This window comes from Apium graveolens, chromosome 6, assembly GCF_009905375.1.
Source record: "Apium graveolens cultivar Ventura chromosome 6, ASM990537v1, whole genome shotgun sequence".
Lineage (NCBI taxonomy): Eukaryota > Viridiplantae > Streptophyta > Magnoliopsida > Apiales > Apiaceae > Apium > Apium graveolens.
In genome coordinates, this window is record NC_133652.1 from 3,469,417 (window position 1) to 3,613,595 (window position 144,179).

Sequence of the window (144,179 nt, forward strand, 5' to 3'; positions counted from 1 at the left end):
ATACGAATACGGATTTTCGGGTTCGGATCCGGATACAGGCAGATTCGTATCCAAATTATCCGTTTGACAGCCCTAATCACATGTAGTCCAAACATAGAAACAAAAATGATAAGATAGAGCTCTCGTTTATGTTCATCTTCTTAGTTCTTCCCTATCCGGTCTACTGAAAAAGTCAAACATATCACCGGACACAACTTTGACTTGCGAATATTGAATTTAGAAATGCCATTACCAACAAAGGATGACAGATGAAAATGAAAAATTGTAAAACTTAAATTATGTCATTAGTTCGTTGTAGCAACATTTAGGGGTCATTTGTTAACGGGTGAATGACAGGATATTGACTGAATTGTTCTGTTTTATTCATTCAGATTGTTTATTTGCAATTTTGTAATAAATAATTTTTCAGGACGACATCAAATTATCTCTGAACCATTGCCTCTCCAAAATCTATCTGAATGGTTTGTAATTGGTCCATTATCAATTTTCACACGGGTACTTTATAGATAACAAACATTCTTAATATCAATTTCTTTTTATAAATTTATTTTTTATTTACCATTAACGTGTAATTAGATTAAATAAATATATTATATGAAAATTTGTTGATAAACTCTTATTTTTATCATTAAAACTAATATTTTTCTTAGATGTTTTAATGATAAATTTATACATAATTTCTCGATAACAAATTTCATTGATTTTGTCTTTTTTATTACGGGTAGTTGTGTTATTTATAATTTAATTGAAATTTGTAATTTGTGAAATTTATTTATTAATACTAAAATATATAATTTATTTTTTCACAAAACTTCTAAATTTATTTTTATATTTTTCAAGATATTAGGTTGTCGCGTTAAAAAATATATTGGTGATATTATAAATAGTTAAGTTTTCGATAACTAATTTAACACCTAATTTTCTAATAAATAATTTCAATCATATCTTTTATAAATTAGTTTAGTTAGATTAAATTAGTTTAATTAAATTAAATTAATTTAATTAGATTAATAAAGCGTGGTTCAGAAACATGAAATTTATTTATCAAACGACATTTTCATCCATCGTTGAGATTTGTCATTCATTCAGAAAACCGTTCATTCATAAAATATCATTCATATTTAACAAATAACCCCTTAGAGTACAAACCTACGAGTCAAGTCTTCTGTAGGTTGTTCGAGAGTGAAAGATAAGAAGAGGTTTGGGCCGCTTTGTTCAATTTGGATCCGCTGGGCCTTTTCTGTTTACCTGATATTAGTATCCGTAAATATTGTAAACGACCTGAAACGAGTTTTGTCCTTAACAAATCGAGCTTATTTTTTATCGAACAAAAAATATGTTTAACTCGAGCTCGTTGAAATCCATATATACCGAGTTATTATCAGTTTCGACACAATCGAAACATATTTTTTTTCGTAGATAACCCGCAGCCGCTACCCTTCGGGTGCGCACTTGTAAACCCTACGGGTTCACGTAATAGCCTGCAAACCACGTGAACCAAGGTAAACCGCATTTTTATCCTCGGGGATTCCAAGAATTCATGGATTAAATATGTGGGAGTTTAGTTTAAACTTAAAATGTTGGTAATATTATGAAAATTCAGTAAATATGTAAGTTTTTTCCGAGTTTTAATAAGTCGGGTTTGAGTCGTACAAGTTCGAGTCAATATTGAACCGAGCTTGAGCCACACAAGTTAAGCCTCATAACGAGTTCGTTAGTTTAATGCACATATTTTTGAATTCGAGCTCAAATTATTAACAAACTGAGTCCCTATCAAGTCGAGTTTGAGTTTGCTCACGAACAATTTAGTTCGTTTACAATTTTATCTTTCCCATCATTAAAGTGAGAAAACTTTGTAATTATATTAAGATTTCAATAATAATCTTTATCATTAAAACCTTACATATTAATTTTTCATTATATTTTAGTTAATTTTTCAATATATTTTAATTATATTTTAGTTAATGTGTGTGCGAGCCAAGTGCTCGTCCCCATTATAAAGTGTGTGCTGAATTGCGTCCCTCGATATAAAAAATTGAGGGGGTTGGAAGGAGCATTATTTAACCGAAATATTATTACGGTGTCTGACCGCTGACGAACTAACTGATATGAACTGTGAAGTAAGAAGAGAACAAGTCTGTGTAATTAAAGCCATTTGGACTCTAATCACGTGACCCAATCACATGCAGGCCGTAGTGTAGAATGCGTTGACAATTGACACATGTCATGTTATATTAGACCAGTGTACGTATTCTGGTCAAATTGTCAAAGTCCTTAAAATATTACTTCCTCCGTACCTAAAATGTTTCATCTTTATGTTGAACACGTTTGTCAATGCACATTTTTGATCGTTAATATCTTTAAATTCGTATTACTATTAAATATAAAAATTTCACTGTATTAAAATACTCATAAATATGAATCCAACGAGATCACTCATGACTATGTTTGATATTATAGATTAGACGTAAATTAGTAGTCAATCACTTACCGTGAACTGTATCGAAAGTCAATATAGCAACATCATTTTGGGACCGAGGGAGTATCGAACCTTCTTCAAAGAATGCATGTATAATTATAGGCGGGTATTTATGACAAATAATACTGCCCTCTATTTTTGCAATTTGCAAAATACAGTTAGGGTACACATATTTTTTTAAAAAAATAACTACTCACCCTGTCCTCTTTTATGATTTGTTTGATTTTTTTGTGTCTATTTGACTCAATTTTGACTAATATTATATGTGAAAAATAATAAAAAATATATTATTAAAAAATACATATAAATAATTTAATCAGAGATCATTTTACTTTAGCACACGAGTCGCTGCAAACTATACTCTCTGATATAATTCTGGTTAAATCATTCACTAAAGAATCTGTTTTTCCAAAATCAATGTATTGTTTGGCAAATCTTTATTTTAGTGGTATTTTCGAGAATCTTGTGATAAATTTAATTTTTTAGAGAGACAAATAAACTGCAATTTTCCAATTCCTGGGAGCCATACATACTAGGAATTTCTCACTAATGGCGCACATATAGGGATTAGGACAGCGTATAACGTCGATGAAATATCGTACGATATTGCCTTTATTTTCAAATAAAGTTCAGTGTCTCCTGTGCACGTGTCAGATGGATGTATTTGGAGAGCATGTCGTGCATTGTCCAAAATAACAAGTGTTTAAATATCGATATGACTTGGTAAAAGATATGTTATATGATTTATTATGAAGAGCTGAGATTTCAGCTAAAAAGGAAACACATGTTAACTTTCTTACTTCTCCCGATAAAGTTAGATTAATTTTTATGCCGGCTGACGTGTTAGTTTACACGCGAAATTGAAGAAAACATACTTGTGTTGATCTAAATGAAATTTCTCCTTTGAGTGGATTTGGAAATGGACTAATTGAAATTTCTCCTTTGAGTGGATTTGGAAATGAACTAATTGGTTAGACAGCTAAAAAACAGTCGAGACAAATGTGCGTAAACATGATCAGACATGTAAAGATAATCAACCTGTGTTCATGCCTTGTGCCTTTGATACATTTAGATTCTTGACATCTGATGTTGTTGAGTTTTTGAGGAGAGTGCAAAAAATCATGAATAAAAATGATATAACTACAAACTCGATTGAATATATTTTTCTTAGGATAAGATTTGTTATTAAACGAGGTATTGTGACACCGGCACAATTTGTTGCTCACATAACTCGTACACTTGTTAGACTTTCTTTATTGATCTTATATTCAAATACATATATTTTTTCAAAAAATACAATAATAATAATAATTCAGAAATAATTTTTAATTTCCGATCAATATTTGAACAAAAAAAGGGATGGACCATAACTTAATATAAAATTGTTTGATCGTTAAAGGTATATTTATCGTTTTCGAAATAATATAGTTACAGAATTGAAATCAAAATTTGTTTTTTACGAGTTCAAATATAAAGAGGAATTTAATGGGCTTTGAGCCTTTGATGATCATCCACAAATTGATACTCCCTACTAATATAATAATTAATAGAATAAAATATGTTTCAATAATTCTTGGTCTCGAATCCAGACCTTATAAACCGTATATCAATATTAGGGGGACCCGGCTACATAAAATTAGGTAGAATGAATAAATCAAAGGAATTGAAATACTCATGGGAGTTGTTATTTCCTCCGTCCCTCTGCATTTTTTACATACTTTTTACTCATGTTTGATAAATATTTTAAAATTATTACAAAAAATTGTTCTATAATTTATTTTTAAAATTTTTCTTTTTATATAAAAGTTTAAATATTATATTTTTATTTAAAATAAAAATATTTAATATTATTTAAAAAATTATATTTTACAATAACCTTAAAATATATATCGATCTTCTGTCCTTCAATGTAAAAAATGACGGTTCAGGTAGTATTTAGTCAAGGTGTATGCATTGGTCAACATAAGTTTATATGCACTGAGCAGTGAGCACACTGTTAGTCTCGTATGGAATTAGGTGGGTGTCTCTATGTTCTATATATATACTCGTTCCATTCTATACGTTTACTATTTACATGTATTTTGAGCGTTCTATAAAGTATAGTTTGATAATGTTTTTTTCAATTTTTTTTTGAACAAAAGTTTAAACATGAAACTTTTGTTCAGGAAAAAAAAATTAAAAAAATATTGTGAAGTTATGTTTTAAATGAGAATTGAAAAACGTGCCAAAAAGTAACGTATACAATTTAATAGGACAGATGAGTATATGTTTGACCATGGTCTACATGATTGAATGTACTTTTACCATTTCAATGTTCCTCATGGAAGGCAAGACTGTTTTTCTTGTGAAACATTTCTATGTTTATTGTAATTGACGAAAAAATCTATATATATCTACTAATTTTCAATAAAAAAAGAGAAGAGTGAGAATCTGTTTTGATTGATTCAATGTTAAATAGAGGTACTAGCCAGTAGTATTTTTACATTTGTAGGTGGAAATTGTAAGTGATGAATGAGTAGTGAGCTTCATAATATATAAACACACTGCCATGGATTTCTAAATAATACTTTTTTCATAAAAAAATTGAACAATGTTAACAATAAATAATCAATAGGCGGAAAAAATATTAGTTTAATTATATTTTAGAAATTGCATATACACACATAGAAAATACTCTTTCCGTCCCAATTTATTTTTCCAGTTTGATTTTTACACATAATTTAAAGTTCATCGACCATATATTTCCGTTAATTAATTTTTAAATTTGTTTTGTGACTAAGAGTTTAGGATTTAAAATTTTATTAACAAAAAGAAAATTTTAAAAATAAATAAAGAAGATATGTGTTCAAAAATTTGAAATTACCCATAAGTTAAAGTGAACAATTAATTTGGGACGGAGAGACTAGGATAGAGCTATTTATTTTTGTCTTGCTTGAGTTTTGTCAAAAGTTTACTTGATATGATTATCTTTTAAAAGTTTACTTGGCTATTAAAGTACTTTGTTCACATCTATTTATATAAAATATTTGGATAAAAAATTCATTAAATTATGACCCCTAAAAAATTCATTACATATATTGACAAGTAAAAAACTAAACTATATTTGCAATTTGTGATTATTATCCATTTTTTATGTGCTAAGACTAAGTTATTGAAACAAGCAATTTAATTAGCAAACAATTATGGATCAATCACTTGCCAAAATTTGCATAAATAAAACTGTGAACATATTACATACATAATACATCACTCTAACTAATCACTTTACTTGTCTGAAACAAAGTTTCGAAAAACATCGAAAGAACTAAAATAATAAGAAAAATAAAACTATGTCGGCGAACCCCTTTGATGAAAAAAATAAAAGAAACATGACTCATGCAACTTCAAAAACTAACCAAAGGTAGTAGCAAATAGCAATTATTTATCTTAATTTACATTACATACAACACCAAGCCAGTTTTTACGCCATAAAATGTTGAAATTCTACCGAAGAAAATTGATGCGACAACGGTGAAAGAAGAGGATAATCAAATAAACTCATTTTGTCATCCCAATTATCCATAGCTTCAGGCCAAGTTATCGACTGAGGTTGACACACCTCGTGATCAGAAATGTGCGTTTTTCTGGTAGTACCACTACTACAATCACATATTTTTGGTTGCTTTTCAGGTCTCTCCTTGCTCTTCAACCCTAATTTCTTCATCTCACGCTTCATTTTTCCCTCATTTCTCTTCCTCTTTTGAAATTTCTGGCTACGGACCTTGTAAGTTGCATCGACGAGCTGATTGTGGCTTTCGGATTTCGTTAACTCGAGAGGAAAGTTGAGAATAGCTTTGCTTCCACGTAACTTATACGCAGCTCGATCATAAGCTTTAGCAGCTTCAATTGGTGTCACATACGTCCCCAGCCATATTCTCGAGCCTCTACGTTTCGGATCACGCATTTCTGCTGCAAATTTCCCCCACGGCCTTCTTCGTACCCCTCTGTAGTGTACGTTTTCATCTTCATTGATTTTGTCAGAGTTGATCACTTGATTTTTCTCCGACCACTCAGATTTTTGTAACGAATAGAGATCAGACGGTTGGTGGTACGAGAAAGTTAAATTATCTGGTTCTCTCGTATCTGTACTGCATGAGTGTATTACTTTTGGCGATGACAACGAAGACGAGGAAGATGAGTCGTTTGAATTGTGCGAACAAGTTGGTGAAGGCGATGTTAAAAACTGAGCATATTCTTCTAGTAGAGAGGTATCAACAGGAGAAAATGTGTCGAGGAACAGATGTTGTCTGATGAAATCTAGGGTTGAAAGTTCGTCTGCAGTCGCCATATAGGGTAGGTACAGTTTGAGAAAACAAGTGAGAATATTTGAAGCTATGATCGAATATATAAAGCTGAAAATTGAGGAGTGTGGGCGTTTATATGGAAGTAGATGTGATGAGATGGGAGGTGGAAATGTTTGTGAAATGAAGGCATTTGTTCTCGTACGTATCATTCATTTGTTTGCTTATAAATAAATTTTGAAACAAAGACTTCTTCTTGCCTGTGGATAGAGATAAGAAAATTGAGTGCTAAAATGAGTGTCAAAATAACACACTGGTAATGACGTGACATGATATGCGTTATTCCCCGTTTCAATTTATCTGTCATATTTGATTTTTTGGGTCATATTGACTCAATTTTGGCCGTAAATTAAATATAAATTTTTCATTTTTTTGAAAAACCAAACAATACGTTTTAAAGTAGATTACGTGTACTTTCTAATGATATAATTTTTTTCGATTATATGTTATACAAAATTTTCAGTCAAAATTTGATCAATTTGACCGCAAAAAGTTAAACATAACAGATAAATTGGGACGTGGGGAATATAATTTAGTTCGTGGCTAATGACGTGACATGATATATGTGTTGCAATTTAATTCGTAAGCGTATACGAATATAGGTATGTTCCCATATTATTTTAAGGAAAAATTTCATTTATAAAGTATTTAAGAAAATTTCTTATAATAATATTTTGAATTTATAGCATTTTTGTGTATAAATGACACCTTTGGTGGCTTTCCATTGAAATTGTACTGGTGCTCATATAATAATCATCTATTTTTAAATATATTTTGATAATGTTGAAGTAAATATTGATAAGAGATGTGTCAAAAATACAAGCAACTCTAAGATGCTCCAACAAGGCTGCTTGGTGGGCTTTTAGTGTTTTTTATTTATTTTAAGTTAAAAGATTTTATTTACGTAATATACCTGGCTTAAAATCAAAAAGTAGTTGGGAGTTGGAAGTTGGTAGAAGCACTATTTTAAGTAAATGCTATTTTTATATAATTTTATTTGGTAAAAGTAAACAATATTATTCTTACATCGTAACTTTTAAAAGTTACTATTAAATTTATAACATTACTGAAAGAGATAATAACTTAAAATTTTAACATTTAACATTTTTATTTTAAACAATTTTGAGTTATAAACAATTTTTTCGGTACTTCTTTACTAATTTGTCAAGTTAATTGCTTAAATATGGTTTAATATATGATGAATATTGTTGGACACAAACTTCAAAAATTTGTAATTTTTTAAATTTTATTTTCCTTAATAATTACCAGAAATGGCACTCAAGCAAATATTTTTAGATAAATTTAAATTTTAGTTCCCTAATTATGCTCCCTTTGTCCCTCAGTTAGGTTTTTAATATTGAAATAGAGAAGGTTCTTATAAATAATTTTTTAAAAATTTTATAAAAAAATTTCTCTAAACAAAAACTAAATATTTATTTAAATTAAATGTAAAAGTAAAAGTAAGTTACGAATTAATCAAATCCGATAGGTACTTGTTTGACTTCGTCTTGTGGGATCCACACTTCGGACCAAATTGTATCCACAAATCTCTTCACTCTATAGTCGCTGTCGAGAAAGTCAATATGTAATAATGTGTTCTTTGTATGTTATAAAAATTATTCAATTTTCAAAATTTGTCAATAATTTTTAACAAATTTATTTTTGAACGATTTGATAAACTTTTATAAATTCTCGATATTTTATTTAATTCTTTAAAAATTATCTGATAAATCATAAATTGGTGTCTCAATCGGTGAGTCCGGATTTTCGAAATCTATAAACACCGTAGTTTTCGTCTGGTGTTTAAGTAATTGCTGGATTGAAAGAGTTATGCAACATGTTAAGTAACTTAACTGCGGGTGTAATACATTGAGGAGGAAGGTGCAAACATTAACGCGTTCAAATATTTGTTTAGTGTAAGAGGTTAATCAGTTAAGTATATTTTAGCGTCAAAGGTAGTTCTTTCGATCTTTCGTGGTTGGTTTGTTTAATTAGTTTTGTCTTCGATCGATCCCTGCATTTGGAACTCGTCCTGCTTTGTATCATAAACAAAAAACTCAAGTAATGTATAATACTTGTCCTCGATAATTTTTATGGGTTAAATATCAAAGTGGTCACTCAGCTGAAGATCATATACTAGTTTCATCAATAAATTTAACAGGATATCATTTGAATCACTAAAGTCATAATAAATATCAAACGGATACCTCAAAATAGGTGCTCGAGAATTAAAAATTCTTTTTATGGAGTTCTATACATTTTTATTGAATCATATTACAACCAAATGAAAATTTATGAATTTCTAGTATTTTAGATGATATAATGAGATTTTTAAAAAATTATTCTCCAATAATTACATTATCATGAGTATAAATTGGATAACTCGAGTATTTAAGATTTTATCCTTCATTGTCTAATTTACTTTGACTATTTTTTAGAACAAATACTCGTATAGAGCATCTCCCACAAACTCTTCATATGAGTTCTTAAATTCAAAAATAAAGAGTAACGCTAAAAGCTTAAAAACCTCTTATCTTGCTCAATTCTAAGAACATCTATCTAGCACTTAAAATACATATTATACTAAAATAATCTTTCCACTTTTTTCTCTCCCATTCTTCCTTTGTTCTTTTGTCACTTCAATGTACTTTTAATTATAAAATTATATATAAAGAAGGAGTTTTATGCCATAAAATCGTCACAGATATTTTATCGGATCTTCGAAAAAATGGGTCGGATCATCGTTAAGAAAGAAGAAGGATGAGCTCTGGAGAATGCGTCTCTGGATCCCTGGGCGCGTCCTATATGGGGTAGCCCTGTATGGAGGTCGTTTGGGACGACTATTAACGATGAAAAATTATAACGACGATTGATGAAGTTCTACATGAAGATGGTCATTACATAGGAAGCTTGCAATAATCATAGTAAAAGGGACGTGCGACGACCGCTACGACGAGGATGTTACGATGGTTGCTACGGCGAGGAGACTACGATGGTCGCTATAGTAATAGATGACGACGAAAAACAAGTATTGATGAAGAAGTCCACAAAAGGTGTTTTGAAGCTAAGGGGGAAACAATGAAAGTATATAAAAAAACGATCCGGGCTCCGGGAAAATGTCCCCGGACCCTTTAGGCCACGCCTCGCGCTATATGGACGCACGAAATGGCCGTTTTGCAATGCAAGATGAATAATTATAAAGGATTCGTAAGAAAATTGATCCCACAACTAAAATGGGAAGTAAATGAAACATAATAACACGCAAGTGAAGATGAGAAACCTCAGAGGAGCTCTCCCATGCATTAGCGCGCCCTGAGCATCTAGAGGAGTCTCTAGGGACTCCAATCCCTTTCAGAGCGCTCCCTGTGAAGGAGAGAGGGCCTCCGGGAGCCCGTCGTCCCGAAAAACATATTGAAGGTTGTTAGGGCGAAAACACGCGCTAATATTCACGCAAGTATACGCGTTCACAAGTAGTATAAGATATAAATCAGATTCGTTCCCACAGGGACTGGTTTAGGTTAAGTTCAATTTATGCACCTATGCAATAATGTATGGTTATCGCTCAATGCTAAGACAAATATCAAATTGGATTTTGATTAAACTAAGAGATTATACTAAATAACATTTACTAAGATAATTGAAGTTGAATTACTATATATGACAAACATGGGATCCTAACTTCATTACTACTTCATTCAAAGTCATTGTTCTTAACCTTAGCATGTGATGGTGATGACACTAATCAGATAACACGAAACTTATAAACGCCAACTTTCGTTGCACGAGTACCATTCTACCAGACATCCACAAAAGAGTTAGAAGCTGAATAGGCACCAATTATATTGAGACCCTATATGTCTATAGAATTTGACAACATAACGGTTTAAGCACAAGTTATCTATCTTGATTATATAGGGCAGGTAAGATGGTTACAATTACCTACGAATCATGCATAACAAATACATGAACCTATGCTAGCATGACAAGTTCTAAAACTCTATATTCACTGTCGCTTCAATAGAGGTTAACACTCTATCTTATATGTTAGCTATGCACATAAGACCATTAAGCACAACCAATACTAGGATATCAATCAATCACCACACACTAAGGTATCGAAACAAATTAACTATAGAAATCCATAAGTAAATCCGTTAGAACCCCACGATAACGATTAGTTCATAACCGAACTCATCGTCACCATGGGTTCCAATGAAAGCATGATAATAGACAATATATGAGTACTAGGGTTCAAGACAAATTGAAAACGAGCATCCAAGTATCAACTATATTAAAGAAAACAAAAGTCTTCTTCTCCGTAACCTTCTCGTGCTCTCTAGGTCTTCTTATTGCTCTCCTAGGTCTTTTTTTTTTGGAAAACGTCTTCCCATAAGGTTTATATAATAGCCCAAGAGAACCAGCGCCAACAGAAGCCCAATTGTACTTGAATTAATAAAATCCAGAATCTGAATTTTCGCCCACAGGCGGCCGCCAGCATCCTCCACGCGGGCGCCTGCTAGCAGGCGGTCGCCTGCTACTAGCAAGCGGGCGCCTGCAACCCTTCTGGAAAATATATTATTTTGCTTCTGTTTTTGCTGATTTCTTCGCTCATCACCCCTAGACTGATTCCAAGCACTTTCTTAAGCTTTATTCGATGAAAACCACCTATCTAAGCAAGTTATACCCTGAAATGCAAAAACACTAAAAAACGCATCAAATACACAAAATACTTGAGTCCAAGACACCAATTCAAGATGTTATGAGACGCTCTAAGTGGTATAAAATGCCACTTATCACACCCCCAAACTTGAATCGATTCTTGTCTTCAAGCATCACAGACTCAAATTCAGAATAAAACATGCATGAATGCAATTATATGAATGCAGCGATCCCCTCGGGATGACCAAACCAACCAACACACGACATATCAACGAATGCAATTAGACGACTAAAGATCAATCAAATCAATCAAGATAACATACAACTAGAAACGTGGTGTGTGCGAATGCTTAACAGATATGCTTCAAAACTAGATCAATCACCATAACTTAACTATCCTCAAGGAAATCACAAACTTATACGACTAATATATTCTAAACACAAAATGACTTATAAAACTGTAAGATTATTGGAGTTTATTACAGAATCATGCTTTTATTCAACACATAAAATAAATGCTTATTTGATCGTGCAATGAGTAAGGTCCACAAAAGACTTATGCAATGGTACCCATTTAGCTAGCGTTAGGTTAGCGGATCCCAGACTATAAAAGTCTTAGGTCACTAGGCATAAAATCCCCTAAGTACTTAATAACTCGAATACCAAAGAGCTCACTCGTGATCAATTGTGCATTAACCATATTATTTTCTTTTTTTTCAATTTTTTTCTGAGCAAGTGCGTTTCGCTCCATCTTGCTCAACCCTAGACTAATCGTATACAATACGAGCCGGCTACTATCCATTTGACGCCTAGCCACAACTAGCAATGAATTCCAATTTTTATCTCCAATTTCTATCTTTTCATGTCTTTTATCATTAATAGCCTATCATGCATTCTAAGTATAAGCAATAGATTAACCTCAAAAAACATCAAACCATGACAACGATCTAGTCCTTAAGCATACTCAAGACTTAGTGAAATTACAAATATTATAGCATGCATGTCAACCTAACAAGATTCAACATCACTTTAATGCTATCACTACACCCGCATCAATATCACATATTAATCGGTAAAGCAACACAAAGGGATCATGGTATATGCATGAGCTATATGACATGATAAATAAAGCTATAAATAATAAAAAAAAATTATATGGCAAAAATATGCAACTATATGAACTAAACTAACATGAAAATGCAACTACATGACACACACACAAATATGTTCCTTAACTACCACCCCCAAACTTAAAATCTTCACTGTCTCCAGTGAAGGTAATATGAAGGAACACATGGTATACCTACTCAGACGAATCATCATCATCACCCGCAGAGGGTGGAGGATTCGGTGGCCAATCAACCTTGCCACCAGTGTCTCGAACAACAGTACCGAAAGCGTGTGTCAAATCTTCAGCAAATATCGGTGGATGACATGCATGACCTCCATACGCCTAGTCAATCTTCTATACTGTGCATCAGCAACACCAGTCCTATCAACTACCTGTTGCACATGAGAAGAACCATCTGTAGGCACAAGAATATCCTTCCAGCCACTCTTTACATCATCAAAAATATATCTCAACCCCTTATTGGGGTGCATCTAAGAATGAAGAACTCAAGTGATCTGACATTCGGTTGAGCTCAAGTGTGGGAGCTTCTTGAATAAATGGTTCAAAACGCTCCTGAGAAATTTTCAGCTCTGCTAACCCAAGAGAATCGAATGGCATATCCAACTTCCTCTTCCACGGAGGTGCATTCAAAACCTGCATTTGCTCTACTTTAAAGCACTCCTCTTTAGCTGTGGGTAACTTTATTTCCTTGAACAAATTAAAAGTGACCTTTTGATCGTGAACCTTCATCGAAAGCTCTCCTTTTTGCACATCGATCATAGTTTGGCCTGTAGCCAAGAATGGTCTTCCCAAGATAATGGGAATCTTCTTATCTTCCTCGAAATCAAGAATTACAAAGTCAGCAAGGAAGATGAGTTTATCCACCTTGACCAAGACATCCTCCACTATACCTCGTGGATAAGCGATGCAACGGTCAGCTAGTTGCAATGACATGTATGTTGGTTTCGGATCAGGCAGACCAAACTTCTTGAAGATAGATAAGGGCATCAGATTGATGCTAGCTCCTAAATCACATAAACACTTGTCGAACGACAAGTTTCCGATGGTGCAAGGAATAGTCAAGCTTCCAGGATCTTTAAGCTTCAGAGGCAACTTCTGTTGCAGCACAGCATTGCATTCCTCCGTTAGAGCAACGTTCTCTAAGTCATCGAGCTTCACTTTCCGAGAGAGAATACCTTTCATAAACCTTGCATAGCTAGGCATCTGTTCAAGAGGTTCATCGAAAGGTATGTTGATATGAAGTTTCTTGAACACCACCAGAAACTTCTCAAACTGCTTATCCAGCTTTTTCTTCTACAACCTCTTAGGAAAAGGAGGTGGAGGATATATCTGTTTCTCCCCTGTATTACCCTCATGAGGAGTGTGTTCCACAGTAGTCTTCATTGGTTCCACCTCTGCTTCCTCCAACACTTCTTCTTCAGCCACATCTGCATTTTCTGAAACTTGAGATTTTTCAGGCTCTTCGTCTTGCTGAAATTGGGGGCTTGCGACCTTTCCAGACCTTAAGGTGATGGCGTTCACCTATTCTTCAACTTTCCTCTTGCCTGATTTGTTTCTGTATCACTAGGAAGCTTTCTTGGTGGTCGATTCAATAAGGCATTAGCAATTTGCCCTATTTGGTTCTCCAGAGTCTTAATAGAAACAACCTGGCTTTGGCATATAAGCCACAACTCCACCAATTCAGATTTTTTATTCGAAGATAGACATGCACCATGAGTTTGTTGTTGAATTTGGAGAACCCCCAAACTTGATCTCAAAGGTATTAGCTGTGATAGCTGGCCGGACAATGCTAGATTGAATGTCATTGGTCTTGGGTTGAGAAAAATCCATCAAGGCTCTCGTTCGTGCTGCTGGATCTCCAATTGTAATGAGTACCTGAAACACAAACAAATAAACCGTGAGAGTAAAAGAGTCCGAGTCACTGAACTTTAACGACCACTGATAACAAGCACATAAACTAAAAATTAACACCGAGTCCCCGGCAGCGGCGCCAAAAACTTGTTAAGGCGAAAACACGCGCTAATATTCCCGCAAGTATACGCGTTCACAAGTAGTATAAGATATAAATCAGATTCGTTCCCACAGGGACTGGTTTAGGTTAAGTTCAATTTATGCACCAATGCAACAATGTATGGTTATCGCTCAATGCTAAGACAAATATCAAATTGGGTTTTGATTAAACTAAGAGATTATACTAAATAACATTAACTAAGATGGGATCCTAACTTCATTACTACTTCATTTAAAGTCATTGTTCTTAACCTTAACATGTGATGGTGATGATACTAATCAGATAACACGAAACTGATAAACGCCAACTTTCGTTGCACGAGTACCATTCTACCAGACATCCACAAAAGAGTTAGAAGCTGAATAGGCACCAATTATATTGAGACCCTATATGTCTATAGAATTTGCAACATAACGGTTTAAGCACAAGTTATCTATCTTGATTACATAGGGCAAGTAAGATGGTTAAAATTACCTACGAATCATGCATAACAAATACATGAACCTATGCTAGCATGACAAGTCCTAAGCCTCTATATTCACTGTCACTTCAAAAGAGATTAACACTCTATCTTATATGTTAGTTACAAACATAAGACGATTAAGCACAACCAATACTATGATATCAATCAATCACCACACACTAAGGTATCGAAACAAATTAACTATAGAAATCCATAAGTAAATCCGTTAAAACCCCACGATAACGATTAGTTCATAACTGAACTCATCGTCACCATGGGTTCCAATGAAAGCATGATAATAAACAATATAAGAGTACTAGGGTTCAAGACAAATTGAAAACGAGCATCCAAGTATCAACTATATTAAAGAAAACAAAAGTCTTCTTCTCCGTAGCCTTCTCGTGCTCTATAGGTCTTCTTATTGCTCTTCCAGGTCTCCTTTTTTGGAAAACATCTTCCCATAAGGTTTATATAATAGCCCAAGAGAACCAGCGCCAACAGAAGCCCAATTGTACTTGAATTAATAAAATCCAGAATCTGAATTTTCGCCAACAGGCGGCCGCCTGCATCCTCCACACGGGCGCCTGCTAGGCGGGCGCCTGCTAGCAGGCGGTCGCCTGCTACTAGCAAGCGGGCGCCTGCAACCCTTCTGGAAAATATATTATTTTGCTTCTGTTTTTGCTGATTTCTTCGCTCATCACCCCTAAACTGATTCCAAACACTTCCTTAAGCATTATTCGATAAAAACCACCTATCGAAGCAAGTTATACCTTGAAATGTAAAAACACTAAAAAACACATCAAATACACAAAATACTTGAGTCCAAGACACCAATTCAAGCTGTTATGAGACGTTCTAAGTGGTATAAAATGCCACTTAATAAAGGCGTCGTTCTGTAGTCTTGCGCGTTATCCTCGTGGGGGAACGATCATTAACATTTAATGTGTGCTTTGGGATCCCTGTCTCTGCATTCGCCGGGAGACTTTGGGGTTATCTCGCACTTTGCACTTATACGTTTGGGATCAATTATCATGTAATCTGGTGGGTTATCCTTATTGGTGGATAATGATGCGCTTGAGCATCTGCGATAAGTCATGCGGTAGCGGATGCGGATATCCACTGGTCGGGAAGTTTCCTTATTCATGATGTTCTGAAATCGTAATCGAGGCTTGTGCCTTTGTGCCTTTGTGACTGGACCGCATCGTTGGGCACTCTTAAAGCAAATCAATGTTCAAGTTATAATAGGAAGTTGGTTCGACAACTTCTATTGGGCCACGAAATGAGAAATCAAGCCCATCTAGGTTTTTTGTTCTCCAAGAAATACGTAAAACTAGATCCTCTATAAAAAGGAGGTACGTAGACACATTGTGAGAGTTTGGAAGCGAGAGCTCTATAAGCCATCACCAACCACACTTGCGATGTCAGACTCCATTTATCAGAATTATCATACTCCGACGACTTTCACGATGAAAGATCACCGCTACAGATCTTGATTTCGGTTACGAACCTCAAATATTTGTTAACCAATTTCCCATGTTAACGGTGAGTTTAATGATTTTTGTTGGAGATGAATGTACCTTATCTTGAGCTAATTTTTTATATTATATATATATTTTTTATATATTATTTTTAAAGAGTAAACTAAGAATGTGTTGAAGATGCTTTCAGAATATTATAAGCTATACATGTCAAAAAAAGTTACATTATCATAGACATTTTATATATAAGTACTAATTATTGAAAAACGCCACACAAACCGAGAGTACCTTACTCTGTAATCTAGTAACCAGCCAAACTGAGTAATCCAAGCATTTGACAACTGATAAGCCCAATCATATAACGTCTGGGCTGCCATATAAGTTCCCTTGTCAACAACGAACAATAGCAAAAGAAAAGCCCAATAGCTCTTATCTTAGGCCCACGATTGGCTGAAAGATATATATCATTATCACTACACTGCAAATAAGGACTTGTTTGGAATTCACTAATTTTTTTTATAAATTAAAAAGCATGTGTATTTTTCAACTAATAAATAATTTAAAATATCAGAAAAGCCCTAAAATATTTGAAGACATACTTTTAAGTAATGTCATATTATATATCATAGAAAAATACCCAAAATAATACATGACCTATTCCATTTTAATTTATGTACGAATACAAAAAGTTTTAGAGAAATTATCAAAAATACTAGTTTTTCTATTTTTTTTGCGATTTTACTATTTTTTGATTGTTTTGCAAAAATACGGAATCAACCAAAATCAACCAGATATACAACTAGTTGAATGCAGTTTTTTTTGATTGCATTTGAGGTTGTATGTAGTTGCAGAAACTTATCAAATATTGCATCCAGTTAATTCTAGTTGCAAAAAAACCATATTTTTGAAAACAATATATTAAAAATAGAATTTTTGCAATTAAAAAATATTTTTATAAGTTTTTTTAAAAATAACACTATTTTTACAAAAATATTTTTGAACTTAAATAATTTTTAAAAAAACTCAAAATTTTATATAAAAATAATATTCCCTCCGTCTTATTAATATTGACCGTCAATTATAAACGAGACGAATAAAGTAGAGTTTTTCGCAAGTAAAACAAATTTCGAGATCTTTAGCATTTTTAATACTTCCTCCGCAAAGCGCCCTCGAAAAAATTAACTAGCCAAAAATCGGGGATTACAAGAAATTTTCTCATTCTAAATTACAATTATCGCTAATCCTGTGGGCCCCCCAAAATAACCAAGAATCTACCAAAATTTGACACAGTCCATAGAATCTTCTCGATCTCATTTCTTTATACACAAGTCCTTCAATATTCCAATTAAATTCATCAAATTATCAAAATCTTAATACCAAAGTAATATCCAACGGCTCATATTGCTCCACCTGTCATCCTCTCACCACCATTCATTACACTAAATTATCACCTACCCTACGTGTACGCTTAATCTGGCCCCACGTAGAGTCATCTCATTAAATCAACGGCTGAGATTGAATCTCTCTCCCTCACGCGCTATACCATTTTTAAAAAACTTAAACCCCAACTTATAGACACGAAATATATAGTCACGCGAATCGAGAGAGAGAGAGATAGTAGAGGAGACGTTTTGAGTTACGAGCGAGAGAGATTGAGAGAGATTCAGTTTTTATTGTTTTTGATCGGGGAGATTGAGAGAGATTGGAGAGAGATGTCGGATCATGAGGAATCGAAAGCTGAGACGTTGATGGAGAAGATAAGCGAGAAGATTAAAGGAGATGACTCGTCGTCGTCGTCGTCGTCTTCGTCGGATTCGGATTCGGAGAGTGAGACGACGTCGTTGAAGGAGAAGGTGTTTCGGATCTTCGGACGTGAGAAGCCTGTGCACAAAGTTCTAGGCGGTGGTAAACGTATGTATTTGTGATTATATATACGTATATTTGTTTAATTTGTTTCAATTTTAAGTTGATTTGCTTGATTTGATTGTTTATATGAGTAGATCTGTGTGATTTTAGTGTGATTTTTGTTAGTTTGAGTGTTTATGAGGTTGAAGTATTGATTGATTGTGTACTTGCTTGATTAATTAGTTATTAAATGAGTTAATAATGTGATTTAAGTGATTTTGTGGATTTGGATGTTTTGGAGTTGATATGTTGCTGATTTTGGTGAATTTGTGATTTCGATTGGTATTCGTGGAGTGATCTGATGTTGAAGAGGTTTTTTGGTAGTGTGTAGTTAACTTAACTTATTTTAGCTTAGTTTTACTTGGCTTAGTAATAATCTCGAAAGGATGAGTTGCTTGAAACTTGATTTGTGTATGATATTGTTGCTATATGTAAATTAGTGTCGGTATATAATTAAAACCTGAGTAATATACCATTTTAATTTGCGGAGTTTTATTGTCTTTTAGTGGATGGCTAATAATGTATCTGGTTGTAGACAATTTGTATTTATGTAAATAATTACTTTTGATTTGTATTATACTTTTGGTATAATAGGTTGTTAGATGTTTTAAGTGTTGATTTTTGGGTAATAATGACTTGTAATTGAGTTAGGTAGGCTAACTTTAGAATAGAGAGTTCCCAAAAGCTCGATGATTGAGACGGATTAAGATATTGGTGTGAATATGTTGCTTTTGTTTATTTAAGAGGTTTCTTTTACTTTGGGGATGTTTAGTATTAGCAATATTGCATAGAGATGTTTTGTAGTTAGATATGTATCACACATTCATTATTTGATTAAAGTTTGACGTTGTGGATTTAGCTGCTGATGTGTTCCTATGGAAGGACAAGAAGGTATCAGGAGCAGTGCTGGGTGGTGCGACAGCTATTTGGTTCCTTTTCGAAGTGATGGAGTATTACTTCCTCACTCTTATTTCTCACGCCTTGATATTATCATTGGCTATAATGTTCTTGTGGTCCAATGTTACTACCTTCATTAACAAGTAAGACGGTCATATTGGCGTTAAGATTTTTATTAATGTTAATATAAATGATTAATGCCTTATGATTACATGGTTATTGACCTTTTCTTGCTAGGTCTCCTCCTAAGATTCCTGAAGTTTCCATTCCAGAGAAGCCGGTTAAAGAAATTGTTGCCTCTCTAAGGGTTGAGATCAATAGGGGCTTAGCAATTTTAAGGCAGATTGCACTCGGGAAAGATCTAAAGCAGTTCTTATCCGTATGTCAAATTTTTGGGTTGTTTTTGGTTGTTAACCTGCTGTTTTGCATTCGTTTGGCCAGCATAGCTACATGCCTTATATTAAGAGCCCAATATTTAATCATGAAAGTGGAAACATGTCTTTAAACCCTTGGATCTAAAACTTGCTGTTATATTAACCAGGTGGTTGCTGGATTGTGGATCTTGTCCATTTTGGGAAGTTGCTTTAACTTCTTGACTTTGTGCTACATTGGTAAATACTATGATTATCAAATTTGTGTGTGTATTAAGTCCAATTTTTTTTTATTAAGTACTGATATTGCATGTTGACTGTTGGGATCAGGGGTTGTGTTGCTCTTTTCGGTGCCTTTTCTGTATGACAAATACGAGGACAAGGTGGATCCCTTTGCGGAGAAGGCAGTGATTGAGATCAAGAAGCAATATGCAGTGTTTGATGCGAAGGTTCTGAGTAAGATCCCCAAAGGACCTCTTGGCAAGAAGAAAGCACATTAGATGAAGATTTTCGATGGAATTTGAAGTGTTAGTGTGATATCTGTTGGAATTTATGACATTATTTTGGTTTGCAACTTGGTTCTATATTTTGTTATATTACTATTGGTTCGCAAAACATAGCCTCATTGCGCTTAAATTAAATTGTTTATGTACCGACACTATTGTGAATTATCGTATACATATAGTTATTCGTCACTTATTTATGTACAGTTTCTATTCATATTTTCCACAGTTCAATAAGTTGTTAGTGTGACATGTAGACACACAGGGAACGGAACATTCAGCTTGACCTGGCCTCAGCATTATCTGCAGAACAATTGTGTTCAACAGTTTCCTCAAAAGTAGTTGAAGTTTGTAAAAGCAGACAAGGTAATAAAGATGTATCACAGGGCCAAAAATTGTTGTGTTCGATATGTGGAGATGATTTCTGGAAGCAAGAAATTTTATCAGGTAATCAAGTCGAAACTTAGCACATTACAGGCGCTTTCACAGAAATTATGAATCGAATACTTCTAGACTCGTTTAGAAAAAAATAACAACAATCGCATGTCAGGAACCCGCATGTTACTGAGATTCTGCCGCACGCAAATGACAGAATTATGAGAAGGAACGATGGACATCATATTGTTTTTCAAAAATACCATGGACAGAATTATGAATAATTAGGCATATAGCGAGAATTAAACGACTGAGAAAAGATTTGCTTCACCTTCATGTTCGCTACTAGCCAAGACCATGCCAAAAAGATACTTGTAAGTTATAACCAAACCTGTTAAAATTATAAAATTACAAGGTTCTAATGATAAAACACAGCATACAGGAAGAGTTTTACACAGGCGAGAGTATCATCTGCTGCTTTGCCGGTCGCTCGACAATTTATTTCAAAGCTATCTTATCCGAGATAAAAAGATACAGTGTACAATAAGAAGGTAAAAGTTAAGCATACGTGTTATCTCACTCTTTTGGCTACTGCAGAATGCTTAAAGGAAGTATGAGAGCTGCTCCTTTTTTCTCGAACCTCCTTCTCCGTACAAGTCATTCCATTGCTTCAGTTCATTCATTATAGATCCTTCGGCTGCAAAGCTTGCTGCAACCTGTGACAAGATTAGGAAGAGACATCAACATCATATACTCTGTGTTGCTCCAACGCGAGCGCTTCTTAGTGTTTTCTTAGTGTTAACATGAATTCTGTTGATGTTTTTGCACTCACCTGATTTTTCGCTTCCCTGAAGTCTGTCATTTTCAGTGGTCTTATTTTGATGACTTTGTCCTCTTTCTTTTCCTCTGTCATTGAAGTATCTTGAAGCTTCTTCCCTTCTGCCATTTTTTGTTTCTTTTCCTTAAAAATCAAAAGATCGCTTTGGATAAGTGATCAAGGTTTTCAGGAAATAAGACGAGACTATATAAAGGCAGTGTGGATATCGTTAAATACTGCAGATAACATGATAAAATGAGACTGATGGAGTGTATATAAAGTAGCAGGAATATTTGCTAGAATTTACTCGAGTCATAACACATTAATTGTACTAACCAGATCCTTCAGCCGTTCTTGCTGTATCAACTCCCTTACAGGCCGATAAGCAGCAGTGGTGCACAGGTTCTGTTTTTAACAGTTTCGAATTGTAAGTTTGTCAATTGGCATCCCTACACTATTGCTAAGATTAGATTATAACCTTTAGATCACTTCCAGTGTAGCCTTCTGTCAACATAGCAAGTTCTTTCTTATCTAGATCCTTGTCAACAGTTTCCTTTGCTAAAAGAGTTCTCAGTATCATTTCTCTGTTTTCCGCAGATGGCAGACCAACCAGTATCCTGTGAAAGAGTAAACACAAAATCCATAACAATTTGTTCACAACTAAATTCATCATACTATAACATAGGGTGTGATTAAATTTTTGGAACATCTTTCATCTACGGATATAATTATTACTGTACTCGATACAAATATAGGTTTTTTATGAGTGAATGATTTGCCAACACAAATTGTTCATTTGCATATATGATTAATCAGTAAATTAATTCCTTTAGCCGGCGTTGTACCTTCTCTCGAAACGTCTGATTATTGCTTCGTCCAGGTCAAATGGCCTGTTGGTTGCTGCAAGAACGAGGATCTTCTCACTTTGTTTTGTTAGGAGTCCATCCCAATGAGTCATGAATTCATTCTTTATCTTTCGCATGGCTTCATGCTCCCCTGCTCTTGACCGTTGTCCAAGCATGCTGTCAACTTCATCTACAAAAATGATAGTTGGCGAGACCTTGGATGCTAGAGTGAACAAAGCACGGACATTCTTCTCATCTTCGCCGAACCATTTAGAAGTGATGGTGGACATAGAGACATTAATGAAACTTGCCCCAGCCTCGTTTGCAATAGCTTTGGCCAGCATAGTTTTTCCAGTACCAGGAGGCCCAAAAAGCAATATCCCTCTGCATGGCTTTAAAAGGCCTCCTGTGAACAGATCTGGCCTCCTGAGAGGTAGCATGACAAGTTCTTGAAGGGATTCCTTAATGTCGTCCATGGCCCCAATATCAGAAAATGTCACGCCAATCTCATTTGCTGGTATAACTTCAGGCCTGATCCGCTTCTCAAATTCATTGTCAGGAGGAGGAAGCTCCTACAAGCATCATAAGATAATCTTTATTTTTTTTAAGTGTAATATTATCGGGGAAAAAACTTATGAGGATAAGACACACAATTAACAGTATCCAAGTATATTCTCAATATCAGATGGTATAACAAGAGCAATTCTTATGATAGGATACAATTATCAGTTTCGAATAGTAAAAGTTCAGTATATTATAATATCATGACTTAGTGTCTGCAATAACCAGATATCATATTATACACTAGTAAGTACCCTGTGGAGTTGTGGTGCATAAGAGGAGATATGTAGGAGTTGAGATTGTACAAAAGGAGTGTTCTAAACTTACTGATGCCTTTGTTGCAGGGTTTGAACTACCACCATCCTTCATAGTTGGAGCTGAAGTTTCTGGAACGCTTCTGTTTCCAGATACCGCACTTTCAGATTTCATATCCGGCCTCTTACCTACAGAAGCTCCCTCTTGTCCTTCCTGTTTATCAGTGTCAAGTGTAGATATATAAATTCCGAAAAAGAAGAACAGAAGAGAGGGTTTGTGGTTGGGGTAGTACGTATATGAAAACAAACTTTCATGATCAAGGCACCTGAGTAATTAGGATGAACAACAAACCTTGGGAGCTTCAGAATGATTTTCCAGCTTTAAGGTATCTTTCTTTACAGATTTACCTTCTTGGAATAGACTCAGTCCATGGGACAAACTGTTTCATGTTCCCAAAATTTAGTCAGAAACTATACTGATGAATAAATCGTCCTATAACATACTAATCTAACCTTGATGATGAGATAACTAGCTTCCCGTTCCTGTATTCTGGATCCTTTGTATTCATCAAATGATATGAGATTGCAGAAACCACAATTTCTTCTATATATCTACTAAGGATCGCTGCATCTTCTAAGCAGATTGAAGCCAAATCATCACAATCAAGGTCATTAGCTGCAAGTACTTCCATCACGTGGTTTCTGGTATCCTGATGCTGGATCATCCTCATATCTTCCTCTAGTTGGGACTTCCAGCTGACAAGACGGGTCTCATCTTCAGGTGGTTTGATTTCTATGGTGTATGGGAATACAGAAGTAAGCCTCTCATCTGATTCTCTGTTGTCATCATCTGGATCCACAATTCTTGAACCCAGGATCAGCACTGATCCAGTCAGTTTCTTCAACATTTTTTGGAACAAGATATACATCCTTTGTGATCTCCATAGGAGCCTGTCAACATCCCTAAGATAAAGAACCATGGGGCTGGTTTTTGACATTGAAACAAGAACCTGAAAGAAGTCGAAATTGTTATACTCCGTTATAGCCTAACTAAGATTCAGTAACCAGGACGATTGCATGCAGTATATAGCTGCAAACATGTAGGATAACTTTTGTAGCAAAATATAAGGGATCAGCCAATTAAGAAAGAGAAATACCTTGTACAGCGTCTGTATGAAAAGCTTTTCATCAAAGGCTAGGCTACTAGTATACTTGAGAGGAGCTGAACAAAATTATTAGTTACTAATAAAGGACAGGCTTTCAATCACCAAGGCATTTAAGTACTTATTTGACTGCATGTGAAAATATACTATCGTTGTAGTAATGCAAATGCAGCATGTTCCGACTCAATATTATAAATTTATAATATAGGGTGTTTTATACAATAATGTATTTTCCTGACAGTATTTACTGCAGATATGGGTAGAGAATCTTTATTGATGAATGGTATACTCAGTAAGGCAGTAATGCTCACTACATTCAATCTCAACATTATTGTGTAATTATCATGTTAAAATTCAGCATAATAAATAAGACGTGCTTAATCATTTTGTGCTAAACAATATATCCCTTTAGCTCTCGTTTACTTTTACGTCCTTGAAATATTATTTCCCTGCTGCTGGGGTAAATGTAACTAATTAAGACCTCTGAACTGTAAATGCAATAAATTAAGACCTGTGAATTGTTAAAAATCAGCTGTCAACAAAAACCTGAATTTGAAGAAGTACTATTTGCTCCAAGACTATTTAAATTAGCTGCGGCAGATGAATTTCTACGAAGGCTTGAAGGCATTCCTTCTGCTCCACTGCAAGTGAAGGAACTGAAACAGTAGATAGTTAGAAAAGAAGGAATATTACCAAATTCCAATTGCTTCTGTTAGTCCAAAAAAATAAACTTTTACCTTGAACCAATATCACCACTGCCCTGTCTACGCAATGAGCCTGAAATGGGAATAGATGTAAGCATATACGGAGAAATATAAATAATTGAATTCCCCGAGATATTTTGGCAAGCAAAATGTTCAAAAAATTAGCAATTTTCTAACCTTGGGGTTCTTCTCGTGATTGAAAAGGGGAAAAAGATTCAAAGAGACCAGACATTCGGGCTAAAGTTGTTTCTGAAATGGATCTCTTGAAAGACTATAAAATAATGTGTTAGAGAAGGAATTAACCATCTCCGAAATTAGCATGTTGGCTATCATAAACCTCCAGTGAATTTTATTTAGAGCTAAATGAAATTTACCGAAAACATGTATTTTGTGCAACAGAGAACAAAACTGATGGAGAAGAATAATTGCGAAAGATAAAAATCATTCGAGAAATCATGTGCCTGACACAATGTGTAAAACTTACTTCTTTATCAGCAGACCCATATTTCCCCTGAATCTGTGAATACAAAATTTAGTGTAACTTTTGGAGAAGACATGATTAAGGAATTTGCAATACCACAAACTTACCTTCAACGAGAAGTCAGTAATATCTAATAACAGCAGCCTAGCTCCAAAATAATGAGCCAACGCCTTTGCAAGCATTTGTTGGTAAAGTTCTTCAAAATTAGACATAAACAAACAGATGTGAACATTCAAGTGTATGATAAAACATATAAATTGAAGAAAAAACCAACCTGCAGGTCCTGAGAGCAAAATAGTTCGACTAGCAGGAGCAAGGTTCCTTGTGTGCTTTGAAAAGTCGAAATTCTTTAGATAAACAAATGCAGCACTTGTTAGCAAGACCCTTGTCTGCTCACTGTTGTGATAACAAGAAAGGTCTTAGTGTGATGAAGCACAATTTAAGAGAAATATTGGCCATTAGCATGAAATATCGATATTAATTTCTGAATAAATCAGTACAGGAAGATAATGTCAAGCTACCAACAGAACTAAAAGCCTGACCATGTAAAGATGCTTAACCTCAATAAAATAGGAAAGATTACTCGGAGAAATTGCCGGAATACCTGAGATAATACGGAAATTCATCGAAAGTGACTTTGCTAGTCCTGCCATCAACTATGAGATTAAGCATCTCCTGCTCCATAGAGTGGGGCGTAATCGCGTTTGAAGAGGAATTAGCAGCACCAGTCCATTTGCTTACAGTATGTCCTGAAGCCAATCCAATCCCTACCCCAATTCCCACTCCCAAAGCTGACATCAAAATGTGTTTCTGCTCCATCTCTTATTACTCTGACAACTTCCCCTTCTCAAAATCGAACTTTTTACCAAGCAACAAACAAATCTTTGACAAACAAGTACAAATCACACCCTGTAAGAAAACCCCTGAGAATCATCACTAACTTGGATCATATTAATTGAGTTAACGGTAATAAATTCTGCCAACAACATTCAACGTAAGAATTAAAATCACAGGAGAAGTAAGAAGATCCTTACAAAGTTTATTTGCATAATAAAAATCCATTAATATTACAAACTCTTTTATTTTAAAATTTAAAATTCATGAAAATAGTATTCAATAAATAATCCATAACAATTTAATACTAACACTAACAAAATCATTTAAATAACCTTTAATTAACCGGTCATTCTAAAATCTCAAAATCTCGACCTCAAGGTATAGGAGGAAGACTTAGTACCTTGAAGATGTTAGCTCTAGTAAGACTCAAAATTCACTTAACATGAAAATAAAATTCATTAAATAATCCTAATCCAAGAAATAATCCATAACAATTCAATACTAACACCAAATCATCATTTAAATACCGTTACTAGAAAACCGTTAAATTACCAGTCACCCTAAAACCTCAAAACGTTAGTCCTCAAGGTGTTACGAGCATGGATCAGTACGATCTTATATTATATTTTATCAGAAAAATATAAAATCACTGAGAGCTTGTACTTTATACTCTCCATCTATGATGGTTTATTTATATGCTACAAAAATAATAAAATTTACATAAAAAACTTGAACATGTACATACTTGAGATGAATGAGAGGTAGATCAGTGTAGCAGGGCTGCTCCGAGGAGTGCTGTTTTTACGTTCAAATACGGCGGCGAGGGTTACGAAAGAGTGTGTGTGTGTGTGTTTTAAGTTACATAAGGTGGTGGTTATAGTATGACCTTATAGTCATGTGACTATGTGAGTGAGTGTAATAATAATTAAATGGCCAACGCAACAGAGAGAGAGCGAGAGAGAGAGGAGAGAGAGCGAGAGAGAGATAGCAGAGAGAGGAGGGAGAGCGAGAGAGAGCGAGAGAGAGATAGCAGAGAGAGGAGGGAGAGCGAGAGAGAGATAGCAGAGAGAGAGTGTAACACTGTGTGTGTTAATCAGGTTCGTCCCGCTTTTATTTTATTTGCCTCGATTTTTGAGCTTGGCGGGCCCAATTGATGGGAGCTTGCCACGCAAAGCATCAACATTGTCTGCTTCACCCCAAATATATCCGTTTTTTGTTCACCCGTACTACTTCCTCCCTCCCATATTGTTTTTCTCATTTTTACTTTTTCGTCATAAATGATTGATTACTAATTTACATCTAATCTATAAAATCAAATGTAGTCATGAGTGATTTCGTTAGATTCGTATTTATGAATACTTTAATATAATGAAATTTTTATATATAATACTAATACAGTATTAAAAATATTAACAATCAAATGTGTGCATTGACAAACGTGTCCAACACAAAGAGAAAACTTTTTTAGGGACGAAGGGAGTATTTAACCGGGGATTTTTCTATTGGGGCACGTGAACCCCAATTAAGAGTTAGTGCTTAAATTAGGTGTTCGCTGTATGCATAAAAATCTCCATCAATAAATTTTTTACAACTCATCAATCCCATTTTTTATCATGACCCACAGATACATATTAGACAAACCGTTTAATTATTTAATTAATGGTTTTCAAGTCACAAACGTGACTATAATCAAAATTTAATTGGTGCAAATTTTTGTGTAAACAAAAAATTCATCATTATCAATAAATTTTTCAATAATAAAATTATGACGATTCATCAATAACGAATATTTAGCGTAATACCCAGTATGAAGTATCAAATAATAATGTATGATATTTTTATATTAAATATATTTTACAAAATTAAAAGAGATAGTTTGGAATGTAATAACAATTATTTGTTTAAAAGATTTTTTAAAAAAGTTAAATATACTTTTGTTTTTAATATTTTAAAAGATGTCAATGAAGAATACTATTTACAAATTATTATTATTAATCCCCCTAATCTAATTCGCATCTTAATTTATTAGACAATAAAAGGTGCCAACTTTTTAATTCTTTCCGAGTCTTTACGAAATATCGGGGATTCGAATCGATAATAATGAACGGAGTGTGTTAAATATAGAAAAATAAAGACGAAGAAAATTAATGATGGGATGAGGTGGTCTATTAACTAATTCCTGTTGGATAACATTTTGGCAGGAAAAAATAAAAATAAAGAAAACATTTCATATTCATCGAATACAGTTTACAATGTAGGAACCTGTGCCTCTTTTCTTATCCAAATTTGGCCGTTTCACAATTTTAAACACGACATAACTAGATGAATATTCAGCTATAGGGATCGTATACTTATACACGTGACAGTTCCCCGATAATAGTTGAATGGAATACGTAGTGATGTAATTCGGTTCGAGCAAGTCGAGTTTCGAGTCGGGTATAATTTAAATTAAGATTAATTGAGTCGATATGAACCGGCTCGTTTAATTAATCGAGCCTAAAGTTCTGACCGAGCTTGACTTGTTTAATTTCACCAGTCGAGTCAGGCCGACTCGTTTAGCTAAACGAGCCGATTTTAACGAGTGTGGAGGCCGACTCGTTTAGCTAAACGAGCCGATTTTAACGAGTCGGCTCCCGACTCGTTTAATTTACACTTAATCGAACCTAAAACTCTATCCGAACTCGACTAATAAATTTTACGAGTCGAGCCGAGTCGGCTCAAGTAATTAAACGAGTTGGAATTTCTACCCGAACTCGTCTCGTTTAACTAAACAAGCCGAGTCGAGCCCACTTAAACGAGTTCGAGCCCCTAAAACTCTATCCGAACTCGACTAATAAATTTTACGAGTCGAGCCGAGTCGGCTCAGGTAATTAAACGAGTTGGAATTTCTGCCCGAACACGTCTCGTTTAACTAAACAAGCCGAGTCGAGCCCACTTAAACGAGTTCGAGCCGGACAAGCTCGCAAGCCGCCCAACTCGAGTTCCAGCCCTAGGAATACGGCTGTGTAATTACGGTAATACTCACCTATCATAATAAAACTGCATACCTACGCAATACACATCTATGAAATATTGCGGCTTGTATATTACAACCACTACAGTTTCAGATTTTCCGTTTGCAGCTTATTGACAAATTGATTACACATGTATATATTTTAGGACATGGATGGGAACGGCCAGCGTTATCCAATTAGTAGGGAGGGAGGACCAATTTGATGGCTGAGGATATATTTCTGAATCTGGTTCACTTTTCGAACCTTGTTGCAGACATACTTGGTATGTGATTATTCTTAACTAAGGGAAAAGAAGATAAATTTCTCTACATGGCCAAGAGCCCTCAGAGTCACGGTCCAGCCGGTGCTGACCAGCACCTCCCACTCGAGACCTGCTATGCCAAAACACAGAATTTGTCGCTAAAACTGATGGTTTTAGGTTGGTAAAAGTCAGCCCTCTTATTTAGCAGGAATTTTGTTCTACGAGTTCGGGATTCTGGATTCTATGATTAATGCAGTTATGAACTATCAAAGATCGCTTTTCTGTATAGGTTTGGTCCTCACCTGGACCGTCCCATGATAACACAAATCAAAATTGGTCTTTTCACTATCAACACGGAAAACACTATCTTTAGCCATGGTAATGAACAAAACACTTGCATTTGATATGGGATTGACGAAGGAAAATGTGTATACCCTACAAGGCTACGACATGGAGTAAATATCATTTCATTAAATCCAGGAAAACAAAGAAATTCCAAAGGCTGTGGAGGAGAATTGATGGTAATAGGTTCTTACACCGTGTATAAATGACACCCGTTACAAGTCCAATAAATAATAGTGGCAACACCCTGTATACATTCCAATGTACTATGGCAAATGCAACTGAACTTACTAGTATTGAGCCCCATATTGGCAAGTACCTGGTCAATGATGGAAGAAGAAAACCCCGAAATACCAACTCCTCCCATACAGGAGAACACACCATAAGCAGAACTGCGTACACTGCCATAGCTACAGGATCTTTTGCAATGATAGATTGCTCTATGCTTGTGACAGAAGTTGATGGAAGAATAGGAAATAGATCGAGGTTGAATTGTGATAGCCGGTTAATCAATGGGAACGTAAGGCATCCAACAACAACATCAAAGAGCCAATTACCTTTCAAGCTGAGTCTGAACCATTCAGATGGAAGGGGCCGAAACCTTGACAGACAGCGATATAAGATTACAGCTCCGGCAAAACCTTCCATTACATCTGTTAAAAGACTCAGGAAAGCTTGACCTCTATATGTTAAAGTTGCCGTGTTGAAGCCCAACATCCATGCTCCTATTGGAACTAACCAAGAACCTATGAACCAAAATGCAGTCATCCAAAGAAGTGTAACCTGCAGCAGAATATCATTCACGTTGCTTTAGATTTTTTTTTAAAAACACACATGGTCTGAACATCAACCAAAAGCTTAGGTTGAGTCGAGTGGTCGAAATTCATGAATATATGACACAAATTTTCTAACATTCTACTTTGAGAATGAAGCATGTTAAACTCGTGCATAGAAATTTGCAAACAAAAGAAACCAGCCTCTGTAAGTATAACCAGACGTATAGATACTCTAACTATATCCGTGAAACAAAAGCAATTTTATAAACAAATCAGCTGTAACTCGAAGGGGAATTTCAACAACGCAAGCCCAACCACAGATATGAAAGTGGATCGCTCAAGTACATCAACCAACACAAAAGTTAAGATGGTATCGTAAGGCTAAAGGCATAAAACATCCTTGTTAAAGGTCCGCGTAAGCATAAGATGTTAAGATTAATCAACATACAGAAGGTATTAGAATATTAGTTTACTTGTTGAGTTATTAAAAAAAAAGCAAACCAAAAGAAATAGTAGTCACTTGTCAACAGGTGGAAGCGCAAAAACCATTAATATCATAATCAACGATTTAAAATCTAACTGCCGGAATCAAGTACATGAAATTCTACTCAAGTTTTGCATATATTGACTCCTAATAATTGCATATACTGTTGCCAGGTAAAAAAACGACTACCTGCAAGATGGTCCCTACTGTCCATGGTACAGTCCACAGTTTGTCAATAGTTCCACGTACATCTGCAGCCTGAAAACAATGCAATATTACAATGCAGTTCTTAAAGCTTAAATCCCAAATATAAGACTCTTTTTCAATCACTTGGCAGAAGAGTTCTTACCTACTAATTTCTTAAATAGACTATTGCAATGTTATATATAGTAACAATATTTTTTTACTTAAAAAAAAGAATTGATACGGGTAGCTTATTATCACTGAAAGCAACATTTAGTGAACAGTCTTATATATTCAACACTACCAACTTAATAGCTGGTCTACATGGCACAAGTTTGACCACACAGCCTGCACATGGGTTTTTGCATATATTTCCGGAGCAGAGAATTTAAAACAAATAAGAGTTGTTTCTTCAACTTGAAAAGATTCAAAAATTCGAAAAAATCAGGTCCAAGGATGTAGTCCCTGAAATACATATTGTAATTACTCTAGTAAATATCGTTACTGTTGCAATGTATATATGGCGACTAGACATTGTTCTGTAACTAGTGTTTTCAGCAGAGACAGAAAGTTGGGAATTAAGCTAGTGAATGCAAAACATTCTGAGAAACAAAAAGTTTATAACATGAGGACAGAAGAAACTGCCAGGCCAGGTCCGGACCTTAAATTATCATGAATTTCTTAAAGCGTGAATCGCCAAAATGTAACATTGTACCTCCATGACTAGAGTAGTGGTAAATTTGTGCACCCGAAAGATTTGAACTGGAAATAAATACAGGAGGAAAGGGTCTTACGTTTTTAAGATTTGTGAGCAGATCTCCTTTTGAACTGTTTGGTTTTGTAAACTCAGACTGCAGAAAATCTTCATGGATTATATCAGCAACAGGTTCAAGCTTTGAGATCTCTAAAGGAGACTCTTCACGCCTAAAGCACGAAACTTTCCACCTCTACAAAGTCAACCTAACCCATTAAAGATGAATAAATAAAAAAGAGACATATACACATTCAAGAAACAAACTCACACAAAATTATAACATTTCCCCGTAATTTTCCACATTATACTCAATTATCAGAAACATCTTTAACCGAATTTAAGAATATCGTCCAAAAACTCATATAAATTTACAATCTTTTTTCCTATAGCATTGTACATCATACTCTATCAATATCTCACCCAGCTTGTGAACACGTGTTAATTACAAAATTCACTCAAACCCCACAATTAAATTTTGTAACAAGGACCCTTATCAAAAAACACAAAGGTAAGAATTCCCTAAGCAGAAACATCCAAGAACAGAAAAAACCCATCTTTACACACAAATTGCTAAACATATATTCATGAATATGCATAAAGTTTGGTAAGAATTTCCTAAGCAGAAACATCCAAGAACAGAAAAAACACATCTTTACAAACATTCTATACACACAATTCTTAACAGACATCCATGTATATGCATAGAGTTTGAGTTTTTATGGGTAAAAAACATCCTACACACAAAATGGCTATAAAAACATTCATATATAAGCATAAAGTTTGAGTCTTTATAAGTAAAACACATCCTACAAACAAAATGGCGATACACAAATTCATGTAAATTCGTAAAGTTTGAGTCTTTATGGGTAAAATACCTTAACTAAAGAGTATCTAAAATGATGGTTATACAAATTGCTTACACATTTATTCATGAATATGCATAAAGTTTGAGTCATTATGGGTAAAAGACATCCTACACACAAAATAATTACAAAAATTCATATAAATTCATAAAGTTTGAGTCTTCATTGCTAAAACACATCCTAACCACAAAATGGTAATCCAAAAATTCATGTAAATTCATAAAGTTAGAGTCTCTATGGCTAAAACACATCCTACACACAAAATAGCTATCCACGCATTCATATATAAGCATAAAGTTTGAGCCTTTATTGCTAAAACACATCCTACACACAAAACAATTATACAAGAATTCATGTAAATTCCTAAAGTTTGAGTCTTTATGTGTATATTACCTTAATTGAAGAGTACCCAAATTATGGTCATACAAATTGCTTACACATTTATTCATGAATATGCATAAAGTTTAAGTCTTTATGGCTAAAACACATCCTACACACAAAATGGTCATACAAAAATTCATGTAAATTCATAGAGTTTGAGTCTTTATAGGTAAAACACTACCTACACACAACATAATTATACAAGAATTCATGTAAATTCATAAAATTTAAGTCTTATTCATGTAAATTCATAAAATTTGAGTCTTTATTGCTAAAACACATCCTATAGTTATACAAGAATTCATGTAAATTCATAAAGTTTAAGTCTTTATGTGAAAACTACCTTAACTGAAGAACACCTAAGATGATGACAATCTGAAAATTGAGAAAATTGGGTCACTGGAAAATGGGCTTGAGAAGGTGGAGAAGCCCTGATTGGAGAGAAACAAGGTAGAAGAAGAGGGCGTTGAGAGAGAAAGCAATTGGGTTTTAGCCTAAGCATAGGTTCGATTTGAACCTGATTGATACTAATTTTAATTTTAATGACCTTGTTGTATTTAATTCTGTTTATATCCACTGTGTGTTTCTGGGCCTGTGTAGTTTGAATGTATCTAGGCTTTGTTTCATGTAACGTAATACCCCGATAATAATTCGTGGATAATTAATTTTATAAAAATTAACTTTTATATATTAAATAATCCTATCAAGTTTAGGTTTGGAATATAATATTTTAAAATTTGATCTCATGGTTAGCTAAAAATTGACAAGCTCATGTACAAAAACTACTTGTCATGATTTTTATTTCACAAATCACAATTATAAACAAGATTTTTTTGTCCTTAAGAAAAGCAAGATTGTATTTTTTTAATTGTTTGTAATTATTTTATTTGTTCGTAAAAATTTATCAAAGGGAAAAATATTCAAAATACGTACTATTTAGAAGATTTATCTGATTACGTAATATTTTTTATAAAATAATTATAAATGAATGTATGATAAAAAATTATCTTAAAAAATGTATGATCAAAATTTGTAATTACAGAAAATTCCGCTATGCTCTTAAAATTTTGTAATTACGAAAAGATCCATCTTGCATTAAATTTTAAAAAAAGTATTTGAGCGCACGAATTAGTGAAAATAATAAGAATTTATTTAATAGAACGAAAGTACTTGGAATAAATAAAAAATTAAATTTTTAAAAATATAATATATATATATATATTAAATATCAAATGTGAATTTTACCTTTGACTCCGTGAGTGAACACTTCATCATTTAATTATCTATTACATTTTTTAACAATTAATTTTTTTTCGTATATAATCCGTGCACTTTTTTTTTTGCAAAAATGGGTAAATACGAATATATTAGTTCCGATTTAGTATCACCAAATTGGTACATAAATACAAATCAGGGTCGGGTTCGGATTTAAGGTTTGGTATACAAAAACACGAAAGTTACACGACAGGGAACAACATGAACGTTGTCTAGTCCCATGCTAGATTCTTGCCTAATTTGAATCTTTATATCGAGTACAATAAAAAATGTATTAATCCATATTTTTTTATCCATAGATAGTGTTACTCTTGTTTATTTCTTAAAAATGGTTCTTTTTCACAATCTATTCATGATTCATGAATGAAAGATCACATAATGACTTGATGATGCCTCAATTTTTGTCAGGTAGGACTCTGCAAGCATCAAAATATATACTCTGCACATATTCTCACATCAACATGGTTACATTCAGAGTCTTTAAGAACCAATACATGTAACATTTCTTCAATTTCACAAAGAATATGTTTGTCAGATTCGAATTCTTGACTCAATGGAGAAGCTAGCAAGTAGAAACTGGCAAGGAACATCCTTCTGAGCATTGGTTATAAACTGAGAGATTTACCGAGACGAAAATGATGGTGACAGCTAAAGATCCTAGTCTTGATAAGCAAACTGATACATTTCGAAACATGGCTGTTATGTTTTCAGATTGTTGAAAGAAAACCAGTAGTAGTGCTCTTGGTATACCTGTAAAGTACTGCAATTGACAATCTTGTGTTCAGTACTGTCAGAGAGCATATATTCAGAGGTTCTTGAAATGACATCCTCAAATCCAATGAACGGTTGATCTCGAGATGGAAGTACTTCCAAATCTAAAACTGCAAGAGACTGACCTACGTCCAGATAGGAGCATCGAGAGGGGACAGAAATACGAGAGGTCCTAAAGAGAGACGCTGAACCAGCTTCATAACATTTTGGATGAGCAGACAAGATTTAGTACACCTTGTTTGACGAGATGCTAAAGTGTATTCTAGCTTTCCATTAGATCACCTGTTTTTTTGACAAGGGTCTGAAAAACCAACCCAGAAACACAGATAGTATATCAAATCACATCTCGTTAAAGAGGAAAGATCACAGGGAGGGCAGCTAATCCAATCGGAAAGAAGAGCTGAATACAAATTTTCCTTAGCAATCCAAGGTGCATTACAAATAAAGGTAATGTTGTGTATGTCGGGACCTTATATGGAGCTGTTATCAGAGCTTTGTGCATTTTGTACGACCATGGAGCTGTTATCAGAGCTTTGTGCATTTTGTACGACCATCACGTGATGCTATAAGAATATGTAGATATCGCCAGACATATTCCTGAGAGAGACATTAGCCAGATGATTTGATTAGAAAATAAGGAGGCAAAAAAACAGAAAATAAAATGAGACATATTCTTTAGTATGAACATTTTAGCAACTTGTTAATCTATCACAGATCGACCTGCAATTGAGGCTCAAATCTCACGCAGTATAGTATTCTTTTGTGAAATATGAAAAGGTTCTTTCGACAGAATCATGTTTGAACCATTCAGCATCCTTAATTACCTTTTCATTTCTAATCAGTTTGCACAGTGAAACAACAGTATGTGATCTACATAAAAGTGCAAGTTTTTCATAGTAACAAACACACACATTACCTAGTAGCATAACAAATTGGAAAATCCTATTTTTCAGATTAGATTTCTATCAAATTGACACCACATTGTTCAAAACTAGAGTAAATGTGGCCATCACTACAGCAATATTGATAGGAACCAGAAAATCCAAGAGGCCGGCATTTTTAATAAATGTATCAAAATATAGAAAAGTAATTTAGTACATGATAGTTCGTCCGATACCCCACACCTTTTGGTGCAGTGCATCTCCCTCGCTCCCTTTACAAAATGTTGAGGGTTCGAAAACAAGGTAAATGTGTGAGTGTGTTTAACTAGCAAAAAAATAATAGTTCGTTGACTATTTTCTTAAACTAAATTATATCAGAGGGCACAAGAGGAGAATGGGTGCCTTCTAAGATTCAAAACAATGTAAAACAATTCTTGTGCGGACCATCTTAGTTAAACGGGCAGGCTTACGGATCAAAGTACTAACCTGTTGAAGAAGGGGCCGGGAGCTCCTCGCTAACCTGTAAAACAAGGGTCCGTTTAAACGGGCATTCAGTACTAACCTGTAAAACAAGGGGCCGGGTGCTCTTAGCTAGGCCCTGAAGCCAGTCTATTTGCGTTAGGAGATTCTAATTCCTCACGCATGCAGCATTATTGAGGTCTAGCATCTTCTAATCCAATATTTTCTCCTCTTTCCTTCTATTATTGTGGTATGCTTCTGTTTCTAATTACGACACAAACTTTCTCATCTTAGTTGCATCAACTGGTTCACTCCCACTTCTTTAAATTCTCACCCTCATTTCCTCATTCATTCAATCTCAGTACTCATAGTATCTGCACTTCAACATACCTTAAACTCTAACCTAACTCACCAGAAACTCACTTTCTCCTGCACTACATCATTCTTAGGGTTACTATTCCTAAACCGGATTTCTGAGGAGCACTTCAAGAGTTGGTTAGACAATGAATAGGAAAAATGGCAGTAGCATTGAGATCAATATAGCTTCCATTACCAAAACAAAAATACCAGAAACTCTAAAGAGACCAGGTGATGCGAAAGTCTCATGTAAAGGATGGGCGTCTGTTCTGTGGGACTTTTGCAAAGAAGACTGGAATAGAGTGATATTCTCCTTGAAAGTAGGGCTTGCTGTTCTACTTGTCTCTCTACTCATACTAGTCCGAGCACCTTATCAAGAATTTGGTAAAAGCATCATCTGGTCCATCATCACTGTTGCCATAATGTTTGAATACACAGTTGGTATGTGCAAACAATAAATTCTACACGTCTCTTGTAGGTCGTAACTAAGACATTGATGATGCATGCATACCAATCACAAAGCTTCATGCATTTGTCTACACTCTACACTCTATATACAATATACATGCACTGTGTACAATATTTGGTGTGCATGCTACAGAAACTGTTTACTACATTATTATTGCATGGTCAAACAGGATAATGCAGATTATGAAGATGCTATTTAGGCATATATAACTAAACCATCTTGTAAGCCAATTAACATTCAAGTGCATATTCTAAGTGAAATTTCTATTATTGAAGGCGCCACATTAAATCGAGGGCTTAATAGAGCACTTGGAAGCTTGCTCGCTGGAGTCTTAGCTGTTGTTATGACCCAAATAGCCTTGAGCTCCGGCACAATTGCTGAACCCTATATAATTGGTATCAGCATCTTTCTAATAGGTACGTCGCTTAAATTGTAAATGCCTATATATTTGGATAACTTAAAAAAAATCTGACGTGTTACAGGGACTGTTACATCATTCATGAAACTATGGCCATCATTTGCACCATATGAGTATGGTTTCAGAGTTGTCCTCTTCACATACTGCCTAATCATAGTTTCTGGATACCGCATGGGAAATCCAATCATAACTTCCATAGACCGACTATACTCAATTGCTATCGGAGCTATTATTGCAGTTCTGGTGAATGTCCTAATTTTTCCCATATGGGCTGGTGAGCAGCTGCACAAGGAACTAGTTAACAGTTTTAATTCAGTTGCTGACTCTCTTGAAGGTAAACTAATGAGTTTTAGTGACTTCAAAATTCAAAGCATTATCTATAGGAATTCTAATATCATCATTGGGTGTATCAGAATGTGTTGGGAAATACCTAGGAGATGATGGATCCAATTATCCAGACTTCTTCAAGACAGTTATAGATGAGTTTCCTGACGAGCCAGCATATAAGAAATGCAAATCTACACTGAACTCCTCTGCTATACTCGAGTCCTTGGTAAATTTTAGATTTATGTACTATTCTTCACATAAAGTACTTCTATATTTTCCACAAAATTGGCTAGCAACTTAGATGTTGTATAATTTTGCTTCCAATTTTAAGGCAGTTTCAGCTAAATGGGAGCCCCCACATGGCCGGTTCCAACACTTCTTCTACCCTTGGTCAGAATATGTAAAGGTTGGCGCAGTATTAAGATATTGTGCATACGAGGTTATGGCACTTCATGGTGTTCTTCACTCTGAAATTCAGGTTCATTTTCATCAAGATTTATGTTATCTGATGGCACAAGTGAAAAAAGTGCATATGCACAAGTAAAAAAAATCAGATAAATCATAAAACAGAGCACTCAATGGTTAAAAAATGGAATTGATACTGTATCTGATCCTTCGCTAACAGATCTTCTGGCAACACAACAATTAAGCCAATAGTGATCTTGCAAGGTCATAAATAAAATATGGCAATTAAAAGAATCTCAATGCTGATGTAAAGAAAATGTCTCAACACAAGGAAGTAACAGAATCATACAAAATTAGAAACCATATTGTCTTGTTTAATTTAAGGTCGCTATCAGCTGGACATGCTAGCTAAACATCAGTTTATCAAGAGAAAGCTAAACATCAGTTTATCAAGGGAATAGAATAGGAAGGAAAATATATTCTAAGAACTTATTCTATAAACCAAAATTATTTATTTAGCAACCTTTGACAACCACTCTGAGGATTTTTATGACCTAATTAATATGCCATATGCCTGCACATATACTGCTGCGATTATTTAGTTATGCCATGGGCCTTAATTTTCATCAGCTTGAATAAAAATCCTAAATTGCTGGTGCGGTGAATGTAATTTGCAATTATAAAATAAAAATTCCATACCTACATCCCAATAGTATTTCCAGCACTTTGCCTTAGGATGAACTGCTTTTGTTTCATCAGGACAATTCAGAGTAGTGAGGCAATCTATGGAGTGGGAATCTGCATATATCTGAAGTATGTAGTGAGGCAATTCGGGAGTATTATGCATCTGTTCCTCTTTTTGGCTACAACTATGAACAGGCTTTATCTGCAATAGAAACAAACTAATTAACAAATATCGCGAGTTTAGAGTGGTCTCAAAAAACTGGGAATTTAATATTTTTACATAAACATGTCTAATTGAAGTATAGATAAAACCTAACTCATCAAAATTAGGGGGCTCTTGGATTGTAACAATCCAAATGATTGTTGATGAGTGGAAATGAGCTTCTTTTGATCATACCGAAAAGCATACTAATTCCCATTTACCAGATTGAAAAAAAAGAAAGAAACGGCCTCTACCTGCTAATAGCATATGAAGGGAACAGTAATTATATCTTTGTATGTGTAGTTATAACAAGAGTTGGTTGACATATACTCACTATTTTTTTCTGACATACATTACCTTTTATTCTATACAGGCACCCTACAATCTAAGATTAGCATTTCAGACAGAGATCCAAGAGGCAACAAATCAGGCTGCAGAGCTAGTTCGATGTTTAGGGAAAAACATAAATGACATGACAAGAAACCTCAACACAGACCTAATAAAAGGCGTTCATAGCTCAACAGAACGACTTCAACACGCCATTGACCTGCATTCCTATCTCCTTGCTTCTACTAATGATGCACCAGATAACTCAGCTAAGCTACTCCCCAAACTCTCACGCTCTTTTACGCCCCCACTCTCTGAACTATCGGAGCAACTGGCTGAACTTGACAATGAGGTCCCAGAGCATAAACTTTCTCCAGCTAACCAAGACACGCCTGTAATGATCCCCGTGACACCACATGTTGAATCTTACCATGAGATGATGCGGAAGCAATCAAGAAGACTCCATTCTTGGCCGTCTAGAGAAGTGGATGCATTTGAGGAGGAAGGGCGGCTTGAAGCAAACTCTGTTACACGAATGAAGGCGTTAGAGAGCACCACAACACTTTCGCTGGGCACCTTTACCTCCTTGATTATTGAATTTGTCGCCCGGCTAGATCACTTGGTTGAAGCAGTTGACGAGCTCTCCAAAATTGCCAAATTCAAGAATGACTGAATGAGATTATGTGAACAGAAGAATATCATGGGTTCAAATTTGGACAATTTTAAAACAAATATTAGAATAAAGTAACAATTGCCTAGCATTGTACCCTAGTGTCACGTCGCTTCTTTAACAAGAGGTCGAGTTTCCAAGCCTGAGTAGAGGTGTGTATGAGTATCAGGCCCCCGACAAAACCCTATTCTCCTTTCCCAGAAAAAAGAGTACCTTTGAAGTATTTCCAATTACACTCATGCATGAGCACCAACCTATAAAATGAGCGCCACATAATGTATGCAAAAGAAAATATAAAAAGAAATTCACTCAAATCTTAGACATAAGTTGGCAAGGAAGTTCCAATACATCTCTCAGACTTACAATTGGCATAACTATCAAACTGGAGCTAACTGGTGCAGAAATTTTTGTATTGATAGTTCAGCCACACAAACCAAAAATAGCCACTATGCACCCTTGCTATAGGTTTGGCAATCAAATATAGAATTCGGGAAGTATAATTATGTCCTTGCTATATGTTTGGCAATCAAATATAGAATTCGGGAAGTGTAAGATGTATGCTTCTATAGCAATCAAATATAGAATTCGGGAAGTGTAAGATGTATGCTTCTCATACTCCTGGAAGTAGAGAAATAGATCAACCATATGACTACTTCTATATATATAGTTTCTTTCTCTGTTAAATTAAGTATAGTTTGAAATTAATGAATGATTTGAAGTAATGAATGTTATTTCTTTCTCGGCAAAAAAAAAGTATAGTTTGGTAACGTATTTTCAAGAAAAAATTTCAGTTACAATGAATTGTACCAACTAAAGAGTATTTTACCAACATATTTCCCTTCAATCAATAAACCGCTGCTACAAATACCAAGACCATCACAGAAACATAACAGAAAACTATCAGTATCAACATCATACTTTGCTAAGACAAAGTTGTCATTTAGAACTCAAAAGACTTATTTATCACAACATCACCTGTCTGATTGAAGACAGAGAACCAAACTGACAACCAAGAATATATACAAAGAAATATCAATAACCAACACCCATAAAACTAACACAATCCTATCTAGCTTCCCTTATTAATATTATTTCAAATCTTGAACTGCTAGTAATCGAAAGACAACAAATCTTGAACCATCAAACTATAACATTACAGAATAACTCGGCCAATATAGACATGAGCAAAGACAGTGTGTGAGAATTACACCCATTTTTTTGGCATCATAGTGTGTGAGAATTACACCCATTTTTTTGGCATCATAAACAATTTTCCAGACTCGGGCTCAGAAGGATGACCCACAACAAAGTTGTTGTCATTTAACATCTGCTTAGAATTACTTGATAGCATTGCAAGAAGACCACCTCCATGTACTCTCCCTTCAGGAACCACAACCATAGATGATGTTGCACCTAGACCGACCGAAAGACTACCTTCCTTCCACACAGAGTCAACACATCCGGGGGTCGACACAATAGTGTTGTCCATCATCATATAATCAACACTGTTGTCCTCATTATTCATAAACTCGTTCGTCATTTCAAAAAATTTAGAATCCTGGACCATAACACCCACAGTAGCACCTCCATGAACTCGCTTGTCCTGAACTAAGCCACTGTGGGATGTACACATACCATTCTTTCCTCTAGCGAACGCGTTACAAGGAATGTCATCTTTGCCAAAATCTGAACCCTGATGACCCCAAGAGCATCTTTTCCCACCCCCATGTGCCTTGCAGAAGTCAGTGCTGCCTTGGGCACTTTTGCTGCACCCTTCAACTTTGCATCTCTTTCCCCCACCGTGCCGAACACAATAATCTGTTCGCCCCCTGGCGCTCTTGGTGCATTCAGGCACAACACACCTCTTACCACCTCCATGTGCTACACAAAAAAGGGTACCTCCATGCACACTCTTTGGGCAAATCCCACCACCTTCAAAGGCGCACCTTTTCCCTCCACCATGGCCCTTACAATAAGGTGTGCTCCCTTCTGCACCCTTGGTGCATCCTTCAAATGTGCATCGCTTGCCTCCACCATGCGCCTTGCAGAACATTGTGCTTCCTTGAGCACCTTTAGTGCATGCTGGATACTGACACCTTCGGCCACCTCCATGTGAGATGCAGAGACCGGACAGACCTTCGGCGCTTTTTGTACAATTTTCCCTGGTGCATCTTTTTCCACCTCCGTGACGAATACACAGTCCAGATTTGCCTCGGGCAGCACGACTACAACCCTCCTGACTACATCTCCGACCACCACCATGTGCAATACAGTAATCTGTACGTCCTTCTGCACTCTTTGTACATCCTAAAAACTCACACCTTCTACCACCACCATGGGCCTTGCAGTATGCAGTTCGGCCCTCGGCTCCCTTATGGCACCCAGGCCTCTGACATCGTCGCCCACCACCATGGGCAATGCAGAGACCAGAAGCACCCCTTGCCCCCTTTTCACATCCCTGAAACTGACATGTTTTTGTGTTACTGCTACGCTGCTGTGTAATCCCGGAAGTGCAAGTTACTGAGCTTTTTGGTGTTGTTACTAAGCTTGAAGAGAGGTCTGGAGTTGTTAAAGCTGGTTTAAATTCTTTTAGACTCTGTTCGAGGAACAAACTCGGAGGAACATAATTTCTTCTCTTCCAATGTGAGGAAGCTGACCCTTCATCCTTATGATTTGTTCCGTCAATGGTCAGCATATTATCTACGATATGTTGAGATGGACTGATGCACGGATTAGTAGAGAAATCAGATTCAGAAGGCTTAAAGGACAGACTCAAGTCCAAATTAACCTGAGGCCTCATAACAGGTGCAGTCAGATTAGAGCTGACACAGTTCTTTGGGTTGGATGTCTTCTCATTACCAAGATGGAGAGAGAAGTCCAATTCAAGATCCATTGATGACCCTTCATCAGTTTCTTTGGCAGAAGAAACAGTTGTACATGCAGTAGCTGAACTTCCCTTGCTATCTGAGGAACTTGAACAACGGCCCAACCCAAGACATAATGGCAATTCAATTTGTTGCTCCATGGATCCACCAGACAAGTTCCATTTTCTTTTGATTCCTCTTGAAGCTGATAGACCTGCAGAGACTGAAGAACCAGGGAAATCAAGGCGTAATGTAGTATCTGCACAACCAAATGTAGGTCCAGCTCCCCCAACATGCACGCTGTTGCACAGATTTTTTAATGTATCCAATGCAGGTTTGGCAACAAATCCTTGATTACGCAACCTGGCATCCATCAACAAACTCCTAATATGGAACACTCTTATCTCAAGCAAATCTTCAGCAAAAAAATAGCTCGCCTGACTTCCGGGATTAAATTAATATCTACAAAAGAAACTAGGCCCTACTGTTAGAATTAGAGGTCTTTACAGAACATCCAACCCCCCGCTAACAAATCCTGATGTGTCCTTACGATCCATTGTAATAATTTAACCCAAGCTTCGGTAAATTAGGGAAGTTTCACAAACATCAATTCTTTATCTTAAGCACACGATCATTCAGCATCCTGCAAACCTGCTCCACAATAAGCACATGGTTAATCCAGAAACTCAGTAAATGGAACACTGAACCAAAAAATTTACTGTTTGTAGGACAGAAACCAAAATAAGGCTTATCTACTACCATAACTTAGGTATTTCAAGGATTTATATAAAATATCAAACAAATGAAATGGAAGACGTCAAATCAGATAAGTACAAATTACAAAAGTAATTACAAACTATATCAACCACTTCCCAGGTCTAAATTCACTCATTGATAGAAGTTTCAAAATTCTACAAGGAAAAAAATCACACACAGATTCACAACAAGTTGAACTCTTCTAGGTCTATTTTAAACAAGTAGCTCACAACACAGAACTTAACCGTTACTTTATCCTTAGCTAGAAATTGCAAAGCACTCATACTGGAAGCAAACAAGGTTGTAAAGCAAATCAAATTACCAACATCCATTTCGCTTCAAAAAAGAATATTAAAACAATTGAACTAAGGTTTTTAAGATCCAATTTGAGGGGAAATTGCAAAGTTACAAACTATTCGCAAATGATAAACAACATGCAATTACAATAATTATTAACAATAAACAAAATTCAGCAAAGACACTATCAATCTCAATATAACTATAAAACTCTTTCTACAAACATGAAAATTGTAGCAAAAACCCAACTAAATCTAACATACAAAAAACATGAAATTTGACCAAACCCCATTTAACAAAAAGCATAAAATCAAACAAAGTCAATATCTTTATGGAAATAAATTCATCAAAGTATACCTTTTAAGATGGTAATTTATAATTGAGCTTAAAAATCTGATCTTTCCCAAAAACACAAAGACCCCTACAATTCTTCTCAATAACCTGCAAAACCCAACAAAAAAAACAATTCAAAATCACTAAAAAAATTAAAAGATTCAAACTTTATCACCAAAATTCAAGCAAACAAAATCAAATCAACTAAAAACACCAAAAGATTCAAACTTTATCACCAAAATTCAATAAAATCAAGAAAACAAAAAAATTCAATACCACTAAAAAACATCAAAGATTCAAACTTTCACTAAAATTCAAAAAAACAAAACCAAATCAACTAAAAAGCACCAAAAGATTCAAACTTTATCACCAAAATTCAAGAAAATCGAGAAAATCAAGAAAATCAAGAAACCAATACAAAATCAATACAACTACAACCCAACAAAAGATTCAAACTTTATCACCAAAATTCAAGAAAATCAAAAACCCAAATCAAAAATGAATCAATGAACTTAAAAAAAAGATATAGAAGTTAAAAACATAAATATGTGAGTATAAATATTACCTTGAGCTTAAGGGGTTTGTGGAGGCGCCGTCAAGATTATAAAAATGAAAATGATGAGGGAGAGAGAGAGGGATATAGAGATAGAAAGATGTTTGTTTGGGGGCGTGTGGGTGATTAATGGAGGCGGAAATTAAAAGAGGTGAAATGTGCGCATGTTAGGATATTGGCGTATGTTAAGGCAGATGTTTCATTTTTTCTAACCTTTTTTTTTACATTTTTTTGGTTATTACAAGCCCGGTTATAGAAATCGACGAATTTTTCAAAAATTACCGATAAATCATTAAAAACTTTGTCAAAAATATTTGTCCGATTTTCGATAAATCGTTGATAAATCATACAATAAATGACAAATCGATACCTCAACTGATTAGATCCGATTTCCGAAATCTTTAAACATGATTATAAGTGATTTTATATTAAGAAAATGATATCTACTAGCCCTTTTTTAGAAAAAATATCTATATTACAGGTTTTTCACAAATAACTCTTAGACTATTACAAAAATGTTCTATTTATTTTTTAGAAAAAATATCTATATTAAAGGTTTTTCACTAATAACTCTTAGACTATTATAAAAATGTTCTATTTATCACTGAAATAACTTTTTAGTGATTTATATATTTTTATGGATAAATATTATTTCTAATAAATCATAAGATGAGCAATAATCGAATGTATCGAAAAAAATTAAATGTATGTAACAATATATGGCAAAAATTAAATAGGCTTAATATATAGTATCATCAGGTTCATCTCAACTTTTTGAGAGACCCCATGTAAGATAAAAATTTATGGAGTTCGTAAAAGTGAAAAAATATTAAAAAAACACATGTATGAAGCATTTTATATAAAAAAAGTTATAAAAAATGAATTAATGAACAACTCAAACACAAATTAGATACTATCATATTGAAAATTCATTAAAGAGTATATTAAAAATACCAAAAATTATGATACGCTAAAATTATTTATATGTATTTAATAATTTTGGAACTCCTTTAAATTGGGATCATGTGCGGTAATCGGCAGAGTTTAATGCACACTCTAATCTACTATCCTGTGAGATGAAATATCATAATTTTAATAGTATAAAAGTTTAAAAAATATATATATACATAATGTATTGTATATATTCATATGTGTTATGTAGTGTGGCAATCCATGGAGAACTCGTTTAGATAGAGATCCGTAGAGAACCATTATTTAAAAAATATAAATACATCATTTATTTTATTTTTCATCATATATAATTACAAATTTTAATTACCAAATTAAAAACGAAGTTTCACAATTTTTTTTATTTAAAAAATCATTGAAATTTGATGAAATAGTTTAAAGTGGTTTCATAGTAGAATCACAGTAAAATCACACTTATCCAAAATTATTACCCAGTAGAATCAAATTTAAAATCAATTTTTTTTTCAAATTTCAATTATTCAACGTTTTATTATATTTAAATATAATTATTATTCTATCTCAGCAACGAATTTGATAAAATTATATAATATAATAAGTCCGTGTTAGAAGAGGGTCAAAGTACGAGAGAAAAGAAAAAAAGAAGTTGTAAGAATCATAGTAGAATTTGGTTCCTTCAACTAAATTCAGTACTTTTTTATCTCTGAACCATCCAATGTGTGTTTGACACCCTAGTTGGGGCCTACTTTGATTTTCTTTTACATTATTTTCTTAAATTTTAGTAATCTTTTTCTTTATATTTGCGTTTCTATGGACTTAAATTTTGATATTTTTAATATTCGAAAGATTGAGAATTTGAATTAGTCCATTCAGTTGGATTATTGATTACAGATTTCTAACATTTAATTTTTTTTTGCTATTTCATTAGAAGGATACATTTATCACTTTAATATCATTTTTTTAAAAATAAATCATTTTAAAATCTCTTGAATCATTATTATTTAACATTTATTTTAATATTGTTTGCATAGTAATAAATAATAAATATCCATAATTTATAGTATAAAAAATTAAGGAAATTTATCAAAAATATTCATATTTTTTAACTTACTTACGAAAAATACGGTCTATGTCTGTACTTGAGGTTCAGAGAAGTTTTTCTTTTTTTAATAGTAAATAACCCGCAGCCGCTACTCTTCCGGTGCACACGGGTAAACCCTACGGGTTCAGGTAATAGCATACAAATTACGTGAGCCAAGGTAAACTGCTGGGTAGTGCTCTGTGTAAATCCTACGGGATCACGCAATAGCGTGCAAATTACGTGAGTCAGGGTAAACCGCTGGGTAGCGCTTTGGGTAAACCCTGCGTGCTCACGCAAGTTAAACCTCCGGGCTCACGCAATAGCCTGCAAATTACGTGAGTCAAGGTAAACCGCATTTAAGCGACAAATTCTGACTCACGAGGCATGATAATAAATTCCTCTCCCGTGAGATTCAAACATGTGACCAAGAGAATAATTTTCCCCTATTTGACTAACTAAACCAACCATTGCGGGCGAGGATCAGAGAAGTTACTCCAAGTTAAATACTTGATTACAAATATTGTAGAAAATATTACTCGAAATTGCATATCTGTTTACAAATTAAGTATATCGTATTTTTTTTGAAAATATTTTCTGTAATATGAATATTTAAAAAAGAACCCAAAAATTAATATTTCCTGTAATATGAATATTTAAAAAGAATCCATGTATTAATACGTAAATATGCACTATGTATAGTGCTGGCCACTTGGGCGGTCCGGACGGGCCGGGCCGGGTTGTATGCGGGTTGAACTTGTGAAACATGAACACTGAACCGATACATATGATTCACGAACCGGGCCGGGCCGGACTCGAATAAAGAAAATAAGACTCGTAATCGGCACTGAGATTCGCGAGCTCACGTGCTCGTGCGAGTCGTGCGGGCCGAATTTGACGGTTCATACGGGTTGAATATTGTTTGAGTAGTATAGAAGCAGAATTTGATTATTTAAATGGTACAGAATGATTAAGTAATTCAAGACTAAGAGCTTATAAATCTTATTATCTTAATTCCTAAAACTGCATATTCGATTAATTCTCAAATTCCATATTCGATTAATTATCATCTCGTTGTCCCCGAAATTTTTACATTTTTTATTTTATAATGTTATTTTTGATGTTTTTCTTTAATTTTCCATTTTGTCACGTAATAAATTTTTAACAGATAATTAAGAAAGTTAAAATTTGCAATTGAATAAAGTACTAGAAAGAAATTTATAAGATTAATTTCAAGATAACTAAATATTTTAATATCCATGAAAACAAGGTTACGTGGTTTCCCCTGTAAATAACCAAATCTATACTCTAGTGATTTACTTACCGGGCTGTGCGGGCTGCGGGCTGTGCGGGTTGTACAGCTTGTGCAGCTCGCGCGGGTTGTAGTCGTGCCGGGTCAGTGCTGTGCGGTCCGGGCCCGGTTTGTCAATATTGGATTCGTAATCGGTTCGGTTAATTTAACGAATTGTGCGGGTTTGAACCGGCCCGTTTCGGGTCAAATAATTACGGGTTTCCGTACGAACCGGTCCCGAATGTGCGGTTCAAACCCGCACATTTGGCAACCTCTAACTATGTATGTTCTAAGTGTGTATGCATGGAGGCATCAAACAGATCAGCAATGTACGAATTGCAGAGTGGATGGCACCAATTGGCTTTCGGATTCGTTAGCAAAGGTTTTTTAATTATACACACAATTGTGTGATGATAGTGGTTACTGATTACTCTCTGTTTCCCCGTTGAATTCTATACGTTACTTTTTGACACGTTTTTCAATGCTAGTTTAAAGCATAACTCCATAATATTTTTTTAAATTTTTTTTCCTGAATAAAAATTTTATATTTAAACTTTTATTCAATTTTTTTAAAAAACAATATTATAAAACTATACATTATCGAAGTTTCAAAATACGTATAAATAGTGAAAGTATAGAACCTGTTGGGCGGATGGAGTATTACACAACAACATTACATTAGTGTCTAAAGTTTATCATGTGGACTTTGATCCACCAAAAGGTAGCGGATGGTTAAAAAGGTGATTAGTTGGTCTCAACCTTGATTATCACTCATTTAATGACTTGAGACATCATATAGTGCATACATACCTTTTTGAAAATTAAATAATTAGTTGTTAATGGTAAATACTCCCTCTGTCCCAATTTATCTGTCATGTTTGATTTTTTGTGGTCAAATTTACTCAACTTTGACCGTAAATTAAATATCAACCTTTCATTATTTTCAAAAACTGAAATATACATATTAAAGTATATTACATATATTTTCTAATGATATAATTTTTATATTTTTTTTCAATTATATACCATATGGAATATTTGGTCAAAATTGGGTCAATTTGACCATAAAAAATCAAACGGTATGTATAAATTGGGACGGAGGGAGTATTAATTAGATGAAAAACTGGAATTGACGCTAAAAAATTGAGGCATTTTCATGAAATTCAAAAAAGATAAGCAAACGAATCATTTAACTAGGTTGAAACTCGAATCTGGTAAGAGAACTCAAACCCGAGATATACTTCTTGAACTAATATTTATATTATTTAATAAAAATATATTATTTCTGTCCTCCCCGGTTCTTTATAACGGGAAACGGGATTCAACATGTATTTTAAAACTGCTATAAAAAGTATAGTTTCCTATTTTTTTTTTTAATTTTCTTTCTTCTCAATAAAAATCTTATACTTATATTTTTATACAAAAAAAATAATTTTTTTTGAAATTATACTTATAGTAGCCTTAAAAATGCGTTGTAAGCATAACAAACAAAACTGTAAAAAAATGGACCGGACGAATGAAATATTTGATTTTTTTATCGTAGGTAATCCGCAGCCGCTACCCTTCGGGTGTGTACTGGGTAAATCCTACGGACTCACGCAATAGCCTGTAAACCACGTGAACGAAGGTAAATCGCATTTAAGCGACATGCTCTGACTTAGGAGGCATAATCATAAATTCTCCTCCCGTGGGATTCGAACATGTGACCAAGAGGATAGTTATCCCCTCTTTAAACAGTTGAGCCAACCCTTGCGGGCTAAATATTTGATTATTAGTTCGATTAATTTTTAAATACCCGATAAATTTGAGATGAATTTCTTAATGTCTAAATTTTTATTAATAATTATATAATAAATATTAAGACTTGCAATTAATTAACTAAATCTAGGGCTATCAAAAAAATTCGAAAAATCCGATATTCATCCGAAAAATCTGCATCTGTATCCGAGAAAAAGCGGAAATTATCCGTATCCGAGAAAAAGCGGATATTATCCGCATCCGAATTCGGGATATTCGAATCTGAAACTAAATACATATATGATATTTAAATTATATAAATATATAATTGTATAATTTAATTTTTTTTTTAATTTATAGTGTGTGTAAATGTATTAAATAATACGTTTATACAAATTTTATATAATTGTATACATACTTTAAACATATATAAATATATTATTTGTATTTAATCGTAAAAAAATGTTCTATAACCATCGTCAAAACGGTATGGGCAACAAAAAAATTCAAAAAATCCGATATTCGTTCGAAATATCCGAATTTGTATCCGATAAAACGGATATTATCCGTATCCGAAATAAAGCGGATATTATTCGTATTCGAATCCGATGATTGCGGATGCGGATACGGATATAGGCATATCTGTATCTGAATTATCCGTTTGACAACCCCAACTAAACCTACTCCCTCCGTGCCAAAATGATCTTCCCGTTTTGACTTTTCGTATTGTTCATGGTAAACGATTGACTACTAATTTACATCTAATCTATAAGATCAAACATAGTCATTAGTGATTTTGTTGGATTCGTATTTATGAGTACTTTAATACATCGAAGTTTTTATATTTAATATTAATACAAAATTAAAGATATTAACAATTAAAAGTGTGTATTGACAAACGTATCCAACATAAATGGAAAACGTTTTTAGGGTCGGAGGGAGTATAATAGAACAAGCTAGTGGACACTAAAGTATGGAGCAAATATATAAAAAGGAGAAAATGATGGTGGGACCAAAATTGACTTTTGAAGATTTGGGGACACACAAACACAAGTGAGTGATTTATATTTTGGAATCCATTCACTCATCAAACCTTAACCTTAACCATAGGCTTTGATTTGATTTTTATTTGATTCCACTTTTTCCTCTTTTTTATTAACAAAAAAGTTGGTAAACATGTTTGGATGGACAACTGTCTGCCACGTCTGCATATTTCGTGCCACCTCCTCTACCTCTCCCTTAACCACTTCTCCACACGCATTTAATATTCCAAATCAGACCATTGTTTTCTTCAACACTAGTGTTCTTATTCTGTTTTGTGCAAACAAAATCATGAAAGCATTTTCTGGGAGTCAAAAAGTTTTCAAATGCACTCAAAACCAGTGCTCCTGGGGCAGTATTACATCTGTTTCGCAGGAAGTTGAAGGTTCGAATCTTGACAAAAATACGTAAGAATAGTAACACTAACATGCAACATGCATCCTTTTGAAAAGGAAATTAGGTTTTAACATTAAACTGCAGGTCTTTCTTGAAAATGTTAGATCATAAGATGCTCAAACTTATGCCTAGACTATAACTGAACATCGACATCTTGGTCGATCTCTCGTTAGCAAGAGAAGAAAGCATTAGCTAGTAGCTACAAAAGTACTAGTTTAGGTTGATCACTGATGCAAGATAATACCAGTGAGGTTTCACTATCTGCAGAACTTTGAATTAATAGTATACAATAGCTACATTTTCGAAAGAAGGTTACAGTTTAAAAGAATTATACAAACATGAATCTTTGATATTGTACGATTAGTAAAGATATTATGAATGTACAATCTCTATTACTGTTAATGCAGCAAACACTAGAAACAGAGAACCTCCCACATATGCAATGACCTGTTGGTATAGAAACAAAAAGATATCTTGTTATTTAAAAGGAATATACTTCTTCAAAATAAGTTTGTTTTTCTTGAGGATCACATTTTAGTCATGAAAGTTCCAATATGGATTTCGTCGTCTTTGACCTAAGGTATAGTTCATGTGATCCATGTGTTGACGGAGGAATCTGGTAACAACAAAGATTGAGGTTTTTCGCCGGAACTAAGATCTGTGACGGTGGTTCTTTACTGGAAACTTAAGCGGTGTGTGGTGGTTTATAGTTGTTTTAGGCTGAGATTGATCAGAGTAAGTGGTGGCTCTCTTATCAGCTCTCAACTTCTTACCCTCTCAATGTGCCTACTTACCCTTTATATAGGGATCAAGCCTGACGTAGTTCTCGTAGAAGAAGAAGTCTAATGCATTGAGACTTCTTACTCCTAAGCCCAATAGAAGCCCATCCAATATCCATCTTCTGCTAGCTTTAGGAATGTCCAACTATGAGGCCCAACCGCAAAGGCCCAAGGCTCATCCGTAATCGTAGGACTTCACGGATAGTGCATCTCCCTGCGCAAGGATAACACTCCGCTACAGCTATCTCCCTTGATTTACGAACGCAGGTATAGCCACGGTTCACCCCAAATGCCAGACGCGTCCCTGTCCCCCGAATGAGGATAACCCACCAGATAGCAGGACAGGTGATCCCAAGCTCTTGGGTGCAAAGTGCAGGATGACTCCAAAGTTCTCCAACGAGGACACCCGTTGAATACAAGAACAGAGCTCCCAAAGCACACACCAAGGTAAACCCCACATCCCCAACGAGGACACCCGTTGAATACAGGAGGAGGCCTTCAATCATCAGGCATACCCCTGGAGGCCTTCAAGCTTTTCACGGACATCCCCCTCCTTGACCGTCTCAAGAAGGGAATTCTTCAAAGAGTACCTGCAACAAATACGTTAGTAAAAATACCTCTTCATTGCTCCTTTCCATGCGTGCTTTGTCCTGAGCCCATCCTCGAAAATACATCTACCACACAGAGGACGCGTCTTGAGACATCGGACGCGTCCTGACCCTCATAAAACCTGCATTATTTTTCCAACAACTACTCCTCACAACATTCCATAGAGACAGGACGCGTCCTAATCCTCTGGACGCGTACCCCAACCTTCATTGCTAAAAAACCGCAGTTGCTAAATACCTCCATCGTGGTGGACGCGTCCTACAGGCTTGGGCGCGTCCTTCCTTTTGCTACGCCGAGTTTGACTCTAACCAGCCCGCGTTTGACCCGAGTCTATCCAATGCCAAATTTTGGATATAACAACTACCCCCCAAATTCCATTTGCAGTTAAAAACAAAATTAGAATTTCTTTTCAAGCGAAATTTGGCTCAAAATATATGGACGCGTCACGACGGGAAGACGCGTCTTAACTTCACCCTCTGCATGTGGTGCGCAGCTGTCATCCTTAGGGTCATCCTTCTTCTATAAAAACCCTAGTTGCACCACACCACCACTACCATCTCTTTTTCTCTCTCATACAACCGCCATTGCCACCTTTTCAAGCAGGAGTTTCGAGGTCCAAATTCCGGTGATCTATCCAGCCATTTCCCTACTTCTTTAGCTCAATCCAACCGCCAACTCATAAGGTATACAAATCTTCCTTTACCTTCTTATTTAATTAAGTAAATCGAGTTTAATGAGTAAAAACCCGTTCATATGCTTCAAGTTTCCATGCACCATTCTTAGCTCTCCTTGTATGTATATGTGTATATATCTGTAACTATAACATATTTTGCTTCCCTGATCTCCCAACTACATGTTTCTAGGATTTCATCATATTTCCCCCAAATAATTAACAGTCGATTAACATTCCGCTATTATAATCATGTAGGACGCGTCTTTCTGTTAGGGCGCGTCCTGTATTTTCTAATTTAAGACATGTTCAAGTTGTCCCAAACAAAGGTAACATAGGACCAAAGGTTTATTAGGACGCATCATTGTAGCACACCCCCCTGCGGTAGATTTTCAAAACGCGCCCTCCAAATATCCTTCCATCTTTCTTTTCCCTTTCTTCTCTCTCCCTCTTTTTTTTTTTAAAAAACATGGACGCGTCCTCAAATTGTTATTTATTCTTTTGCAGCTGGAGGACGCGTCTTCTTCTTCACCATTTCACCCGTTTAAAGCACTCAACAAGCGTATTGGAACCTATTCCCCACACCTGATCTCTTTTAAACCCGACTTTCCCAACATCCACAGGACGAATTCCTTCCTTAGAGCAGAAAGACGCGTCTTCTGTTCCCTTAAATCAAAAACCTCAATAATGTCCAATTCCAGTTCTGACTCCATGGATCATGTTCCCATACTTTCAAGAATGGAGAAGAAGGGAGTCAAAAGGCAAAGAACTCCGGTTCTCGATACTAGGGCTGCCATTGAAGATTGGACAGACGACGAAATTGTTTTAACCACAAGCCAAAAACCCCAAAAAATAGCCATTTCAGGCGAGGACGCGTCCTATTCCCAGGACGCGTCAAATTCTCAAGGCTCGGCTCCCTCTCAGGACGCGTCACCTCTCAGCGTGAATGAATTCGAAAGGAGGATTCCTGACCCCGAAACGTATCCAGTATCCCCTCAGAAATCAGACTCCCCTCTGGAACATTGGAATCCCTCAGATGTTGAAGTGGACTGTGACTGGACCAGGCTTGACACTCTAACTGAGGCAGAGAAGAATGCTAGAAGAAAAAGAGAAGGCAAGCTGGCATGCGTAGCTCTTGACTCGACGACAACCGATTGGGAAATTCAATGGCACATGAAGTACTATGACATGGAGGGAATCTGGGCGCGCCCTCTTCGAACCATGAGGCCGCACATTTTTAATGTCGGGAACCAAAGGATCCCCAGAATGGTGCTTACCCCAAAGTTAATTTCTTTGGGTGTGGGCGCGCCTTTGCATCCATACATTAAGAAAATCTTAAAATGGTACGACGTAGCTCCAGTCCAATTATCACCAAATTCATACAAACTAGCTTGGGCTCTGTTCATCATGTACCATAACTTAAGGCTGGGCGCGCCCTCAATGAAAGAATTCAGCTTCTTTTACAGCATCAGGAAATCAATTCCCGGGTACCACTTCCTGGTAGTCAACAAATGGTTGAACAACAAGGGATTCAATGAAGGTAAGATTAGCCACGAAAGAGACTGGAAGGAGCCATTCTTCTATATTTATGATGTCAAAAGGACACGCGTTCGCTTTAACTTGGAACCAAGTGAGTCCACCATTCAGGACGCGTCCCCTTTATCAGGGCGCGCCTTTTCTTTTATACCCCTTTCTTTGTCTTCTTTATTGTAACCTATCCTCCCTTCTCTTAGATAAAAGGACCCAGAAAGAGCTTGCAGGAAAGAAGAAGAAGAGAGCAGAAAAGGTGTTACAGTATGCTGAAAAACATTTCAACCTCAGGGACATGATCACCGAGGAGAACTTGAAGAAAATAGGAGCTTTGTCCCCAAGAGTGGGTTCCCTCTGCAAATTTCGAGATTTCCACAATGGGAAACCTATCCTTACTGCTTCTGAAAAGTCCAAAGGGTTCCAAGCCACAGAAATTATTCAGCCAGACATCACCAAGAAGGTGGATTTAGAGCATGGTAAGAAATCATTGTACGTACGACGCGTCACGGCGTTAGGACGCATCGTATTTTAGCATAATTTATAAAAGTTACTTCATATATGCACTATCACCTTGGACGCGCCCTACCCCCCGGGCATGTCTCCTTATTATAGAAAACGTCGTAGGTAAGACGCGTCATACTGTTAGGACGCGTCGTTACCATACATTTATTTATCTTTATGTTCATTTATATCTGACATGCACGTAGTCCTTTATATCATGAAATGGGCGTGTCCTACTTTTAGGACGCGTCTCCTTGTACCTAACTAATTCCTTTCAATGTTTATATTACAGATATGGCCTCACTCCCCAAAGGGTTCGCAATTGGGGCTTCCAAAAAACTAAGGGCAAGGAAACAAGCTCCCACAAAGGTTGATTCAAAGGCAAAAACCCCACCTCCTGCTGCAACTCCTTCTCCTCCTCCAAAGATAATAGAGACTCCCGCGTTTGAAATTCCTGAGGAGGGGGAGGACGCGCCCTCGAAACGCCAAAAGATCATTCCTGACGATCAGTCCTTCGTTCTTAGATACCTGGGCGCGTCCTCTGTTGGGGATTTTTCAGAGGATGAAGTCAGAGGCTGGACTTTCAGAACAGAGCAACAAACAGAATAAGCCATGGTGAAGGCCGCTGCTGAGCTTCACCTTCATGCCAGACAGAGTGCCAACATGGCGGCAAGGCTCAGGGCGCGTCTTGCAGTTACTGATACTGCAAAGAGCCAGGCCGAAGACAAGGTCAAATCTCTGGAAAAACACATTGCCCTGCTTACACAAGAAAAAGATACTGAAATCAAGCGTCTGGAGGGAGAGAGGACGCGTCTAGAAACAGAAAAAGCTGTTCTGGAAGGCAATGTCTCTGCAATGGAAAAACAAGTGGACAGCGTCATCACCTTGAACTCCACCATGCAGCTGGAGCTCGACATCCTGAATGATGATAGGCTGCATGGGTGGACAGAAGAGAAAAAGCTCGTTTACCAGCACGGCTTCCAGGCTGGGTTTGAGGAATGGTGCTCTGGGTTTATTGCCAACGACCCAGAGTATACATTCTCCAAGTTTGATGCAGATACCCAGATATGGGTAAACGATTTCAGGGTAAGGGCCGCAGACTCCATCAAAAACAAGAGGATTTTCCTAGGCTTAGAGGAGGAGGACGCGTCCCCTGAGCCTGCTCCACTCCAAACTCAACCTCCCCCTGCAAATGACCAGGACAAGCCCTAAGACGCGCCTGTTGCCTAGGACGCGTCCTATGTTTTTCATGTACTTTTTCTAAACTATCCTTAAAGGCGCAGGCCCTTTGAAGCCTTGCAAATTGTAAAGACTATTTTTGAACTTCATCCACTTGCACTCTCCTTTTTTTTTTTTTTTTTTTTTTTTTTTTTTTTTTTTTTATGGGCGCGCCTCATACTTAGGGCGCGTCTCCTTTGATTAACTTATTATTTTTACTCCCGTCAAGCAAATATCCATTATGGGCGCGTCCTCTCTAGTTGGACGCGTCTTTGTTTGTCTTGGAAAGTACATGAGCACGACATTACACTGTACTTGTGTGTTTAACCAAGGCACAAAGCACGACGGGGCGCGTCCTAACTGTTTGACATGCCTTAATGTTTTCTTAGAAATATTTCATCTCAGGGAGGACGCGTCCTTGGTAGGGACTTGCTTTTGCTTTTAAATCATGAGCATCGACCAATATTTACTTGGGCGCGTCCTTGGAAATAGTACACTGCCTAGTTACATTTTTACTCGAGTTCTATTGATCCTTTTAGCAGCCACTACCTCAGTCAACATCCACATAGAACTATCACTCAAGACGCGCCTCACCTTTGATCCAAAACACATCATCCTTCCCGCAGGACGCGTCTTTGACAAGCACTTTTTCTTTTTTACTTATGTTGTCAATATTATAGTAACATTCAATCCAAAGGAGCATCAACCAAGATAACTTGGGCGCGTCCTTGGAAATAGTACATTTTTCTTGTGTTTCATTCATATAAAACCCTAGATTAAGGCGCGTCCTACGCTTAGGACGCGTCATGAGACCAAGCAGTTTGAGCAAATATATTAGATTTTTGTTTGTTTCAAAACTTTATTTATAATGCGCTCTGATGTCAAAAGTGCACCAGTCCCACGACTACTATGCTCTGTGGGGAAATTATTTCTGAAAAAATGACCCTTCAACTAGTCCCAGAGTAAGTAGTACATGCACCACCCCCCTAGGCTAGGAGGAATTTATTTAATTCTAGCCTATAAACTGAGCATAAATCAAAATGATAAAAGAAATATGCAAGGGGCCAAAGCCACGCCTTACTGGTAATACTTTCGGAGATGTTCCGCATTCCAAGCTCGCGGAATTAGCTTCCCGTCCATGTCTTCAAGGTGATAAGTCCCCTTCCACAGGATAGACTTTATTCTGTACGGTCCTTCCCAATTAGCTCCAAACACTCCATGTTGGGGGTTCTTTGTATTTGACATCACTTTCCTAAGTACCAAATCCCCCACCTTCAGCAACTGTCCTTTTACCTTCTTGTTATAATACCTTGCGACGCACTGCTGATATGCTGCTAGCCTTAGCTGAGAATTTTCCCTCGTCTCCTCTAAGAGATCTAAATGAAGCCTTTGATTAACCTCAGCGTCCTCTTTCCCGTAACAGTCTCTGCGAAGTGATCCCGATCCAACTTCCACGGGGACCATAGCTTCGTAACCGTAAGTCAGCATAAACGGCGTTTCTCCCGTAGTAGATCGCGGTGTAGTGTTGTATGACCACATCACCTTCGGGAGTTCTTCAGGCCAATTCCCTTTACGTTCTTCCAGCTTGGTTTTGAGGGTATGTTTTATTATTTTGTTAACAGCCTCTGTTTGTCCATTGCTTTGAGGATGATAGACCGCCGCAAACTCCTTCTTGATTTTTAACTCCTCACACAGCTGTCGCAACTCCTTGCTATCAAACTGTTTCCCATTGTCGGAGACCAGCTTGTAAGGGATTCCAAACCTACATACAATTGAGTTGAAAACAAAATCTCTGATTTTCTTTGCGGTGATAGTAGCCAGTGGCGTAGCTTCCGCCCATTTAGTAAAGTAATCGACCGCAACCACTGCATACTTGACGTCTCCTTTAGCTTTCGGCAATTCTCCGATAAGATCGATTCCCCACATGGCGAACGGCCATGGGCTTGCCATAGGCGTCAAGAGTGTAGCCGGCATAGACGAGTAGTTTGCAAAGCGCTGGCAGCGATCACATGCCTTGACGAAATTTGTAGCATCTTCTCTCATTGTGGGCCAATAATACCCTTGACGCAACACTTTCATTGCCAACGAGCTACCCCCCGAGTGATTGCCACAGATTCCTTCATGCACCTCTCTTAGGATGTAATTTCCTTCTTCTTCTTCAACACACCTGAGTAGAGGTTGGTTGAACCCTCTCTTGTATAGGACTTCATCGTATATCACATATCTTGCGGCTTGATAACGAAGTCGACGAGCCATAAACTTATCCTCGGGTAGTGTTCCCTTGCGAATGTAAGCTAGAATGGGCGTCATCCATGTTTCCTTGGGAGCTTCATCCACTTGCATAGTTTCTATCTCTGGGATACTCGGAACCTCCTGGATTTCAAGAGGGATGGATCCTAACAACACAGCCTCTTGTTGCGACCCCATTTTTGCCAAAGCATCCGCATTACTGTTTTTCTCCCGCGGAACGCATTCCAATCTGACTTCTTTGAACATTCCAATCAGGCGTTGTACACGTCTCAAGTATAATTCTGTTCGCGGGCCTCGCGCTTGAAATCCCCCATTCACCTGATTCACTACCAACTCTGAGTCACTTCTTGCAATTAAGTTTCGCACCCCCATTTCCAGAGCGATTTTCAGGCCATTAATCAGCGCCTCATACTCCGCATCATTATTAGTTGCATAAAACTTGAAATGAATTGCGCTCATCAGGTGGTGGCCTTCCGGAGATACAAGTACTATGCCCGCACCTGCTCCTCCATTGTTAACCGCCCCATCCACATGCAAGATCCACCAAGGATGTGGAAACTCCTCCAAAGACTCCTCGGCTTGAGGTGGATATAGCATCACCAAAGCTTTGTCATCAATTTCAGAATCAAATTCCAACAAGAAATCGGCTAAGGCTTGTCCTTTTATCGCTGTTCGAGGCACATATTCTAAATCAAACTGTCCCAACTCCACAGCCCATTTCAGCATTCTTCCTGATGACTCCGGTTTGTGCAGGACCTGTCGCAGTGGGTATGCTGTACGAACTTCGACTCTATGGGCCTGAAAATACGGCCGCAATTTTCTTGACGCAAGAATCAGGGCATAAACCAGTTTCTCCATATTTGTGTAGCGAGTTTCAGCGTCGTGTAACCGCTTGCTCACGTAGTACACTGGTGATTGCTGCCCGTCTTCCTCTCTTACCAGAACCGCACTGATCGAATATTCAGACACTGCGAGGTACAGTATTAGGTTTTCCCCATCCAATGGCTTTGACAACATGGGAGGATGCCCCAGTTGCTCCTTGATTCTTTTGAAAGCCTCTTCACATTCTGACGTCCATACAAAGTCTTTCCCAGCTAATCTAATCGCCTTGAAAAACTCCTTGCATCTATCAGACGACTTTGAAACAAATCGATTTAACGCGGCGATCCTCCCAGTCAAACTCTGCACCTGTTTCACATTAGTGGGTGACTTCATATCCAATAATGCCTTGATCTTCGCGGGGTTGGCCTCAATTCCCCTGTGATTGACAATGAACCCGAGAAACTTTCCCGATTCCACGCCGAACACACATTTTTGTGGATTTAATTTCATACGAAACCTCCTCAAAATATTAAACATCTCCATCAGGTGCTTGATATGGTCAGTTGTCACCTTAGATTTCACCAGCATATCGTCCACATACACTTCCATGGTTCTCCCGATTTGGTCTTTGAACATCATGTTTACCAGCCGCTGGTAGGTCGCGCCAGCATTAATCAAGCCAAAAGGCATTCCTATGTAACAGTATAACCCCCTGTCTGTAATAAAGGATGTATGTTCTTGATCGGGGCCATACATCGGAATTTGATTGTATCCGGAATATGCATCCATAAAACTCAACAACGCATGCCCTGCCGTCGCGTCAACCAACTGATCAATTCGTGGCAGCGGGAAGCTATCCTTGGGACAGGCCTTATTGAGATCCGTGAAATCCACACATGTCCTCCACTTCCCATTCGGTTTCTTCACCAGTACTGGATTTGCAAGCCATTCGGGGTAAAACGATTCTTTGATCAACCCCACTTCCAACAACCGGTCTACTTCTTCTTTTAATGCTATCGCCCTTTCTCCACTTACTGGACGACGTTTCTGACGTATGCCCTTGCAATTCGGGTGGATATTCAAACAGTGACACATTACTTCCGGGTCGATCCCTATCATATCTGAATGACTCCATGCGAAAACATCGAGGTTTGCAATTAGAAAGCGGGTAAGACCTCCTCTCATCTCCTCATCCAACTGAGATCCCACTTTCAAAACCTTGCTTGGGTCATTTTTATCAACTGGAATAGATATTGTGTCTTCGGCCGGTCCCGTTTTTTCGATAAGCATAGGGATCCTGGGATCCAAATCGAAATCAAAGTCTCGGGGGTCTTCAATTCCCACTTTTTCATCTGAGGGCGCGTCCTCGTTTGGAGGAGCATCAACCTCAACTTCATTCAAGGGCGCATCCTTCTTTTGAGGAGCATCAACCTTGCAGTTATCCCCGAGACCTTGCAAAATCTCACTTCTCCCTTCCAACTTTTCCCCGTTAACCTCTTTCCGCATGATTCCCCCTGTGTGACTCGCCACCACTTCTTCTACACTACGGATTTTCGAAATACGTCCCTGCATCACAAAAGAGTTCCCAGAGGTATTGGTTTCTTCCTTTCCGGGATTTTCAACAAAATAGTGGGCATGGACCTCTCCACCCGGTTTTGTATGAATATCTTCTATATCTTCAACTGGGAGACCTTTCCCTTCATACCTTCTTCTGCGAAATTCCTTGACAGCCTTGTGATAGCAGTCACGTGACTCATACTGTGACCCTCTCAGGCTGCCAACTCCGTTTGGCGTCGGGAACTTTATCATCAAGTGGTGTATCGAGGTTATCACCCTGAACGCACGCAACCAAGGTCTGCCGACCAGTACGTTGTGCGCGGAATCCTGATCTAGCACCTTAAAATCTATCATTTGAGTAACCGACAAAGCCCCTTCCCCAAGCGTGACGGGAAGTCTGACTGAGCCCATAACTCTCACTGCTTCCCCCGTAAAGCCATAGACGTGCGCATCTTCGAAATACATGTCACTATCTGGGAAACCCAGCTTTTTGTAGGTGCTATAGTACAAGATGTTTGTAGAACTCCCATTATCCAGGAACACTCGATGTACGTTCATTGCCCCAATAAGCATGGTAATCACCAGCGCATCGTTGTGAGGATGATGCACCCACCTAGATTCTTTTTCCCTGAATGTAATATCAGCGGACTCCCCCTTAAAGACCTTCGGGGGTCTATCTTCCAAGCTGTGGATGTTAGTGAGCGGTGGATGTCGCGCTTCTCTCGCGTTTCTTTCAAGTGCTCGATTACTGTCACCAACAAAAGGGTGTCCTCCAAAAATTGCCCTGATGCTGCCGGCCCTCTGAAACTTGACCTCCGCCGTTTTCTCAACATCCTCCGCCCGCGGGGGTTGTCTTTCATCTTTTCCCTTGTCATCAAGTCCCCTGCGTCGCTTCACCTTGTCGATCCACTCTCCTAGGTGTCCAGCCTTGATCAATTCCTCAATCTCATCCCGCAAGTGACGACACTCGTGGGTGTCATGGCCAGTAGACTCATGGTAGTCACAGTACTTCTTTTTATCTCTGCTTTGCCATGAAGTTAGACGGTCGGGCTTCTTGAAGATTCCCCTGTCCTTATTTACCTCGAAGATATGATCAATGGACGCCGCCAGCGGGGTATAATTGCTGACTCTTCTCTCGTAGTTCGATGGTGGGCTCCATTCTCTTCGCGAGCTCACAGCGTTTACCCTGTTAGGGCTTCTGGCGTTTCGCCGATAACCCGGACTTACAGATCTGTCCCTTCTCTTGGATCGCCCCTTGGAGTTATAGGTATCATCATTCTTTTTTGTTTCTGCAAGCGACTGCTCGATTGCTTTGAACGACTCCGCTTGTGCGAGCACATCTGCCAATGACACTGGGTCTTTCCCTTGTAGGTGTTTCCAGAAATCCGTCCCCACACGCAACCCAGCTATAAGCAATATTTTCAACGTTTCGTCAGTTGCACCCCTCACCAAAGTAGATTCTGCGTTAAACCTCTTGAAATATGAAGTCAAACTTTCTCCTTCCTTTTGTTTCACATTAGCCAGCGTGGTAACAGGTGGTGTGTACTTCACCGCGGCTTGAAATTGTGTCAAAAACAAAGTTTTCATCTGTTCCCAGGACGTAATTACACCTGGACCAAGCTTTTGGAACCACTGCTGAGCACCTTCTCTGAAAGTGGCTGCCAAGAGACGGCATCGAGCCAAATCAGGTACTTGATATACATCCATTTCAATGTTAAAACGCCCCAAGAACTCTACAGGATCAGAGTTCCCGTGGAAACGCAAGTCGTTGGTTGTGTTCCGGTATCCCGCGGGCAATTGCGCCTCCCTCACAACAACAGCAAAAGGAGAAGGAGCTTGCGCTGTCGCCGTTACTCTTCCTCCCTCAAGATGGTTGAGTAACCGCTTGAGGTCGTTCACATTAAACGTCCCTACCCCAGGAATGGTTTGAACATTAGGCTGCTGGGGTTGCTCTGCGACTTGCTGAAATTCCCCTTGATTACCCCCCGGGTGCGGCGGAGGATCTCGCCGCCCCTCACCTTGAGGCTGCGGCGGTGGCATATTACCATTTTGGTTCTGAATGTTTTCCCGTACACGAGGTTCATCCTGACCGTGTCGCGGAATTTCATCATTATTCTGCATTCTTACTTGAGTCCGCCCGCCGTCCTGGTCATGAGGACGCGCTCCAGACCCATTACCAGCAACGCTGTGAGAAGCTACGGGAATAACGGCGGGGGCTTCTCCAGCGGAGTGCGCGCCACCTCTCCTACCATTGTAAGGGGCTCTTCCGTATTGATATCCCATTCTTCCTCGTCCATTCCTCTGATATCCCCGGTAGAAATTCCCGGGCCTTCCTCGCGGAGGGGCACGCTCGTGTTCGCGGTGCCGCATCCCGTCATCCCTTTGGAATGCGGGGGGCACACGCGTCGTATCACGGGGCCTCGCTTCTCCGGCGTTTCCTTCCTTTTGCCATTCTACCAGCAACATCCTCAAATCGTCGTCCTCCAACCTTATGCCAAGCCTCTTCTTCAAGGTTGAAAGATCCCTTCCTTCCTCGTCTTGGCTTTGAGCGTTCTCCACACGGCGACGCTCGTCCATCGTACGTCCAGACCTATGCGGGTGTGGCACTACCTGGTTGCCCAGGTGAGGCCTTTCTCTGCCTTCAGTGTCCTCGTCCGCAAGCTCTACAATAGGTTCTACATCGTCAGAATATTGCAAACGCCGCGGAGTGATTCGCGGGTTATCCCCGCTCCCCTGGGTATCTCCCTCAACTACAGGGGCTTTCCCCAAGGCATGACCGTGACGGGGGAAACGACGACCTCTCCTCGTCCTTCGACGCTCCACCGTGTTCAGTCTTGAGTTAAAACTGTTAAGAGTATCCCCCATGCGATATAATTGCTCCAATATATCAGTATTGCTGATGAGAACTGGAGGTGTCCCCCCCACATCCGGAGCCCTTGGTGGGTCCGCCATGTTTCTGGGAACGTAAGGTTCGTGGCGAGTATAACGCCCCCCGCCTTCCCCTTCTGACCTGCTGTCACTTCCATCATAAGAACTTCCATCACGATTGTAAGACATCTTTTCCTCCTAAGATTGCGACCTTAATTAGCACCCCTCCTTCTAGCGCCAATTTGTTGACGGAGGAATCTGGTAACAACAAAGATTGAGGTTTTTCGCCGGAACTAAGATCTGTGACGGTGGTTCTTTACTGGAAACTTAAGCGGTGTGTGGTGGTTTATAGTTGTTTTAGGCTGAGATTGATCAGAGTAAGTGGTGGCTCTCTTATCAGCTCTCAACTTCTTACCCTCTCAATGTGCCTACGTACCCTTTATATAGGGATCAAGCCTGACGTAGTTCTCGTAGAAGAAGAAGTCTAATGCATTGAGACTTCTTACTCCTAAGCCCAATAGAAGCCCATCCAATATCCATCTTCTGCTAGCTTTAGGAATGTCCAACTATGAGGCCCAACCGCAAAGGCCCAAGGCTCATCCGTAATCGTAGGACTTCACGGATAGTGCATCTCCCTGCGCAAGGATAACACTCCGCTACAGCTATCTCCCTTGATTTACGAACGCAGGTATAGCCACGGTTCACCCCAAATGCCAGACGCGTCCCTGTCCCCCGAATGAGGATAACCCACCAGATAGCAGGACAGGTGATCCCAAGCTCTTGGGTGCAAAGTGCAGGATGACTCCAAAGTTCTCCAACGAGGACACCCGTTGAATACAAGAACAGAGCTCCCAAAGCACACACCAAGGTAAACCCCACATCCCCAACGAGGACACCCGTTGAATACAGGAGGAGGCCTTCAATCATCAGGCATACCCCTGGAGGCCTTCAAGCTTTTCACGGACATCCCCCTCCTTGACCGTCTCAAGAAGGGAATTCTTCAAAGAGTACCTGCAACAAATACGTTAGTAAAAATACCTCTTCATTGCTCCTTTCCATGCGTGCTTTGTCCTGAGCCCATCCTCGAAAATACATCTACCACACAGAGGACGCGTCTTGAGACATCGGACGCGTCCTGACCCTCATAAAACCTGCATTATTTTTCCAACAACTACTCCTCACAACATTCCATAGAGACAGGACGCGTCCTAATCCTCTGGACGCGTACCCCAACCTTCATTGCTAAAAAACCGCAGTTGCTAAATACCTCCATCGTGGTGGACGCGTCCTACAGGCTTGGGCGCGTCCTTCCTTTTGCTACGCCGAGTTTGACTCTAACCAGCCCGCGTTTGACCCGAGTCTATCCAATGCCAAATTTTGGATATAACACCATGCAAGGATTTATGTTTTGTACAAGGATTCAGCATGTTAATATCAGTTTTCTATTTAAGTTTATAGTTTTTACCAGAATCTGACCCTGTCTATATAAAGATGTCTGTCATGTATATCATAATATAAGGCCAAGTGTTTAAATTATATAATAATCTCACCTTCTCTGATAAGAATGTCCCTAGTAGAGAACCTCCCAGAACCGCAAGCTGCACGAGAACATTGATAGAGTGAGCTCTTGATGGATATTGCTTTTGATGGAATAATAGCATGTGAAAAGAATATTTGAGAAGTTCTTATATTTGTTATATGATTCAAATTAATAAACTATTTTATACATGAACACAATTAGATAACACATGACTTGGCTGCAAATTGAGATGCTGCAAGGAGAGCTAATTTTCTAGGAGAAAGTCCAGAAGCAGAGGAAAATAACATAGTTACAGCTATACTTGCTTGCCAATCCAGCTAGATTCCTTTTCAAAAATATAAAACTTAAAGTCACATTTAATATTTTTATTTCTCTTACGAGAAATTTTGCAGGGACAAACTTTTGTTAAACAGAACACTCTTTTCCTTGTATATAGGCATTCAGTTAGTTTGCAAATTTGTCATATGGAGGAATGAATTCTTAAAGTAGTGCAGCTTATACCAAAGTTGCAGATCCATGACCAGCAAGTGCTCCGCCAATGACTCCAAGAGGTGAAGAGGCCGCAGCAAGTGCTGCATAAGAAGAAAACGAGCATCTGTCAGTAGAAAACTGTGAAAAACAAGACTTGCATTGGTGAGTACTGGAGGCGCAAATATTGTAGTGTACTTGTGATGCAAGAGGATCCAACAGTCAATCATAAGTCGTACTGACACAATCCTAGTCTTAAAAGGTTGGATATATATTAGACAGGATAAAGATACTGATGTGTTTCCTGTGTTACCCTGAGTTCGCTGAAAGTGTCCAACATATTACATGTGCACATGTCCAAGTGTTGAAATCGGCAATTATTAAAGTTTAAAAAATGAAGACTCTAGGGCAGAAACACCTTGTAGTTATAGAGAAATTATCATGACATCAGACATTACATATAATTAAGTTGTACATCTTTGCACACAGTTTTCTGATATAGTTTAAGGTCATAAGCCATTTAATCTCAAGTACAGACCACTCTGTCACTGCATGCATCAGTCATCAGCCAGTTAACCAGGTAGATAAAATATAATGCAAAAATTTACGTGTGAAGCTTAAACAGAAGTTTTAAGTGTAATTTATAGAAAGATGTCTGTAAAAGACATCATCAGAATAACCCTATAAACATTAGTTATTTATGATATGACTCACCAATTGTGGAGAAAAATGATTTATCACCCCACTCAGCAACAAAGACTAGAAGGAATGTGCTAACAATGGTGCTGGCAGCAGCCAGAATCCCAGCGCCATCCCCTGAGAAGTCCGAAACAGCTAATTCTGCCTGATAAAAAAAAGCCAACCCGGGCAGTGTTAAAAGAAAATTCATCTATAACTCTAAAGTAGTCAAATTTTATGACAAAGGTAATCAAAGTAGAGTCTAGAAGTTAAAGCCCAGAAGTAAAATCACTAACCATATCATTCTACATATGTAATTTGTTACACTCCAAAAGGAGATTTTAGTAGAACATTTAATGGTCTGAGATATTGCTTGGTTAATTATTCTTATATATATTCGATAATATACACAAGGAAGTTGCTTGTATTATTTTTTCATGAATGCATTATGTTACTTCAGTGTTTTAAGCTATGACATTTCTAAGTAGATCAGTTGATATGAAATCTCACCTCCTTTTGTTCTTCATCTGCTTTCATACCATCGCCAGAAGCAGCGTCCAACAAGGTTGAAACTCCAAAATACACCTGCACATACAGTGAAGAGCTGCATAAAATTTCAACTAAAAGGGTTCTACTGACATCTGAAGTTAGGTCACTAAACACAAGATAAACTTTAGAACACTGTGTTTGTAAAGACCACCCTCACCCTACCCCACTCCACGCGAGCACGCGCAAGAGTCAACTATCCAAAAGAAAAGTCAAATATATTTTTTTTCAACATGCTGTCTAATTACTTATTTGTGAAGTACTAAATTTAAACTGAGGTCTGCGATAGACAGACTTCTCGGGAAAGATCATAATTGTTCGCATGTACTCTCATTTTGCATGAGATATATAAAAGTTTCTGTATAGTAGATAATGGAATATATAACTGACCAGAAGTAGGACAGCAGCAATATCATCAAGTGGCAAATCAGAGTCACCAAATCTGCAATCCATATAATCAGAGACTTATCTATTTAATACCATTAAGTTTTAATATAATATACACCTTTTCCCTGTACAAGAGGAGTAGGAGAGATGCACTTCTGATATACCAGTTATCATTCCCACAGTTAGTGCTGGAAAGCCAAATGTGAAGTAAAATACATATAAATGCTTCAGTATTTAAAAGTTACTAAATGTGATTAGACTAGTGATTAAAATATTTCACTATGCTCCAAAAGAACAGTCTATAGAACTTATACATAAAACATTTCCCAACTTTTGGTATGGCAAGGCCTAGTGAAACATAGGGCATGGGATATACGGGACAAAAAGAGCCTAAACATATAGATGAAGGGGGGGGGGGGTAAAACCTGAATGGAAGGATTTCATCAACATAATGGAAGGTTCGTCCAAGAACAACCGAGATTATTGTCATTACCCTGTTCAACATGATACATATCATTCAGTTACAGAAATAGAGTAATTGAAATATAACAATAAACTACGAATTACATATATGCAGAGGCCTTCTAAAATATTGCCTTCTGTAGCCAAATTACATACCCAAGTGCCCCAAAAGTCCCGAGAAAAACAACAACAGATGAGTTCCTGGCCGCTAAAAGTGCCTGCCAAAATAAAATTAGGGCAATGGAAAACTAATTATGCTTGAAACAGCGTGATAAAATATTGAATGTCTACATGATAATAACAGTACACATGGGTCAATTTGTTAAGAGAAACATTCCTGCATTCACAGAGGTACAAACAAAATTACAAGCACAAGATAGCTATCTAGTACTTTTCACAAATGATGATAGAAAGATCACATGAACATGAAGTTTCAAGTAGCAGGATCTTTCTTACCGCTATGAAAAAGGTTTTGTCTCCCAGTTCAGAAAAAAATATCAGCAAGAACGCCTGCAAATGAAATAATACACTTGATAAGTATATAACTATATAAGCCAACAAAAAAGGTTACAAATTCATGCAATGATGCATCAGTGAAAAACCATGCCAGTGCCCTTAACTCCAGGCACAAGTGTTTTCAGCATATATGACACTTTAGCAATTGGCAAGGTTTTAGGGTAAACTACAACCTTTGTCAGTTTTCAAGTGAAAGGTGATTTTTAAGATACATAACATCGAGCAACAAATTTGACAGAAAGGGGCTTCCTATTTCCAAAATTTCTCTTTATATGGAGACGACACATATATAAGCAAATTGCCATGTAATGTAGGAAAGAAGTCATAACTATAAAATACACTCATGCTAAGAGCAGTACATGTTTTTCCACTAAATCATCCAACAATAACCCAAAAATAGCATATATAACATTGTAAGTCCAAGACAAGGATATTAGCACCTGTACCTTACAGATATATAGAAAGCAAGGGAATCACCATTAAGGTTCAGTACTCAACAAAAATGATCAGCAATAGATGTCAATTTCTACTTAAAATGATAAATCCTACTTAACAAAGAGGGAGATTATCCTAACTGAAGTAAAACCTGTGGTAATGTCGCTCAGGTCCCCAAAAAATGAATTTGATTGCAATCCACTGTCAAAATCAGAAGCAGCAGATGCCTGCCCACTGGCTTGAAGTATGAAAATGCCACAAAGTAGTGCAGACTTTAGGAAATTATTCAATGTCGTATCTAGGAAGGGGTCACTTTCCCTCGATAAATTCACTTTTGAAGTTGAGTCATCTGAAGCACTATATACATTAATATCATGTATCAGTTTTGTAGCATTGAGACTGCTGCAATCAGTGACATTGGACTCCTGAGAACAATTCAAAGTTTAGACAGCACACATGCCTATCTAAATTTTTACTTATGAGAGAGACTTGATTTTAAAATATCATTTTAGCACATATAACAGAGAGGAAGACTCGAACAATTTATACAATATAAACACTTTTCTTCCATAAATTTATTTGCCATGGATAGCTAAATAAAATATATTGTGTACTAACAGAGTCTTTGCTGTAAATGTCTTTCTTTCTGAATCATCCTTCTATATTAATAGATTTAAAGCATACTTCCCATAACTTCTCAAGTGCAGGAGTTTATCAAACAAATATTACATCCAAAGATGACATGAACCAACTGAAGTATTAGCAACTACAACATATCTTTCTCTCTAGCCTAATTATAACATAGCACACATATAAACCCCCTTTGCATAAACATGAATGCTGCAAGCTGTCACAATTAACTTTAACGAAACTAGTATAGTTTCAGGTAGAAACTTACAATGGTATGAAGATTATCCGAAACTTTACTTAAGAAGTGACCAAATGTCCCATCATGCATATTGTTGCAACATTTTCTCAAGTACCTAGGAGAAAAAAAGAGAGAGTGAATATACAAACTCAGATCACCTAATTTTTTGTCCTCGTTTTCCTTTCCTGTAAAATTGTGTTTAAAATACATGCCACACAAATCACAAAGTAAAATAAACAAAAGGAGAACACTCTTAACACGGCTCATTCCTCAATTAACAGACTCCAAAAACTACAAACAAAACATCTTATAATCAGCATTACTTTTTTGCACCAAAACAAAAACTTTTAAACCATAATTTACTAACACAACATAAACCCCCTTATTTCCTCTCTTAACTCTTCAAAGCCGCATTGTTCTCGAAAATTCAGTGATTACACAAACACTATCTCAAAATTTATTATTTTGCTCATCAATATATAGTGTTGGGCCACGAGTGAGCCATAACTCCAGTAGTATGATATTGTCCGCTCTGTACCAGGCCCGCACGGATTTGTTTTTGGTTCACTCCAAAAAGGCCTCAAATTAATGGAATTAACCGGCTGCTCTATATACAAGAGAATTATCTCTTATCTCATTCAGTTCACATAGCATCATTAAGTCCTATATGCACTTTACTTTATCTAACAGATTAATGTACAATTCTACATCAACCTCAATCCAAAATTCTCGAAAAAAACCCAACTTTATGTTCCAAATATCCTATAGAACACAAATTGCATACAAGAATTGTCAAGACCACTCAAATATGTGTACAAAAAAAGTATAAAATGTGATGATAAAATAAATTAAGCAAAAGGGCTAATGATTCAAGTAACTTACATAGAAGAACTGCGATTAAAGAGCTTGTTTGAGGGGTTTAAGCAAGAAAATTTGTTGAATTTGAGAGGTTTAAAACAAGAAAAAGATGGTACATTTGTTGCCATTTTTCTCAAGAAAACACTCTGTGAAGAAAGAGTTATAGTTGGCATTGTTAAAGATTGAAACTTTATTGTAATTTGTTGGAGAGAACATAAATAAAAAATGTGTATATGAAGGTTTGGTTTAAGTATGTGTAGGTGTAGATAAGCTATCTGCAAAAGAGCGCCAGTTTTTGGCCGTTACTTTCTTACCCTTTTATCCACTCTACTTCTCCCCAACACTTGTGGAAAAATGAAAAAATATACATAATTTATTAAATATTAAGTATTAGGTATATTATTTACAAATTTGTAAAACTTGGAAATCGGTTTTACGTTGTGTCGAACGATTTTTTGAATACTCATTTTCAGTATCCGGGTATTCGAATCGGCTGACTTCTAGTTTTCGAGTATTAGTCCGAGTCAACCCATTTTTAGAATTGATTATTTGTAAAAATACATTTTTTAATATGTCATTATTAAATTTTTTGGTTCATTATAAGTAATAATTAATAAGATTTTATTCTTGCTTTGTATCACTAGAGATATTTTTCAATAATTAGTAATTTCAATATATAAAGTCTCTAGACTTCACTCTAGTCATAGGTTTCAAGAAAAAAACAAGAGTTTAAGATGATAAAAATGTTTGAATGATAAAAATGTTTGAATGTTAAGAAGTAGAGAAACATAAAAAATGGCAGATTAAATTAGGGGGTATTTGGTTGATGGTTAATGTGTCCGGTTAACAGAAATCGGACCTTAAACCCAAATGATAGTGTTTGGATTACCAATTTAGTGGTGGGATCCCGTCTGAATGGGTAATCAAACCCACCATATCCCTTATCCCTTGGATTTCCATTTCAACCTCATTCCCGGTAACCCTGATTCCCTTACCCTCCATTATCATTCTAATGGTGCATCCAAACGTCTCCTACGATAAACATGTGAGAAACTGGAAATGCTAATGAACATTGAAACATTATAACCACATGATGATACAACTTACAAGGGTCAAGAACAGTTACATAAGGGAAAGAAACTGGATATTTCACTACTTTCCAGTACTACTTATTTACACATGATTGGCATACTTACAATACAACCTGATGAGTATGTTGCATCAGCACAAGATGATTGATTTTATGCATCATCGATGTCCTCACTAGATCCATCATCTTTTCCTTCATCTTCTGATTTTAGAGAAGCAAGTGAATGCATTGACATTTCACTGTGATATTGTTGCACAACTAATACTGATGCTTCTGTTGAGAATTCTGGAGATACCAAGAAACTTCCAATCGGTCCCAATTCTGGGGTGTCTGTTTTTCGCATCAGAGATCTAGGTATCTCCCCCTCTGGCATTCTTCCAACCAAGAACATGTTGCACTTACTAAACTCGCTTATAACTTCAACAGTTTGTGCAGCACTGTCAACTACTCTTTCTTCGTATCTGATTTTCTTTTCGGAGATGATTTGCTTAAAATCATCAATAACTTCGTCGTCGATAGCTTTTTCTTCAGCATTGGTGAAATCAGTCATATCAAGACTAATAATTTCCCCTGTTACTTTAGAATCCAACACAAATCTTACAACTACCAAACTTATACCGGGATGTTCAGCCATTCGTTTGCCATAAGCAAGTGCTTCATGATCATCGTGTCCTCCAAAGAACAACACTGTCATTACAGAATCCACATTGCTGGCAGAAACATGTGAGGAGCCACCAAGTCCACGGTCTATTAAGATACCAACTGAGCAAGGCGCATGCTCAAGAACTCTTCGGTTGACTTGCCTGAAATCATTCCTAGTTGTCTCTAGCTGTCCATCAAGCCTTTGGTGCTTATGAAAAGGGAGGATAATCATGGCCACCTTTTTAGCATCTGCACTTCCACAAATGTCCTCATGCATCGTTGCCATTCGCGAAATGGCTGTCGTTGGTTGGATAGAAACTTTGCTCAAGTGCTGAAAAGCTTCAAAAGCTACAACAATTTGAGTAGAATCAGAGCTTCCCACCTTGTTCCAAAATGGCAGTCCATTTCTTCTAGCCCTGTGAACCATAAGCATTGAAGATGACCTTTCAGATAGTTCCATGAGGTGCATTGCATATACACGAAGTCCTCCTCTTCTTCCAGTGCCTCGCGATGCTTCAATGAAATTAATTAAAGTGGGAATGCTCCTTGTGCTGTGGAAACATGTTAGAATTCGGAGTGGAGATTTCGTTTCGTTTCTCTGGACTGTTCTGTGCTTATATGCCGCCTTATCCAGTTTTTTAGCTGGCTTATATACTGCTACAACAACAGGTGTTGTAATGAAAGTTGTGAAGAGAGCCATCAGAACCAAAATAGCAAATGTTTGATCATTTAAGACCTGAAAACAACAAACTTGAATCAGCAAACACCTCATAACAACAAAAGGAATATGCATCATATAAAAATTTTAAAGTTAGTTTGATCATACCCCTCGGTCTTTCCCAATGTTTAGGACAATGAGCTCCACCAAACCTTTAGTATTCATTAAAATCCCCAAAGCTAGAGCCTCCTTGAAAGGCATTTTACACAGAAGTGAAACCACGAAAGTACCAAAGATCTTTCCAAAACAGGCCGTAACTATGACCAGGACCAATAGACCCCATGACTGAAGACCTTGAATTGTGGTAACATCAGTTTTCAACCCGCTTGATACAAAGTACAGTGGAAGTAGAAGACCAGAAACAAGATCTTCAACCTTTTCGACAAGAGCACCCGCAAATGGCCCTTCCTTTGGAACAAGAACTCCAACCACAAAAGCCCCAAATAATGCATGGATACCAATAGTATCAGTTACAAATCCTGCAGCCAAAACTAGTGCCAGAATAGCACAAACATACATTTCATCAACTGGCTCACCTGCAGGACAACGTTGTGCCATCCATTTAAAAATAGGCGGTAACAAAAGTATACAACCACCAATAAAAGCAGCACCACACAACAAAACCCATAACGAGATCAAGGGTGAGCTATCAGAGCCTGAGAGGGCAATGGCAAGAGCAAGAAGAATCCATGCAGCAACATCATTGACTGCTGCAGCAGACATAGCCATTCGACCAATATCCGTGGTTAAGAGCTTGAGTTCAGCTAGTATACGTGCCAGAACAGGAAAGGCTGTAATTGAAAGAGCCACTCCCATAAACACAAGAAATGGAGCTTCATCCACACCTTCAGAGATTGTTCCTCGAAGAACAAAGGATACTCCGATACCTAATACAAAGGGGACACTAATTCCAGCAAGAGCAATGGCTAAAGCTTTCTTTCCAGTGCGACGAAGGGACTTTGGATCCAACTCAAGCCCAACGAGGAACAAAAAGAAGAGAAGTCCAAGGTTAGATATTGTATCCAAAACCGTCATGCTTTTCGGCGGAAACACCGTGTGGAGATACTTTGTGCTACGGCCAATAGCTGATGGACCAAGTAAAATACCCCCCTGCAAATTATCCAATCATCATCTATCCATCTATACCAGAAAAGTAAACAACAAATAACTAGAAGGCTTATCATAATCAGCGAAAAAATTGAACATACAATTATCTCAGCGACAACCCGAGGCTGGCGCAATGGTCTGAGAAGGTATGCCAGGAATCTTGTGAAAACAAGAACTAAGCATATCTGTAAGATAACCAAAGGAAGTGCATAATCAAGAGGACTGTCTCCTTGAAAGACTCCATTAGATGTTGCCTTCATAGGATGTGGACAATCAGTTCCATTGGAGACCATTGTAATGTAAAGCAACCTCAAAAACCAAATGCAGAGCAACCCTCACCAAGGTACCTGCAAAATATAGATCATGATACATGTCAAAATTAGAGATGTCCGGCTGTCCTATTATCAGCTTGAAGCTAAAAAAAATTCCCCTAATAATTCACTCCAGCACTAAAAAACAATGAGAACACGTATAGAAATAAGGAATCTTCACGGACCAATATGTGACATAGAAACCAAAAACTTTATATCCTTCTATACGCGAACCTTATTGCTAATTCTTATATTAGCAAATTAATGATATATGTGATAAGTTCCTAATCAGTACTTTGCTGATTTAAACCAGGAAACTGAAGAAGTTAAAGTTTAATTTTATAGACTATATTGGTTTTGTTCAGAGGGACTAATACAAATAAAATCAGCGAAGTCAGCAAAGTTACAATCTGAAAAGTAAAAAGGAAACAAGTGTAACGAGAATGCAAGAGTTCTGAACATCTTTTGTTAAGGGTAGGAACCTGCAGACTCTGCCTAAATTACCCAATCATATTAAAAGTTCTACAAAAATCATGTTGTTCTAATGATGAAGTTTCTAGCATTTCTAACAAACTCATGTCTCTATTAATAAAAGGTTTAAACCCTCGACGCGCAGCTTATATCGAAGAGGAGTGGGGTATACAAATTCCTGCTACTGGTTTTCAAATCGACTCCATCAATATCACTTGGTGTACTCCAACTCTATCTTGTAACTTGACACAGACCACATGCAACTATTGAGAGGCCATCACAAAAAAATCAATCTCTAACTAATCGAAGTGGTTATAGCTCATATCCTTCAAGACTAATATATATCGTCTCATAATTCAACTAGCTCTATATCAAACTTTTTTAACAACAAAACTACTACCTGTCACAAAAAAATGGCCTTGGGCAGACTGCGAAAATGGTCAGAATCATATCGGTCGGAAATGACATGTTTTCTTGTAGAAAATGCTACACTACATTTATCTAATTATACAAACTATACAGCCAGAAAAAACTAAGATAGCAAACATGAGAAATAGTGACATGTCCTATATATGGTAGCCATTTTTCTAATGACAAAACTACCCAACACTTTGCTCGAATTTACAACACACCCCACCATAATTCTTGATCACAAAATTTCAATTGTACATATGCATCTAAGATTCTAAGCAATTTCAACATCTTGACGTATGTATGCATATGCATCTTAAACAAATTTCTAAAAATATGCATACACAAGTGAAAAGTGTACATATGTGATGTGAACACACAAGGCGGAGATAGAGAGAGGCATACAAAAGTGTACATATGGTGAACACACAAGGGGGGGGGGAGAGATAGAGAGAGGGAGGGAGAGAGAGAGAGAGAGGGAGAGAGAGGGAGAAAGGGAGAGAGGGAGAGAGGGATACCTGATCTGGTTAAGCTAAATGAATCTTGAAAGGTTGATTAGGACATTAATCAAGATCAAGATTTTGATGAATGCATGTGTGTATAGATGTTGAGTGTGCCCGTGTGTGTCAATGGGGACAAGGGTGAGTTCCAAAGATTGAGGATGAGAGTGAAACAGAGAGAGATAGAGAGAGAGAGAGAGAGAGAGAGAGAGAGAGAGAGAGAGAGAGAGAGAGAGAGAGAGAGAGACGCAATGAAGGAGTTTGTATATGAAAGCCTTCACTTGGTTCTATACTTTATATAGACTTTTTAGTGCCGCGAAATCGATTTATTTATGCCCAAATTGCCACTATGGTTCTCTCTTATTTTCCTGAGTGCGTCATTTCGAAAAATAATGTCACTTTTTTATCGGTACCCGGAGCCAGGAAGGTGGATATTATATTTTACGTAATTTTACTTACTAAAATCAAGTTTACATGACAATTTTCCTAATAAATTGTGTGCAGCAATTTTTAAAAAGTAGAAATTATTATTTATTTTTTTTGAAAAAAAACAGAATTAATTCAATAATGAAAAGTCATACGGCATCTACAAGAACAATCGAGTCGAAAAAACATAAAACAGAGCATATCGCTGATTATTTTAGTCTTTATGAAAACACAATCAAGCGATTTGTTGAATGTATCAAGTTGATCACTGAACTAAAAAATGATATAAAAATAATAACTAAAATCAGCAATACGTACACTCCGTAAATTTTTCTCAATATCTATCGGTCGAAAATGATGATGTGTTAAAATTTAAGGAATATTTGACTAATGAGAAGTTAAGAAATATTAAAAATTCTAATTCTAATTTTGAAAATGATGAACTGAGATCGATTGATTCCGTTAAATATCGAGGAAATTAACCACTAAATTAACCAAATGGGTAGCATGGCTTTCATCTTCAAGCAAATTGGTCATAGACTTGTGCACAGTCGTATAGAAATGTACAAAAATCAAAATTCTACTGAATAGTACTCCCTCCGTCCCTAAAAACGTTTCCTCTTTGTATTGGACACGTTTGTCAATGCACACTTTTGATCATTAATATCTTTAAATTCGTATTAGTATTAAATATAAAAATTTCACTGTATTAAATTACTGATAAATACGAATCCAACGAGATTACTCATGACTATATTTGATATTATAGATTAGACGTAAATTAGTAATCAATCGCTTACCGTGAACAGTATCGAAAGTTAAAAGAGGAAACGTATATCGGGCCGGAGGGAGTAGCATAAGAGTTGTTTACCTCCAGCAGCCGAAGAAAATATTAGGATGCGTTTACTTGTATTTGCAGTTCCCCATCCTAGTTTATAAACTCGTGTGTTTAATTTGCTTTTGCCGACTGCGAAACCTTTATTTAATTAATAACACTATTAGAAAGACAATTCATAATAAATTACTACTTCCTCCGTCCCAATTTATCTGTCATGTTTGACTTTTTGTGGTCAAATTGACTCAACTTTGACCGTAAATTAAATATCAATCTTTCATTATTTTGAAAAACCGAAGAATACATATTAAAGTAGATTACGTGTACTTTCTAATGATATAATTTTTTTCGATTATATACTATATGAAATTTTCAGTCAAAATTTGGTCAATTTGACAGCAAAAAGTGAAACAGGACATGACAGATAAATTGGGACGGAGGGAGTACTATTTTTTATATATATTTCCTCAACAATCAATGACATATATTTTGTATTATAAGTTACGAGGTGTACACTAAGATATATCAAATTGAGTTTTAAAATATTTGGTAAACACAATTTAGCTAGTATAGTGTTAGTAAATATATTAACTGATATGGACTACCGCAATAAATTTTTCTAGCTCGAGTAATCATTTATTCTAGGTCTTATATTCGATTTTCATTCTTCGAATATGTTAGAATTACTATTTATCTCAAGATATATAAGTCTCAATATTAAAAAATATAAACTAACACATCTCGTATAACACATAATTTGATAATAAAATTTTATAATTGATACAAATCTCTAACATAATTTTTCACTTATGTGATGAATTTCGAGTTTCAAATTTTGATATCCAATTTAATATATTTAATATTGTTTTTATTTTATCAAAGATATACACATAATAGTATTACGGTAATACTCCCTCTGGTTTCTGGTTTATTATGTTAGACGTTCGGAGAAACGTACTATAATTTGTTAGATGAAAGAATTGATAACAAATAGAATATATTAATAAAAAAACACATGAAATTTTAAATATTTTAATTCGGGTGCAAAGTCTTCAAACGTTTTATATATTAGAACAAAGGGAGGGAGTGTATCGATGTCATATTTATATATTGAGATTTTTTCATAAATACCCAAATCGTAGAAAATATTTATAAAAATACGGATCAACTATGCAACCTTTGCAACCTACACCAACAAAAAGTTTTAATGAAATCTACACCGCCCGCAAGGGTTGGCTCAGTTGGTTAAAGAGAGGAAAACTAACCTCTTGGTCACAGGTCGAATCCCACGGGAGGAGAATTTATGATTATAACTTCTGAGTCAGAGTCTGTTGCTTAAATGCGACGTGAACCCGTAGGGTTTACCAGTGCGCACCCAAAGGGTAGCGGCTGCGGGTTACCTACGATAAAAAAAAAAAACTAAACGCCACAACACACTACAAGTTCTTGAATAGTCCATATGAAACTTAAATTAACAACACAGCCCACGTGTAAATTATGAGATTTCTTGCCGTAGATTTTCCTTTCGATTTGTCTAGTATATATACCTGGACACATGTTTAAAAAATGTGATTGATGAGTTATAAAAAATTTATTTAATATTTTTATGCATACATACGGGTCATCATTATTAATGAACTCTTCATTAATATTTTATATAAATTTTATCAAATACTAATTTTTAGCATGTACATATACGTACACATTCGAAAAATCCTTTTCTTTTTTCTCGAGTTTTGAAACAACTTCCGCGTAAAAATATAAATTATCTCTTATAGTTATTATTGTAGTATATAAAATAACCACTATGGATGTAGATTGTTTTTGGGTCAACTGAAGAGATGCAGGTGTCCTAAAAGTCAATATCGTGGCTACACGTGTTATATATACGTGCGTATACTAAGCACACCTGGCCAACTAGTAAAAGGGAAAGAGAAATTGTTGTTGCAGAAACAATTTATAACTGCTGCTTAGATTTGTTAAACAGCAATTAATGAGGCTTTCTGAACTCAATAAATACCGTATTAAGTTGACGAAAACCAGAGATACAGGGATTCACATGCACACCGCCTAGCTGTTATTCGAGGTCGCACTTGGGGACGGGGCATTCAGCTTACGATTTTAGTCCTGTTCGAGTCGGGATTTCGAAATTTTTTTAGGACACTACGAGAATCGGGAAAAATATTATAAAAAATTTGAGAATTTTGACGGGTCGGGAATTAGTATCTCCCGTCCCATCCCCATATGCGTGTAAATATGTTATACTAAAATAGAATAATAATCCGTACAATATATGGGTCATTTTTTAGCAATATAATTTTTAAAATGTCAACTTTTTGCAGTTAAAAGATTAAGGGGTCATTTGTTAAATCTGAATCATTTGTTCTGGACGATTAAAATTCTGAACGATTGATAATCTGAATGCTGGACTGTTAATCTTGTTTGGTAAATAAATATGAAAATTTCTGAACGCTAATATTTGTTGATTTACATATATGTAAAAATTAATATGTATTTTATATTTAATAATTAAATAGCAATTTACACGTATTTTGAAAATTTAATAATAGAAAACACACATATATTTTTAATAAATATTATCCATTTAAAGAGTAAACAATATTTTTCAGTCTTAACATAAAAAATATATAATTAGAAGTTTAATTTAAAATTATTAAACAAATTTAAGACAAATGTATTCATATTAAAATCTACATAATTACTTGAATATAAACATATTTAAAAACTAAAAATATAAGTATAAATGTTAAATAAAATTAATATATGGCATGGAATTTTAATTTTATACTTTTTTTAAGAAATCACTTATGTATTATATATAAATATATTATATTTTTGCATTATGGTCTACTCGCTTGATATCACTTGAGAAAACTTGTTATATCCTGAGGTGACATGAACCGTCCAGCTTTATTTTTTTGAAGGAGTCGTCAAGTTAAATTCTTGACTCGTCCAGCTAACAAAATTTTTTATCAAACAATCTGAACAGGTGATTCAGGCCTCGTTCAGTACTTTTGGTATGGTACAGGGGTTAACAAATGACCCCTAAGTATATAATCCCTAATAATTTAATTAAAGTGTACAAAAAATAGTACCAATATTAGTTTAGACTCAATGATTATTTAGACGTTTAAATGATGGTTTATTATGTTACATCTATTATCCTTCTTTTTTTGAGGATTTGACGATTATAGTGATAACAAATATTTTTGCTGCACGTGATTTCCAAGTTAAAATGTTGTTGTGCATTATAATTTGCGTAGTTTTTATATATAACAGTCCAAGGTAAAAAAAACTTATTGCATGTGAAGCAGAAGATGTCTCGTCCTAATCCCAAATTTCTCATGTTAAATAGCTAGTATAATATTTTTAAATTATTCTCAACAATATTTATTTAGCAAATATAAGCATATCTACTATTAATGCATGAGATATATACTTTAAAATATGTCACCATAGCACCTAGTGTTTTTTTAGTATACAGACTAATGTAGCTTTATTTTAATTGTTCTCCATTTTGTTCGCGAATGAATTCAACCTTATATATACAAATTCAATAATCATATATATTGGCTTTCCGTGTCAACATTTTCTGAATTCGGTAAAATTTTCATAAATATAATATTCAATGTTATTACGAAATATATAGTACGATAATTTATGTGATCAATATAATTATTTTTTATTTTTAATTTATAATAAATTGAATTAAATTGTTCATATGTTCAAATTCAAATATAAAAAATAATTTTATAATATATTAAATTGTTTCGTACCAAGTAAATAATTACAAGAAGTACTGTGTTTCATTCACAAAATGTTAAATACATTTAATTATATGAAATAATATACAATTTACATTTTTTTTAAAATAAAATATTGTCTAAAATCGTTCAAGTCAATATATTTTTCAAATTACATTAACACCTAAAATTATTATTTTTTATAAAATATTAAAAAATTACATTTTTCTTCTAATTTTGTAAAAAATATAATTTAGATTTAAATTTTGCTCTTTAAAAATTCAACATTATTACAAAAGTCACATACACGTAGTTTATAATTTTGATACTTATGTATATATTATTTTAACAAAGTAAAATATGGAAAAAAGTTTGGTTGAGTATAAATTCCGTAGCTTTAACCGATCGTGCGATAATCACCAAATATTTAGTACTTTTCAAAAATCAGGTGAAGTTTATAACAAATCATAATAAATTAAGCTGACAATTTTGAAATACATTATTTGGTTTGACATTATAAAAGTCTTTAACACATTAATACATGTGGATGTAGAAAAATAAATTAATAGATAGACAAATTTAATTTTAAAAAAAAAATTAACTATACATTAATTTAGTTTGAAATAAAAAATAAAATATATTATTATCTACTAAACTCACATATTATATTTAATATTTATTTATGATATATGTGATAATACGGTGTAATGGTATCCGCCCAGCTCTTATTCGAGGTCACCCTTACGGCTAGACCTGACAATTAGTTCGTATTGTATACTTTTGCTCATATGTTCGTATTACGTATATTTGAAAGTCAAATACAAAATCAATATGTTTAGGATTCATATACTTTTGTATTATTATACTTTTGTTTTGTGTCATGTTTTTCGTGTAAAATTAAATATTAATATTAACTTAAAAAAAAGGAATATAGGTTTTTAGGTAAATTTTATGATTTCCATCCCGACATGTCCGACCCAGGTATGATTTTCGTCCTGTTCGAATCGGGGATTCAAAAACCTTTTCAAGGCGTGACGAAAATTGAGAATTGGGACGGGGTCGTTAATTAATATCTCCCCGTACAAATCCCCAATGTGTATGTAAATATATTATACTAAATTAATAATTTAAAATATATAACTTTTATAATATTATTAAAAAATTTAAATTAATTTATTGAACAATATTTTATATTATAATATAATATATATTTATATTTATATTTAAAAGTTATCATTTACTTATAAATCAAATTTAATATTATTTAATATTAAAATATGAGATAAAATTAACATGTTATGAATTGCTATATTTTTTTTGATTAAAAATATAATATATATTATTACGTTATTATTTTTTAACTAAAAAATAAATTCCCTGAATTTTCGTAAGGATCCCCGTTTGGGATGGAATGAAAAAAATCCATGCTCGGGTTCGAGGCAGGTTCAAGGATTAGTATCAAATTCTGGGATCGAGGAGATACCACTCCCCAACCCCGAATTACCCCATGTCCATCCCTAATCGCACTAGATCATCAGAACTTGATTCGGATCAGTTGGGCTCCAACATAGTTCAATCATGTTTAGTTAAAAGAGTCGAGTGAGTTTATAAAATATGTAACAAATCTTATTAATCTCGATTCCAAACTCAAAAAATTGATTAAATTTGAGCTTAGTTCGAACTCAATAATAATTTATATTAAATTATTTTTTTTTTATTATGTGGTAAACTCGTTCCAGTTTCTTTAAATTTTGCTCCATTAACTCGCGAGTCAACTCAACTCTACTCAAATTATTAATTAATCAAGTCGAGTTTGTTCAATTATTTTAATATTTAAGTTAAACAAACGATTCAACTCATTTGAAAATACCGAAATTTATACCCATGTATCAATTATGTAGCTCGATTGACCCTAATTACCCCTATACGTTTGATAAATTTCCTACAATTAGCTAAATATAAGCTCCTAACATGTACTATTTATTTTAACAAATTTCCGCATGAATAAGAATGAATCTAAAAGCTTGAATGGTACAAGTTACTTAATTGTACAATTACAGAGAAAAATTCGAATGCTGCTAGGTCAACCCATTGCGCTCGATAATTTTAGTAGAAATTATTGGCAATATTTAATAATCGCCAAATCAGTTGACTTATCCTAATGATACGAGTACTCCTCTAGGAGTTGTATTAAAGTATAATCGAGCTCACTAATCATCAAGTTGTCATGTAATGTCACCTACCTGTCCAGAGAATTTGGCTAGATTAAAAGTTCATCTAAGATTCTATATTATAAAAGTGACCAACTACGTACGAACAATTAATCTTCTACTAATAATTTAAAAGTACTAGAGATCGTTTGGTTTGACAGATTCTGAAATCAGATATGAGTTTTAGTCATTCCAATCTCATACCTCGTGTTTGGTTAAAAAAAAGTTTCATACTCATTTCTCAAATCTCCGGGTATGAGTTTGCATGTCCCACTAGGGAGGTGAGTATGAGAGCGCGGTATGAGAATCAACTTTATAACTATTATTTTAATTTCTATTTAAGTATTTAAATGTAATTGTTTAATACCAAAATAAATATATGAACCACAAATATATTAAAATAATAATAAAAGTACATATTTAATTAAATTAAAATTATTGACTTAAAATATTTTAAATTAAAGATGTTTATTCCGACAGTCAACTAAACACATGATATCAGATATGATACCTCAACTTCATACCATCTTAATTCGATTCATGATTTTAACTCAATATCACATATTGAACCAAACGACCCGTTAGTATTGTTTATCACAATTATTTCTTTCTATAATTCTATCCAATAATGAGAAAACCCTGTTTGACATTTAATTTGTTTAAGGAATCTATTTGCGTCTTGAATTATTAGTTAGTTTATAGCCAGAGACGTGGCATTGTAAACTTAAGTTTACCTTGATAAAGTTTCATGTATATGTAAGCAAACAAAAGTCAATATTAAACATAAACATGAACACTCCAACGTGTTAGTTTCTTAATTAATTAGTTGACCAGTTAAACAGATATTTATCTATGCAAATTCAAATTACACTGAGATATTTATGCATGCAAATCCAGTACTTCATGTTAGGCAAACCAGATTCGCGGGGATCGTTTTTTATATCTGATAACCCTAAAGAGGGAAGGCACACAGATATATAATAAACAATTATATACATGATTATATCCAAATATCAGCATATTTCATTTAAATGTCTACAACCTCATAACAATACTCATATTGTGATTTGTTCCATAAACATTCTACTAATATCATAATTTAGCAATCATAAATTCAGAATAATACCTTATAAGTATCCTAGATCACCTATGGCTGTCAACCTGTCTTGGCTCTCCTTCCCTTCTCGCTTCCTTGCTTTGGGATATAGCCTGACCTTGGGATCGCCTGAGATATCCTCTAAAATACTTAATAAAATATTATATCTGTCTTAACAGTTACTAAACATAGACATAGTATAATATTTACTTCGATCTCACAATATTTTCTTGTATAGAGATTGTAGAGAGAAAGGTTTAGCTACTCATAGAAAATTTATAAACAGCTATTTCCATTGATGAAAATTTTTGATATCTCTTAATGATTTACAAGATGGCTTTTATAGAGTTTTTCAATCTCTGTTGATTCTACTAATTTCTATTTCTAAGATTCCCTTTTAATTTCCTCCGTTCTTTTTCTTTCCTCTTTTTCAAAAGCTGAATCCACTTTCTGTAATTTGTCTGCCATTCCACCTTCTTTTTGACTTTAGAGATAAAATTTCTGGTAAATGTCCTTGTCTTTTCTGCTGCTGTCTTTTTCTTCTAGTAACCTTTCTTCTTTGTTGATGCTGTCTTTTTCTTTTTCCTGAAAATTATTATTATTATTTATTTATTTTATTTTTTTTTTACAGTCACCAATATAATTTGGGCCGTAGCGTTATTTGTAATATGTTTTCAGTCACCAATTCTTATTGGGCCGAAATATCATTTGTAATATGCTTTCAGTCACCAATTCTCATTGGGCCGAAATATCATTTGTAATATGCTTTCAGTCACCAATTCTCATTGGGCCGAAATATCATTTGTAATATCCATAGGTCACCAATTCTCATTGGGCCTATCAATTCATCGTTATTATTACATTGTTAGGTCACCAAATTCTATTGGGCCTAACTTTCATCAAATAGTATTACATTGTATTATATGGTTAGGTCACCCTTTCAGGGCCTAACAAATATTTATGCAAAGGGATCAGAACATCCTTCTTCTTTTGTTGCTATATTCTTTAGAGTTGCCACTGGTCTCCGTCTTTGGCCTGATAATAAATTCTGATAAATTTCCTTTGTCTTCTGAGCATGATTGTGCTTTAAATCTGATAATCTTGCATGCATTTCGTTCAAAGCTGTAGTATCCCTGCTAATTATATCATTATTATAATAAATGGTTAGTATTTCTTCTGCTAATCCACCTTTACTTGTGCCAATGACACATGCCTTTCCTCCTCGTATCATATCTTCAAGTTTAGACTTCAATGTTGCTATGCCGATTGCTCTTTTGTTACACAACCAGTCGCCAAATTGCTCTATTGTACATGCCATGTCCGTCTTTAGGCTAGTATTTTCACCTTCTATAGTAGTATTCCTGCCATACTTAAATATTTGACAGAGTAATATGGGTTTTCCTGTTAAGTCAGTACAGGCATCAAAAACCTATATACCATAAATTCCTCCTGGTCCGTATGAATTCATGTAAGATTGAAGACTTTGTGTTATAGTTGATGGTAGTTGTGCTATACTTGATAAGGTTTCATCTACCATTATTTTGTCAATAAATCCTAAGAGTAATAGGTTTTTTACTACAGTTGAATCTGCGTTTTCCCTACAGATATACCTTGGGTATTTTCCAAATTTCCCATTTCTCAGGATTGTAGTATTGGTTTTATAATCATAGTACTTTTGTATTTTTTCAAAGGACTCGGTATATTCTTTGGTAAAGGTTACACGATCTTTTAAGGTAATGGTGTTGATAGTATTTTCTGGTATGGTTATTGTTTTGATAGTAGGAGTATTGGCTAATCTTGATACAAAGGTTTCTGGGGTTTTTTGTAGGTTGTTTAATATTCTGAGTTTTCCTTCTAAAGTAGTAGTGAGTTGGCTGATTTCCTCGTTAATAAAGTTTATCTGGTCATTATTTTCCTTTATCTTCTGAATTACTTCTCCCACCTGTATCATAATACTGCTAATACTTTTCATTTTCCCTGCTAAGATAGTCTGCAAGAATATTTTTAGTACCTGATATGTTTTTTACAATAAAATCATAATAACTAAAAAATGCTTGCCAATTTCTTCTTTTATTTAATTCTGGTAAAGGGTCAATTTTATTGAATATAAATGATCTTACTTGAGTATTATCTGTTCTAACAACAAATTTTACAGGTAGTAAATGATAATGAAATCTTTTAATCCCTAATTTTACAGCTAATAGTTCCTTTTCATTAATATGATAATTCTTTTCATTGGGTTTCCATGTTCCAGCTGCATATCCACATATTAAAGGGTTTTCTTTATCAATATCATCTTTTTCAAAAGCTACTAATACTGCTCCCCATCCTATATCACTAGCATCTGTAAATAGTTCTAACTGATCACTATCTTTGGGTAATCGTAGTTTAGGTAAATTTTCTACCTTTGTTTTTAATGCTCTTATTGCATTTGTATGATCTTCCTTCCACTCAAAAGTTTTATTTTTCTTTATTAAATCTTGTAGTGGTTTTCTTAATTTTGGTAAATCTTTTATATAATCTGAAGCGTAATTTACTATTCCTAAGAATTGTTGTACTTCTTTTTTATTTTCTAAAATTTCTTTAAAATTCTTTATTTTTGTTGATATATGTTCTTGTAATTGAATTCCTTCAGAGTCTATAATATATCCTAAATATTCTATTTTGTGTTTAAATATTTCTGATTTCTTTTCTGATAATAATATTCCATGTTTTCTAATAGTCTGAATAAATATATCTAGATGTTTTGAATGATCTGTTAAATTATCACTAAATATTAATATATCATCTATATATACTAGAATAAAATCATTCATTTCTCTAAATATTTTATCCATTCTTCTTTGGAATATTTGTGGAGCTGTTCTTAATCCAAATGGTAGTACTATCCATTCATAATGTCCTTGTGGAACGCTAAATGCTGTTAAACATCTAGATTCCTTAGTTAATTTTATTTGCCAGTATCCACTTTTACAATCAAATTTACTAAACCATTTTTTATTACTTGTTTGGTTGATTAAATTTCTTTTATATGGTAAAAAATATCCATCAAATATAGTCTTTTTATTTAGTTCCCGATAGTCTATTACCATTCTAGCTTTTCCTCTTTTTACTTCATTATGATTTCTTACTAAAAACGTTGGGCTACTATGCAGACTTTTACTTTCTTGTATTAGTCCTAAGTCTAATAATTCTTTTATTTGAACTCCTAACTCCTTTTGATCTGTTGGACTATATCTTATTGGTCTGTTTCTAATTATATCATTAGGGTTTATTAGTTTTATTTCAGCATATATTTTTTTCTTTTTCCCATAACTTCATTGGATGTTCTCCAAAATTTATCTTTAAGGCCTTTAAATATTTTTGTTTTAATAGTTCTAAATTTATTTTTCTTTCTGCTTTAATATTACTTATTTCTATTAATTTTACAGGTATTATTCTTTTTAATACTATCCATTTTTCGCAAGGTGTTAACAAACTTATCCTATCTTGTTTTATTATTTGAGTTTTAAAAGAATCTAAAAAGTTATTTCCTAGTAACATTTGTTGTTTCATATTATTTTCTTGGTATATTATAGGTAACCTAAATCTTATTTTTCCTAATATAAATCTTACATTTTCTGCTATTATATCTATCTCTTTTTTATGGTTATTGAATCCTGTTACTATTATTCTATTTTTTGTATGCTTCCATTTGTGTTGAGTAAATACTTCTTCTTTAGCTAAACAAATATCTGCTCCACTATCTATAAATATCTTTTGTTTTATATATTTCGTAGGTTTATATTCTACCTGTGCTTCAATATATATAGCTACCATTTTATTCTATTCAGTAGTTAAACTTTCATTATTACTATCATTTTCATTTATATAATTTATTTCTTCTGGTTCTGTTTCACTTATATAGAATACTTCTTCATCATACCAATTATTATTATCTTCTCTTATGTATTCTAGTTTCATTATTAATTCGGTGGTATCTATGTATTTTACTCCTTTTTGCTGTAATTTAGGACACTTATTTGCATAATGTCCCTTTTCATTACAATTCCAACATTTACAATCTGCTATTTTTGTTTTATTTCTTTTTCTAAACTTTCTCTTATATCTAAATCTCTTTCTATTTTCAGGAGTATTTCTATATTTTTTAAATTTTCTTCTTTTAAATCTTCGATTAAATGGTTTATAAGGTCTATAGGTTTTATTTTGTTTTCTATAATATTCATTTTGATTATTATAATCTAGTTTCCTATATTTCCTATACTTCTTTCTAGTTTTATAATCTTGATTATCACATCCAAATATTAATTTTTTCTCCGTAAAATTACAGATTTCTCTTAATCCTTGTTTTTTATCCTTTTTAATTTTCTGTTGAATTCTATATTCTTCACATTTTCGAGTTAAATATGCTCTTAATAATCTAATTCTTTCTCCTAATGTATTTTCTTTAGGTTCTAGATTATTATATTCTTTAGTTATTTCGGTATTATAAGGTGAAGGTAGATGATCATAATACAGTTGTTGATATACTAAGCTTTCATTAGGTAAAAACTTAGCTTCATAAAAGAATTTAGTAAAACTTATAGTATATTCTGGTAATTTACTAATCCTACAACATTTCATATTATTTAGATACATTGTTATTTCTAATTTTCTTTCTACTGCTATATTTTCTTGAGCTACAAACCATCTTTCTCCTAGAAATTCTCTTTTTAATAATATATCAAATGCGTTTAACGTATCTTTCCAGCTTCTAGCATACGTTCTTACCTGTCCCTTTAATTCATAAATACTATTTTCTAACCAAAATGCTGCTTTTCCTATAATTGTTTTTGATATTAGTTCAAAAACATAATCCAGATCTTCTATATTTTTTGAATTCATTAAGGCTATATACATCCCTAAATTCCAGTCTTTTATTCTTCTACTTATTTCTTGATCGTCGTAGACATTATCTAAATCTAGAAAATATCCATTTATATTTATTCCTTGGTGTATTGATCCTATGAAATCTTGTACTTCATTTTGTTGTCCTATAGGTATATTCCTGGCATTTTAATATTATTTTTAGTTATTATATGATCTTCTATTTCTTCTTCTGGGTATGCATCGTTATCCATTATATTATCTGATTCGGTTTCATAATTTGTTTGTTTATGTGAAGTTTCTCTTTCTTCTATATCACTTTCATCGCTTTTCTCTTCATTTGTTATTATTGCATTTACGGTTTTTCCGAGGGCTTCTAATATTTCTTTATTTTCTTTTATTACTATTTCCTTTTCCTCATTATCTGATTCCTCTAAGTAATTTAATCCTTCTTCTCCTAGATTATTATCTGATGTACTTGTATTACTGCTCTCATCTTGTTCTTTGTTCGTTTCTGGATTACTATCGTCAGACTTAATAATTTCCTTTCCTTTTAATTCTATTTTTAATTGATTAATCTCATTTTTTAAATTATCTATTTCTTTTAATACACTTATTACTTCTAACTTTGTTTCTTTTAATTCTTTCTTTTGGGTTTTATATTTTTTTTTATAAAATTTATATTTATTTAACCATTCTATATTAGTTTTAGTTTTTAATTTAGCATTTTCTTTTCTTAATTCTTTTAGTTCATCTTCTCTTATTTCTTGTTTTATAGGTTCATATTTTTGTCTTTCTTTTTCCAGTAACTCTTTTCCATGTTTTTTAAGAAATGTTATAGCACTATGTTCTGTTATAGACATTTTCCTAAAATTTTCCTGATTTATGAAGCTCTGCTAAACCATTTATTGTTCTTTTAACGCCTATAGTTATTTTCGGTTTTGCTTTGCTTATATCCATTAATATAGGTTCTTTAGTTCTTCCTATTACTGTTATAGGTACTAGTTCTGGTTCTTCTGTTTCATCTTTAATTACTTTCTTTTCTTTATTTTGTTCTAAACTATTTTGTATAATGGTTAAATTATCTAATATTTGTTTAAAGATTGGGATTTCTGATATATTCCATAACGCTGTTATTTCTTCCTTAATTATCTTTCTACTAATTTCTTGATTTTCTTCCATCTTTTTTAATATAGCGTTTAAACTTTCCTTTATAAATATTTCGTTCCAAATATCTTTTATTTGGTTTTCAGTATTATTCATATTTATAGGCTCGTTTTCTCCATTCTCCTTTAATTATCCATATTTTTCTTTTCTTACCTTTTATTTTCTCTAATTCTTTTATTTCTTCCTCTAGTTTTTCTTTTTCTTTTAAGTATTGTAGTTCTTTTTCCTGAGACATAATTAATGTTTCTTTTATTATCCTATTAATAGTTTCTATTTCATCTTTCTTTTCATTTATTTCCTTTTCAGGGTTCATATTCTGTCTATAAATCTTAATTTATTCTGATCATTTATTTCTATTCCTTCATTGGTTATATTATATTTTATTTCATTTAAGAAATCCATTCCTAATAATAGTTGATAACTAACGTCATTTTCTATTACTCCTAGGCTTATATTATATTCTAAGTCTAAAATTTTTAATCTCAATTTTATACTTTTTGTTATTATTGTTTCTCTCGAGCTATTTGGTTCAGTTATTATTTGAGGTTCTATTTCCTCACATTTGTTTGAGTCAACTTCAGTTATATGTATTTGACTTTTTGTTGCTCCGGTATTTATTTCTGTTATAACTTCTTTGGCAAATATTCCATTAAATATTATTGTTTTTATTCTTAATTTATCTGATTCGTAACACGGTAATTTTATTAAATCTAATTTTCAACTGGTCATACTCATTGATCTAACTAAATTTATAGGGTTGTGTTCTCTTCTAAAACTTAATCTAGATCCTTCTAATATTGGTTTAATTCTTTGTGTTGGAATTATTTGTCTATTAATAAAGTCTATTGTAAATTCTTCTGGGATTGTTATTTGAGATTCTTCTTTATGTTCAATTTTTTCTAATATATCATTATATAATTTTGGTACTATTATTCCTAATTCCGTTTGTTTCTTTACATGATGGTTTCCAGTCATAGCATATACTATTTTAGTTTCTATACTAATTACCTTACTTCCCTTTTGCATTTTTATTCCATCTAATTTATAATATAATGTTAAAGATCTTTCTTTATTTTCATCTCTTAATGATATGCTGAAATCAGGTTGTATTATAAATTTTAATTTCTGATATATTTAGTTTCCTTTTACTACTGCTATTAATGAATCTTGTATATTTCCTATTATTCTATCGTCTAGTACATATATTTGTATGGGAGTATCAATATTTTTCTGAAAATATGCTTTTATTGTAAATTCTATTGCTCCAAAATAAATATTTTTTAGTTTATTTACTTCTTTTTGTTTTAATTTAGACAGTTCTTTTTTTATCAAACCATCTGTTATTAAATTTATTTTTGCTTTTCCATTTATTGTATCTATGTCTATTATATTTTCATGTTTTTGAGCTATATATCTAACTTCTTTATTTCTTTCAAAATATGATGTTTTGAATATCTTTTTTATTGTTAGTTCTTCTGTTTCACCTTGGATTTGATTATATATATCTGGTTTAAAACTTAGAGTTTGTGATGTTCCTTCTTCGTATTCATCCATTTGATAATATACATCTTGTGTTTCACTTGATTTCTCTAATGGCATTTTTTCAAACTGTATTATTATCCAGTTATATTACTCGATAAAATTATTCTTTTAATTCCTTGAATTCTTAGTTTATTATTTCTAAATGTTATTATCATATTTCCAAGTTGTTGATAACATCTTATTATTTCATCCGTATTTTCTCTTGTCCATTCAATTTCATTTTTTCTTTCTTGCAATTTATCTAGTTCTATTTCTAGTTTTTCTTGATTTTTTATTAATTCTTTTATTTTTCTATTATTTCTAGTTATTGCATTTGGATCTATCCAATTCATTTTTTTAAATTTTTTGCCTTAAATCATCTATTAGTTTATATTGTTCAGTTAATACTTCTTTTAATTCTTTTATTTGAATTTCTAAATTAGTTTCTTTAATAAATTTTTCTCGTTTTATTAAAAGTTTTTCTTCTTCCAGTCTTCTAATTTTTTCATCTCTCTCTTTCAACATTGTTCGTAACCTAGCTATAATATCTAATTTTTCATTTATTATTTGCATACTTATTTTACAACTTTCAATATGTTGATTTATATCTTTATTAAAAGTAAAGTTTTTATCTGCTATTAGTTTAATACTTTCTAACTTATAGTCTTCCATATAATATTTATTTTATTTATATAAATATATTAATTGTCTATATAGATTTTTCTTACACATTTGTTTTGTTTCTTTATTCTCTACTATAAAATAAATTAATAGATTTGCTATTATTTTAGATTTATAACTTTTATTCTTATTTTTTAGTAATTTTGCTGGAGGTCTCATTTAATTTTTAATTTTTACTATTCATAATTACTATTCATTTTTTACTATTCGTCGGTTACTATTCATTCCGCAATTTTGCTACAGTAATTTACTGTTCATTTTTTCCGGCCTATTTTCTAGCTCTGATACCAGATTCGCGGGGATCGTTTTTTATATCTGATAACCCTAAAGAGGGAAGGCACACAGATATATAATAAACAATTATATACATGATTATATCCAAATATCAGCATATTTCATTTAAATGTCTACAACCTCATAACAATACTCATATTGTGATCTGTTCCATAAACATTCTACTAATATCATAATTTAGCAATCATAAATTCAGAATAATACCTTATAAGTATCCAATCATGCAAATCCAGTACTTCATGTAAGGCAATTTTTTTATAGTTAATCACACACGCTACCTAATCGAAATCGTGACCTTTTGTAAGAACAACACGAGCTCGATCACTGTATTAACATTAATTGATTAAAAATGTTATATGAGTACTTTCTTTTTAGAAATATAAAATATATTTCAAAAAAAATGTAAATAAATACGTGTTAAATATATTGATCACTTTTAAATTTAAATAATAATACAAAATTTCATTTACACAAATACGAGCACAAAAATTACGACATGACACGTTATATTTAGGAAAAAATTTGATAAATATTTTGATTACCTAGCACTGCTAATTTGTTATGAACCGAAAATACAACCAAATTACTCCAACTAAACCTCAGTACATTGTTAATGTTAATTAACCTTCAAATTGCATTATGATATTTTCTACAGTGTGTAAATTAATGTACCTACTGTTTAGATGACTAATCACTTAATTAAAGACCACGTCGTTATATACTATTTTTATACTACCTCTGTTCTAAAAAATATTTTTCCATTTTGATTTTTTATACTATTTATGATTAACGATTTACTACTAATTTACGTCTAATTTATTAGATCAAACATAATCATGAGTGATCTTGTTAGATTCGTATTTATGAATATTTTAATATAATGTAATTTTTATATTTAATACTAATACAAAATTAAAGATATTAACAATCAAAAATATGCATTGGTAAACGTGTTTAACACAAATATGAAACGTTTTTAGGGACCGTCAGAATAATTTGTAGAGGATACTGTAAAAAGCAATGGTTTGTAGTTCGGACAATGATGTCAAGTGAAGTACACATATACAGTCAGGAAAGGAACCCGAAGTAATTAACTAAAATTAAAAAGAAAACGAACCTTAAGTACACATATAATCATCATTACTCAAATAAATATTTAATACTGCCTCTGTCCCTACAAATATTTTATATTTGTGTTGGATACATTTGTCAATGCACATTTTTGATCGTTAATATTATTAATTTCGTATTAGTATTAAATATAAAAATTTATTGTATTAAAGTACTCATAAATACGAATACAACAAAATCACTCATGACTATATTTAATCTTATAGATTAGACATAAATTAGAAATCAGTCGATTATCATAAATTGTACAAAAAGTCAAAACAGAAAAAACATTTTGGGACGGAGGAAGTATTTATTAGTAGTTTTGTTTTCGGGTATATAGAAGATAAGGATCGCGTTATTATCAGCTGACTTCTAATTACATGGTCTAACGGGATTTATAAGTAGGATTACCTCTCTGTTTAAACTGTCTCAGGGTTCTTTTATTTAACTATCCTTATTAAATATGCACTACGCATGCATCAATATTCTATGCATATGCCGCAGTATACTATGCGCATGGCTTGTTAATGGTCCAATCTGATTAGAGTCTTAGTAGGTGGATATCGATTGTATTAAAAAAAACGATCTGATAAGCATCTGATTCATTCAAAAATAAATATTGTTCAAATATGTGTTAATTCGGTATATGACCAAATGCATGAAATTCGGGGATCTTGCTGTCCGCTCAACGAGTCGGGGTACATGGGCGAAGCGCCCTTAGTGTTGCGTTTGATATTCAAATATACATTTATCTGTTGCTTATGCATGTAAGTCTGCCGAAGAACAGAAGTATATGTCTCGAGTTTCCTAAGTTCCTTACGCTAGTGCAATAGGATGTTTGACGTATGTAATTATCTGCACTAGACCCGATCTTATACAATCTGTCATGGTTGATAGTAGGTTTATAGGTGATCCAAGCAAGGAGCACTGGTAAGCTGTGAAAAACATTTTTCAGTACTTAAAAGGTATGTCTGATGTTGGTCTCATTTATGGAGATGATATAAAGTGATTGGTGATAAAGTTTTCAGGGCTCTGATTATGCTTGAGATGTTAACAGAATATCTATGATTGGTTATACTTTCACTCTGGGTGATTCAGTTGTCAGGTGGAAAGCTACTCTGTAACCTACGGTAACTTTGTCTACTAAGGAAGCAGAGTACATGACATTGGAAGAAGCTGTAAAAAAAGGAATCTGGTTGAAAGGTTTGATTAGTAATTTGGGTCTACATTACGATCAGGTTACAGTGTCTTATGATAGTCTCAGTATAATCTGTTTAGTGAAAGATCAGGTCCATCATGAGTGGATAAATCATATAGATGTAAAATATCATTTTCTAGAGAAGTGATAAGAGAATTAAGGTTAGCAAAATGGGTACTGCCGATAACTCAGCTCATATGCTCACAGAGCCGGTTTCACATAACAAATTTCAGTATTATTTGAACTTGTTAAATGTTCGGAGTTGTTGATTTCCCTTTTAGGGCAAAATCTGAGGCATAAAAGTTTTTTCTCGTACATTTATTATTATTATGATACATCTGGTACATTTGTTTGTTTGTAAAAGTCAAGGTAAAGATTTGTTTGAATATGACTTGAATCGGTATATATCCCAAATGCTGAAATTTCGGTATATAAACTCTCTAGGGTATAAATCAAATGTATGTTATAATCTGTATGCTTAAGATGAATAAAACTTTGTGTTTTCCTACTTATTTGGGTTCCTCCTTTACGTTTATTATAATCTTTATTACTTCCATTATAAAAAATATGAATTTTACCTTATTTGATCCGATAAATATCTGACCTGAATTTAAAAAATATATTTATTTATAATTTTATATGTAAATTAAATTTAAGTACATACAATCAAATTAATTAATTTTTATATATAGGGAGATAGAGAGATAGAGAGAGAGTTGCATTTTGTGTGCCTTAGTTTTGACCCAAAATCATTATTGTATAGCTATTTTAAGAAATTATAATTTGCATCCCCATTCTTTGAAATCCGAAACAAATAACATCCTTTTTGCCTATTTCGTTTATTAGATATGAGCAAAATAGGAATTTCAGCTTGAAAATTTAATTAACATATATTTTATATATTCCAAATTGTATTAAAAATTGAATTTTATATATATTTTATTTTTTTGAATTTCGAGTCAAACTAGTAATTTCACTTTCAATTTTTATTATATGTATTAATTCCCAAAATTTATAATTCCGCTTAAATTAATTTTTAAAATATATATTTAAACATTAATTTTAATTGTATATTATATTTTAGTATTAAATTCGTTACATTACTTTTTTTTAATTATTTGACATTATTATTATTTTAGCGTGTATCTATGGGGAGAATCCATTATTATTAATATTTTAGCTTTTTTCATATTTTACCCCTTATTATTTTAGTTGTAACTATCAAAGATGTGTATTTTGCAAACGAATTAAAAGTCAGGGGTAGCAAAAACTGCAATTTCTTAAAATAGGTATACAATATTGATTTTTGTTCAAAGTTAAGAAATGCAAAATGTAATTTTCTCATATATATACATCAATATTTTAGTTCTATTAAATTATTTTGTTGAATTTTCGCACAAATAATTATTCATAATTTCATATTCCATCGTACACGATGGTATGTTACATTTTCAAATAGCAAACTATGCGTGTAAAGGCAAAATAGAGTTTCGTTAAAATTCCTGTAATATATTCCCTCCGTCCTCTTTGATTATTATCGATTATAAGAGAGTGTAATTGAAAGAGAATGACGGGGTATTAGTTAGTGCAACTGGTTGCTAGCATGTTATCGGATAAGAGACTGGAATTCGAGTACTCTCATCTATATTTATTTAAATTTAATATTTGTTGTTGATATGAGTAAAACTATTAATTATATTTGTATGAATTATATATATTATTGTCAATCGTCCGATTTACGGGGAGCGCTAGAGAGGAAGAGCGTTAAAGTGAATAAAATCATGTTCCGACCTTCCTTGCATCATACAAGTAAGTAGGAATTTTAAAGAGTTTAAAATCTAAGTTTTGGCCTTTTCCTGACATCATGAGGTTTGATTATATTAATTACAAAAACAAATTTTGAAAATAGGAAATATAGGAGAATATTTATATAATATAATGATAAACCCCCTTATGATAAACATTTTAAGTTTTAACTACAATATAACCTCAATAAATGATAAGCTCAATAAATGAATAATTTTTGAGAAAATTGTATTTTACATCTCTTAAATTTGGTCGAAAATCAATTTTATATATCTATTTTCAGAAATTGTAGTTTGTATCATCCTTCTTTGAAATATGATCCATGTTGCACCATTTTTGCCAAATATGTCAATTTTTTAGCCAAATTCTTGTCTTTAGTTACATATATATTCGTGAATTGAAAAGATGAGGTATATTGCATGAGATAACAATTAGGGCTCAAAATATAGGCAAAATAGGGTACACGTTGAATCGGATTTCAAGGGGATGCAAACTGTAATTTCTGAAAATAGATAAACAAAATTGAGTTTTGGCCAAATTTAAGGGGTACAAAATACAATTCTTTCTAATTTTTTATGGTCCCGACTTGGATAAATGGGCTTAACGAATAATATCGCCAAATGCATTAATGAATAAAATAAAATTAAGTCTCTATAGGTCCTATTTAAATATAAATGAATAATCACAATAATTCAAATGATAAATTTATCTCTATATAATTATATTTATACATTTCAACTTTATTAAGATATGATTTAACGTGTTTTCGCAAATATCTTATCTTTCAATATTCTACGCACATTGAATGTATTCTTAATATATACTACCTAATGAATATACATGCATATAAACCAAATTTAGAATGTTAAAAAATTGAATGTAATTAAATATCACATAAATATTATAAATTATAAAAACTCAAAAAATAATAATTATAAAATGTGGTCAAAAAAACCTAAATGTACCTGCTGTTAATGACTAAAATAATTTGCTGTTAATGACTTATATAATGGATTAGAGGGAGTAAGCAATGAAATTTACCTGGGCTACACCCACCGGAAATACATAATGTCTGTGACTGCACATGTATTCATTCTGTTCTTAAAGTCACAGGGGTAAAATAAAATAAAAAAATTGGTTTGATTAAAAGGAGGCCATAGTCTAATTAAAAGAATCTGATCCCATACTTGCACAAATAGCATTATGCATGTACTAAAACAGGTTCAACAAAAACATATGGGGATAGCACATGAAATCTATTCACAACACTAATCTTAAGGTCATAATGCAGACCAGTGTCATCTCATTTCTGTCTCCTCTTGATGCGAATGAAAGTAGCTTTTCTGATATAAAACGGTTTCAGGTTTTCATGTCTCGCAATATTCGTAAACCATGAAAAAGCCAGCTGCTTCACATATTCATCTTCTGGATTCTCAGACATGTAATGCATGTAGACACGTGTCCTCTGTGCTCCTTACTATATCCTCCCCGATTTCAAGTACTCCATCTTGAACAGCCAGGTGTGATGAAGTGGTTTGATGTGTTAATAATTTGAAAAGAAGGATGGGAATAACTGAGACTCATTCACATCAAAACGAATTCATTCGTTATTCAGTTTAAGCTACAGCCCTTAACTGCAGAGAAAGAATATTTTTGACGAAAATAAGCACAACACTGAGTTGTTCCAAAATCAGAAGCTGCTTGTTCAAATCAATGAATAATGTGTTGATCATTGATAATTTGATATCCCTTGTAAATCAGAAAGGTCTCGTGCATTCTAATTCTTTAGTTCGCAGGTATTTTTGACAATGTTATTTAATGTTTCTGAATAAAAAATACTGCATCTGTCCCAACCATTTTTTAACGCTTTCCTTTTTAAGATGTTCATCCAATTCTTTACATTTCAAAACTTACCCAAAATAGTAAATTGGTCCCACCACTTTCTCACTTTTTTTCCCTTTTCACATTACCTTTACTCACTATCTCCTTTTTATACGTTAAAAATTAATGGGTCTGACTACTTCACTTGCTTTTCTTTCTCATTTTCACTACTTTATACTCCCTCTGTTTCATTTTAACAGTCGCTTGACTTTTTTGCACTCATTTCTAAGTGTTTTGACCGCATAGTTTAAAATAATAATTTTTAAAATTTTCTTCTCCTAAATAAAAATATATAATTTAAATTTTTATTTACTAAAATAAATTTTAAAAATAATAATTTTTAATATGCGGTCAATGCATCTTGAGATGTGTGCAGAAAAATCAAGAGACAAATAAAATGAAATAGAGGGAGTACATATTTCTTAACCTCCGTGCCTAAACCAAATGTAAACAATTGGCCGGAGGGAGGGAGTAATAAGTAAATGTATGAGACCTGAACTTTGTTCTCGTTATACTCCCTCTGTTTTCTTTTATATGTCATTTGACTTTCTTGCACACAATTCTAAGTCCTTTGACCTCATAAATAAAATAATATTTTTTTAAATTTTCTTTTTCTAAATTTAAGTTTTAATTATATATTTTTATTCACAAAAAGAAAAAATTAAAAAATTATTATTCTAACTATGCGGTCAAAGTACTTAGTGTGTGCACAAAAGTTAAACGTCATATAATAAAAAACAGAGGGAGTACTAATTAAAACCGGAATAATTCCAACAATGGCAAAAAAACACTCTTTATATATCCTTGAGAAACAATTAAAAAGTGAAAAATTCTAGAGTACAGCGTCCATACTTGTCACATTTTTAACAAAGGAAATTTTGCAAGACTCTCTCATAAATGCATAAACTCATCGAGCTAGCCCACTTCAAAATTCAAGTTAATGGGCTTCACATTACATTTGGGCCAGTCCTTTTTTGAAAAAAATGTTGAATTGAAAATGCACAATGAGTTGTGTAACCCGGAAACTTATATATATATATCTACCCAGCCATCCGATTTTCTATTTATATTATCTACTATGTTAAATAAATATTACTCCCTCCGTCCCTTTCAATTGTTTACATTTTTTAGAGAGTGTCCGACACGCATTTTAAGGTGCATATAAACTATAGTTATGTATTTTTTTTTTACAATTTTGTTTATGTGAATAAAAATTAAAACATTTAACTTTTATTCAGAAAAAGAAATTGTAAAAATAAGTTACATAACTATACTTTTTAACAATTGGAAGAGACTGATGGAGTATTTTTTAATTATAAATAACAAGTATAGGTAGTATCATTGAAATAAAATATTTTTTTTAATTTCCAATATTTTTGGTAACAATTATTTTACTATATTTTAGAGAGTCAAAATATGAGCTTCCCTTAAACAAACTCAATGCTCGACTATCACGAAATTAGAGGGAAACCTATAAGTTACAAGTCAAATAATTAAAAGCTGGCAAATAATAGGTTGTATCGGAATGGGGCATAAACATATTTATTAAGTGTAAATTAGTGAAAAAGGTAAAAGAAAAAAGAATAATGTGATGAGACATTAATATTTAAAAATAGTGGATATAATTAAATTTTATATTATAAAATTTTATCATTAATATAAAATTTTATTATTTAAAAAATCGTAAAGAAATGGACGAGGGAGCTGCATTTAATTATTTATATGTTAAATATGCATTACAATAGAAAAGGATTACTGGGACAAAAAGTAATTTTTTTGTCACAAAATCAACAAATGACAAAAATTAACAACATGTGGCTGATAAATCTGCCGTAATTTATATATTTTAATAATTTATTTGCCACCTAGACAATCTATCGATTTCTATTATATAAAAGACGAAATATTAAAAGTTTTGGTACGGTACCTTATTTTTGGTACACGCTGAATTTACTGAATTATCCTTATTTTACTTAAAATTTTAATTAGCCTTAGTAATCGAATTATAATAGAAAAAGAAATAAAAATCGTTTTCAACTATAACACATTACCTTTTTTATTTCTCTCAATTAAAACAACTTTTCTAAATATCACGGACAAGTTTATTTAAACTGCTTTACAAGAATAACTAAGCATCATCATCCCTATTCCTCGACAAAAATAGCAATCTCATCTCATAATGTAAAACCTCTCTCTTTTTTTTGCCAAAATATTATGCATTTCATCAAAAAGGCTTAATTCAGTTTGGACAAACCCCAAAACTGGTGATACGATCAGGTTGACAAACAAATAAATGAGCTAAATGAATAGCCATTTTGTTTCCAGATCGCTTAACATACAGAATATAAATATTATTTAAACTGAAAAAGATTATAATAATTTCCCAAGAAATCCATCATACACCATCTCCAAAATCAATAGCATCACAATTGACCTTCACACAATTAATTCCAGTTGTAATCCAATGTTCAGAAGTGATTGGAGGTACAGATGCCCTCGTAATATGAACAATCTTCCGTTGTGAAAGGTGAGCTTTTGCGATTTTCACCACCGATTCAGGCTCGATACGAGCTTTCAAGATTTCCCGAAACACCAATTGAATCATTCTCAACGATACAAACCAACAAGTCAAAAATATCAAAAACATACGAACCACTCCAAAAAGGAGGAAAAACAACCACTCCAAAAGGAGAACAAACAAAATACCCAAAAAGATTGGGTACGATAGTAATCCTTACAAAATAAGGATGATTATTGAAAGAAAAATAAAAAACTGATTATTAGATGGGGAAAAGAAGATGGAAGTGATTTTGGGAAAAGGAAGAGGGCTTAATTGATGAAGAAGGAGTAGATCTGAATGTCTTTGAGGCGGCTAACTAGGGTTTGGGGGCCGACTCTCATTGAGAGAATTTAAAATAAACCTCTCCCTTCTTAAAACAATGCAAAAATCAAAATCATTTGCACCTATAATCAATAGCTGTCGTAGATATATTTTATAGAGGTCCACAGTAAAAAATATTTATTTTATATAATTTTTACTATTAATGTAAAGACAAGTATACTTAAGTAAGCACAATCTTATAATTCAATAATTACATAAACAAAATAGAAAAAAAAATTATTTGATTTTTGAAGTCGAATTATTTATCTATCTATATTATTATATTAAATACGAAACTTTACGGTTCTTCCTTTAATTACGTAATTTCCCTTTCTTGAAAAAATTTAATATTTTACTCAATCGCCCTTAATTAATATCTAAGCAATTAGCTTTATAAGTAAAATACATTGTCTTCTTTATTTTCACCAACTAAACCAACCCTTTCTCTACAAATATTTTAGACAATTTTTTTAATCTATACATTTTTTAAGTAAAACATGTTAGTTGGATTTGGTCAGTTATCAAACTAATGACAATTCGTATACTATTGATCTCAACTAAAATTTACCATTTAATTAAATATAATAATCTTTCGTAAACGTACCTACAGATATCAATAAAAATATAAATTTCAATCATTACATTATTTTTAAAACTATAATATGGGGTTGATATAATGTCATCAAACTAAAACAAAATAATACATATTATCCATTCGGTCTAAAATAAAATAATAATCATCCCGGGCTAAAATAAATTAATCAAAATAGTAAGTATAATTAGCTGGATTTGGTTAATATAGCGGGCCTCAAGCTAACATATATTTTTTGCCATTGATACATAAAATTTTAACATTGATTCGGGTTTTAACATATTAAACTAGCATAAATCTGAATATAGTTAGTTGGATTTGGTCGGTTAACACACTAATGACAATTCGTATACTATTGATCTCAGCTAAAATTTATCTTTTAATTAAATATAATAATCTTTCGTAAACGCGCCTATAAATATCAATAAAAATATAAATTTCAATCATTACATTATTTTTAAAACTGTAATATCACTAATTTATACACCTATGTGTATATTAATAAATATTATCAAATCATATTATTAAAATTTCAAATAAATAAGTTTCATAACTTAAAATTTTTACTTCAAATCAAATTCAAAAAAAATATGTAATTTAAAAAATAATCCGTACATCGCACGGGTTTTAGACTATTAATTTATTAATTTTTACATTGTTGTATACTGTCCTTTCTTTTTGTAAGGTGAAAGTTTCATTAAAGTTCATATGAAATTACGGTTTAAAAGATGAAGGAATTATACTGAGTTATTTTAATTGTCAAATTAACTTTTTAATTAGTTAAAATTGTTGATGTAGGTGCATTTCAAGGCCAAATTACTATGATGAAAAGAAATTTCCCTGGTATGTAATTAAGAGTGAAGGCCTTCCGAGCTCTCTCTCCACTATAGGGTTTTGAGAGTCGACTCCCAAAACTACTAGAGTTCTAACCACCACTTGTCCATTCTTCAATCTTCATCCATCATTAGATCAATCGCCCTTCGTTCTCTCATCTCCTCTTTTATTTATCTATTACTTGTTTTTCAATAAAATCAAGATCTAATTTTTTCGGATGAGATCTTTTCGAGTACCTTGTTATCAAGGTTGTTAATCGTGCCCATCTTTTTGGGATGTTAGTATTTTATGTCGTGATGTTCTTCTTTCTTTTGTTGCCGGTTTTGGTAGTCGCTCTGAAAAGGATTTATATGATATTTTTGGAGATCTGTACGGCTTGTATCAGATCTGGGACGGTGGTGGATATCGCAAAAACTCACCTTTCATAACAAAAAAGTGTTCGTATTTTATGGGCAATTGTTACTCTAATATCAGTTGATATAATTGATAGTTTTGAACATTGGGCTACAGATGATACTTATGTGAAGATCAATTGTGTTATTACTAGTTTCGGAATTGATGTAGCTGGTTGGATTACTCCAAATGTTATTGTAATACTTTTTAGTTTTAAGAATTTGAATATTATATATGTTAAACAATTTGAAAACAAAACAGCTTAACTCGATTTTTATTTTACAATCAGGTTGTAGTTGATAGTTCAGGGGTTTATCCCGGCCGGGGTTCAATGTTTTAATGAATTTTTCATTTTGTTCGCGAAAAAAAGAGTGAAGGCCTTCCGCTGGTTCAGATCCAGTCAGCTGGTCTATGTCACAAATCTTATGGGTGGATGCGGCTATTCGAGTTAACTATAAGTGTAATATTGACACATAAATGATTAAATCAGTTTAATTCGACATACAAATATTAATATATACATTTGTAGTTTAAAATTTTGAACTATTACAAAAATTGTCAAGAGAGTTCTTCATTTTAACAAATAGGTACAAGAAAAAAAATGCTAAATTAAACTACCCAAATTCAATCTTAGTTAAATTCAATCGCATTTGGTTAAATTTATGGTCAATCTGAATACTTGACCGGATACGACTAAGTTTGATTTATAATACAAAGATCTTATTAAATATCACTGCAATATGTGTGATGAGTCTCAAAATCAGTATAGCTGTCAACACTACAAGAAACAAGGCTAAATTCGACCGAAAAAAATCAGTCGAATTTAGCTTAATTCGACCGCGCGCGGTCGAATTTACCTAAATTCGACCGATTTTGAATCGGTTGTAATAGAGGGAGTCGAATTTAGAAGTTCGGTCGTATTTAACTAAATTCGACCGTCGGATTACGACCGAAAAATTACAACCGTTTAAATTCGACTGTAAAAATTCGACCGAAGATGGTCAAATTTGATTCCAGCAGAATTTTACGTCAACTTTTCAAATTTTCGCTTGAAATTTGAAAATACCGCCAATTTTTTTTTATAATTTGAAATTCCCGCCAAAAATACTAAATTCAACCGTAACCGGTCACTTTTGAAATTCAACCGCTTTGAGTAAAAAAATAAATTCAACTATTTTTAATCAAAAAGTAACTTTGACTGTTTTTGGTCGAATATTAAACTCGACCGGTGTTTCTAAATTCGATTGTATTTATCCAACAAATGTCATTTAAACTCAACCAACGTTAGTCGAATTAAGAGCCAAAAAAAACATAATAGTGCTTATGACCAGCACTAATGATAGGCCATATTTATATACCTGTACACCCAAACGCAATTCACAGACTAACAAAGATATATGCTAACAAATCTAGTTAGCTTAACAAAAGTTACATTCCCTAAACGCTTAACAAAATAGCTAGTTAGCTTAGCTTTACAAAGGAGTTAGAAATTTCAGTGCTGACAGTTATATCCGGGTTATATCCAGTACCGAATAATAGTAGAAAGTTCAAATAAACCATTAGTTACATACCCGGAAATGTTTAAGAAAAGAGCTAGCTTTACAAAAGGGAAACTGAAGGTTCTAAATCCATCAGTCCATAAAAAGCTAAGCGTGTTCACTAGACCAAATAAAAAGACCTAGAGCAACGGATAGTTGTGTGCGTCAAGATCTTCATCTTCATATTCGCCTCCAACTCCGTCTTCATTGTCGCCTCCAACTGCATCTTTATTTCCATTATTGGAGGTGTTGTGCACCACCAATGCCTTCCCTAGCAGGGTCTCCTGCATCGGTACATAAACAAGTATACCAATATTTTGTTAATATAATAAAACCTATATAATTACCTTACAAAACAAAGCATACAGGCAACTAAATAAGCTGAATAAATATACTGATACTTATCAGAAAACATATATAGTCACCTGCATGCATGAAACTTGTAAAGTTTTAAGCATATATTATAAAATGCAAGTGTTTATAAACTAAACATGAAGGCAAGTATTGGTAACATGCTAGCAATTAATATAAATATATAACATAGAGCAGACTGCAAAATCGCACGTGAACAAAATAAAAAGTCAGTTTATATTTGTACATGAACTAGGCCACAGAGCATACAAACATAATTAAAAAACTTACTCCTCGTGGTAGGCCTTCATATTACAATGCATTGCAATTAATTAATCATTTTAACTGAACCTTAGAACCGATAACATAAATTCGTTATATTTTGAAATATAATTGTGTCTGTCACCTTGAGTCTCAATACTACAATTCAACATAATATTACCAAAAGAAGTGAATCAATACTTCATTTCAAATCAATATCAACCAAGACTGATCAAAACTGTAACTTCACAAACAATTTGACCCGTGACTAAGACTGGTCCAATTGTTGTTATTGAAGATAATGACAACCAGAGATTTGACACCATAAAACTGATCTTCATTCCTGGATCAGATTTGCATGTCATATGATTATTTAGTTTATAACTTGTTATTATCATATAATTATTATCAGTAGATAATAATGATAATCTGCTTCACAGGTTTTTTGGCTTAACATTCTTCAAAAAAAAACTTCATCTTAAATAAATATATGGCTTTCTAGATCAAGTAATTTAAGTAAACAAAATATGTTACCTGTACAATGATCTTATCATTGTCCTTCAAGATCCCTTTTAGCGCAACACTTGCTGTCCGCACATAATTTTTGTGCTTTGATCGCTGACTCGGGTCTGGAAAAGCAGCAGTGGCCAGGTTACTCACTTTCTCGTCCAGAACAGATCGCATCACCTCCATGGGTAAAGAACGAACCATTTGTTTCACTTCTTCTAAGATCGTTGACATCATAGAATAGATTTCTTCGGGAGCAACGTCAAATGATTCGTCAGAGTCTTTCATTTTTCTTTTTTTTAATAGCTTCATTGCATCTTGTGCTCCCATCAACTCCGCCAAGGTATCTTGGGGAAACAAGTTAACCCTCCCCTTAGTCGGGGGTCTCGCTCCAGCTAGCACAATCAGATTATTCTTCCGCTGAATTGCCCTTTGTGTACGTGGGGATGCCCCTTCATCAGCAGCTTCCAACTCATCTGCCAATTCAACTCGCACCTTTTTCAGTTTTCCCTATAATATATGAAAGGAAAATCACAAATAAAGCACTTCTCTATTAATTAACCCTAAAAACAAGCATTCAATTATAAATCAGTTTACTTAAAAATAAAATACAAACCTGTAGCTCTATCACAGCTGGTTCAGTAGGGTCGTACACGGTATTTATAAATTCCTCATCACTGATTGGCATCTCACCTTTAGCAATTCTGACTTCATCTATTTCCTGTCAGATGGAAAATAAATATAATAAATATTTTAATTATAAGTTGGTAATATTTTTAGTAAATTATAACTTATAAGTTATAGTTATTTATTAGAAAGTAGATAATTAAATGTAATAATTTTAAAAAATAAATAAAGAATTAAAAAAATGAAATTAGTGATGGGGTAAGGAGGTAGTAAGATGGAGATAATTAGTGATTTATTTTATTTTAGTATTTTGTTTATTAATTTCACCAGGCTGTAAGATTTAAGTAAAATCTGAATCAGTCAAAACATATTAAATTAAACACCTTTACTTCAGAACAGTTGTAGTGAAGCGTTATGTGTTTTATATTTGCATTAATGCTAAGTAATTAGTCTTGTTCTGGGAGGGCATCAGCATAGATAGCAAAACATGAGAGATTAAAACCAAAATAAGAACTTATAATACAAAATCAAGGACATATCCACTCATACTTGCAAAAGATAAAAAAAACTACCTATTCTATTTACAAGATAGAATAATACCTGTCGTCTTTGTTCATATGGTTTTGCACCAGTACGAGAGGTAAATTCCATCTTTTCTCGGGCATTCTTGCCAGCATCCGACAATTTTTTAAATTCAGGTGTGCCCCAATACGCGCATATCGAATTCCATGCCCGCTGAGAGAAGTAATGAGGCTTGAATGCTTCACCTTTTATGTCGAGTTCTTCTTCAGTATATCCGCATTCAAATAAGACATTCAACTTCTTGAGCAGTCGGGCCCTCTCAGTACCAAGATAGGACTTAAAATTCCTATTCAGATGTGCTCTCACAGCTCCGTCCCCATCTTCTTCGAGAATCCCCTTCGGATAAATGTAGTACTCCTGTCAAAATAAATTGCTTAGATTTAAAATAAAAAAGCTTAGTAAAGTGTTTCAAATTAAAAAACATTCAGTCTCATATTAATTATTAGTAGCTAGAAACATGATAATATAAGACTAGTTAAACATTAGTAGTGGCTATATTTATTGCATGAATTGTGACAGTAGACTCAACAAAGTTAACTCAGGGTTGTCTTGCATTTTTAGTCCCACCAGCCACCACAGTTGTACTAGAGCAGTCGGTGTGATTTTAAAGTACTCAAATGAGTGTGATTATAAACTACGTTTAGGAGATTAACATGTGATACGCTAAAATGTACACTTACAATTTATATAGTCCTTAAAGAGAAAAAAACAAAACACAAACCGTGCATCATGTGAGTAAAAACCGTGAGAACTCTGGGAGCTACTTGCAAACTCTTATCTGAATGTTTTATTTCAGTTAAAAACAACACTAATGTCCACTAATTCTTATCTACACTTAACACAAACAAATCATAAAACCAGAAAACACACTTTTAGCCGCACAACGGGTCACACTTTTATTGAAAGATTGATTTACAATATCGAAGCGATAATTAGTGAATAAAATATATGATTTATAACCAATATATGTGATTTTAACCAAAATCATACACTTTGGTTTAAGCTACCTAATTTATATATTACTTGAAATGAAACAAGATATAAAAGTCTAAAAGTAAGTTCAAAAAAATAAGAAAGAAAGTAAACTCTAAACAAGAAAGAAAGAAAAAAAAAAGAAAGAAAACTCTAAACTCTAAACTCTAAAGGATGTTAAGAAAACAAGAATGAAACAAGAAAGTTGATCGAGGAGAATGAAATTAAGCATTACATCTGTTGAGAATAAATTAGAAGTAAAAACTCTAAACCCCAAGTAGTAGTTTACAAAGGCTGAAAGAAAAATAAAATTAAAATACTTACTTTAAAACAGTTGATACATCTGTTGTACCAAGCATTACGTGCAGCTCCCTTTGTAGAGATTGTATGTTCATCCCATTTCAGGCGAGCAAGGCGTGCCAATGTTTTCTTGGGTGTATTCCCCATAAAACTGTAAAAACATAATGAAAGTTTAGCAAGTTGATATTAAAAACAAGCACTTTAAACAGATATAATGCTTATTAAAAACAAGAACTTTAAAACAATTTATGGTTGTCAATCCAAATGTCAGCAAATTTCTTAATGTCAGCAAAAAGGCCAGGTCTTATCATCTCGATGGAGAACCCAACTCGGAAAAACCGAGCCACAGAACAAAACAGAACCAGAGATTTTTATTTAATCTAGAGGGGCCAATAAATGTAATATGTAGCTAAACAATCTTTATTTACATCAATCTATATAATACTTGTAGCATCATCAGGTGTGTGCTTAGGTGTACATTCCTAACTAAGTTGGATTGCCTTGTCTAGTACAAACAATGCTCAATGTATAGAGGTGTTTATCAACACCGCACCCTTCCATTGTGGCATTCACTTCCCAATTTTCATACTATTAGTTGAGTTACTGGTCTGATTTTAGTTTTAACAAAATAGTCTGAAATTTAGCTGACTGTTACTATATCATTAAACAACACACTAAAGTCTTATATGCTAAAACAGACTGAAGTATGAAAATCACTATTGCATGACTGACAATAATTAGAAAATTATATTGTGGTCTGCTAAGCTTCCTGCCCACCACTGAGGTATTTAATGTTTCAAAGATAGATTTAGCTAGTACCTAACTGAGATATTAGCACATGCTTTAACCAATCTATACAAGTATTAAAAAAACTCAAGGCATTTTCTGTTAGCAATATTTGATAACAATGATATTAATATAATATAGTTCAACATAATTCCTCCCAGTTCAATTTAGATCATTTATGAACAGTATCTACATCTAGCATTCAAGTACTTCTGAGCTATAAACAGGGATACAAATTGCAATATGCTACACAAAAGTACTACCACATAAATAGTCATTATATTATGAAGTTTACTGCAAGGACAATGTTCAAACTCCTGCTATAACCAAGCTACAATTTTAGAAATGAAAATTTCATAAATCTTTTCTAATTACCATTTTGGCGTTTTTGTAATATTGACTTTTTCAAAACTTCCTGTTAAAAGAAAATACATGGAGAATTCATACTTGTATTCTAAAGAAATAAATTATTGTTTAAATGTTTATATAGCAAAAGAGGACTGTAAAACTGAAATGCAGAAACTAAATAGAGGAAAAAACCCCAGAAAGAAAACCTCCCTCTAAAAAACTACCAAAACAACAACCAAAATATTTATTGAAGGAATATAAATAAATTTATTACCCTTTTAGGTTCCGAAGTAATTGAACCGTTGGTCTTGCATTCCAAGTTGGTTTTCTCGGGTAGTCGCCTTCACAACACATGCGCCTTTTCCTCTCAAACAGAATTGTTTGGCTGCCTTCTCCCACCTCGTAAGACCCTTCCCCCTGACTTTCTTCGTCACTAGGTTTGTGTGGATCACTTCCGCTGGTCCCACCATTATTGTATCCTTTTCCCTTCCTTGAGTTTGGACCAGTCCAGACCACCTAAAAAACACATAAAAGAGTATGTCAAAACAGTAATTGTCAAGGTCCCATTTGTATTAATCTGCAGTACACAGGGGGTCATAGGTCGGCCAGACTTTAGTCTTCTAAAATGACATGTTGATATACATCTTTTAATAGGCCCTGTTGATATACTAATACTGAAATCAACATCTGCAATAGTACTAACGGAAATCACTAATTACACTAACAACAGTCATTTAGTAAGCATGTCTCGAAAGTTGTCGTTGACGAAGTGGAAAATCTTTAACATCAAGATTTCTAAGTGAAGAAAATTCAAGATTAGGGTGATTAAAAAGAGTGTGTAGTAATACAGAAAACCAAGAATGGCAAACAAATATTATGCAGACCCCGGTTTAAGCTGGACCAAGGGAAGATTATAGCAAAAATATAATAGGAGATGAGACAATTAGCTTAATACAAAGTTTAATCCCAGCCCACTACTACTAATATTAGGTTTCATAATAAGATGGGGCTTTAAACAGTACTAAACTGAAACCTCAGCTCCTCCGCCTCCAAATTCAGTAACAAAAACCATCCAACAAACAAATTCAGTAACTCCCGACACACAGCAGTTACATACATAGTTTACACACAGGTATAGTTCATCTCCTTCATTTTTATTTGTATCCAATTAAGTTTTGTTTCTCAGTACACCCCACTAATTACATAACCCCCAAATAAGCCAAGAGAATGGTGAAAGAGAGAGCGCATTATAAAAATGTAAAAACCCCTAATTTCAAGGAAAGAGAGATGAACCTGTGAAGTTTTTATCAGCTTGATTGCATTCTTTGAGCGTTCATCAGCCATTGATTTTCTCAGTCGATAGCCGCCTCCTTCACCCTTATTAAACCCTAATTTTAATTGACAGCCGCTTGAGAGAGATGAAAGTGAGAGAAATGGGGTAAAATATGTTTATATATTTTATTTCAATTCTACCGAGATCGGTGGAAATTAGCCGTGTGAAACTTTTCGTTGTCATTCGGTCAAATTTAATGAACCAATATATTTTTTTCTCCAGAAGCTGTTGAAACCTCTGTTCTGCACTAATTCAACAGAAGATATCATTCATCTAATAAAATTAACAAATACTTGGCCATCTAGCAAAAAAAAATTGCCTAAATGTAAATTTTATAGAAAATTAGATAAAGAAATAATTGCTTTGACACAAATTTGATTGAAATAATTAAAATAAATTACACTAAATCATCATTATCGCTCAAGTCATCTTCATCCTCATTTTTGTCTTCGTCTTCGTCTTCTTCTTCATCTTCTTTATCTCTTTCACTTTCTTCTTCATTGTTGTAATCTACCGAATAGTCATTTTCAAACATTCTCAAGTTAACAAAAAAATTTGAGGGATCACGAATAATAACTCTTTCAACATGCGATGATGAAGCATTTGACACTTCATTTTGTAAAGCATCATCATTCATCCCGGTTTTTTCTTGAATTGACACACTTTCATCAACTAGTCGCCTCTTTGTTGTTAAAACCGTGTACCATGATGATTTTGCATTAGAAATGTTTGGTGCATAGTATACTTGATGAGCTTGGCTAGCCAACACAAACACGTCTTCGGCATTTAGTTTTGATTTAACATCTACGGTAGTCATCCGGTGTTTATCGACTTTCACATGTGTCGTGTGATCAAACCAATGACATTTGAAGATGATCACTTGATGCCCATTTTGATAAAAGAGTTTTAAAATTTCTTCTATCCTTCCATAATAGTTACCATAATGTTCTTCGTAAGAAGTCCCTAGAAATAAAATGTATTAAATTGGAAAACAATTGGTAAAGAAAAATACAAGTTAGATATTAAGAAAAATAATTAAATTTCTCACCAATGACAACAACACCGGAATTTGGTGAAGTGAGCTCATTAGCATTTACACAATCAAATTTGTAACCATTGCACTTGCATGCTTTATAAGACTCCACTTTATACAACGGACCTCTTATTAGGTCTATAAATTTCTTGTTGAGCTCTTCGTCATCTTGTACCTAATAACATATGTGAGAAATATAATATGAGGAAAATTTGTGTATGTGTCTGTGTATAAATTATAATGCATACCCTTCTTTCGAGCCAATCTTTTAATTGTTCTTTTTGAAATTGTTCCTTTTCCGCATCATTCAAATGTGGGTATTGTCGTTGTACCAACTTTTGAAAACCCCTACATAATCAAGTTAAATAATAAAAACATCACATTTTGAACTAAAGTAATTTTAAAAAAGAAGTTATTTAAAAATAACTTACCTCAAGTACTTTCCAACCTCCGGCGAATTAATAAGAACATAGTATGCCACGAGTTCATATTCATCACAACTCAAGATTCTATCTCTAGTTCGTAGACTAGGATGTGTCGGATATGTGTAAACTTCTAACAAATTGGCATTATGAAACATTTGAGGGGCCTCATTTCGACGTAATTGATTATGCATCAATCCATTCTTGGAATCAAAATATAACGTACAAAAGTGTACACATTCTTCCTCAATGTAGCGTTGTGCCATTGAACCCTCCGCTCGAGCTTTATTTCCAACCTTCAATTTCAAGTTGTGCAAGTATCTTTCAATAAAATACATCCAACGCCCATTGGCCGGGCCACCCAACTTACACTCAGTTGCTAAATGCAGTGGCAAATGCTCCATGGGATCAAAAAGACTAGGAGTAAAGACAGTTTCAAGCTTAGACATTATTGTCACTATATCTCTCTCCATTTTCTCTAAATCTGTGTATTTGAGACTAGACGAGCATAAATCTTGAAAGAAGTTGCACAATTCAATGATAGGATCAGACACATGTTTCGGAAGTAGATCACGACAAACGATAGGCAACATTTTTTGCATGAAGACGTGACAATCGTGTGATTTCATCCCACGAATGCAATTTTTCTTCCAATTCACACACCTAGATATGTTTGAGGCATACCCGTCTGGGAGTTTCAATGAGACTATCCACTTATACAACTTTTGAACTTGTTCACTCGAAAGTACATATGGTGCATGTGGTTTTATACCATTATCTTGAATCCACAACTCACGGTGTACACCTAACTCTTGACAATCCTTTCTTGATTTGGTTTTATCTTTAGACTTCTTCGAATCATCAAGAATTGTGTAGAAAATATTGTCAAATACATTCTTTTCGGTGTGCATAATGTCAATGCTATGACGAAGGCTGAGTGTCTCCCAATATGGAAGCTCAAAAAATGGAGAACTGTGAGTCCAATTATGTGTCACACCATAATCTTTTGGTTTTTTCTTCGATGACTTTCCCGGTGGGGGAAACTGTATTTGCTCACACATGACCTTTGCACGTGACCCTGAATGTCGAGCACAAACTGATCGTGTCTCAACTCTTCCAAATCTCGTACTCCTTCTGAGAGGATCATCTGGCTCCAAAAAATACCGAGCAGTTCCATAAAATGTTGTTTTACCACCATGTTTGAGTTGCTTACCTTTGACCTCTCCCATGCAAACTGGACATGCCAACTTACCTTTAGTGGACCACCCGCTAAGCATGGCAAGTGCAGGAAAGTCACTAATTGTCCACAAAAGTGCCGCCTTCATCATAAAATTTGTACGTGAGAACATGTCATATGTTTCCACTCCAGTATGCCACAACAATTTTAATTCATCAATTAATGGCCTGAGATAAACATGTAAGTCTTTTGTTGGATCCGTCGGTCCAGGAATGAGAAGAGGCATAAACATGTATGGAGCCTTAGTACACATGGATGGGGGAAGGTTGTACACAATAACCACCACAGGCCATACTGTATACTCCCTAGCGTGCTTATCGCGAAAGGGGTCAAATCCATCAGTAGAGAGCCCGAGTCTGACATTCCGAATCTCTTTTGAAAATCTTTGAAATCTTCGATCAAATTGTTTCCATTCATCTCCATCTGCCGGGTGACTTAATTCACCTTCAACTGCAATTCTATCATGGTACCATCTCATACATTTTGCAGTCTTCTCCGCCATGAATAAACGCTGCAATCTCATGGTAATAGGAAAGTAACGCAAGATTTTTCGAGGGATCTTTTGTTTTTTAGGATCTTTTTGCACTTTGTATCGGTCTTCTTTGCATATATCACACTTTGTCTTTTTGCTATGTTCCTTGTAAAATAACATACAATCATTCTCACAAGCATCAATCTTTTCATACTCCATATTCAATCCTTTAATCATCTTTCGCACGGTGTAGTAATTCTCAGGCAATTTATGATCATCAGGCAGTACTGATCCAATGAGGCGAAGCAAGTCATCAAAACCATTGTTACTACAATTATGCTTGTTTTTCCAATGAAGCAGCTTCATTACAAACTCCAGCGTTGTAAGATTGGCATTGTTCGGATAAATTGGTTCTGATGCAGTATTCACCATCTTGTAAAATTGTTTTGCTATTTCATTCGGTTCTTCCTCAAAATCCTCACAATCTTCGAAGGCATCATCATGTGCATCATGCATATCATCATCTTTGCAGCCCGTGTTAATATAACTTGTTCCGGCCTCGTTCCATGACATTTCTTTCTCCCCGTGACAATCCCATCTAATATACCATTGCATGATACCATGTCGATATAAATGTATTTTCACGGTACTAGGTTGCTTGTAGTATATATTACGACAATCTTTGCACGGACATCTTATAAGGCCATTATCTTCTTCTTCAAGATGCTCAATAGCAAATTTAATGAAATTATCCACACCAACTTTATATTCTTCCGTTATGTATTTTGCTTCATTAAATCGACTACGACCTATCCAACTACGATCGGATTCCATCTATAAATAACCACACATTGATATTAGGTGAATGCATTGCTAGACATAAAAAAGTAAACAACAACTAACAACTCAAAATTATAAACTTATTTTACTAATTATCCAAATATTTTAAGCCTAATATACAACAACCAAGTTAATTTTAGCAACAAATTCAAGTTACTCAAATCATTACATAAACACATAAATAATTGAAGAAATCAAGACATTAATAATAATCACATATAGAATTTAATGAACATAAAAATATATGAAAGCTTTAAAATTAAACTTACTTGAAAAAGAATGATGATCACATGAATGAATTTGATGAAAAAGGAGAGAAAATGATGAAATTGGGGGTGGGAAAGATGAGAAATACGGCTACTGGATGGAAAGAGGTAGTAGGGTTTCTAAAATGAACTCCTAAATTCAATGGAATACAGTTGAATTTATGACAAGGCTAAAAACGATGTAAATCGGTCGAATTTAAGTTTCCACCTTTTTCAGCCGACTTTCTTTTTTTACCGCTTTCAGTCGAATTTAGCATTTTAGTAAATTTAACCGAATTCTGTCAAACAAAGTTTCCCGCCTTGTATAAAATTTCGGGGGGAAATGAGGGAAATTTCCCGCCAAATTAAAAACATATTTCGATTGCCTGCAGTCGAATTTAGTAAATTACATTAAATTTTATTTGGTGAGAAAATTCTTTCTTTTTTTCCTTTAGTCATAAATTCGACCCAATATTTTTTCGGTCGAATTTAACTTTAAATACGACCGATTTAAATTCGACCGTTTTATTTCCACTAGTTAAAGTTGAATTTGATATACGACTGCTAGCGGTCAAATATAGTATTTCACTAAATTCAACCGAATTCAGTTTAATAAAGTTTCCCGCTGTAAACTAAATTTGGAAGGAAATTTCCCGCTAAAATATAAAAATAAATTTCGATTGTCTGCGGTCGAATTTAGTAAATGGAAAAAAATAATTTGGCGGGAAACTTCCCGCTTTTTTTCCCACCATTTGTAAATTTGACCGAATTTTTTTCGGTCGAATTTTACTCTAAATACGACCGATTTAAATTCGACTGTTTTTATTTCAACTGGTTGAAGTTGAATTTATTTGTAAATTCGACCAATTAAATTCGACTATTAGATTTCGACCGGGGCCAGTCGAATTTAGCCGTGCCAAACCGTGTCGACCGCCTGCGGTCGAATTTAGACGCGGTCGAAATTGTATCAGTTGTAATTAACCCTATTTTCTTGTAGTGCAAATTTAGCTAAATATGAACTGTTGTCATGAATTTATGGTTTACAATTTAGAACAATTAATATTATTCTTACTATAATAAACTTAATTTAGCTTCTTTTTTTATCATTTTTGTTGCTATCAATAAATAATTTGTAAATTATACTTTATCATTTAAACAATTAATCATGATTACTTCTCCTGGCTAGCAGCAAATACCTAGGTCTAAATAAAAAATTAATTATTTTTATCTTCTACACGTATCCCCCGGGTTGTTCTCTTTAAGTTTCGTAATTAAATTATAATTAATTAATGAACCGATTTGAGAGATGCCACGTAAACGTTCGATCTAATTATGTAGGCTAAAATGTTAAAAATAAATCCAATATAAAAAATCAAATCATGAAAAAATAATTACTTGTACTTTGCGATTAGCACTGCAACTTAAAGATAAATATCGAAAATATTTACAGATAGATCAAACATCTAAATACATCAACTACTACTAAATATTCCGAATTAAAAAAATTTTAAAAAAATATTTATTGATCCAATATATACTTAATTATTGAAATTACAGAGGCTGCAGTCTGCAGCTGCAACAAACAGTCCTCGGTGGACTAGTCTTCATTCTTCAACAGAAGCAACTTTCAGAACTCAAAAATTAAAAAATTAGAAAGATGGACTAAGATTATGTTACCAAGATGATCAGGATAATAAAAAGTGGAAAAAACAACAATAAAGAAATAGACAGATTTGGTAATACAAGAGTAGATCTGAAAAAGAGGATATTTGGGTAATTGCAAAACAAAGTACAGTGGGAGACAGAGTTGTCTGGGAACTTGTTGCTCACCACACCACCACAACTACTGCAGTAGTCTCCCTTTTCACGCGGAGCCAATACCACCACCTTTTAACCCTAAAACCAGAACTGGTTTTGTCCTGAATCTGCTCTCACACAACATTGAAAAATCAAAGTTATACTGCAGGTTCAGGATATTAATTCTACTTGAAACCCTAGAAAAAACATGTAGTAACATTTTGTTATTTCAGCAAACTCTGAAATTTCGAAACAGAAGAAGCTAGTAATCTTACCTTTGCAGCTTTGTTGTTTGGATTGAAGTGAAGATGTTTGCAATATCTGGTAATAACAGACATAACATCATTTATAAATTGTATATTAGGACTAAATTTGCATTTAAGTAGATAAACACTAAGGGAGCTCCCTTCAGTCCAAATACAGGAAGATTAAGATTCAATAAGTCTCCCGCTTCATTCACTCAGTTACTGCTAATTAAACTGTGTTTTAATTAGAGGATTTGGATGAATGAGTCAGCAGCTAATTGAACCCTATATGCCCACCCATGAGTGGGCCGAAGGAAGCTCTCTTGATCTAGTTCCCTTCTTCATTTTAAAACCCAAAACCTAGATACTTCAATACACAACAAAACAACTAATCATGTCAATTTAGCTTCCTGCTGAATCTTTACTGCAGCCATAAGTTGAATCTCTCTCTCTCTCTCTCTCTCTCTCTCTCTCTCTCTCTCTCTCCCCCCCCCCTCCTCCTCTCTCTCTCTCTCTCTCCCTCCCTCTCTCTCTCCCCCCCCTCCCTCCCTGTGTGTGACAGAAACTAGGGTGAAGAAAGATCAAATGCAAAGAGCATTATTTAAAAGAGAGGTTTGGGATGTTGTATCCAATTCAAGGTATGTAAACTAGAAATCTTTACTCTGTGTTTGTGTGTTGTGACTTGCGTGTAAGGTGTGACCTTTGCGTGTGAATAGCTACACTATTGAAGGGTGTGACAGAAATTTGCGAACAAAGAGCAAATAGCATTAAAAGATGGCTAGCAAGAGCTACAGCTAAAGTATATATATTTTCTTAGAATCACAGCTTCACAAAGCTGGAAAGACTCTGATATGGGATTTTGAGATGTGGAAGAGTAGTTATTTATAGCTATGAGAAGGGCATTGGTGAGTAAATAGTTGATTAGCATTACTGTATAATTTTGTATTTATATGCTTAATACACGAGAAAAGGAAATTATTCATATTCTTTTCTTCCTTTAGAACACACTAGCCCTTAATCTTATTGCATTCTCTAAAGTACCATGTCTTCCTTTTCATATTCGGCTGCCTTTACCTTTTCTGGTTAATACTACTTAGCTTGTAGAGTTGTAGTACTTTGTCAAAATACTACTAATAATGTCCAGTTCAAAAAAATCGTCGTAAAAAGCCTGATTTGTTGTAGGGGCATCTGAATTTGAAAATTAATTTATTCAGCCATATGTTAAGAAAATCACTCCATGCCACAGCAGAATCATCAGATTATGTATACAAAAATGTTTAAAAGTATTCAATAATATAAATAAGAACCTTCACTAATTATACTTTATATATACATGTAAAACAAACAGAATGCTAGGGGGACATAGCTAGAGGATAAGTTAATAGCTAGCTATATAGGTTTCCATTTAGGTTCTTTTCAACTGAATAATAACCCTAATTAAACATGTCCATGTTGCTAATTCTAGACTTTAAATAGCAGCAAATTTTAGATGATCATATAGCCTTTCTGTATGTGAGCTGGAGAAAATTATACTCCTACTTTGCCAACCTTAACAAAAAAGCAAGTACTAAAAAAATTTGTACTATCAAAAGCTTATTTTATACTTGAATTTGTACTAGCCCTCTCCATGTAAGAATATTAGTTAAACACTTGATTATCGAAATTAAAAAAAGTTGGAATTTACAATATAGAGTATATATTATATCATTTAAAATATATTTAAATAGTAAAAGTGAATTAGTACGCATCCTATTTACGTAACTAGCTAGCAGTCACTACAAGAAACAGGGTGTTTACTCTTTACTAATCACCAAATTGATTGTTATAAGGTCAAAATTGGTGGGTATTCACGAATAAATCAATCAGAAAAACTCATATTTTTTGTAGTGCAGAGATCTGAATCCTGATTTTTGTATGTATAATATACTACAGGAGTAGTATACACATTTTGGTGAAGCCAGTACACACACTTTTAGCCTATTGTCTTAAAACATAGTATCCTAGCTATTTGATACTGTAGCTATAGAAATTACACGGTAAGAATGTCCTATATTGTAGTATTGTACAGTACTGTATCAACAAGTTACTGTATAATACAGTCTGTATTCATATCCCAGAAGAAAATCATTAGAAAACTGTTCACTTGCATAGAGTAATTCTGACTTTAAGTAAAGGTAACGTTTGATTCACTCCAAAATTGAACATTTTAAGCTTGGTTGTAAAAATTTGTAATCGGTACTAATCGTTTTAGTTACCGATTAATTAGGGATTAATCAATAAATCGGGGATTAATCGGACAGATTAATCGGAACAAAGATCGGATATATTTAAATATTTTAATAATATTTAATATTTTTACCTTATTTATTATGAAATATATAATTCAAAAATAATTTATGAATATTAATCGGATTTCGTAAAATAGATCGGCCAAATATTTTTAAGGATTAATCGGGGATTTTTTTTTAAATCGGGGATTATTAGAATACTGATTTTAAGTAAATAAAAAAACTGGTTTCTATTGAACATCTAGATAAATTATAAATAAAATTGAGTTTTTTTTAAGAGAATTAATTAAATTAACCTAAAGTTGACTCTTTTCCTTATTCTTGTTTTGAAGCAAATGCCTGACATCTTTAATTAGGGGATAACGAGCTGTAATGTTTTTATGTTTTTTGATAGTAGTACAAGTACATCATATATGTTTTGAATATTCAGAATGTTTTTGGCTGTCTTTAAACATGTTATTTCTTTTAGCAAACATGACCTCTGGGCTCTGGTCCTACTTTTTCTCTGTAGAAGCTAATATTCATTAGCATTAACATAGACAGGTGATCTAATTACACATGATTAGTTCATTTTAGTCAAAATAATTGAAACCTTTAATACATACACAAAGATTCAGTGTTTATTTGATAATTGATCGGAGAGGGACACTACAGTAAGAAGTGTTTAAATCGATTCTCAATACAGGTCGGTTTGAAGATTAAAACCGTCCATGTGTTACATGGTTGGTTTTAGAATTGATCGTGTTTAACCATCATAACCAATCATGGAAACGGTCGTTTACTTATCACAATTTGAAAATTACAGGGACATTCATCTAAAATGATGTCGTTTTTGTTAGAAGTATAAGCTAGATGTTTCCGTAACGGCGGATTAATTCAACTACTTGTATCTGATAAAATATTACTACCTCTGTCCCCCTCGTTTTTTTCACATGTTTGACACGCATTTTATGACAACTGTAAATTATACTTCCGTAATTTATTTTTAAAATTTTATTTTTGTATAAAAGTTTGAACATTATATTTTTATTTAGAAAAAAAAATTTTGAAAAAACTTTATGCAACTACATTAATAAGAGTATTAAAGTGCGTGCCGATGCCCCCATCCCCCAATGTAAAGAATTGAGAGGGACGGAGGGAGTAGTTCTTAAGATTGCAGAGAGCCTAATAGAGAGATTCATGAGATTGCAGTTTGCAGGAGCCTATAAAGAAGTGAAGCTGAAAAAACAGGAGGAGAAAAAATTATAAAGAGATTCGTGAGCAAAGTGAGGACACTCAAAGACATGAACAAGTAGTCCTGAAAACAGGTCTTGTCAACCCAAAAAGGCTGACTCTGCAAAATGGTTTCTCAGAAGCTAAGCTAGCTTTTTGGGATACAACTCCATGCCACACCATTCATTCACATCTGATACTAATTATTATACTACTAGTAGTACTACACCTTCCTCTATATTCTTTGTCCAATCACCTATTTTGCGTTTCTTTCTTGCTGCCTCCCTCTTTGCCCTCTTTTCACACCCCTCCCATCAATCCATCCCATCCTCCTCTTTTTCTCTTACTCTATCATCATACCACCCATAGCCCCATTGTTAATCATACACATTTTTTAATCACTAGATATCCAAAGATCAGCTAAGAATCACCTTGACTAATCTGTGATGAGGGTTAATCAACGTTCTATGATGATCCCTACTTAAATTCAAGTGTTTATTTAAAATTAATAATGGGATATTGGGGTGATAAGTCCTTAAAAACCCGATTTCAACCAACTGAGCTACACAAGATGGATCTTAATCATCATACACATTCACATATACAAAGTAAAAGGCATTCTTCCTCAACGATCAAATGTTAATTAATATTTTGGATAATTTTTTTGCGAATAAATTATAATCTAAAATTATAAATCATCTTTAAATCGAATCAATTAATTAAACCTACCCTGCTAATGAGAGCATATTCAGTCAAGATTTTTCTGAAGACAACGCAGGGATAGAAATGCAAGTACCCATGCAAAGTAGTGGAACACTATGAACATGTTTTTTTATTTAATTTGGCGGATAGCATAATTAATCAAACTTTTTGTATTTTATTAATTTTAGGAATTTATCATACCCCACGAAATGACATACTTCCGCAGATTTCGAATAATTTGTTACGCAGTGAATGCAAAAATCCCAAAAAAGGTTGGCTCAGTTGGCTAAAAAGAGGAAAACTATCCTCTTGGTCACAGGTTCGAATTCCACGGGAGTAAAATTTATGATTATGTCTCCTGAACCAGAGTATGTCGCTTAAATGCGGTTTATCAGTGCGCACCCGAAAGGTAGCGGCTACGGGTTATCTACGATAAAAAAAAATGAAAGAAAGAACTAAAGAATATACTCCATTTATCCGAATTTACATGTAATATGTTAGGCTTTTTACAATTAACTCAACTTTGACTAATAAGTTATACAAAAAATTTCACATAATACATTATCAAAAATGAAAAATATGTATATAAATTATAACATTAGAAAGTATGTTTAATTTACTATAATATTTATTTTTTAGTTTTTCAAAATAATAATTTAAAGAGTTTTTACTTATAATCAAATTTGAGTCCCTTAATTAACTATTAAAAAATCATATATGATCGTCGGAGGGAGTATTATGTAAATCTCTAAACCTAATTTACAGAAATATCTTCGATTCTCTCTCTGTAAATCTACACTCTTCTGCTCCAAATTGCATAATAAACTGTGGCATTATAATTGACATCACCAGTACCACCTGCTCAATTCGTCCTTTATCTTTTCTCAATAATATTGTTTGTTCGTATATGATTTTTTGCATCTTCGGTTGGGCTGCTACACGGTTGTACCAACTTTTGTTCCTCCTCCTTGGATGTAGTTTGTTTTCTGAGATTTTGGTTCGCCGACTGTTCCCTGTTATAATATAGTACTATAAGAGAAACGGACATTTCCACTAATTTTGATCAGTTTTGGGTGTTAAGTTTATTTATGAAAAAATTAAACCCGAAAATTGTTATCATCCTCGCAGATAAAATATTCTTTCAATATCAAATAATAATTTACATTATCTATAGTATACTATTATAAGCAAAATTGGTTGGTTGGTAAACACCTGCTTAAAAAATATATTAAGACTTTCCAAAAATTATAAATTAAAATATTTATTAATTTAATTTTAATATTTAAACGTAATGATCATATAACATTACTTTACACTTTCAGTTCCCCACAACTCATGCTGTTGCAAATCGTATTTAATCATCAAAGCTTAATTAAAATAATAAGAATAATAATTTCACATGAAATCTATGTATCTAATCTATGTCAATATTTAAGGCGAAAATTGGTATATTCCGTTTGTTTAAACTTTTCGAAAAATTGTTAATACTTTCCCCAAAAAATGTATACATATTTAGAGAAACAAAGGAAAAAAAATCAAAATGTGAATGTAAATTTTTAAAAAATATACATGTTATATTTTACATTTATATTTAAGGAGATGATTATATCTTACTAAATGTTTAAAATAACTAAAAATCTTAAAACTAACAATTAAAAATTAAAATATCTATAATAAATAGCTAAAAATCTTAAAACTAACAATTAAAAATTAAAATATCTATAATATAATATTATAAGCAAACATTTATATTATTTATTTTCTAAATGATTCTTAAGAGTATCTCCAACAAAACAAAATCTATAACTATATTATCTACGGGGCATTGGGTGGCGTTTTTGTAAAAATTTAAACACTAAAACCATGTTAATCTTTAGCAAAAAATATACATAATAATATTTGGTTGACTATATTTATTATACATAATACCAGTGAATTGTATTCCATTTATCTTCGATAAAAATTTACATAATCGTTAATTTATCAATTATAATTATCAACTTTGGAGATGCTCGAGCATCTTCAAATAGGGAAACCTTGGCAAATAAATTTTAAATTGCACATATTATACATAGTTTGTATAATTTGAGAAGTTTCAATCATAAATTTTTTTTGGATAAAGTTATAGTCAATCCGATTATATTAGCTAAATTTGTCGAACCTCTCAAAAACGGTAAAAAAAATGTACACATACATTTAACATTATAGTCAATCCCCGTTAAAGCATATTGCCTTGCAGGTTCAATAAATTTATACAATCATTATTAAATATTATTTTAGCTAATCATTTTAGCTAATTCCGTTGAAGATGCTCTAAGATTTTAAGCTATAGATAGGTAGTTGTTGGATAGTTGTACAGTAATTACTCATCAATTCTTCGGTTCGGATCCCGTCAACAACATACCATAATTATATATTTATGTTCTATATTTTCTAAATGATTCCTATAAATTTAAGTTTGAACCCCTTCGACAACATATTATACTTGGACTTTATATTTTACATTTTCAACATGTAAGTAAAGGATCAATGCTAAAAATAACATATAACGTATATTATTATAATTTATTATTAATTATTAGAATTATATATATATATATATTAAATATAAATTACATTAAGATAAGACATATCATTAATAATTATTTATATTAAAAAAATCTGTGCACGGGTTATATGCTAGTATATATTATTATATTAAAAATGAAACAATAAAAGTTTGATTGATAGTCGGTCTGCTCACCGTAATTATAATAATTTTTAAAATAAAACACTCTCATAAATAGATTACTATTCACAATATAATTATATCTATACTATATTATAATAACCGAAATGTGGTATAATTTGGTATGCCTTTTTTGGTTGGTTTGGTTATCCCCATTTATGACCGTCAGATCTTTTTAATCAAGTGATCAGGACCGTTAGATTCAAATACTAAAAGTATATACACTACTCAAACTCTCAGTTTCGAATCCCGCCAACATCAAATATTTATATTATTATTTATACACTACTAAAGCTCCCAGACTAAAACTCTCAGGTTCGAACCCCGCCAACATCAAATATTTATATTATTATTTATACACTACCCAATATTCAGGTTCAAATCCCGCCAACAACAAATATTTATATTATTATTTATGGATATACTATTAAGGTAATGATCCAAAAAATTTTATTATAATTTTAAATAATATAAAAATATTAATGAAGACCGTGCATCGCACGAGTTATAAGGCTAGTATATTATGGTGTGGCGGATTCAAATCCCGGCTATTCTGGATACCATATCTATTTTATCTATTTTATACTATTACAAGCAGAACATCCCTCTGTTTGGTTGTTGGTCAACAGCAGTTAGATCATAAATCCCCCTCAACGACATATTATATTTTAGCTTTAATATTATTCATTTGCAGGGTTCGAGTCCGTCAATAATATGTTATATTATTACATGTTTCGAGCCCGTCAACAATATCTTATATTATATTATATTATTTATTTTCAGTCACGACGTATTATATTATATTATATTATATTCAGACATATATTATAATAAATAATTATATTCTTCAATTTTTTCCAACTACTGAAAAAATATATTTCAATATAAATAATTTCAAGATAAAATATATTATTAAAAATCATTCGAGTGTTAGAAACAATTCGTGCATCACACGGGTCATAGGCTAGTATTAATCAAATATGTTACGAGTCAGTTATCTAAATTCAAAAAAAATGTCATTTTTACTCGACATTTTGAAATTTAGGTGTTAAAAATTGTATTTAAATCATTTAATCTCCAATTTATGATAATATAATTATAAATAAAATTTAATATAACTTAAATTATATAAGATTTACTAGCATTACCGGAACATTTAATTTTTACTTTATAAAATATATATTTTTATATTTTAAGTTTCAAGAAATAATCACTAATTTTGTGTTCGGTGAAGCACGTGTGCCCTTATTCTTTCTTGATGGTGTCATTTCGTGGGCTTAAGTATATTACCCTTAATACTTTGTTCCATGGATCTCAAAATAATTTATTCACATCACGCACCATTTAAATTCTTCATGTCTGGCACTTGGGAATTCTCAACTAAAAACAGAGTTTCAAATTCAGAAAAAAGGAAATCTCCCCACGTACAAAATACTAAAATGATTATTACTCCCCTCTCCCATTAAATTTTATACATTACTTTTCGGCACGCTTTTCAATACTACTTTAAAACATAATTCCACAATATTATTTTAAATTTTTTTATTTTGAATAAAAGTTTCATATTTAAACTTTTATTCAAAAAAAATTAAAAAAAAAATTGTTATGAAACTATACTTTATAAAAGTCTCGAAATACGTGCAAATAGTGCATGTATAAAAATCAACGGGACGGAGGGATAATATACTATATAATCTTCATAATAAAATAATTAAGTTACAGTATTAAAGCAACCCACATTAAGGGACAGCTAGAATTTAACTTTACAAATGTTTAATACAAGCATCAACACATGCTAAATAACTAAATAATTACTTTAAAAACACACGAACGAATCAGATAATTACAAACTGAATCTTGAGTGACCACAGCAGACCAAACCAGCCTTATTTAGCAATATTTAAGATAACAGTCGTCGGTTTAATTTGTACTTGGTCGACAAATAAAGGAGTAAAGGTATACCATTAGAGTCTTTTCCATGGAGTAGCTTCTTATTCTCCATTATGCCTTTATATATTTTAAAAATTTATATTAATTTAAATTTCAAATATATAATAAATGCATTTTCTTAAAGGTGCGTAGGTGAAAATAGATAAAGAAAACTTGAGACACTACAAGAAAAACGGTTAAATTTGACCTAAAATTTTCGGTCATATTTAGCTAAATTTGACCACCGACGGTCATATTTAGTTAAATTTGACTGAATTGTCTCAGTCTTTTTTAGACTGATCAAATTTAGCAAAATCGGTCAAATTTAACATAAATTTGGCCGATCAAATTTGACTGCCTAAAATTGACCGATTAAATTTGACCAAATTTTTGAAACTATTGAAATTTGAATTTTTTTAAAATTGGCGCCTAAAAATTTGATTTTTTTTGAATTTTGCCGCTAAAAATTTTAAAATTTGAAAAATTGTGAATTTGCCGCCTAACGTAAAGCAAATTTGACCGAATTCCGTCAAATTTATAATATATAAAATAATAATAAGAGTTAAATTATACTCCCTCCTTTCCTCCGTGTTGTTCACATTTGGGAAGGGCCCGGAGCGGGCTTGTCGGGTATTTTAAATTTCTATAAAGTATATAATTTCCTAATTTTATACGTAAGAAATTTTTTGATTTAATAACTTTAACTAAATAAAATTATTGTCAACATTTTTTGCTAAAGTGATATAAGATTGAAAATGCAATATTTTTTTACAAATTCTTCACCTTCGTGGCACCTAAATACCACTTAAATTATTTAGTTAAGGGTTTTTTAACATTAAAAATACTTTTAGCTAAATTATTCAGACGTGATAGGGATAAATAAATTATGATAGTATAATTAAATACTGCATTAATTGTACAAGGTGTGGACTGCTAGGCCCAATAAGAATATGTATGACATTCAGACCAGAAATGTTAACATGCTGATCAGGCCTGATGGACCAGATCAGGCCTGATGGACCAGATCAGGCCTGATGGAATAAAGAAGGCCCAAAAACCCTGATTATTAATTAATTTCGTAATTAATTAATAAGGGAAAAATCAGCTATTGAGAAGAGTCCTGATAAGGATATAAATCCTTACAGATTAGCCTCAAGGGGACTTAAAAGGATAAGCAATCAGTTTCCTACTATCTAGGACTCCAAAGTCCATTCTAATTATGAGATTTGTCCACCAAGTCTCATATACCAAGTCCAATTCAAGGACTCCCAACATCTATATAAGGGGCCTCACCTCACAGATCAGAACTACGTTTTTTGGCTTGATTCTCTAATTCACAGAGATACGTAGGCATCTCGTAAAGGCAAAATTAAGCTACGAAACACGAGAGCAGCCATTAAAGGCCCTGAGCTCCCGAATCTTAGTAATAAATACAGCAAATAATAATCTTAATATTTTATCCATAACATTTGGCGCCGTCAGTGGGAAAGCACAACAACAACCATGGCGAGAACACGGAGAACAATTAGAGCTCTGGAGGAAGGAACACCATCAGGGACAACTCCGGTGATTTCGTCAACCATGGAGATTCCTCCCCATTCAACTTATGCATCTACTCAAGGGGAAGCCCAGATAGGGGCAACTCAACCTCAGCCACAAGGGACAACTCCCCCGACTATTCAAGGTACGGATCCTCAAGTTCAACAAGTACATGTACCTGTGAATTCTCGACCCGTCGGGTATGAATATTCAACTATTGTTACTACTAACCCCCCTTATGGGATGCCCCTTCACCCTGAGGTTGGAGGAAGTGGATATGCTGGGCGAAGTGAAGCACGAGGGCAGTCGCCCCCTATATACGAGGTTTGGCTCCTATCCCCGAGGATCGGGAATTTTCTGGTCCTTACACTAAGAGAGACTCTGAATCTTCGGATGATGAAGTGGCCCCGAGAAGGAGGCGTCCTGGCAAAGAGCCAATGGCCGATGGGAGGCAACGCCCTCAAAGCACCCCAGGGGCGAATCCCCAAGAAGTGCAGGAAAGGATCAGGGCTCATGAGGCTGAGATCCAAAGGCTGAGGCGTGATTTGGAGGCTCACCAGGCCACCAGACCCCAGATACCTCCTAGGGGGAGAAATCCTCCTCCTGTCATAGACCTGGATGGTCCGGTACGAAGAAGGGTTGTCGTCCCAAGAACTGATCCAAGCAATCTCCTTCCCCTTGGAGATCCTGATGATCCAACTCCACCCTTTACAGAAGAGATAATGAATGCCCATATCTCAAGAAAATTCAAGATGCCCACTATCAAAGCCTATGATGGCACAAGAGACCCCGCTAATCATGTTAGGACATTCTCTAATGCACTGCTGCTGCAACCCGTGAATGATGCTATAAAGTGTCGGGCCTTCCCTCAAACCCTGTCGGGTATGGATCAAAGATGGTACAGTCGCTTGCCCCCAAACTCCATTGGATCGTTCAGAGAATTAAGTCAGGCTTTTATTAAGAAATTCATCAGTGGAAGAGTCCATGAGAAAATTTCAGCATCTCTTATGAGTCTTGTGCAGGGAGCTAAGGAATCCTTGAGAGATTACCTGAATCGTTTCACAAAGGAGGCTTTAAAAGTCCCGGACCTTGATGATAAGGTAGCCATGATAGCACTGCAACAAGGAACTAGGGACGAGTTTTTCAAGATGTCCTTGGCCAAACGTCCCCCTGAAAGCATGTTGCAGCTCCAAGAGAGGGCAGGGAAGTATATCAAGGTTGAAGAAAGTATGAGGAAGACCGTAGTAAGTAATGAGCCCACTGGAGGCAAGAAGCGGAAAACTGATTTAGAATATATTGCAAAGGACAAATATCCTAGAACCGAACAAAACCCTGATTCAACCCCTAAGAAGGGAGGACCTGGGCAAAAGTTCACTGAATACGCTAAGCTGAATGCTCCTAGAAGTCAGATTTTGATGGAGATTGAGAAAGATAGAGATATTCGCTGGCCTAAGCCCTTGAAGGCTGATCCCGCCAAGCTAGATAAGAGCAAGTATTGCAGGTTTCACAAGGATGTTGGCCATGACACCGATGAGTGTAGGCAATTGAAAGATGAAATTGAGTTTTTGATTCGAAAAGGAAGATTGAACAAGTATACTGGAGATGGAGGGGACAGAAATAATAATGGAAGGAAGAACTTTGAAGATCGTAGGAGGGACCAAGACGATCAGGGGCGGAATCCCCAACCTAGAGGGCCGGTTATAAATGCAATTTTTGGAGGACCACGACGCCCTCGAAGACCTGTGATAAACACGATCTTTGGAGGTCCAACTGCTGCTGGATTGTCCAAAAATTCCAGAAAGGCATATACTAGGGAGGTTATGCATATTGTTGGAGAAGCTCCGAAGAGGGCCAGGACAGAAGTAACGTTGGCTTTTGATGATTCCGACCTAGAGGGTGTGAAGTTCCCTCATGACGACCCGCTGGTCATAACACCGATAATAGGAAATAGCCCGGTTAAGAGGGTCCTTGTGGATAATGGTGCTTCGGTGGATATCTTGCTCCACGACACCTTTCTAAGGATGGGGTATAACGAATCCCAGTTGACACCAACCGACATGCCGATATATGGATTTGCTGGAGTAGAATGTCCTGTGGAAGGGATAATCAAATTGCCAACTACCATAGGTACGGAACCAAGGCAAGCAACGCATATGCTGGATTTCGTGGTGGTAAAGGCTAGTTCAACTTATAATGCTATCATGGGGAGAACATGGATACATGCCTTCAAGGCAGTCCCCTCTTCCTATCATTCAGTCATGAAGTTTCCCACCCGAAACGGGATTGGAGAAGAGAGAGGAGATCAAAAAATGGCTAGAAGCTGTTATGTGGCCTCTTTGAGAGCAGATGGAGTCGGGGGGCAGGTTCTTCCTATTGAATATATGGATGTTCGAGAAAATGACGAGAATAGAGGAAGGCCAGCAGAAGAATTGGTTTCGGTTCCTTTAGACCCCGAGAATCCTGAGAGGATGACTTTCATTGGAGCCACGTTAGAGGAGCCCCTTAGAGGGAAGTTAGTGAAATTTTTGCAAGAAAATAGTGATGTGTTTGCATGGTCAGCAGCTGATATGCCAGGCATAGACCCGGAGTTAATTACTCACAAGCTAAACGTGGATCCAAGTCGGAAGACAGTGAAACAAAAGAAAAGAAATTTTGCCCCGGAAAGACAAGAGCCTATAAAACAGGAAGTAGAAAAGCTCTTAGAGGCTGGTTTCATTGAGGAGATCCAATTTCCGGAGTGGTTAGCAAATCCTGTAATTGTAAGGAAGGCTAATGGAAAGTGGAGGATGTGTATAGACTTTACTGATCTGAATGATGCATGCCCTAAAGACTGTTTTCCGCTGCCAAGAATTGATACTTTGATTGATGCCACTGCTGGACATGAGATGTTGAGTTTCATGGATGGATTTAGCGGATATAACCAGATCAAAATGCATAAGGATGACATTCCAAAGGTATCATTTATCACTGACTTTGGTGTTTATTGTTATCTTGTTATGGCGTTTGGTCTCAAGAATGCAGGAGCCACCTATCAAAGGTTGGTAAACAAAATTTTTAAAGATCTTATTGGTAAGACTATGGAAGTCTATGTTGATGACATGTTAGTCAAGAGTCTAGAAAAGACTGATCATATAACCCATTTGAGGGAAGCTTTTGAGGTCCTGAGGTACCACAAGATGATGTTGAATCCTACGAAGTGTGCTTTCGGAGTAGGATCTGGAAAATTCTTGGGATTGATGGTCTCAAAGAGGGGAATTGAGGCTAACCCCGATAAAATAAAGGCGATCCTGGACATGGAACCACAAAAAACTGTCAAGGATGTTCAGAAGCTCATAGGAAGGGTTCCTGCGCTAGGACGATTCATCGCCAAGTCAGGAGATAAGTGCTTGTCATTCTTCAAGTCACTAAAGAACATCAAAGACTTTGTATGGAGTGAGGAAAACCAGAAGGCATTTGAAGAGTTAAAGAAGTATATGGCCCAGGCCCCATTGTTGGCCAAGCCAGTTCTGAGTGAAGTTTTATTCTTGTACTTGGTTGTTTCAGAGAGCGCCTTGAGCGCGGTGTTGGTTAAGGAGGAACTGAAAGTCCAGAAACCCGTATACTATGTCAGCAAAATTTTGCATGGTGCTGAGTTGAATTATTCAGCTATTGAGAAATTCGCTTTAACCTTGGTAATGGCTTCGAGAAAGCTGCGTCCTTATTTTCAGGCTCACCAGATTGAGGTGCTAACAAATCAGCCCCTGAGAAATATCATTCACAGTCCCAAGGCAAGTGGGAGATTGATTAAGTGGGCAATAGAGCTGGGAGAGTTCGATCTCAAGTATAAGCCACGTACGACAATAAAAGCCCAGGCACTAGCTGACTTCGTGGTGGAATGTACCATACCCAACCAAGAAGTCGGGGGGCAGGAAGATGCCATACCTCAAGACAAGGGAGTCGATAATGGGGGCAAAGAGAAGGATCATTAAGAATATTGGGTTCTCTATTTTGATGGAGCATCAAAAACGAACTTCAGTGGAGCAGGATTGGTTTTGTAAAGCCCTGATGGGTTCTTAATTGAGTATGCTATGAAGCTAGACTTTCCAACCACAAACAATGAGGCAGAATATGAAGCCCTGATAGCTGGCCTTGGCCTAGCTGGAACACTTAGAGTCAAAAACTTAAAGGTCCGTGGAGACTCGAAGCTGGTCATATCCCAGGTAAAGGGAGAATTTGAGGCAAGGTTTGAGACGATGGCTAAATATGTCCGCCTAGTAAGGGCTGTGATGACCCAATTTAATGAATGTCATGTTGAGCACATTCCAAGGGAAGAAAATGCTAAGGCAGATGCGTTATCAAAGTTTGCTTCATCTGAGATTGAAGAAAGTTCAGGAAGTGTGTACTTCCGTGTTTTGAAGACACGAAGCATAGATGTTAAGCTTGTGGCTCCCATAGGCCTGGGGACGTCATGGATTGATCCCATCAAGGCTCACATTCAGACCGGTTGGTTGCCAAGCGATGCAACTGAAGCACGAAAGTTAACTATTCGAGCACTAAGGTACTCTTTGATAGATGGGATTCTGTATAAAAGATCTTTCGTGGTTCCTTACTTAAGGTGTCTCAGGCCCGATGAGGCACGCTTGGCTCTTGAGGAAGTGCATGAAGGTATTTATGGGCAACACTTGGGGGCAGGGCCTTGACTCATAAGATAACCCGTTTAGGCTTCTATTGGCCAGAAATGATGGCTGATGCCAAAGAATATGTGAAGAAGTGTGATCGCTGTCAGAAGCATGCACCAGTTGTTAGACAACCCCCCGAGATGCTGACCTCTATCAACTCCCCTATTCCCTTTGCTATGCGGGGGATGGATATTCTAGGGCCTTTCCCTATGGCTACAGCACAAAAGAAGTTTCTGATTGTAGCCATTGATTATTTCACCAAGTGGATTGAAGCCAAGCCCTTGGCCAAAATCACAACTAAGCAGGTTGCACAATTCCTGTGGGAAAACATTATGTGCCGATATGGAATTCCCCGTATCCTCGTCACTGACAATGGAACACAATTCAACAATGAGGAATTCAAGAAGTATTGTGAAGAAAATGAAATTGAGTTACGGTTCACCTCTGTGGCTCACCCGCAAGCCAATGGGCAAGCGGAGGTAGCAAATCGGATAATACTGGATGGACTAAAGAAGAGGATCGAGAAGTCAAGAAATAATTGGGTGGATGAAATACTTCCAATATTATGGGCCTACAGGACTACCTGTAGAGTCACGACAGGAGCAACTCCCTTCATGTTGGCATATGGGGCAGAAGGAGTTGTTCCAGTAGAGATATCACATTCCTCTCCAAGGATTCAGGCTTTCAATACGGAAGAAAATTAAGAAGGGCAGAGGTTAGCCCTGGATTTAATCGATGAAGTGCGAGATAAGGCTCATGCAAAGATAGTAGAATATCAGAAAAAGGCTTCATTCTACTACAACCTAAGGGTTAAAGAAAGGTTTTTCAAACAAGGTGACCTAGTCTTGAGAAAGATAGAAGCTTCTGGTATCGGACAAAAAGGAAAGCTTGCCCCGAATTGGGAAGGGTCGTACAAAGTCAAGAGCGTTCAAGGTAGAGGAACCTACAAGCTGGAAACTATGGATGGTTTTGAAGTCCCGAGAACCTGGCATGCACAAAACCTGAAGGTTTACTATGTGTAAGATAGTCGAAGTACGATTCTTGCTTGTCATTATGACAAGCAGGTTTAAAAGCACCTTGAAGCTTTGCTTGCGTAGGACTTTATATTCTATTAGAGTTTACATTGTCAAGTTATTATTGATTAGGGTCGAACCCATGCTATGTAAGGTTTTGGAAAACCAGACTTCGTATTAAAGAGTTTGAAATTATTTCAATCTAAGGATGCTTAAAGTTTAAGTGCATATTAAGTACTGTAAAGAAGAAAGAGGCAAATAAGGAAAACAACATATCTAATATAGCCCCGAAGGGTAACAACTTCTGACATAAACTAAATTCACATATTGTCTCGAAAAAAGATATACAAAAAAAACTTAGGCCTCGGAAGCCTCGGATTCTTCGGAACCACTATCCGAAGTCTCCTCGGACGTCTCAGTTGTCCCCTCAGAAGTCCCCGTAGAGGTCCCATCAGTACCACCTTCGGATGCTTTGGATGATGCGGGAGACACTCGATTCTGAGGCGCAGCCCTTGGAGGCTCTTCCACCCTGACCTTCTTCACAGCAGGCGCAGAATCTTCTTCGGAAGAAGTCTCCTCCTCCCCAGAGCTGGACTCGAGTTCTTTCCTCTTGTGGCCTGGGCTCCCCGAAGGGCCGTCTTTGATCAAATCAAGCAGCTTATCAGTAACACCCCCAAGCTCCGGGACTCGCACAGGGCAAGGAAAGGAGGACTGCTCAAGGATTTCTGGAAACTCATCTTGGACGGCCTCTACAGCAGCATCACAGCCTTCTTTATAGCTAACTGGGTGAAGAAGGGCATCGTGCTCTACCATCAAGTCTTTGAACTCCTGGGTGTCCATCCAGCCGTCAAAGGCTTTATCTTTCTGCGCCTTCAGAATAACATTTTCGGCCCGGGCCGTTTCCAGGTCACAAGTAGAAGAGACCAGCTGAGCTTCAAGGGCCTCTATTCTCTGGTTGGCCTCCTCCAACTTCTTGTTAGCATCTTCCAGGCCATCCTTCCAAGCCTTAGCTTGGTGAATTACCCCTTGGAAGTGGGCGTTAGCCTGCAAGAGAAGCAGCAAAAGTATGAGAAAAGAAACATGAAAAGGCAAGTATGAATGGCATAGGTAAAGGACGTACCGTCGCCAAAGCCTGGGCTCCGAAAAGCTCATTCCCCTCTAAGTCCTGTTGAAGGACAAAGTCTTGATAATCCACCGGGGAGATGGAATGCTTGGACCATTCTTTGGACAACACCGTGCTGCCAACGATTGAATCCTTGCCCCGGATCCCCCAAGCAGGTTGAAAATAGGCTCTTGACCTCTGCTTGGTGCGCAAAACCTGGCTGGGGCCTTCCTCGCCCGGTTCCATTGCTTGAAGAAGGAACTCAGGGAAGCGGTCACCAAGGCGTGGGTCTTTAAAGACCTTTCCAGCCCTCTTCATCCTGGTTGTCTCCAGGTCCTTAGGCTTGGTAGCCTCCTCAATCTTCTCAGCCACTGCAACAAACAAAGTAAGTTGAAAAATCAATGGAATAGAAAATGAAGGAAATAAAAAGGAGGTAAGGAAGGGAACTTACTTTTCTTATGGACGGGCGAGAGGCCGTGTTCTACCAGGACGGTCTCCCGGATAAGGTCCCAAGAATGGGAAGTCCCATTGTCTTGCGTAAGGAGGTTGAAAGCTCTAGCCTCCTCCTCAGTCAAAGTTATATCATTTGGGCTCCCATCCACGGCCAGCCCAAAGGACGACCGAAACAGGGTTCCCCAATCTCCGCCTTCCCAACCAATGAACAAAAAATCTTTCTTCCACCCCAAGTTGTTGTCGGGGATGGACTTCTCATTCACAATATGGGGAATTGTGGGGCGCTGGTTTAGAGAAACCCAACCCGGACTTTTATCAGGGCTGTTTTTGAACTGGAAAATTTTCCTGAAAACGGCAACGGAAGTAGGGACCTTGTGCTTGGCACATTGTGACAGGTAACACAGAATAAGCCTCCAAAAATTGGGGGGGGAGTTGGCAAGGGCTGATGCCCACATCAGCCAGTAACAAAGGAATGAAGGGATGAAAAGGGAGTCTGATACCTGCCCTTAGAGTATCCCTATAGACACATAGCACGTCCTTTTTCCACTGGCAGGCCCTGTCGGCCGGACCTGCAAGAACCAGCTTAAAAGGTTCCTTGATTTTGAAGCAGCTGCTCAACTTTTCCAGCTCCTTGGGATATCGTAAAGCGCTAATATGGTCATGCGCGTCCAGATGCGCATCAGACGAGTACTCATCCCCTCGAGTGTTGATCATGTCGATCAAAGAAGTGTACCTCGATCGAATAGGAAATTCATTGGACTTTCTAGCCACATTTATCTTGGCCAAGCGAGTCATTTTTTTGTCAGCCATCTGAAAAAAGGGGGGAACGTAAGCAGGCTATCTTAAAAGGGCACACAATGGAAAAATAGACACGAAAAGTAAAGGGAGGAATTTTACCTGAAAAAGCGCTCCTAAAAAAGGCTTTGAGCTCCGACTTGCTGTTATTGCTCTGAGAATCTTAGCAGGAGGAGAAAGAAGAAAACTTAGAAATGAGAAGGTGAGGAGTAATAGTCTCTTCTCAGTCCTTTATATAATTGGAAAAGGAAGTTGAAGGGACGAAGGCCCATTAAGGACAATGGCCCATAGGAAAAAGCCCAGAAAAAAGGAATATTCTAGAATATTCCTAGGAATTCTAGAGGATTCTAAACAGGGTATATTAAGCTCAGATCAATATTAAGCCCAATAAAATTTGGAAAAGCCCAATAAAGATTTGAAAAAGCCCAAATAAAAAAGGCCTAGTAAGATTTGGAAAAGCCCAATAAAAGAAGCCCAGTAAGATTTGGAAAAGCCCAATAAAAGAGGCTCAGTAAAATTTAATAAGGCCCAATAAAGAAGGCTAGGCCCAAATGCAATTAGGATTTGGAAAATACAATACCCTAAATTAAAGCCAAATGAAGAAGGCTAGTGGAAGACTATAATCCAGGTCGAAATCCAGGTCGTGAATCCTGCCTGAAATCTTTCGAGCAGACACCCGGAAATAACGAATAAAAAAGACCAGAATCCAGGTCGAAATCCAGGTCGTGAATCCTGCCCGAAATCTTTCGAGCAGACACCCGAAAATAGCTGGAATAACGGGACTGAATTGAGGTCGAAACTTCGACCAGGAATGAGGTCGAATAAACCAAACATATTTCAAGAATGGGGATTAAAAACCCAGGTCGAAGTTCGACTAGGATCCTAGTCGAATTTCAGGTCGTGGATCCTAGTCGAAATCCTTCGACCAGGAAGCAAGAGAATCAAAGAATTTTCGAACAGGATTCAGGTCGAAATATCGACTAGAATCCTGGTCGAAATCCTAGTCGATAGGCTCAAGACCAGGAGCTAAAAAAAGTGGGGGAGTTTTCGACCTAGATCCTGGTCGAAAGTTCGACTAGGATCCTGGTCGAATTCCAGGTCGTGGATCCTAGTCGAATTCCTTCGACCAGGATGGCAAGGCTGACCCCTATTTCGACTAGGATCCAGGTCGAAATTTCGACTAGGATCCTGGTCGAAAAAGGGCTGGAAATCTGAAAAATCAAGAAATTAAGGATAAATCCCAGAAAATTAGGGAAAAATCCAGAAAATTAGGGAAAACCCCAGAAAATTAGGGAAAAATCCCAGAAAATTAGGGAAAATCCAGAAAATTAGGGGGAAAAACCCAGAAATTATGGATAAATCCTAGAAAATTAGGAAAAAATCCAGAAAATTAGGGAAAAAACCCAGAAAATTAGGGGAAAATCCCAGAAAATTAGGGAAAAATCCAGAATATTAGGGAAAAATTCCTGGAAATTAAGATAATTCCTGAATAAAAGGAAAATTCATTATAAATGTGTAGATCGCTCCACACTTTACGCAAAAACGAAACCCTGTAAGGGAATGAATAGACTTAACTTCTGTGAAACCTAATCAATGTTTCCCAAAAGTTGGGGGCAAATGATAGGGATAAATAAATTATGATAGTATAATTAAATACTGCATTAATTGTACAAGGTGTGGACTGCTAGGCCCAATAAGAAGATGTATGACATTCAGACCAGAAAGGTTAACATGCTGATCAGGCCTGATGGACCAGATCAGGCCTGATGGAACAAAGGAGGCCCAAAAACCCTGATTATTAATTAATTTCGTAATTAATTAATAAGGGAAAAATCAGCTATTGAGAAGAGTCCCGATAAGGATATAAATCCTTACAGATTAGCCTCAAGGGGACCTAAAAGGATAAGGAATCAGTTTCCAACTATCTGGGACTCCAAAGTCCATTCTAATTATGAGATTTGCCCACCAAGTCTCCTATACCAAGTCCAATTCAAGGACTCCCAACATCTATATAAGGGGCCTCACCCCACAGATCAGAACTACATTTTTAGGCTTGATTCTCTAATTCACAGAGATACGTAGGCATCTCGTAAAGACAGAATTAAGCTACGAAACACGAGAGCGGCCATTAAAGGCCTTGAGCTCCCGAATCTTAGTAATAAATACAGCAAATAATAACCTTAGTATTTTATCCATAACAAGACGACATATAAATATAGATATACTATTAGAGAATATATAAAAAATTTAGCGCTTGTTTTTACTATTAACAAAAATTATAGAATTTATATTTCTTTGGATATAATTGCCCAACAAAAAAATCCTAATATGAAATTTTATATAATAATTTTAAATTATACTATTGGATTATATATTAAATTTCTTGACTAAAATTTTCTATAATGATCATGGTTAATCTTTATGTTTGACCTTTTTTTTAAACATTAGAGAGAGGGACTCTTATATCAAATAAATAAATGCAATTCAGTTTAGAGTTGTAAAATGATTTGGGTAGAATCTAAGGCCCATGTACTCAAGTATCTTATTGTATTATTTTCAGTGTATTCAGGTTTGGTATCATATTATTCACATATAAACTGATTCTGAGTATATGAGAACCGGATTTAAATCAAAAATTATATCGTATTTTCATTTTCTGATTGGGTAATTCGTGATTCACAGAATATCAGTCAAATATGATCCACTAAAATTAAGTGTCATTTTTATTTCAACTATTTAGATAATTGTCATTTAGTATAAAATAAATAAAATACTATAAAATAATAATAATATAATTTATATTTTATAGGGAATTAGAACTTATATAAGCTAATAATAATAATAATAATAATAATAATAATAAAATAATTATTTACTTACAAATGGGATAAAAATATATACCAGATATATATTAAATCGAATATGAGTTATGGATCATATTTGGATATTCGTGTAAAATCATTTTATAAAAAATAATGAGAGACCTAATTTGAGGAGGTATATAAATGCTTATATGCGGGAACATGTTTTATCCGGACTTATTATTTCAGTCAGAGTTGGATCGTTTAATAAACAGATATAAGATATACTCATCGTTTCTGGGAGAGTGTCTGACACGTATTTTAAGATGAATAAAAATTATAGTTCAATAATTTTTTTAAAATTTTTATTCTGAAAAAGAAAATTTTAATTTTTTTTAATACAAATATACTTTTTATTCACCTTAACATGCGTGTCGGACACTCTTTTAGGAACAATAACAATTGGGAGGGACTGATAGAGTATATCATATTTTCGAGTCAAATATAAGTCGAAATGCCGAATAGTTAAATCAATTTATAGCCCTAAGTCTGTTTCACATCAAAATTGACAGAAGTAATGTTTTTACGACTTGACCTCTCAAATTTTTTCATTAATTTAAATGTGATTTTAGGGGTGATGTATTTAATCTGGAATTTGAAGATTTTTTTTAATTTTTTAAAACTTTAGGGTACTAAATTTTGATTTTAATCTTGTGATATTGATTTGAATGCACAGATGATTCATCTTATTAATTATATGATGATCAATCAAAACATGTTAATTGGCATTTTTGAACCATTTCTTGATCCAATTTTATTTACCTAACATTTCTCTTAAAAAAAATTAAATTTGATGATATTCAAAAGTTCATGAATTTTTCGTATTTGATAAAATTGTAAATTTTGATTGATTTACTAGTATATTTTATGTCTCTTGAATTATTAGAAAAATCAATGAGATTTTAAAACATTTGTCGAAATCTTTATTTAAGTCAACAAGAGTCTACAAAATTTATCAACAATTACGCTAAAATGTGCGTAGAATTAAAATAAGCGATAATCATTTAAATCAATAAATTATTACAAATTCTCTAAAATTCAAAATGAATACACGTGTGCACAATTGGTTGGTTAGACTTATTCAAGAAGTATTTCTCTTATATATAAATTACTAAATATGTTTATTAAATGAGAAAAATGTTCCTAAAATTAATTTTAGATAAATTATCTAGAGTCACTAGGATCTTATATGTAAAAATTGAATGGCATTTTTATTAATAGAATTCACCCCTGTACATTTACAAAAATAACCTTAATTTTGTATAGAAAATTAACTTAATTTTGGGTGATTATGTAATAAAGTTAATTGCAGGAACATTAAGTTTTATAATATATGTTTTTATATATAAGCAAATACATTTTTTTTGAAGAAAAACATTAAAACAAGAACATATTTTTAGAATGAAGCTAAATGAAGATGGTTTACATGCCCGCAAGGGTTGCCTCAGTTGGTTAAATAGAGGAAAATTATCCTCTTGGTCACAGGTTCAAATCCCACGGGAGGAGAATTTATGATTACGCCTCCTGAGTCAGAGTCTGTCGCTTAAATGCGGTTTACCTGGTTCACGTTATTTGTAGGGTTTACCCGGTGCGCAACCGAACGTAGCGGCTGCAGGTTATCTACGATAAAAAATGAAAAAAAAAAGATGGTTTACATAATGACATACGTGCATATGCATATATGATGTATCTGATATGATAGCTTCGTTTAGCCTAATAAACTACACACACTAGCTAGCCAATGATTCTTCTCAGTTTTTAGGGTAAAGTTCATGTGAACATGAATACATGTTTATGTTAAATATACAGACCATCATATCATGTTTAGGGAAAAGAGAGGGAGTAATGTTGCTATGTCTGTCCGGCTAATTGAGAACCTAGTCCGTGTTTAGTGAGATGCATGCATATCGTTTTTATTTCTGCATTTTGACTAAGATAACTTAGATAAGGATATTTCACCCTATATTTGGTAGGGATATAAGTACACTCTTGTTCTATTATCTATGTGTTTTCAATCTGACAAATGTATAGGTTAAAACAGAGATAAGAATGATGGGATATTGATGGGTGGCTAAACAGTTACGATTTATTAATTTTCTAAACAATACTCGCTGTGTCCCATTTTATATGAACGTCTCAAAAACAATGAATGTTCCATTTATAGTATTCATTTAAGATTATCACAAAAACAATGAATGTTCCATTTATAGTATTCATTTAAGATTATCACAATCACGCATTCATATAATACACTTACTTTAACACCCACTAACTTATTTTTGTGGTTCACATTAAAGTCAAACATTAATTTTTTAAAAACCGTACTAATCAAACAAATTCATATATATATGACCGGGGGAGTATTTATTAGACCGACAATGCTAGATGATTCAAAAATAAAGTAAGGGTCGTGTATAGTTAGTTCCTGTCTGGGAATAACAAATTCTAGCATATATGGGGTTAAAGCCCATTTAGAAAATCTTGATCCTGTTTGGCAAATATATTGATCGACCATATTTAGTCCATACGTGATCATAATTAGACAGCACTACCTACTACGTAACATTAGGTTCAGCTTATTTCATTTTCTGATAATTACTTCTGTGAATTCAAAGAGAGAAAGATTGTTGCACGGTTGGTTTCAACAGTCCGGATTCTCCCACTGCAAGAAAACAAGGGTAAATTCAACCGCGTAAATACAACCGAAGTCAAATTCAACTGAAAACGGTTGAAAATAAAGGTGCGGCTAAATACGACCGAAATCGGTTGTATACAAGTCCGGTAGTATTTAGCGCGGTCGAAATTAGTAACAAATTCGACCGCTGGTGGTTGAATTTAGCGGTGCTCGTAAATTCGACCGAATATTGGTTGAATTTACCCTTGCCATGAAAATGGAGGGAATTTTCTCGCCTATTGAAATATTGGGCACTCCTAAATACAACCAATTTCGGTCGAATTTAGCATTTCCCGCATTTTTCCAATTTCGGCGCCAAAAGAGGTGGAATTTTCCCGGTTTCTTGTAAAATACACACTCCTAAATGCGACCAACGGTGGCAGAAAATTAAATACGACCGGCTGGAATGGAAAATTAATTACGACCGATGTTTGTTGAAAATGTTTTACGACCGATTTCAGTTGTATTTAGCCGCTTCCTATTTTATTCTAGATTTGGTCGAATTTAGTAGCTCCATATACGACCGTGTTTCGTTGTATTTAGCCGCTTCCTTTTTTCTTCTGAAATCAGTTGAATTTAGTAGCTCCATTTTGGCAATCCTACTGTCCCTTTCTCTTGCCAACCACAACTATCCATTTCCTCCCCCATCTTCTCCCCTTTTCCACCCAATTTACATTCATGTGATCATTCTTAATCATCAAGTGAGTATAATTATCTATTTTCATTTATTTTTGTGTTTGTATCTTTTCTTTGATATAATTGTATTACTTTTATACATATAACTTGAATTTGTTGATAAATATTAATTATTATTTACTAATTTTTCTAATAGGATGATAAATAGTGTAAAATATTGATATTGTTAGTGGTTAATAATTATATATATGTGCGCATTTGTAGATGGCATCTGATCGTAGTTGGATTGGTCGTAACCGGTTTAATGAGTCAAAATATTTAACGGAAGAATATAAAGCTGGTGTGGATAGATTCATTGAATTTGCTATAGAACATAGCGGAAAAAAAGATAACGGTCTTATAAAATATTCGTGTCGAGATTGTGGAAATAAGTACTTTAAGAAGCCTAGTAACGTAAAAAATGATTTGTATCGATATGGTATCATGCAATTGTATACTACATGGGATTGTCATGGGGAGAAAAATATATCACAAGTCGAGGTTGGAACGAGTTCTGGATAGAGAGACGATGATATGTATGATGCACATGATGATGATGATTTTGATGATTGCGAGGATTTTGAGGAAGAACCAAATGAAACGGTAAAACATTTTTACAAGATGGTGAATACCGCTTTTGAACCAATTTATCTAAACAATGCCAATTATACAACATTGGAGTTCTCAATGAAGTTGCTTTAGTGGAAAAATAAGCATAATTGCAGTAACAATGGCTTTGATGACTTGCTTCATATCATTGGATTAGTACTACCCGATGATCATAAATTGCCCGAAAAGTACTACAACATGCGGAAGATGATTAAAGGAATGCATATGGAATATGAGAAAATTGATGTTTGCGAGAATGATTGCATGTTATTTTACAAGGAGAATAGTGGTCTTTGCTGGCTGATCTGCAACTACCACAGAGAACTTGGTTGGCTTATGTGGTCCTTCTTAAATTCTGTCAAGGTATTCTGGATCTGTAGCTTCCAGAAACATAGTCATCTTCACTTTCCATATGGGATACTCAGAAGGTCTCAACATGGGAACCCTGATAGTCTCGTATCGACTGTGGGTTTGAGTCTTTGGAGTTTCTTCAGATTTGGCGGGCTTGGTTGGATTTTCTGCTTGTTCAGACATGATTGTTTTGGATCTTTACTGTATGTGTGTTAACATATTAGCTCTGATACCAATTGTTAGGTCACACAACACTGTAGAAGGGGGTTGAATACAGTGTAGAATACAATTAAATCGATTTAAAGCACAAGTAACAGAAAACAGATGTATTCGATATAACAAACTCTGTTACAATGGAACTAACCTCTCTCTGTGATGAACAAATATCACGAGAGCTTCTAGGTTCTCTCTCAGTGATGAACAAATATTACGAGAGCTGCTAGGTTATAATATATGATCTTCTCGATGATCGTAACTCTTATAGAGTAAACCT

General features: G+C 34.6%; 9 protein-coding genes and 2 long non-coding RNA genes across 14 annotated transcripts; 2 read left to right on the top strand and 9 right to left on the bottom strand.

The window, feature by feature from the left end:
* Nucleotides 1-5,734: 5,734 nt before the first annotated feature.
* On the bottom strand, nucleotides 5,735-6,942 carry LOC141668016 (ethylene-responsive transcription factor ERF105-like). The gene has a single exon (XM_074474688.1). It carries the CDS (start codon nucleotides 6,804-6,806, stop codon nucleotides 5,940-5,942), a length of 867 nt encoding a protein of 288 aa, XP_074330789.1. The 5' UTR covers nucleotides 6,807-6,942; the 3' UTR covers nucleotides 5,735-5,939.
* An 11,196-nt stretch (nucleotides 6,943-18,138) lies between these two features.
* LOC141666339 (reticulon-like protein B2) lies at nucleotides 18,139-20,430 on the top strand. The gene is made up of 5 exons (XM_074472330.1): nucleotides 18,139-18,473; nucleotides 19,327-19,507; nucleotides 19,602-19,743; nucleotides 19,906-19,975; nucleotides 20,066-20,430. The coding sequence occupies exons 1-5, from the start codon at nucleotides 18,275-18,277 to the stop codon at nucleotides 20,233-20,235; spliced, it is 762 nt and encodes a 253-aa protein (XP_074328431.1). The 5' UTR covers nucleotides 18,139-18,274; the 3' UTR covers nucleotides 20,236-20,430.
* Nucleotides 20,431-20,982: 552 nt separating this feature from the next.
* On the bottom strand, nucleotides 20,983-27,343 carry LOC141666338 (uncharacterized). The gene is made up of 17 exons (XM_074472328.1): nucleotides 27,021-27,343; nucleotides 26,043-26,347; nucleotides 25,713-25,834; nucleotides 25,546-25,634; nucleotides 25,442-25,474; nucleotides 25,135-25,228; nucleotides 24,991-25,030; nucleotides 24,800-24,909; nucleotides 24,248-24,312; nucleotides 23,604-24,100; nucleotides 23,443-23,530; nucleotides 23,164-23,304; nucleotides 22,276-22,847; nucleotides 21,909-22,047; nucleotides 21,767-21,835; nucleotides 21,446-21,574; nucleotides 20,983-21,329 (listed from the first exon to the last, which is right to left on the bottom strand). Exons 2-17 carry the CDS (start codon nucleotides 26,255-26,257, stop codon nucleotides 21,216-21,218), a joined length of 2,517 nt encoding a protein of 838 aa, XP_074328429.1. The 5' UTR covers nucleotides 26,258-26,347; nucleotides 27,021-27,343; the 3' UTR covers nucleotides 20,983-21,215.
* A 2,638-nt stretch (nucleotides 27,344-29,981) lies between these two features.
* LOC141663695 (uncharacterized) lies at nucleotides 29,982-33,891 on the bottom strand. 2 transcript variants are annotated; one of them, XM_074469487.1, is made up of 4 exons: nucleotides 33,657-33,891; nucleotides 32,110-32,262; nucleotides 31,319-31,390; nucleotides 29,982-30,655 (listed from the first exon to the last, which is right to left on the bottom strand). In XM_074469487.1, the coding sequence occupies exons 1-4, from the start codon at nucleotides 33,813-33,815 to the stop codon at nucleotides 29,993-29,995; spliced, it is 1,047 nt and encodes a 348-aa protein (XP_074325588.1). In that variant the 5' UTR covers nucleotides 33,816-33,891; the 3' UTR covers nucleotides 29,982-29,992. The 2 variants fall into 2 exon arrangements, with proteins under 2 accessions (XP_074325588.1, XP_074325589.1); XM_074469488.1 differs by having other exon boundaries at nucleotides 31,322-31,390; nucleotides 33,657-33,887.
* A 1,173-nt stretch (nucleotides 33,892-35,064) lies between these two features.
* On the bottom strand, nucleotides 35,065-40,195 carry LOC141667619 (uncharacterized). The gene is made up of 3 exons (XR_012552697.1): nucleotides 40,058-40,195; nucleotides 39,375-39,561; nucleotides 35,065-35,956 (listed from the first exon to the last, which is right to left on the bottom strand). It is a non-coding gene; the product is annotated as an uncharacterized LOC141667619 (long non-coding RNA).
* LOC141667617 (aluminum-activated malate transporter 9-like) lies at nucleotides 36,793-41,480 on the top strand. 2 transcript variants are annotated; one of them, XM_074474173.1, is made up of 6 exons: nucleotides 36,793-37,497; nucleotides 37,801-37,920; nucleotides 38,008-38,277; nucleotides 38,357-38,496; nucleotides 38,602-38,748; nucleotides 39,935-41,480. In XM_074474173.1, the coding sequence occupies exons 1-6, from the start codon at nucleotides 37,203-37,205 to the stop codon at nucleotides 40,559-40,561; spliced, it is 1,599 nt and encodes a 532-aa protein (XP_074330274.1). In that variant the 5' UTR covers nucleotides 36,793-37,202; the 3' UTR covers nucleotides 40,562-41,480. The 2 variants fall into 2 exon arrangements, with proteins under 2 accessions (XP_074330274.1, XP_074330273.1); XM_074474172.1 differs by having other exon boundaries at nucleotides 36,796-37,497; nucleotides 37,801-37,941; nucleotides 39,935-41,477.
* Nucleotides 41,481-41,550: 70 nt separating this feature from the next.
* On the bottom strand, nucleotides 41,551-45,518 carry LOC141667616 (uncharacterized). Of its 2 annotated transcripts, XM_074474170.1 has the most exons (3): nucleotides 45,374-45,518; nucleotides 44,833-44,916; nucleotides 41,551-44,073 (listed from the first exon to the last, which is right to left on the bottom strand). In XM_074474170.1, exon 3 carries the CDS (start codon nucleotides 43,794-43,796, stop codon nucleotides 41,799-41,801), a length of 1,998 nt encoding a protein of 665 aa, XP_074330271.1. In that variant the 5' UTR covers nucleotides 43,797-44,073; nucleotides 44,833-44,916; nucleotides 45,374-45,518; the 3' UTR covers nucleotides 41,551-41,798. The 2 variants fall into 2 exon arrangements, with proteins under 2 accessions (XP_074330271.1, XP_074330272.1); XM_074474171.1 differs by lacking the exon at nucleotides 44,833-44,916 and having other exon boundaries at nucleotides 45,374-45,511.
* Nucleotides 45,519-52,019: 6,501 nt separating this feature from the next.
* Nucleotides 52,020-71,691, bottom strand: LOC141666801 (GDT1-like protein 1, chloroplastic). Its single transcript, XM_074473001.1, has 12 exons — nucleotides 71,418-71,691; nucleotides 70,566-70,650; nucleotides 69,808-70,092; nucleotides 69,173-69,226; nucleotides 68,873-68,934; nucleotides 68,680-68,748; nucleotides 68,258-68,309; nucleotides 67,832-67,906; nucleotides 67,358-67,487; nucleotides 66,677-66,747; nucleotides 66,186-66,233; nucleotides 52,020-52,278 (listed from the first exon to the last, which is right to left on the bottom strand). Exons 1-12 carry the CDS (start codon nucleotides 71,564-71,566, stop codon nucleotides 52,204-52,206), a joined length of 1,155 nt encoding a protein of 384 aa, XP_074329102.1. The 5' UTR covers nucleotides 71,567-71,691; the 3' UTR covers nucleotides 52,020-52,203.
* Nucleotides 71,692-72,444: 753 nt separating this feature from the next.
* LOC141668049 (cation/H(+) antiporter 18-like) lies at nucleotides 72,445-76,902 on the bottom strand. Its single transcript, XM_074474731.1, has 4 exons — nucleotides 76,662-76,902; nucleotides 75,052-75,297; nucleotides 73,952-74,953; nucleotides 72,445-73,861 (listed from the first exon to the last, which is right to left on the bottom strand). Exons 2-4 carry the CDS (start codon nucleotides 75,241-75,243, stop codon nucleotides 72,635-72,637), a joined length of 2,421 nt encoding a protein of 806 aa, XP_074330832.1. The 5' UTR covers nucleotides 75,244-75,297; nucleotides 76,662-76,902; the 3' UTR covers nucleotides 72,445-72,634.
* A 35,869-nt stretch (nucleotides 76,903-112,771) lies between these two features.
* On the bottom strand, nucleotides 112,772-115,460 carry LOC141668876 (uncharacterized). Its single transcript, XM_074475919.1, has 3 exons — nucleotides 113,271-115,460; nucleotides 113,088-113,187; nucleotides 112,772-113,014 (listed from the first exon to the last, which is right to left on the bottom strand). The coding sequence occupies exons 1-3, from the start codon at nucleotides 115,400-115,402 to the stop codon at nucleotides 112,829-112,831; spliced, it is 2,418 nt and encodes an 805-aa protein (XP_074332020.1). The 5' UTR covers nucleotides 115,403-115,460; the 3' UTR covers nucleotides 112,772-112,828.
* Nucleotides 115,461-117,470: 2,010 nt separating this feature from the next.
* Nucleotides 117,471-118,581, bottom strand: LOC141668215 (uncharacterized). Its single transcript, XR_012552963.1, has 2 exons — nucleotides 118,128-118,581; nucleotides 117,471-117,980 (listed from the first exon to the last, which is right to left on the bottom strand). It is a non-coding gene; the product is annotated as an uncharacterized LOC141668215 (long non-coding RNA).
* Between the last annotated feature and the right edge of the window lie 25,598 nt (nucleotides 118,582-144,179).

Bases quoted from the DNA above. Each gene is read 5' to 3' on its own strand.
- LOC141668016 (XM_074474688.1), bottom strand. From the start codon at position 6,806: ATGGCGACTGCAGACGAACTTTCAACCCTAGATTTCATCAGACAACAT.
- LOC141666339 (XM_074472330.1), top strand. From the start codon at position 18,275: ATGTCGGATCATGAGGAATCGAAAGCTGAGACGTTGATGGAGAAGATA. The intron at 18,474-19,326 runs GTATGTATTTGT...TTGTGGATTTAG, and splicing joins AGTTCTAGGCGGTGGTAAAC to CTGCTGATGTGTTCCTATGG. The intron at 19,976-20,065 runs GTAAATACTATG...TGTTGGGATCAG, and splicing joins CTTGACTTTGTGCTACATTG to GGGTTGTGTTGCTCTTTTCG.
- LOC141666338 (XM_074472328.1), bottom strand. From the start codon at position 26,257: ATGGAGCAGAAACACATTTTGATGTCAGCTTTGGGAGTGGGAATTGGG. The intron at 24,313-24,799 runs GTTTTTGTTGAC...AATTTTGTTCAG, and splicing joins TAGTACTTCTTCAAATTCAG to CTCCTCTCAAGTATACTAGT. The intron at 22,048-22,275 runs GTACAACGCCGG...ACTCTTTCACAG, and splicing joins ATCAGACGTTTCGAGAGAAG to GATACTGGTTGGTCTGCCAT.
- LOC141663695 (XM_074469487.1), bottom strand. From the start codon at position 33,815: ATGCTTAGGCTAAAACCCAATTGCTTTCTCTCTCAACGCCCTCTTCTT. The intron at 32,263-33,656 runs GTAGTTTTCACA...TTGACTTTGTAG, and splicing joins TTAGGTGTTCTTCAGTTAAG to AGGTGGAAAGTTTCGTGCTT. The intron at 30,656-31,318 runs GTCGTTTTTTTA...ATTCTGCTGCAG, and splicing joins TAGGGACCATCTTGCAGGTA to GTTACACTTCTTTGGATGAC.
- LOC141667617 (XM_074474172.1), top strand. From the start codon at position 37,203: ATGAATAGGAAAAATGGCAGTAGCATTGAGATCAATATAGCTTCCATT. The intron at 37,498-37,800 runs GTATGTGCAAAC...CTATTATTGAAG, and splicing joins AATGTTTGAATACACAGTTG to GCGCCACATTAAATCGAGGG. The intron at 38,749-39,934 runs GTTCATTTTCAT...TATTCTATACAG, and splicing joins TTCTTCACTCTGAAATTCAG to GCACCCTACAATCTAAGATT.
- LOC141667616 (XM_074474170.1), bottom strand. From the start codon at position 43,796: ATGGATGCCAGGTTGCGTAATCAAGGATTTGTTGCCAAACCTGCATTG.
- LOC141666801 (XM_074473001.1), bottom strand. From the start codon at position 71,566: ATGCCAACTATAACTCTTTCTTCACAGAGTGTTTTCTTGAGAAAAATG. The intron at 68,310-68,679 runs GTTTTACCCCCC...TATGGATTGCAG, and splicing joins GATGAAATCCTTCCATTCAG to ATTTGGTGACTCTGATTTGC. The intron at 52,279-66,185 runs GTGAGATTATTA...CTATACCAACAG, and splicing joins GGACATTCTTATCAGAGAAG to GTCATTGCATATGTGGGAGG.
- LOC141668049 (XM_074474731.1), bottom strand. From the start codon at position 75,243: ATGGTCTCCAATGGAACTGATTGTCCACATCCTATGAAGGCAACATCT. The intron at 74,954-75,051 runs GTATGTTCAATT...GATAATTTGCAG, and splicing joins GGGTTGTCGCTGAGATAATT to GGGGGTATTTTACTTGGTCC. The intron at 73,862-73,951 runs GTATGATCAAAC...TGTTGTTTTCAG, and splicing joins ACATTGGGAAAGACCGAGGG to GTCTTAAATGATCAAACATT.
- LOC141668876 (XM_074475919.1), bottom strand. From the start codon at position 115,402: ATGGTGAATACTGCATCAGAACCAATTTATCCGAACAATGCCAATCTT. The intron at 113,188-113,270 runs GTAAGTTATTTT...TTGATTATGTAG, and splicing joins GAGGTTGGAAAGTACTTGAG to GGGTTTTCAAAAGTTGGTAC. The intron at 113,015-113,087 runs GTATGCATTATA...ATATGTTATTAG, and splicing joins AAGATTGGCTCGAAAGAAGG to GTACAAGATGACGAAGAGCT.